The sequence below is a fragment of the Thunnus maccoyii genome, chromosome 9, assembly GCF_910596095.1.
Source record: "Thunnus maccoyii chromosome 9, fThuMac1.1, whole genome shotgun sequence".
Classification (NCBI taxonomy): Eukaryota; Metazoa; Chordata; class Actinopteri; order Scombriformes; family Scombridae; genus Thunnus; species Thunnus maccoyii.
This window is the reverse complement of record NC_056541.1, coordinates 4,605,708-4,736,012: the sequence shown is the minus strand read 5'-3', so window position 1 is coordinate 4,736,012 and position 130,305 is coordinate 4,605,708. Positions and strand designations below refer to the sequence as shown.

The following is a 130,305-nucleotide window of genomic DNA, read 5'->3' as shown; positions in this document are numbered from 1 at the left end:
CTCCTCATTGGTGGAGAGGGGAGCGCACTTCATTTCTGTGGCTTTCTGTCTAGGTTTTATGTCATTGATCCATTAAGACAGACTGAAGGAGGTGAAGGTTCGTCAGCTAAGTTCTTAGAAGTTTAAACGGCAGATTTGTGAGCAACTCGAGGTTCCACACTAGAAAAAAATATCTGGACCTTAGAGTAAGATTTTTTTTTTTCAAACTACTGTCTCTAAGAATTAACTTTTACATTCAATCACAAAAACTGTCTTCAGTTAGAACTTTAAAGAAGTAAAATCAGAACTGTATAAACTCTTTGTGATGGTGTTCCTCAGGGAACCGTCTCCGGTCACCTGTGGTTTAAATTTAAAGGTTCCTCAAAGCTCTTTTTTATTTTAGGAGGCGGAAAGCAGGTTAACTACAGTTTAAGATGTTCTTCTCAAACTCCTTCCTTAAAAAATTGCAAAGGTGGACCATGAAAAAGGAAATATAAATTCTTAAATTACTGTTAGAAATAAGAATCAACCGTTTAAAGAATTTCATGCCTTCTGTAGCCAAATTTCCACATTTGTTCTTGATTTATAATATGTATTAATTGATTTTAGCATCATCTTTTTTAAGATGTCTGTCAGGCTTATAAGATATTATATTAGTGAAATACAGTTTTACAGTATAAATACTGTAAAGTAAAATACAGTATTAATACACTCTTGCAGATGTGTACAAGCAAAACAAAACCCATAAATATAAACAAGGAATACAAACTGAAGTGCATCTAGAAATAGTCCAAATACAGCAAAGTAATTTTATTATGTAGATATAAATTATTATACTTTTGCTGCCAATCACTGAAATGACCAAATCTTCCATCAGGATGTCCGAGGTTGGCCTCCAGCGGCCAAAAACGCCAGAATATACCTGCATGTGCAAACAGGAAATCAAATTGCCAGCTGGTGCATAGCACATTCAACCATTAAAAACAGCTCATCCTCACAAGAATATAGTAGTACAGGTCTAAAATTCAGCAAAAATTACCTATATTTACGTTTACACCATCTAGAGGCCGTAGTAATTATGACCCAGGGAAGTAACGCAGTTCAGATTGTATCAATCTAAGGTGACAAATTGCCCTATCAGGACGAGGCGGGTTGGCAGATGGCTAGTTAGCTAAATGGCAAAAAGTGGATTTAGTTGCAGGAGGTCAGTGTTCACTTCCTGTTTCCAAATGCAAGTGTGATGTTTCCAACTGCGAGTCAGGACATTTTTTTTAAAAATTGTAACAATTGTTGTGGTGTTTACTGTTGCCATGACGTCAATAAAAATGTTGTCCAAGCAGGACCACAGAACAGCTTTACTTTTGAACATCAAATGTAACTGTAGTTACTATATTATGGATAATTTTAAGTTCAATGACCCTCCTATTATTTATCTCCTGTTTAAACTTAAATAAGTGATACAGCAATACATAAATACACATGTCTGTTAACATTTTCCAAGCTTTTACAAATTATTAGTCTCCGTTATATTCACTCCTAAGTTGCTGTAAGTTTAGAAAAAGCATTTGTCTTTGTGACATTATTACATTCATATTTTGCATCATCTTGTTCTGTAGCTCTTCATTTAATGTTCAAATAACTCTGCACAAATCTCTCATATGTAATTATTCTACATGAGTGCATCTTTTATACACATTTTCCCCCAAATTCAACTATATATTTTTGGTATTGTTGTAAATTTTGGCATCTCTACTGGAATTTAAATTAAAATTCTGTTTGTTGCACAGGATGGATTTTAAGTGACCCACTGATGGTTGAAAAGGTTTATAAAAAGTCCCACATAAAGTTTACTTCTGTCTTCACTTTGCCAAACAGAATAGTCTGGTGCTGTTGTGCTAAATACAAAATACAATAGAAACACAATATTACAACACATCAGGCAGATTTTGCTTTCCTCAAATGTTTTAGAAAGCACAATTTTGAAAATGTACTTGTGTTTTTATCTGTTTGTGTTTGTATTATGTGGTTTACTTCCATACAGCTTTAAGGTTTGTCTTGTTTCTTCTTCTTCAAAGCAGATCTCACATGAAAAGTTTCTTGCTCTCAGTAGGAACCACCTAACTAACCTCAGTAGAGACAAAATAAATGTTTTAAAGGTAAAGTTTGCGTTATTGTACAACCTGTCATGAATGCTGTTTCATCTTCCAGCAACAATATTCTGACTTTATGCCCTGAAGGATCCTCCAAAAAAGACTCCAGCCGGTCACAGACATCCTCTTCCTCCCGAGGCTCAAACAATCCTCCCTCGCCTCCTGGAGGAGCATCTGTCTGGGCCTCCAGCCCTCAAGGAGCAGACAAGATGGCGGCAGATGAGCAGGGAGATGCTCCATTTACCGCCAACGGGATCCATTTTTAATGTTTTGGGACAATTTAAAGCCCCCTTTTAATTACACATAGGTCCCTGTATACCAGGAGTCATGGATGGAGTGAATCGGAAGTATTTGAGGGCTCAGTGGCCTCGTAGGTGCTTTGGTTCTGGTCTGGGGACCACGGTGAGATGCTGGAGTTGACGGCTGACCTCGGCACTGTGAGTTCTTAAAGAAGTTAAAAGTCCCAGAAGTGCCGGAGGGGAGGATGAAATGGTCTTCACTTTTGTCTCACGGGGACAGATACAAGACTGAACTGGCTGGAAAAGCACTTTCCTGCAATTACGGAGGCAGAACATCTCACATACGTCCAGCCGGTTAAATCGCCATGATGGGTCAGGAGCGTAGACGCTAAGAGATACTGACACAGGTGGATTTTTACCTCACAGGTGTTTACCTGAAGGGGATCCGGGTGCAGTGAAGTCACATTTGAGACCACTGACTAGCCCTATGTGTTGGAGAAGTGGTTTGAACAGATTTTTGGGTGAAAAAAACTTGTGATTTGCCCGTGATCGAGCCACACAGATGGTTTTATCTCTCCAGAATTTGAGATATTTGTCTCTCAGGTCGCTGTTTTCACCCCTAATACGAATTGTCTCACTGTGTAAGTTTGAGGAAGAGTGAATCACATTTTAAAAACAGATCAAATTCTAGTTTCGGGTGCAAGGATTTGGATTATCTGTGTAGTTGAGAGTACATCGGCTGTTTATTTTCAGTTTGTTTTGTTTGGCAAAGAATACAGTACAGCTCTGCATGATGCAGATAGAGGATGCATGAAAGATTTTCAGCTCCTCAAATTAACTGTTTTCAGGCCTGACTTACTGAGCTTGTGATGTTTGCTCTTGCACTGCTGTCAAATTAGTTGCTCTGAGTTTTTGTCACCACTGTGTCACGGCGGTTACCCGTTTATCTCTCACAGAAGACGTTATACAAACATATCTTCATCCCGTAATTCAATTGATTTCCCTTTAAAGGAAATGTTTGCTCGCTAGCTTTAGTTAGTTAGTTTGCTGTTAATGTTTAATTATTTTATATTTGAACATTGTTTTAGCAATCAAAGCTGTTTTTTTAATTGCTGAGATTTGGACTCGGCAACATCACTTGAACAAAGTCCGGTACGATGAGCGACACAAGTAATAAGACAAGTTATAAACAAAACACCAGTTTAACTATCAAACCTTATTTTCAAGGTAAACATATCATCCAAATTACTTATTGTGAAGATGTATTAGATTTTGCAGAGTTACCTCCTGGTTTAAACTATATCTACTATACTTATTATGTGCATATGGAGCTTTTTACTGCATTGGACAACTGTACAGACATTTCAGGTGTTTTCACCTTAGTTTTTCCTTTCAAATACTTCTATAATATGCTTAAACTAAGGACTTTGCAACCTGTTTCTCAACCTAATGTACCGTAAAGTTGTTGCCACGTCCCCAGATCTTACCTTATCGAATCAATCATCATCGAAACCAAAAGGTACGAGGATAAATCTAAGTAAATAACCCACGGGCTGCAGAATAAGTGGATTGAGGCCAGCAGATTCTTCGGTGTGTGATAGTAAATGCTTCTGCTGTAGCCAAAAGGACTCTTGAGTGCAGCAGCATTATGCTTGATGCCATACATCATCCGCTGCATTACAGCGTCTCTCTGTTTGTCTGCTGCCTCCCCTTCAGCCTGCTGCAGCTGAACTCTGGCCGCCGCGATGCATCACGGCCGCTAGTTTGATCAGCAGAGGGGCCGCGGGTCGAGGTTAGCCGAGGTTCAGACCCGGTCTTCTTCTGTCTCTGGCCTCTGAGAACATCAGGCCGTTTAAGACAGTGATGAAGCCTCCCCTCCGGTGGATTGGGTCACATTGGTGTGTCTCTCACTTAGCCTGACTGACTCTCCCCTCTCCATCTCCCTCTCTGTCTGCCTGTCAGGATGGCAGATGACAGCGGGGGCCACCGGGGGACTGCCGACTCCCGGTGAAGCTCCATTTGCTGCCCTCCGTGGAGAATCCCTCCCACCAGCTGTATTTCAAGACCGTCGCGCTGCTGTCACGGCAAAGACGCCTGCAACAAGGCGAGGCCTCTCCCATAAAACATCAAAAGCGTCCGCTGCAATGAAAACACAAGTGAAGGAGGGGTGGGGGGGGGCTTGTCAATCTTTACAGCCCGTCTTCTAAGTGACTGTAGCCCACCGACGCTACAGAAGAGCTTCCACGCTATTTATTCATTTTTCATGCTGCGCAGTCGGTGATCCAAAATGTGCCATCTATTCTGCAGAGCATGTCCAAATGTCTGAGTTACCGTATAATGCCACACATAACGCAGCTGTCTGTAAAAAAGTTTTATGATATGGAAATATGTTAAGAGCCTGTCTGTGATGAATAGACATTATAGGGGGGGCCAGAAATAACAGTAACACAAGCTTGCTTTGTTGTGGAGATTCACACTAATGTTTGAGTGGCATGCGCTCGTATTTTTATACATGAAACAGATCTATAATCGCTGTTGCATTTTAAATCCATTATTACCCTTTGACTGTAAACTAATAGTGTCTTATGAGATTGTTATTGTGAGGTTTCAAGGCCTGAAATATGATCTATATTACAACAAGTAAATAATTACAGTGGTTAAATGTTATTTATATGATTAAGCAGCAGGGTGCATGTACATGAACGTACCAGAGACCAGGGTAGATATTTCAGTCTAAATTCATACACTTCTTCACTTCTAAATCCTGCTGATGTACAGATACCTAAATTAGAAAAAAGCTCAGAATCTTTTAGAGTTTTTAAACATTAAATTAATGGAAATGGGAAGATCTGAGATGGTTGTATTTATTTTTAATTCAAATTGCAGTGTACACAGTATCTATAATAGTATGCATGACCTATAATAATAAAGTTTGCATGTCACAACTTTTATTTAAGTCTCTGGTGTAGCATAGACACATTGTTGTTATGAACTCCAGGCCAAGACAACTCAGATTTCGTAACTTTTTGTGTTATTATTCTTTGTCTCTTGTCCTCACAGAAATACAAAAACATCAGTCATTTGTTCACGTTCTTAAAACAGCCACAGATGTTTTCTTTTTCCTGATAAGTGACACCTTCTGGTGTTGGTACTTAGGACAGTTTAAGTGTCTTTAACCATCAACACTACATCAGCACGACATATACTAATCTTTATCTATTAACCCGGGTCCTAACCCCTAAAACAGACCTGTAAAGAAAGTCCAAAATATCGTCTTTAAGCTAAAAATGTCTTCACGATGAAGGTCTACAAGTCAACCTGGTTCTCACAGAGATAGAAGTGCAGAACACACACACACACCACCCCCACAGAGATGAATCCTGTATGCATTATGTCCAGACTGACACGTCAAGAGGCCCTAGATTAACTGCCCCCCCCCCCCCCCCCCCCCCCCCCTCTAGACTTCCTTTTATCCCCTCCGTTCCAGGGGCCACGCTCATTTACATAAACAGATAATCCTTGATAAAAATTTCCATTAGACAAAGGTGAAATGGATCAATTTCTGCTGCCAAGATAAATCTCACGTTTTACACCGACAGGGTCATTACACAAGCCACATTTCAGGAATAATGTATTTAAAAAGTCCGCCGATAGCGGCCATTTCCCGCTTTCCAATTACCTTTAAGAAAAGCTTATTCTGTGGACAATAAAGCACATTACAGCACAATATGATACAGTCCATAAAGATCAGCGTGTTTGATGAGAGGTTAGCGAAAGCTCAGCATATTTCGGGGGGGATGTCACAACCCCGTGGTTATCGCTGACACCTCGCTGTGCTCGCCATGCAAATGTCCTATTACGCCCAGTCCAAATAGATTAAGAGGCCTGTTCAGAAATAAACAGTTTTTTCCCTGTTTTTTTTTTTTTTCTCTCCCTCTCTCTCTGCAGTGAAGGTGGGAAAAGAGAAAGGATGGGAGGGGAAGAAGACGGGTTGTTTGGTAGAGGAGGGGAGGGGAGGGGGGTTTGGGGAGGTGGGGGTGGGGGGGGTTGAGGTGGATTGACAGGACAGCGAGGTGATGCCACCGGTCCGGGGCAGGGAGAGAACGGAAAAACTCATTAGTTCGCTTCCACCCCAATTCGTCGCTCTGCCTTTGACCTTGAGACATCCACTCCCCTCCATGCCCTACCCACTCAACCCCCCCTCCCCATCCACTCCCCCCCCCACCCCCCCACCCCTGTCTACTATTTTAGGTGAATTATACTGCAGGGTTGGGATTGGGCAGGGAGACAGAGTGGGGGGGGGGGGGGGACGAAGCTACATCCACGCTGCAGAATATTCTAACCTGTTTGCCTTAGAATAATACCTGCAACAAGTTCATTTGACCTGGAAATGCAACGTCCACTTCCTTGTTTTTTACGAGCCAAATCTCATGGTCTTCCTCAGCTGATGGAGTTTGCTCAGATGGTCTACCTGTTGTCATGTGACCCAAAGAGGTCAGCATTGCACTCCTATAACATTATCAGACTCATGATGGACAGTTTTTTAAAAATTGATGCAGCAGAACCAGATATCGTCGTCTTTATCCCACACATTTTTCTTCCTTGTCAAAAACTTGCACCTACATTACCCACAATGCAATGCAAAGTTCAGTCCACAGCCGAGATGAGGATCGGGGCTGCAGAAGTCTGGCAACCTCACTTCTTTCTAAGTCCACGACCCCAGAGTTTGATGTGTAAAATCGATGGAGTTCCCCTTTAAGTGATGTGATAACTAAACTATCTCCATGGCAACGGAGTAAATTCCATCCGCTGAGATGCGGCTGAAAGCTTCCAAAAAAAAACAAGCAAGTGGACCTTGTGAATCAGTGTGTGTGAATTGTTTCTGCTATTTACAAGGACAACAATAAACCTGTTGTTTTTTTTTGGGGGGGGTGGTTATAAAAAGTGCTGACATATTCTTTCTACACCGGCAGATGTTTTTACTTGTGTAAATAAAACAAGGCTTTATGGGTAATTCCACCGAGTTTACACATGAAGATCGGTTTACGTTTCATGATTAGTACAGCTCAGTCTGTGGCTGCGTAGACGCTTTGTTAAGGCTGAGAAAATAATCCTGATGACATCATAGTGACATCACAGAAAGCTTCCATTAAAAACCAGGGGCATGGAGTTTAAAGGACATGAGTGTTTACAAGGCAGGATACAAAATATGCCATCTAGTTGCAATATGGAAAATGTAGGATTAAGTGTTCTGGCTCTGCTGTTTTCATTTTTACTTTTTTATTTATTTTTAGTCCCTCAGTTTTATGAAAGTACTGTACAGAATCACTGGAGTTCCCCTTTACTTGAATACACTACTGTTCACCTTAATGTAGCCTTTGAACACTTTTTCCCATCGCTGATGCTTTACAAATATGTGAACAACAAATAAACTCAGTGAAGTTGAGTTAATGTTTAAACTCATAACTGCTTTACATAGATTTTATGTCATAAACATACATAGATACAAATCAATGGCTGAAGAGCAAAACCTCCTATCTGAAAAATGCACTTTTTTGAGAAAACTTGCAGAATGCTATTTGTTAAGGATACCCAATACATAACACACTGTTTTTAGACTATATTACTATATTATGTGGTGTTGTTTACGGTATGTTTTATGGTTATTACGGTATTGTTAACACATAATATAGTAATATAGTCCAAAAACAGTGTATTATATATTGGGTATCCTTAACAAATAGCATTCTGCAAGAAGACAACAAGTATTTTTCAGATCGGAGGTTTTTCTCTTCGGCCATCCAAATCTAAGTCCAAAGGCAGGCTGTATGCAAACTGAGTATGTATGTGAGTTTTGTTCTTTTAGTATTGCCATTAAAAAAAAAAAAATACAGTAATTTTGACAGCTTGGCTGCGCATAGATGTCAAGACAAGACATGACAGCGGAAAGAAAGACATTTAAAGACACTTGATTGCAAAGAATCAAGCTAAAGTACTGTACAGTTTTGTACAGTTCAGTTTTGATGTAAATGGTCAAGTATTTTCATTTTGTGCAACTTTATATTTCTACTCTGCTACAGATTTCAACTGAAAATATTGTACTTTTTATTCCGCAACATATATTTGTAGTTACTAGTTAATTTGCAGGCTAAACATACAGTAAATTCACTGCTTAATGTTTTACTACTCAATGTATCAGTAATTTATAATCTGCATAATAAGTACTTTTATTTTTGCTACTTTGGGTACATGTTGTACTTTCTAAGTACAAATTTAAATCCAGGACTTTAACTTGTAATGGAGTACTTTTACAATGTTTTTTGTTTGTTTTTTTTACTTTGGCTAAATTAAGAGATCTATAAAATCTTTTCCAACCCTGTTTGTTTGACATGTAGCTCAGTTCAGTCAAACCTGAAGCTAAATACTGTAACAGGACTGAGTTGTAAACAGTCCTTTATTATTGTTAATCTTCCCTTTTTGACATGACTGTCAGTTCGTATCGTTGTGGTTCTTTTACATCCAGAACACACGATCACAATCAGGTGAGAGCGAGCAAAAAAAAAAAAAAAAATCATAAGTGATCATGAAGGTATTTTAGTGTGAACGCAGCCTGAAACAGATGCAACATGGCCTCCCCTGGGGTGACGGGGTGAGGACTAACCACCCCCACTATCTCTCTCTCTCTCTCTCTCTCTCCCCTTCTCTCTGTTTGTCTCATGCTCGCTCTCTCTCTCTCTATCTTCCTCCTCATTATAGAGACAGAACAACCCTTCTGCTGTGAACAGAGTGTCCCTCTTTTGTCCCGGCTGCCTCGCTTGGCTGGAAACCTAAAATCTCTTCTCTGCCTCCCAACCTGAGGACGCCTCCCAACTTCTGAGGTATTAATTTTACATCGAGATGAGCTGTAATTTTTTTTTTTCCCCCTGCGTGGCGGCATGTGCCTGTAAACTCACAGGGTCACCGTGCCTGCAGAGATGAGGGAGGAAACAAAAGAAATCAGCAGCAGAGATCTCTGTCCCACCAACCGCCTCCCCTCCACCACCCCACTAACGCCAGAAGACATGAAACCCATTATCTTGATGGGATCAGGCAGCATCCATCTTAATACTGGATTGCATATGATGACAATAATGATTCTCAGAGCAACATGCCACCAGCTCGAGAGCTTCCTGGTGGCAGGTTTGGAGCAAATCCCGTGAGGATTTTTATTTTTTTATTTTTTTTAAAAAACCCCACTTACAAAAAAAGAGTCGGCTTGTATCTCAATCTGGTTTAATCTAACTGTGAATTATTTATCAAATGAGATCTATCTGCTGGAGCGTCTGTCCATCTATTTTTCATCGTCCGCAGGTCCCAATCCTGTCATTTCCTTAATCATAACTTCAATTATTACCCTGATCTAATGCACTAACTTTTAATAAATCATACCAGTTGAATCAGCCCCCCAATTGGTGTGTTATTTATTATTGGCTTGATGCAGGGGCCAGTTTTTTTTTAAGGGGGGGTTGGGGGGGCCTGGTAGACTTTAACTCATGCAGGGAGTTGATGTCTTTATGGGAGGGACCAGACAGAGATACCATAGCGCCACATGCTGCCTGCAGAAGGGAAGTGAAGGTTGCATTTTTTTTTTTTTTTTTTTTTTCCTCCCCCTGGTTTCTGATTCATCGCTCTGCAGCTGTGAGCCTTTTGTTGCAGCCACACAGTGAAAACAGCGAGCAACAACAACTGGGGCTTAATCTGTGATTTACTGCGAGTGATTCAGTCAGCTGTTCATTCAGACATTTAGTCTTACTCCACGGAAGGACGTCGTTCGGGTGGTTTTTAGTGTTATTTTACTTGCTGTTGAGTGTGAAACGGCGTAAAATAAATCAAATTAAAGACATAAAATAGCATTGTTGAAGTGCAAATTCAAGGACGTAGAAAAAGTGTAATTTTTTGAAGATTCATGCAGTAAAATAGATATTTTTCCAGTTTTTTGCATGTTTTTAAACCTCACATTTTATTTGGCTCATGCACTAATTAAAAAAGTAATAATAAAATTACTGCTGCAAATAAAGTTAACTTCTCATCACATGCACACATTTTTAAAAATCTTGTTTATGCCATTTTTTTAATCTTAAACCAGCATTTCTATTTAATGAATTAGCAGCTCTGTGTGTGTGTGTGTGTGTGTGTGTGTGTGTGTGTGAGAGAGAGGAGGTGGAGAACTGAAACAACTGAACAAAATAACAATAAGAGATAATAATTCTAATGATAATTATATCCTGCACGGCCGCATAACGTACAGTCTCCTCTTCACTATCAGACAGATTATATTCATCAGTTTAATGTTGTTTTATCTGAGGCGGCTCATATTCAGTGGGTGGCCTCCTGCTCGCTCTCTGCCGTCCGCATCCACAGCAGGTACAGAGTGACCTCAGCAGGACGACAGATGAACTGCAGCCTGATGTCTTGTCAGTCAAACCACCGTCTGAGGAAACACTATATGATCATGAATGTGTGTTTTTTTTTGTTTGTTTGCTGCAGCGACACAGTCACAATAACAAGAGTTAAATTTAAGAAATGTTCTGAATGGACGAGGTGGAGCAGCAGCTGTACATCCAATGAGAGTCTGTTAAATCTGAACAAGTTTCTCTCTTTACTTTCAAGTGATACATCAATTTTAATCTCATTTCTCCGGGTTAGATTTACACAGCGATTAACGTCCGGCCAGTTTGATAAATTTCACTGCTGTTTATTGCCCCCCCGCACTCAGAAAGTTAAGATTCTCATATTCACAAAGTAATTTCCAAATTAATTCTCTCTTCAGCAGACAAGCGATAAATAAGAGACGTTACAAATGACTGCAGTGTTTTGTCGTCAGTCGTCTCGTATAGTTTGACTAAATAGCTGCAGAATGAAAGAGATTTGTTTTTTATGGTGGAGAACTGTGATGGTTTGATACTGAAGTGATTTGAGTCGAGGTGACACAGGATTTATGTGAAATCGGCTCATTTGTGAACTTAATGTACAAAGAAGTGAGAGGAGATCTGTGGTGCTACATGCTAACACACTTAGCTCACATTATGTTGAGTGACAGCGTTCTCTCAGCATCAGGAAAATGAAATCTGGCAGCATCTAAAGCTAATTGATGATTCAAGTTTTGTGCATAATTTTGGTTCTAACTACACAACTTAGAGTAACTACAGTCAGGGCCTGAAGCAGGATTTTAGGTGCAATGAGGTTGTGAGTTTATTTTATTTATTGATTTAACTGTTCAGTTATATTTTCTGTAAAGTGTATCTGTCGGGAATATAACTCTAGTAGAGAAATAGAACATCTGATTTCATATTGATTGACTTTTGTATCGGATTTTGTGTGTTTTTGTTTGTTTTGCTTTGTTTTTATTTTGTCCCACATTTTATCGAAGCTTTCAGTGTCCCACTGCTCTGTGAAGCACTTACTGTTTTGAAAAGTGCTATAAAAGTTAAGTTATTATTATTATTATTATTTTGTATTTAAACCGCTTCACACAGTCCTGTCAGTAAGACTTTATGATGTCGTTTTGGACAAGTGTCAGATGAATAAGCCTAAAAAATACTGAACCGTGTGAAGTGTTTGTGTAACTGCAGAATGTCCACATTCCTGTTCAAGTCTTTAAAAGCCCCACATTCCCAAAACCAGCACTCAGGACTGTAAATCAGATCAGAGGGAACCAATCACACTCTCTCTGTCTAAACACCTCAACATGGCTGCAAACAGGTGATGTCACCTCACATATTTTCAGATTTCTTACACTGATTTATTTTTATTTTGTCTGTGGAAAATATAAGTGATAAATTAATACATATTTTATTTCATTAATAAGTCCCATTCACTTCCTTCTGCTGATAAAGACCTTTAGATGCTGTATGAAAGCTCTAAAAAGCTAGTAAGTGGACTTTGAATTGAGATTTAAGTTTTATTAATTCATGTAGTCTCATTTAGACCAATAACATATATGCACACATGCATCATGAAGTAACCCAAAGCAGTCATCACACACACACTAATTAAAACAACCATAAATAATATTATAAATATGAGTGTGTAGAACTTTAAAGTCCCTCAGAGTGTCTGACTTCAGTGTGTTTTGATGGTCATACTGGTAGGAAGGTTCATAGTTCATAGTTGGTGTAATGAACCTTTAAACCAATTCTGTGATCTGGTGTTATGCTTTAAATCACTCGAGATTTCAACGAGCATAAACGTGACGTCAGCCGCCTCTAATCAATATGCACAGAATGATCAAACCTGGAGGGAACAGAGACAAACTGTTGGATTTTTTTTGCTTTTTTTTTTTTGGTTTTTGTAAAGATTAACAGGGAAACTTTTCATTGATTGTTTATTTCCTTGTGTTGGGATTGTGAATATTTAAGGGCTGTTACTGGTCTTATTGTTTTTTATACCAGTTACCACCACCACCGTTCTGTATGTGTGGTCTTGTGTCTAACAGGAAGCATACTGAGGAGGCTTCAGCCCATAACTCTGCATAAGTCACGGTGAGCAGACTTTTCAGTTTGTCTCATGAATCCGTTTGGAAGTTGCTGCACCTGTGCATTTCATAGAAGAAGAGAGTGGAAAAGCATGACTGTGTAAATGGCATCCACTGGTTTAAAGGCAGTGAACAAACATACAGAATATCTCCGTAATCCAGTGTAGATAATATAGTGGATTGTACTTTTTATCTGTTTTGAAAGGAGAGTTAAGCTCTGTTTTAGTAGAAGATTCCAATGTGAACATTTAGTATTTGAGCGAGGTGTATAACGGGAGTTTTGTAGAATAATCTTTAATTTGGGTTGTTACACATGCTTTTCTGAGGGTCAAGAATCATCTTCTATAATCTTAAATTAAGTCTGAGTTATCAGTTTCCCACTAGTGATTATTATAAGTGGCAGCAGCAGAAAACAAAAGCTTCATTTCCCATCTCTGTCCAAGCATTAGAAACAAATATCTGATATAAATCTGGTGTTATAAGTTCATAATTTCACAGTTTTCCACCTCATGTCAGAAACTTGCTGTTAAAGTCATTTAAAGCACTTTTGTCGAATATATTTGAGCTTCAGAATCAAACCGTTTGTCGTTCCAACCTGAAGTTGTTTTAGGTGAGTTGTTAAAAGGTGAAGAGGTAGATGAGTACAAGTAACAATCATAAAAAGCTTTTTTTGGCTTTGAAAAATAAACAATTACATGATTTTTTCAATCTAAATCTTCTTTGGAGAACTCAAGAAAACCAATCTGTGTCCCATGTAACTCTGCAGAAAGAGGATAACTGCGCATATGCAGGTCTAATCTAAAGTCAGTTTTATAATAAAGGGCTTATTTTGGCATTTTTCTGAAGAAAAAAAAATAAAAATAAAGTACCCTGCATACATACTCTTTGTGTCAAAAAGCTTAAACAGTTCGTCTGAGTGACGAGGACGGGGCTTACCATTTCTGATCCATTAAGGATTACCAGCAAGTTTCGTCCAGCTGCAAAAAAGCGCAACACGTCGCAGCAGTTGTTGCTGTTGGAGGGTATTAATCTCATTCCCAGCAGCAGCTAAATGTCCTAAAACAACCACTCTGTCCTCCTCCTTAATCCTTCCACTGTTGTAAAAAAAAATTGTTTTCGCTTTTCTTTGGAATCCCAGCAGGAATTACAAGACAGGGAACCAGATGTATCTTCTAAGACTACAAAAAAAAAAAAAAAAAAAAAAAAAAAAAAGTAAAAGGAAGCCCGGAGATTAAGACTAATGCCTTTCAATATTGTTATACAGATGAAACTTTCAAAAAAAAAAAAGAAAAAAAAGTACAAAGAGACTAAGCAACAATGCCATTTCATTCCCAGAAAGAGCTCAATGGCCCAGATGCTGCATGGATAGATTCAGAGACATTAGTGCTGGAACATTTGTTGATGCAACATTTCATTTTTACATTTTTCAGTTGGTGATTTACTGCCCTGCATATGGCCTCCGAGAAGAAAAACGCATCAAGTTTTGCACTAAATGTTTCCTTTTTTGTTGTATGATATTTCTTGCCTAATGATAGCAGCTCGGTTTATATTTTATTTATTTGTTTATCATGTGATTAATTATGAGGACAGTACAGATGAATCAACACGTGCATTCAACACAACAAAAACAAAAACAACAGATAAACTATAAAGATAAATATATAAAGATATTCAGAAACAATAAGAATAATGTTTTTTTGTCCCATTTTTCTCTAATTTAATAAACACCACGATCAAATAGTTGTGAAATATTATAAACAAATTAGGGACCAATGTGGTTAAACTTGACAACTGCTTAGAAATTAATTTTAAAGTTCCTCTAAACTGTCACCTGACAGAAAATTTAGTTTCTGTAAATCTAAGTTGAGTCACATTATCGTCCAGCACACAGCTGCTAAATCATGCTTCCTTTTGTGCCTTTTGTGTCACCTGTTTAAATACCTCAGACCACATATTTCACTGATTGGACCGACAGATCCGGTTTGTTCTGGTCTAGTTTTTGGTTTTGGGGGAAAAACAGACCAGAAGAAGCTGGTTATAATTTGAAACCAGAGCCTCAAAAAACAGAAAACAGCCTGTGAGATGTGTTGTGTGTTGGCGATTTGTTTAGATTGTTTAACTTGTTGTAATGTTGATGCTTTTTTAGAAGTCAAGGTTACATAAAACTGTTGTTTAATCCAGTTTTAACCTGGTCTGGACTGTCTAGACCCAATCAGTGTTTACTGGGTCAGTATGGAAACAAATATTACATCAGTGTCATTGCTAAAACTCTCTTTTGGATATTGTTTCCTCAGGAGATGCCTGAGCTTTCTCAGGTTGGTTCTTTTCAGGAACATGTAACCAGTATTTCCACACACTCCCTCCCTCCCTCTGCGGCGGTCTGATTTCACCCCCAGCTCTGTGGGAAGAGCAAAGAGCTGTCCCCGGCACTTTGCGTCAAGGCCCGAAGCACGGTCAGCCACAGAGAGATGCAGATGTGATCGATGTGAAGAGAATGGGAGAGGAAGAGAAACTCTGTGTGACACGGATGGAGGGGGAGGAAGGGGGGGGGGGGGGGGGGGGGGGGGGGGGGAGGAAAAGGCGAGGCCACATCAGACGACTGCCGAGCTGCATCCAAGTGTCAGTGTCCCAAAATAGTGGCGAGCGACGACCAGACTGAAGACACCAAACAAACAACAGCTCTCAGATCAAGTAAACATTGGCTAACGCGCGAGACACGACAAACTGTGAAGCCTCCCTCTGTCTTCCGGTCTCGTTAATCAGAGCTGTGGAGAAAGCGATCGGAGGGGACACCCGTCCTATTAGAGGAGGCTGCAGCAGCACCGCCGCCGCCGCCGTCTCTCTCCCCTCCTCTGACCGAGGTCCTCGCAAACACTTTGCCTTTCGAAAAAATGTTGACAAGCTCCCTCTGTGCGGTGCTGTGTGGACACAGAGGACAGAGTCTCGTCTCCAGCAGATGTCTTGTGGCGCCGACTATAAATAAAGCCAATGAGACCAGCCGGCCGCTGACGAGCACAAGCCGCCGCGAGGCCGTGTTAGCTTTGCAAAGGGCCTGTCTAGACTTGGCACGGCAGGCAGGCTAACATTTGGCAGGCCCTGCGTCGAAGCCTGTGATGCCTGTGAGCTTTGTGTTCAGGGAGAGGGAAAAAATAAAGATTCTAGCCCCCCAGATTTGAGGTTTTATCAAAGTTGTTTTCGATGTAGGGGCAGGTGGGAGAGGAAACGGTGGGAGCTGAGGTGCATAAAGGAAGCAGCGCTCGGTAGAAAGGCGCCCGAGGAAACAAAAAACATGGCTGCAGAGGAGAACATGTCATGCATTGTTAATTTCTCCTCTCTGCAGTAACATATAGTCAATTTAGCAAGCGTTTAACATCAGTGAGAAGAAGCATAACATCTAATGTATTTACCCTTCTGAATGTTCTGTTAAACGCGGTGTAACAGTCAAGAGAGAAGTGCACCAGTGTAGCCTTGTGTTTCATTGATGACCCTGACGATCCCAAAGGACATTTGTAGCCCGGAGGCCTGTCTGTCTCTATTTAAACCAGTCTAACAGCTCCTTGTTTGGAAAGGAGAGACTTTCACTTGCCAAGACAGTGCAGGAAGCCTCAATTAAGATGTAATGCGGTGTTATTTTATGGCACGTTTCATAGCAATATGCATCTACAGTCAGAGAGAAAATATCCCGAGACGGACGTAACACGGAACACTTCCGGCATCTCCGCGACAGCTGAACTATAATCATCACAAACGCGATATTTTGACACCAATAAAATGGCAGAAATCACCTTTTATAAGAAACATTCAGAGTATAAGTAGGAGCGCTTTAATTTCATGTTCCATTACACGCAGCCTAAGCGCAAAATGACGTCGAGGCACGTTTCTCCGCATTAAGTCTGACAGAAAAATGGAGGACGGAAATCAAAAGTAAAGATTTAGTAAAAGAAAAAAAAAAAAAAAGCTGATGACAGATTGTCAGAGTGAATCAGTGAGTGAGGAGTCAAGAAAGAAGGTGGTGGGGCGGGTCAAGGGGAGTCGTCCTTATGAAAACCCTCCGTCGGAGTCCGCGGTCTCCGGTGCATGTGAGAGGTCACGCTCTCACAGAAGTATCAGGGTCTGAAAACTGGACCTCCATAAAAAAAAAAAAAAAACCTGAAGCTCTCATATCAGCCATTTCTGACATTGGTAAAAACAATCTTACTAAGGTAGAGAAGGTACTGATTGTATGTGTTTTAGGGTTAAATTGGATGTTTTGTACAGTATTTGTGTTTTAAATCTTAATAGTTAAACCCTAAATTACAAATAATCAACAAATAAATAATGTTGAAACCAATGTGAAAGCACTATAAGCTGCACTTCCTCTAGTGACCACTAGATGCTGCCTCCACGACAACACAGACTATTATGTTATACAATATATAATATAATTTACACACATATATATACTTCTAAACATCATGGGAAATATACATACTTGCTGTTTTTCCAAGAGCTAAAGGAGAAGGATCCAACCAATCACGTGTGTGTGTGTGTTAAGTGAAGCTAAAGCCAGTAGGAGATTAGTTTAGCTTAGCTTAGCATAAAGACTGCAAGCGCCTCTAAAGCTCATTAATGAACACGTTATATCTTGTTTGTTTAATCTGTACAGAAACAGGGCTGCCAACTTTCGACTTGAGCTCGGCATCACATTTGTCGTGTGTGTCAGTATTTGCTGTGGCAGCGAAATGATTTGCATTTGTATTGGAAAAGTGGAAAATAGGCGTAATATCACACTTCTGATTTATTTAAAAATGTATTTAGAAATATTTGCATGAAATAAATATGACTAAGATTACACTGAGCAGCATGCATGGAAATAAATATATATGTATATAATAGATTTGTGTATATTTCTCACTTTCCCCTGCTGCTGTTGCATTGTGCTGCTCTGTCTTGTCTGTCTGTGCGCTGTCAGTTTCCTCTTTTTGCGCTGCAACGTTATCAGTTATGAATTTGTTTTGGGTTTTTTTTGTTCTTTCCTCCTGCTTCCTGTCTTTAAGCTATAGGCTGATCACCATGTCTGTACATAGACATGACACTGGCATCAATAATAATAATAAGTGCATTTCCCAAAGTGTTGAGCTATTCCCTTAAATAAAGAGTCAATAAATTGTTTTCCTGACATCACAAAAAAAGAAACAGGAGCAGTCAAACGATCAGAAAGGTTGTAAACAGGTTAGTCAAACTTATTTAGAAAAAAAGATGAAGGCAAACAGACAACAAATTATTACCAAAATGTCTCTTGTAAACATGCATCACAGTTTATAGACGGACTTCCTGCTTCAGTTTTGACCACACATACATACTGCAGTTGTGCTCACGCCATTTTCTTTGCAATGAGGGGTTTCGGTCCACTACCTTTCAATTTTACCTCCAAATAAAGTGGTGAAGATAAACTGCTGGTTCGTTTACAACATGATTGTCTCGTGTTTCTGATGTAACGATGTTCCCAGATCTCAGCAATTACTTTGGTACTAAGGTTATCATGATCCATGGCTTCAAAACATCCATGTAGAAACATTTTTATTACTTGTTTTTGTCCAAATTTCTTCTTTTTCTTGCGCAAAACCCAACTGAAGTCAGTGTGTTCCCAAGTAGAAGAACAGTTAGTTGTTTTATAACCAAGGCTGGATTACCAAGTGGGCCCCAAAAGACCCACAAGCCCAGTTTACTCCGGATTATTTGAGTCAACATAATTTGATTAATCGTAAATTTGTTAGAAATTTGCACCACTGAGGTACAATCTGAACTCTGACAGGTCCTCCATCCTCCATCTGGTGATCCTGGTCTTGAAGAGGGACTAGTTTGAAGACTTAAATAGTTTTAGTTTATATTGAGCTCATTTGTTGTAAAGTTGTGTTTTTATCAAACTGCACACAGAAAACTGAGGCCAAGGTAGTATTATCCCATCATAGGAGTAACGTAAGGCTGCAATCAACAAGTATTTTCATCATTAACAAGTCTGACATTTATTTTATTTAATAATCCATCAGTTGTTTAGTGTATAAAATGTCAGGAAACTGCTGATCTTTATTCCCTGAAACCCAAGTTAACAAATTCAGATGATTTGTTTTGTCTGACAAACAGTCAAAACCTAAATGATGTCGAGTTTACGATCATGGAAAACTGAGAAAACTAGCAAATATTCACATCTTAGAAGCGGCTACATGTGAATTTTTAGCTTTCTTCCATTAAAAAGTGACTTATAGGGATTATTTTTCTATTTGATTAATCAACTAATCACGTCAGGGTGCTGTTTGGGTCGATAGGGAGTCTCAGGAAGGTTAATCCTGCCATGTTTATACGTAACTGATAATGATGTGGGGAAGGAAAGAGAGAGAAGGAAAAGATAGTGTACATGTTCCTCTGTGTGTGTCACCTACTTTGTAAACGCTCTTTCCAATCAGATATAGCAAATGAGTGCAAATCACTGCCAACTGTAAACCCACTAAATCAATTAACATCTCCGAGCAGCGACTACAGCAGCAGGAGATTCTTGTTGTTTGCCCTTGCATGCACGAGTTACTATCTTAACTTGGCAGCTGACACTTTGCCAGAGTGGATGTGCTGAGAGGTGTATTAGAAGTGATAATGAAGAACACACTTCCACTTGAGAATGAGGCAATTAAAGTAAGGGTGTAAACAGCAGAGGGAGGACTGAGTGTGACTTCCCTCCTGAGGGAATCCTCCAACATCTCTCACACCTGAGAGGTCTGCGGAGAGAGAGAGAGAGAGAGAGAGAGAGCTCGCTCTGATGAGGATTCCTGATGACAGTTAGCGACAGGAGGATATAACACGGTCTCACAGTGCAGCGGGATGACAGCCAGGAGACTGAGAGCTGCACTGAATGGCCTATTTAACATTGGCCACACCTGCACACTTTAGTATGTATTTAAATTAATACTTTATCAATGATGTGACCTTTCAAGAGGCCGATGTGGCTCAAAGATTAATGTACAAACTAGATCGATTAGACAGTAAAAAGAACATTATTCAGCAGCCAGTTTGATAATCGATTAATCACTTAAGTCATTTTTCAAGCAAATATACTAAACACATTCAGATGGTTGATTAAATATCTTTTGGATTTTGACTGCTGGTGGGACAAAACAAGAAATCTGAAGATGTCTGAGTTCTGGAAAACTGTGATGGTCATTTTTCACAATGTTTTGACATTTTATAGACTAAATGATTAATCAACTAATTGACGAAATTGTTGCCTCGTACAAACTCCATTAAGAGTAAGATAATCTGGGGGAAAAAATCAATAATACAGCACTACTTTTACTTTATTTATACCAACAATAATATTTGTTTTCTTACCACAAAGGCTACAATGGTGATAACAAGTAGCAAATTAAATGATTAAATAGAAGTTAAAAATATTTAAGTATAAAACATGCAAGAAATGTTTCAAGGCCTTCTGAAGGCCTGATTTAGCCATTTAAACGTCTTTAGACAGTAGACAGAATTATGAGTAATGTAATTTCATAAGAATTAGAGTAGTAATTACTAATATACCAACACAGATTATAGAGTGCCACTGTTGCCTGTCTGACAGATGTGGATGCAGGCAAATCTTGTACAGCTATGTTAAATAATATCACAGTTATTATTATTTGGGCATATTAATATTTTGCTTAATTGTTGCTGCTTTCAGTATAATCATGATGAGTTTCTTTTATTTTGTTCTTTCATGCAAAACAAATCATTTGAATACTTTTATACGAGCAAGATAATATCTAATTTGTTAGTGTTAATGATAACTTGAAACTTGAGCTTTTGAGAATGAATGTTAATATCTACATTTTGCCTTAGTAAACTTAATTTAAAGTTGTGTAGGGTGGCAATGCAGATTTAATACCCTAATATCGTTTTGCTTAATTTACTGTATTTAATAGTGTGCAACTTTTGGTTGTTCGAATATTCAGTAAAATTCAATAAGAAAAAGAGAAAAAAAATAGAGCGTGAAAGCTTCTACTCAATCTTGGAAAAAAAATCTTAACTCAAAATCCACTTACTGGCTTTTTTGGCAGCTTTTAACTGCGCCTTACGGGCTATCTTCATGTTTTTTACTCAGGCAGTGTTTGGGCACGCTCGCTGGCCGGAGGGGTCCTTTGTTGATGACGTCGCTGGTGATTTGGAAGATGTTGTAGCCGAAACTTGACCAGCGCAGCGTTGTGTTTCAAGTTGATGTTAACTAATGTCTACAAATGCGTAGTAGCTACTATAAGCTCCAAAATGGCACAAACTGCTCATATACTAAATTAAAAGGTGAGTTTGTTGTTTATTTCATGGCTCTAAACAAAGCGGCTTATTAGCTAGCCTGTTAAATCACACTCCTGTCAGCTGTACGTAGCATGTAGATACCAAACCGCTTATAAAAGTTCTGTTATCTTAAGGGTGATTTGGTTTATGGTCATGTTATTCATCTGATAAAACCTAATTTAATACATCATGTGGTTAATTGGTGTTTGTGGACTTATTCGGCATTAAATAATTATCAAAGCAAGAGCGAAATATCGATAAAAGGACCACTTTTATAATTTGTGACAATGGTCGCCGTCGCCTTCTACAGTGCAGTTTCGCTGGATGGTTTAATTGAAGCTACTTTGGTAGGAAAGACATTTCTAGACAATTTAAATTGTAATAATAAATGCTCCTTGGTGTATCGGATGCTTTTATGGGTTAAAGTTTGGATCTTTGGGCTTTTTAAAAAGTCTTGAACAATGTTTTGGAGGCGTGAATGTTTACTAGTACACAAGGCCGAAAATTGTCATATTAGTGGACGGAGTTTGGTGTTAGTTTTTCTTTGAGAGTGGAGCAGATCAGAGATAAGCTGCAGATAGTTTCGTGACGTGAGATTACATGCAGACTACTTCGGTGGCTGCGATTTGAAAGTAGACGAGTATTGTTAACTTTCTTTTTTTCAGTACATTTTTATTATTATTTTTCATTTAATCAAACTGTAATTTCTAAAAGCAATACAGTCCACACACTTCTTCACTCCCACCGCCTCAGGCCACAAACCAAACAAAACAACAAAAAACACCAACAAAAAGTAAAATCAGCACTTCCATTATATAACATGAGCCAAAATAATGTCTTTACCAACAGTCCATTAAACATTATATATACAGTATGTACAAACTGGTGACAACTTAAAGGAAAAACTGGTCCAGGTCTGAATGCTGGACCCCTACAGCAAGGGGATCCAGTGGCTCTGTTATGCTGTGGGGGGCATTTCGCTGGCATGGTTTGGGTCCCCTTGTCCCCTTAGAGGGAAGAGTCACTGCAAAGCAATACAAAAGTCTGTAAGTATGAAAATGATGTGAATCATATGCTGTGGCCTTCGCAGTCACCAGATCTCAACCCAGTTGAACACCTGTGGGAGATTTTGGTCCGACGTGTTAGACAGCTCTTTCCACCACCATCATCAAAACACCAAATGAGGGAATATCTTTTGGGAGAATGGTGTTCATCCCTCCAGTAGAGTTCAGAGACTTGTAGAATCAATGCCAAGGCGCATTGAAGCTGTTCTGGCAGCACATTGTGGCCCAACACCTTTCTAAGACACGTTATGGTGGTTTTTCCTTTAGTTTGTCACCCTTCATATATATAACAACATCTTCTCTTTCTGGAATTTTGCATTTTCCAAATAAATGTTAGCTTTCTCCTCTAGTTTCTTAAACTTTCCCTTAATGTTGACTTTTTGCCTTGTTTGTCACTTAACCTCTTAATAAAGATGGTTGAAGTCAGCCTAAAATGAGTCACTGACATTCCTGTTCCCCTGGACAGTGAGGAAAAACAATTACACAGTTACACAACTAGTTAGACTTGTGATGTAAGAAACTGTCTTAATTGCATCTGATTTGGATCTGATGTTGTCTCCTCAGCTTCAGGTCTAAAGACTAAAGCAGACTCCGCTGGCTCAGCCATGCCTCAGAAACTCCAGAAGAATGCCCAGACTGCACATTACATCGAGCTGGGAGGTTATCAGTACTGGCCTGTGCTGGTGCCCCGCGGCATCAGACTCTACACCTACGAACAGATCCCGGGGTTTCTGAGGGAGAACCCTTACATCACAGATGGATACAGAGCGTACCTGCCCTCCAGGCTCTGCATTAAAAGGTGAGAAGCAGAAATCAACAGGGTCTCGATACATAAGGTCGAAATACACTGTACTTACTGTGTTTGTTATTGTCAGTAGCTTATTATCCACAGTTATTTTGGGAACAAACACTTGATTATTTTACATGTGGCACTTTATTCATTCTGAGTTTTGACTATACCGGTCCTCAGGGAAGACAGGGTGCATTGCAAAATACAGTTTACATAAAAATACATGGACACCTTGGGAAAAAACAGAGAAAAGTACATTTTAAACTTTTGAATTAAGACATAAAATCCAAATCATTTCTGCAACAGAAGAGGTGCTGTAGGTGTTTCTTACATCATCCACAGGACAGGAAAACAAACCTTTTACTTATTTATAGTCCTTGGCTACAGTGACTTGTGGTTTTCTCTACTGTTAAAGTTGCTCTTCTTTAAAAACATTTCCTAAAAACAACAGCTTGATACCCACAAAAGTGCCCGTAAAGACAGGTTTCCCACTTGCCCACATAGTGACTGTTAGAAAACTGTGCAGTTAATTTAACAGTTGACAAAGTAAACGGTTTTTACTCATTTCAGTGATGTGGAGCAATAAGTTGATTCACAAGATTTAATGCTGTGAAGTAACAGACTTTATAGCAGCTAATTATATCAAATGTTCTTCAATTAGCCAGAGTCAAGAGAGGATGTTGGGTGCGGTTGAGATTACTCAGTCTGTAATAAAAGATGATGTTCTGTGAGGAGAACTGACGTATTTTTGATTGATTTAAAGTTTGTATATCTTCTCTGCAGCCTCTTCATTCTGTCCAATGAGACGGTGAATATCTGGAGCCACCTGCTGGGCTTCCTGCTCTTCTTCTGTCTCGGGGTGTACAACATGGCCTCCGTGCTGCCGGCCTTCGGCGCCTCCAGAGAGGACTACGTCATCTACTCCATCGCGCTCTTCTGCTTCCAGGTACAAGACTTTCCAGAGTTTTCCAGTTTGCCTCAGCCATGATGGTTGTTAGAAATGTCTGATTAGGACGTCTCCTTACATCTTGACCAGATTACTTGGTTGATATTTCAGTAATTAAGATTAAAGTTTTTTAGTTTATATTTTGTTAGTAAATCCCTCTGTATGTTGGACTATTATAAAACACATAATCACATAATCATTGAGGGCATGCCATCATTTTCAATGCTGTTGAGAGTACAATTGAAACGGAATAAACACACAAAATCAATTAACATACATCAACAGAACACAGTTAAAAACACAAGAGCAGAGTATTAGTTTTAATGTGTGTTATAAAATGTTCCAAGTTTCTGCAGCACAAAACTAAAAGAAGTTTCCCCAAAATAATATTTGCACACTGGACTTTGAGCGTTAGCCAATCACTTGCACGAGTCAAATCAATAGAAACCAACGTCTTACTGTTAAAGATGCCCACCCAACCTCTTCATACAAGATGCAATGATGAGTAGAATAACTGTCACCGGTAATAAATCTTAGGGTGGAGTGATCAACTGAATCAACTGAGTGTCTATAGATAACATCACCATAAACCAAAACAGAGAAGAAGAAGAAGGCCTCAATTATCCGCTTCATACTGAACATTGGAAAATTATCTCTTGTTTCTGTACAAATATCCAATTTTTTTGTCGTAGCTTGCTGACAAGTGTGAAATTTAACTTATTGATCCAGCCAGATACCAAGATATTTATACTCCAAGACCCTCTCAATACCATGTCCATTCAGGGTGGTAATATACAAACTATTGTTCACAATATCTCCTGGCTGTAGAGAAAAGCATATATTTAATCTTGTTTGTATTTAGGACTAATTTAAAATGAAAAAGTGCATCTTGCAATTTGTCAAAGGCTTGTTGTAGGATTTCAAGCAATACAGAACTGTACCATCCACATAAAGATAAGCATTGCAATTTGTTATAAAGGATGTAATGTTGTTAATATAAATTGTGAACAAGACAGGACCCAGTATTGAACCTTGTGGAATCCCCTTTGACAGCAGTAAAAATACAAAACGATCATTTCTCAAAATGGCACATTGCTGTCTATGAGACAATCAAAATCAATATCACAAAGCCTCTGTAGGAACCATAGACTGTATAAAAATATGGACGTAGTTACCGTGATGTCACCTGTTGGTTTCTGAAGAGCGCTTTTGAAGCTCAAAGTGAGCTCCTCCGGCCGTCGCCATCTTGGCAGTGCGTGACTCTGCCTAACTCCCAGCCAATCAAAAATGGGCAAAGAGGCGGGGCTGAATGGCTGAAACAAGCCACCTAGCGGCTGGCGGACCTGTCACTCAAAGCAGCCATGTCCTTCATTATGCATAACTTTACGGTTTAATAAAGTTTAAACGGATGAGTAATAAAAAAAATCCCCCCCCGTACAGTTGTCATGAAAGAGGAAATTAGCTACAGAGACCAAAACCATTGTTTGTACCAGGCTGTAAACATGTTTATTTCTGCTGTAAAGTTGGGCATTTTAACATGGGGGTCTATGGGGATTGACTCGCTTTTGGAGCCTGAAGTGGCCATTCAAGGAACTGCAGTTTTTGGCTTCATTTTACAGCCCCGGAGGTTGCTGCTCAGTAGGAACACAGCATGATCAACAGTGTCAAATGCTTTTGTTAAATCGACATAGAGGGGAGCACTATATTTCCCTTTGTCAACAGCAAATGCAATATCATTTATAACCAAAGTAAAAGCAGTGACAGTACTATGTTTAGCTCTGAATCCAGATTGGTGTGGACTTAACACAACATTTCTTGAGAGGAATGATTTGAGCTGATTATTAACTAATGACTCCAGGACTTTAGCAAGACAGGACAGTTGGCCGATAATAATTAAGATAATTTTTATCACCTCCCTTATGCAGTGGGACTACATGTGCAGATTTCCAGACCTGAAGGATAACTCCAGTAGAGATAGAGAGATTAAAGAGATATGTCATTTGTTCAGCAAAAAATGGGGCACAGAGCTTTAAAAAAAAAAAGAGGGTCTAGTTTATCCTCTCCTGTTTCTTTCCTGCAATCGATAGCTTGAAGTGTCTCCTTAACAACAGAGAGAGTGAAGGCCTGTAGAGTGAACTGAGAGGTTTAAGGAGGGCGCATGAGCCAAAGGCTTATTATTAAGAGCAGATCCTGAGTACACCTTATCACACAAGATTCCCTGCAGCAGCAAAATGTGTGTTGAAAGCATGGAAAATCTCTGAAGTCTCATTTATTAAAGCTATAATATGTAATTATTCCACATTAAAATGTCTAAAAACAACTAGACCTATGTTATATATGTTGTTGAGTTGTGTACTTACATTATCCCAAATGTTTCCAACAATTTTCAAGCCCAGAGAAATCTGTAATTTAATCAAAGTAACGGACCGTTTCATTTGGTCGCCTGTCAATGGCGTCATACCTCCTCTACCAAAGAGTAAACAAGCACAAGATGCATACGGCGGCGCTGTGTTTGTCCGCTACAATGGCGTCTACCAAAGAGTAACTTACACACATACAAGATAATACATCGGCATTGTGGTTGTTCCACACAAACTGTTATAAATTGACTTTTATTCAGTTTTAAGCCACATTTTCATGATAAATTTAGGTCGTTTTTAACTATATCTTTTAGCCGGAAGAAGGATTTTAGTCATTGGACGTCTGGATCTTAAGTTATCAGAGAAATAAACTGGACAAACGTTAGCAGCAGCTCGGCTAACAGCCCCTCCAGGAAGTCCGGTGGTCACCAAACATCGTCGGAGAAATATTGATTTTTTAAGTGAAACAGTTTTAATTAGTATTTTAATGATTTTAATCTGCGTGTACGTTTGTTTTTGGAGAGGAGGAGACCTCTGTGGATAAAAACATCTCGAATGATGAACACTGGAGTAATCCTATCCCGGTGAAGCTGGTTATTTAACAACGAAGACAACAACTCCCATGATCCCTTGCTACTTCACACCGTCATCACACTCCATCTTTTGTCATTGTTTTGATTGAGACCCCTAGCGGCTGAAATTACATATTGTGCGTTTAAGCAGTCATTAAACATAACATGGGAAGGAATACATATAGAGGAGTTGTATTTATTTACTTTTACTGCTTTCCAAATATTTGACAGGTTTGTAAAAGAGCAAGAGATGAATTCTATGTAATAATTGAACATTTATTTCTGAGTTGGGCTGATTTGTCTCTTGCCTTGAACATCATCGACAGTTCTTTGGAGAACCGGGGACGTGATCTGTCTTTAACCTTAAACTTTTTTAAAAGGTGCATGTTTATAAATGATAGGAAGTAATGAATTTGTGAAATATTCCAATGCCAGTTCTACATCTGGTATTTCAGAGGTGTGATGTATATTACTGTCAGCAAGGTCACTGAGAAAAGCCCGTTCGTTAGAAGTTTTTAAATTTCTTTTGGTAACAATCCTAGAGCTCGATCTTTCCAGTGGAGCACTTCTAACGCACAGTGGTCACTAAGGCCAAGCACAGAAACTCTGGAAGCAGTAATATCGTCCCTCCTATTGGACAGAATCAAATCAATCATTGTTGATTTTGAAGGGTCTTTCAAATTAGGTCTGGTCGGCTCATCAATCAACTGTGACAGATTGAGATTTTCATACATCTCTTTTAGACTATTTGCCAACCAGTTTTGGTCCGTCTATTCTGTACAAATTATGTAAGGAAACCTCAGAATTATGCATATTCTGTTTAAGCCAGTTTTCTGTCAGAACCAGGATATTTGGGTCAGTTTGTGATACAAGAATTTTCAGGCGATCTAATTTAAATTGATTACACAGACTTCTGATATTTAAATGCATCGACCCTCGGGCCATTTCTGGATTTGAAAGCATGTGGGTTAAATAAGATTTTCCAAGAGTCACAAGAGGGCACATGGCACCCTAAAGCTTATTTGGGGTTTGGGTTTTATGATTATTACATTTTCAGGGTCATAACAACTTTCAAATAGGCTGATGGTGTTTATGAGGGCCACTAGTGATCAGTACAGCGTTCTCAAATTGGGCTCACCTGGATTTTTTGGCATCACCGGGCTTAAAATGATCAAATTCACCGATATAATAAAAATTCTTGGGAGATGAACAACTAAAATCTATTGAGGCATCAAGGTGTCTCTCTGTTAAGGCTGCTGACACAATCCGTACCTGTAGGGGGCGTCAGAGTTTGAGGAATCTGTGGGCAGAGGAGGGAAGCGACCACAGCAGCACAGGTGTTTTCAATCATCAGTCCGAGACACTGCGGAGAATGTTTCCAGTTAACATCCTTGAACCCAGGCGGATCAGGTGTAATCCATCTTTTCCTAAAATATGAGGAACGTTCCCAAAAAGAGATTAAAATTGTCAGTGTAAAAAGAGTCCGTGTGTGTGTGTGTGTGTGTGTGTGTGTGGAGCAGTGTGAGTGGAGCCATGTGTGCAAGCTGACAAGTCTAGAGAACCAGCCAATCCCACGATCCAAAGTAGGAATTGGACCGGAGATAAAGAAACTTTTTCCCCCCCTGGTGGCCTTTCAGCAAGTTAAAAAGAAGGCTAAAATCATGTTTCAGCAGTTCAGACTGCTGGCGATTGATGTCGTTTTGTACCGACGTGTATCACAAGCTTTGTTGCTGTGGGATATATTTTTATTTTTTTTTACAAAAGGCTGGGAATTCTTTCAGCCAAATCTTTCACAGTAGCTCCAGGAAAGTTGGCTGTACAAGACTTGACAACCAGAGTCTTCAAATCCATGTTGGAAAAAATATTTTTTAAAAGAAACCCTCTTACAGTATGTTCAATCAGCGATATATTTACATGTCGTGTTGCTGTGTGTATGCTACATATACCATCATTGTGTATTTGTCTGTCCTCAGCTGTGTATGCTCTGCTCGGTGGGTTACCACCTGTTCTGCTGCCACCGCTCGGAGAAGACCAGCCGCCGCTGGATGGCGCTGGACTACGCGGGTATTTCCATCGGCATCCTGGGCTGCTACGTCCCCGGAGTCTTCTACACCTTCTACTGCAATAATGTACGTTCATCTTCAGCTTGTAGAGGTTCACCTCTCTGATATCAAATCTTTTATTGATTTAGTTTCCTTTATATTGCATTTACAGATCATATTGGCTGGTAAATATGAGAATTCATCAGCTGTTTTACCTTCTAGCTAAGCTTGCAGATCTTAAAAAGCACCTGATGTATGATTAAGTGCAGGTACATGCCAGGAAATGTATCATTTGCCGAATGATGTGTGTTATTGATTTAATAGAAATGTCAGATTTCTCTTGAGTCTGACATTTGACCGGCCTGCTGGTGATATTAGTCACTTGTTGTGTCATCTGACCCCTTATGTCTCCCTCTAGAGCCGCATCCAGAGCATTATTTTAAATCCTTACACAATGCTAAATGTGAACGAGCTACCCTCCAATCCTCCTGTGATTCAATTACACTCGGCTCTGTAAATTGTAAACGGCTGACTGTTTTTTCCCTTGCGGAGTCTCATTGAAAGCAGCTTAATAATGTTAAGCTCTGTTTCCTATATATTCCCCCCTGAACTCACCACTGTATTTCTCTTCCCAGCACTTCCACAATCTCCAGAAGATTGCTGCAGCTTCATTTAAACACACACTTTACAAAAGACAACCACGTCGGTGCTTACACACAGTACAATTGATAGATTATTAGGAGAAAATAAGACCATGGAATAAGAAAGCATGTAAAAAAACGCCAAACATTTTCTGCTTCCTGCTTCTCAAATGTAGGAATTTGCTGCTTTTCTCTGTTTTATATCATTATAAACTGAATATCTCTGGCTTTTCAACTGTTTCTCGCACTCTTGGACATTACCTTAGTTACAGACTAAAAGTTCAGTTAATCAAAAAACTAATAAACAGATTAATTAGTATTGAAAATAACTGTTTCAGCTCAACCTGACAGTAGAATTAATGAGGGATTTAAATGGAAATGATTATTATTTATGACACTTTTACCTGAGACTACACAACCATGACGGTTCAGAGAAACATCTTCATCTTTTGCTGCCCATATCATTATTGTTCAGGGAATTGAAACTTATTTTGCGATTACACTCTTTGCAGCTACATTAAACGCATTTTACAGAATGTAAAATATGTTTATGTGTGAAGCTTCACTTTATTAACCGTCTATCCACATCTACACCTCCTCCCCGGAGACTTCTGATCGCAGCGTCCTCAGCCTTTGAGAAGCAGTAATTGAATAAAGCTGAAGTGGAGCCCACAGTCTGGCTCTGCTGATTGACTCATTGTTCCTGGTGAATAAGCAACACGACACCTTCGCCGCGCTCGCCGTTTGGAAAATAGCCTCTGATGACACAAGCCAGTTTCAGTTCCTTATTCCAGCCGCCCACCACCATGTTTTTTTTTTCTCTCTCTCTCTCTCTCTCCTGGTTGCTTCTCCTCTCTATCCTTTTTTTTTTTTCTTACTCCTGAAGTGTTTGGCTGTGCTCCTTACTGTTCGCTTTCCCCCGCATATTGGAAGCGCCGGGGTTATTTTGCCCCCAGAACGCAGCTGAAATCTGCTCCAGCTCAAACCAGATGGCTGCGTTCACGGAGCGGTCCGTCACTCCTGTTCCCCACCATATGACGTTCGCAAGTCTGGGAGCCGTCTCAGCGTCCCCCACCCCTCTCCCTCCCCCCCCCCCACCCCCCCGTCCTTGCCAAGACTGGGGCTCTCCGCTTCTGGGTGGCTCCACTCCTGTGGCAAGCCAAGTCCCTAAAGAAAAAAAAAACTGACTTTTTATATTTAGCCAGTCAAACTCTTCTCTTCATCGGGAGTGTTTTTAGAAGATGCAGATCTGGAGAGAGAGAGAGAGAGAACACGGTGTCTGTCTGTCATGAAAAACGGGAGGAGAGCTTAAAAAATTTTTTTGGCTGAAACCGAGCCGGGGGCCTTGTTCCTGGTGCAAATTTATTCACTGTGAAATTCAGCAGGACTCGTCACACGAGGACGTGTGACTGGACGGAGGCCTACATCCACACAAAACGGACAGAAGGGACTGAGACGAGGCTGGTCCAGGCTGTGCACACAGTTACTTATAGAAGTTTAGATATTAAGAACAGATCTGAGGCTTTAGTGTACGTTTGGTTTATGATAAAAAAAAACAACAAAGTGAAAACAGTGGGAGGCCTGTTTTTATCAGATGCACAGATCTTAATTTGTTATATCGTCATATGCCTTTCGCAAATATAATAAAGCCGTACATGCCAGTTTTTTAAAAAAAGGAATCCCTTAAGAGAAAGAAGGAGAAAATTACCAAAAACTCATCACAGAAAGCAGCAACAATCATTTCCATTGTTGGTTAAATTGTCGCTTAATTCTTTCAATCAGTCAAATATCAGAAACACAATTTCCTAGAACCCAATCTGATGTCTTCAAATGACTTGTTTAGTCTGACAAACAGACCAAAACCCAAAGATTTGTTTTTCAATCACACAAAACAAAACATAAAAAGGAGCAAATCCACACATTCATGAAGCTGGAACCAAAGCATGTTTGGCTTGTTTCTTGATAAATTCTCTGTTTTGATCAACCGACCTTTTGAAAACAGCTGAAATCTAGATCACCATCAGAGGAAAATTATACAAAAAAATGACAGGTATTTAAAAACACAAGGGGATTTCCTTGAGAGGTCAAACTACTGAGGAATTGTCTAAATTTAAAGCCCTTTAAGCAGCTGTTAGTCTGATCTTTAATAACAGTTTCTGTGCTCTGTATGTACACTTACAGATTAGCTTATCAGTGACATTTTTCTTCCTCTGCAGCCCGTCTCTAGTTTTAAATCATTCAATAACTCACCTGTAAATGCACTGGTCTGATACCTCGATGTGTTTGTGTGTCTTTTTACATTTATGTTAGTTTTTGTTTTGTTTTTTTCTTGTTGAAACTGATCCTCACATGTGTGTGTGTTTGTAACTGTGCAGGTGGTTGTGATTGACCTTCCCCTTCTGTGTTTCTGTGTCCCTGCAGTACTGGCGGCAGGTGTACCTGGTGACGGTCCTGGCCATGATCCTGGCCGTCTTCTTCGCTCAGATCCACCCTCATTACCTCAGCAAGCAGTGGAAGCAGCTGCGCTCGCTCATCTTCTGCTCGGTGGCCGGATACGGCCTCATCCCCACCGTCCACTGGATCTGCATCACCGGAGGCTTCTCCTCCGAGCTTGTCCAGGTGACCACACGCGGCGTTGTCATGATAACTGTCGCGTTCACTGCTTTTTGATCTCTTATTAAAATAAATATTTCTCCCATTTTCAGGCTTTTGTGCCTCGGGTCCTGGGGATGTACTTAATCGCCGCGTTAGCTCTCATTTTCTACGTTTCAAAAGTCCCTGAACGTTACTTCCCAGGTGAGACTAGTCTTTGTTTTCAGTCTCTTCACTGGTAGTTTTGGATCATTTAGGAGATGATAAAATCTGTTCACTATCGCTATCAGCTTATTGTTTAGCAGAAATCATTCATATAATAATATTTACAAGTCCCAAAGGCTAAAGTTTCTATTTTGGAGGCTCTCAAACAGTTTGGAGCTTGATAAACAATGTTAAAGATTTAGTTTCATGTGATTCAAAGTGTAAATTTTCAGCATTAGGTGTCTCCTCCTTTTGTCACATTTGAAGCATTTTTAGAGCTGGAAAGTGTGTGTGTGTGTGTGTGTGTGTGTGTGTGTGTGTGTGTTTTATGGGTTTTTTCCAGGTCTTTAAAATCTTTAGGTTGCACAAAATATCCGGACAATTACCTGAAATACAGGTGTCTAAACATCAGTTACAACATTTTTTATTCTGTAATATTCAGGGGTTTTTTAAAAGATAAATGTTAGAGTTTTATTTCCTCCTCTGTGGCTGCAGGTCAGCTGAACTACCTGGGCTCCAGTCACCAGGTGTGGCACATGCTGCTGGTGCTGATGTTTTACTGGTGGCACCAGTCGTCAGGCTTCATCATGGCGTACAGACACAGCCAGCCGTGTCCCGACAGCCCCCAACACGCGTAGGACGCTGCTCAGCACGCTGGGAGACTCTGTTATAATGTAAGCAGCTGCTCCACTCATCATTATACACAGGTTTACAGCTGTTATATTCATAGATATTTGATATTTCTCCTTTTGGTTTTACTGATTTTTCAAATATTGTGGGACATATTCTGTCTTAAATGCTATGTTTACTCCCAGTAGAGAGGAGCAGCGGTTTAAAGCTGAACTCCTGTCAACTCAAGCTATTTTCTGTTAAATTTTCTAGGGCTGTAGTCAACCAAAGAAAATCTTGGCCGACTAAAATCGTACATAATCTTCAACTAATCGATTAGTCGCGCGGGAGGGGTTTAACGGGACAGAGTGCACAGTAAACTCGGCAGCTACACATTTCTCTGTTTTGTGTCTTCAGGTTATGCTAGCCCATTGTTGCTAACTTTGGAGCTAACCCCCTTTACTTTTCCAGCATTTGGGGAAACAACAGACGTGACTTTTTAGCATTTATTAACTGACACACTGTAGTCTGTACTGTACTGACAACTTACTACTAACCTTTTCCTCTGCCCCGCTCGCATCCACCGTCACTTCTCTGCCGCTCTTTCCCGCTCGCTACACAAACATACGCCTTAACGGAGCCACGCGACCAGTGGTTTCCCAGGCAACGACAGACGTTGACTCACGTACCGGAACAGCGCTGCACAGAGACTCCCAAACGCTATTCCAAACGGATATTCATTCGGATATCAAATATAAAAAAATATTTTTTTGGCCTGGCGGGGGTTCTCGTTGTGTCATTATTGAGAAACACAGATTCAGTAAACGTTGAGTACAGTTAGACCCAGCAGTCTCCGTTAGGTTGGGCGAGTTCAAAGTTGTGAAAACAACGGGGGTGTTTTGAATACACCCCCGTTGTTTTCTCAGGTAATTTGTTAGTCTGTCCCTCCCGCTGCAAGAAATAATGGATTAATCCTGGAAAGCTGTTGATGTAGCACTTTTCTCTTTATGAAAATAACACGAAGATTATTCGACCAATGAGAATTTAGTCGGACGAGAGCATATCGACCAGCAGACTACAGCCCTAAAATTTTCCAGAAATATGATTGGTTGACAGGAAGTTTAGTCAGTCTAAACTACAGAGAAGCTAAATAATCGTTGACAAATTTTAAAGAGGAAAATGTGAAAATGAGTAGAAGTACAGTGATACTTCCTGTCTCATTTAAGCTCCTGTGATGTTTCTAAATGTGTATTAATACTAATATTCATTCAATGAACTGAAACGAGGCCTCCAGTTGTTTTCTTAGCAGTTTGGATTTGAATGAGACACATTCAGACATTTCATCAGTAGCTGTAAAGACGTAATGTGTAACTAAATGACAACTGAACCTTGGATCGGAGGGTGTGATTACATAACAATCAGTGATGACTTTATTGATCAGCTTTCATGTGAACTACTAGACTCCTGTCATTATCATCAAAGACGGTTTTCAAGGAAATTCAAGTGACCATCTTGTGTCTTTAGAGTTGCATTAATCAGTATTTTCATATTAAAAATAGATTAAATGACTACATGTGTGTGCAAAGTGTTGATCCTAGTGGTGAACCTACAGAAAACCATCCACTTACTCTGCAGCGTTTTTTCAGTTAATTGTTAATTTCTGTCCATCACCAAAAAGCTGACAAACTTAGCAACAAGCTAATGAAGAAAGTGCAACATCTAGCAGCTAAAGACCCTGATATTATCATCATTTCAACTATTGATTGATTTGTTGTGTTTTCTCTGTTGTGCAGCATATCCCAGCATGCACAGGTGGAAGACTGGGGAGACAGCGGTCCATCACGGGGCGACCACAGACACGTTCTCACCTGCAAGCGTCTTCAGTCCACCTGACCTGAAAGTCTCCGTGATGTGGGAGGAAACCAGACAAACCAACACATCAGGATGGGAATCAAACCTGCGACCTCCAGGATGTGATGCGACAGTGTCAAGTGTATATTTGAGATAAAGCAGGACCTCTGAGTGAGTGCAGGTAAACCATCACAGGAGGGTGAAACACATTTTAAATGATCGTCACCGACAAAACACTGAAACACGGCAGTCAAACGACAAAAATCTCCAGTATTTGAGGCAACTGCACTGAGTCCAAAATAACTTAAAAACTTTAAAAACAGACATGATCAGGGTCGGCAAGTTAAGTCATGTAGCATTTTTCTTTTTTAGAAGAGATCCCACATATTTCTGTAAGTGCCTGTTCATGTAGCTCTTGTTCAATTATGTAAACTTTCCAACTCTTATCACTTATTATTTTAAAATGTTTGTTGTTTTTTAATCTGAGGGGAATTCTCCAAAATAATCTTATTTTGATTTCATAGTTTATGATCATTAAAATGATGTTTTTAAAAAACAATTACCCTTTAGGCTGGAATTAAATTAAATGTCCTTTTAAAAAAGGGAAAATTAAACGTTTTAGGTGTTAAATTTCACAATTTATGCGCTGTTACATTAAAAGTTTGGGTGGATGTTAGTCAGTCAATCAGTTTGATGCGATCTGAGTCATTTCTAATAGATTTCTTTTTATTTCTTAATTAATTTGTAGCTGCCTTGTTGGTAAAACTGTGAGTCTCTTCTTAATGAAGACAGCAGCTTTCAACATGTTTAGATAGAAAAAAACAACCAAAGACTCAGAGCCGCTGCTGCTGAACGAAGCGCTTCACTTTTATCTTCATCAGTTTGTTGTTTTTGTCCTTCTGTGAATTGATGTTTGTGACTGTCGAGCGAGACGAACAGATGGGTTTTTAAATGTTAAATGTTCTACTTACTTCAAAACACAGGTACTACAAAGACTCATGAACTGTAAATGTGAGAGAAACCTGATGCTCCAGATGTTAAATGTTCTCTCGCGCCGGTCTGCACCGCCTCTCACAAACTGACTTTAATATCAGAGCTGAGTCTCAGCGTTCACCACTGCGATGTTTAAGCAGCAGTTTATTAAAGACAAACTGTGCTGAATCCCTGATAACCTGCCAGATGAAACTACAGTATTATTTAAAGCTCACATCTTTGTTTTTATTTTTATTTTCTAGCCCCCACAAGTGAATATAGAGGTCTGCATCTGGGTGTTATGGAGCAGCTCGGCCTCTAGAGGCTGCTAGTGAGACTTTTAGACCTTTTTTTTAAACTGTGTCCCAATTCCATATTTTAAACCAACGCTGACGTCTACACCATGTACTCACGTCGACAGCAGCTAATAGAGAAAGTACGTTTGTTTCTTGTATACTAATAGATATTTATAGGCAACTGAAAAGTGTTTTTCTACATAAATTTTGATTATAAACCAACAGAAAATTGTACAAAGCAAGTAGAGATTAATGTCAGTGTTTGGGGAAAAAAAAAGCTCCTGCCTATTAAATAGAGTGCTTATTTTATTTATTACGTACAATTTTGTATTGTTTTTGTCTCTAGAGACGTAGCGTCACCATCCACAATGTTCTAACAGCTTCTTTATTTAAAGGACGATAAAACCCGTCATCACTGTGCTCATATTTGATGCATTTTTACAGTAAAATATGTCCTTGTCGTTTTTTAAAAGCACAAATATGCTCTGCAAACAGTTAAAATTAGTTTGAAATTGGGACACAGTTTGGTTTTTTAAAATTCAGGCACTGATTTAAGTTGTTTTTTGTTTTAAATCGACATGTATCGCAGTTTATATTTTAACTGCAACTTTTCTCTCCTGTTATCTGCTGTAGATTCTGATGATTTTAGTGGTTTTTACTCTCATCGTCACCATAGCTACAACTGTGTTAGATTTTTTGTTTTTTTCTGCCTGAACTGACGAGAGAATCCTCCGCTGTAGGTAAAACACTCACAGTACTTTTTTTTTTTTTCTCAAGCTCATTTAGGGTGATGTGCAATGTTAAAAGTCGTTCGTTGTTGTTTTTTTTGTATTTTAATGGCTTCGTTCCAAAATGAAACACATCCATCTTCAAACTGCTCAAAATTTCAACAATATAAACATTTTCACAAATATTACAGTACTTTCATGAGTCTTAATTTACAGTAAATGTTAATTGTAATCACTTAATTACAGCAGGATTCCAGTTTAAATGGTGTTTTATTTTGGAATGAATGTCATTTGTTTTCTGTGGTATTTAATGTTTTTAAGTTTTTAGACCGAGACGAATGTTCTTTGGTGTTCAGATTTCAATATGTCTACGTCTCATTATTTAAATTATTCACTTGCAAACTTGCTCTGTACAGTTTGTAACAGTTTCTCTAAAAAAAACATATTTTTTGTCTTTCTTCAATAAGCTTTCTGTGTCGATTTGGCCTTAAGACTCATTTTGTAGCAGCAGAAAATTTTTGTATCCTGACTTTTCATACCTGAGCAATCAAAAACTGTTGAACTTGACGCTAAAATAAAGAAAAATTAACCTTGTACTGTTAAAAGTGTTTTTTTTTTTAAGTGTGCTTTGTTTCAAATTCCACTTCACGGTGCACTGAGATGAATCTTTTTATTGCATCAAACAGCAGTATAGCATGATAAATACAATATAAGATTTACCCTTGTGGAGAAGGAAAAAGAAAACAAAACAAAAAAAAAAGAAGAAGAATGGAAAGTAGTTGTATCAAATGGTTCCACTGGTGAAAACACAGCAACCTGCAGGTGTAACTCATGAATGTGCCGATGGTTGGTCGTGAAGGTAAAATGCAGTGCTTAAGGCCGTCGATGTAGATGCACACAGAGATCTAGTTCATGGAAGAAGTCAGCGCTGAAAAGTGCTTTCATGGAGACGAATGGTTGTTTGTTTTTTTTCCCTTTATGAACTCGTCAATTCACCTCATCCGGCGGCAGCGGAACCAGCTCCAGAAGGAATAAGTCGGGTGATATTCCATATTTTTGTTGCTAAAAAAAATCCCATTAAAAGATGAAAACCAACACTTACGAGTATAGTGTCCAGAAATACTCACCCGAGCACCAAACGTGGATTAATCCACCACTGAAAATAGTCCCCAACTAATTGCTTTATTACTTTCTCTTAAATTATAAAGCCACAGGCAGCGTGGGGGGAAAGTATTGAGAGAAGTTGTTGGTTTTGGTCTTTTTTTTTTTTTTTTTTTTAAACGGGATTTGTTAACAATAATAAATAAATATATAGAATACCACCAGGTCCTATCATCCTGTAACCGATGGTGTAATTCCCCATTTATTCTCAAGCGTAAAATGTTTCTGTAAATGTTATGAAATCTACAGTTGAAAGCACTTCCGTTGCTGAGAAAATAGCAGTAGAGCTTGCAAGCTTCTATAAGGGGGGAGGGGGGGTCAAAGATCTTAACAACACAAACCCTAGACTAGTGATCTAATGTGGCTTTGTGTTTCATTTCTTCCTTATTTCTAACAGAATGAGTGGAAACAGCTAAAAAAAAAATAACTGTACTTAAATACAAGTTGCTAAAATTGAAAAAAAAAAACAAACAGTTAAGAGTCTAAATTTAAACCTGTCCCCAAATAACAGATCCATCTTTTTTCAAGGAAGTACAATAAATCCCTTCTAGTATTTCCAAGTGTAATGCAACACAAATCACAGCCACATTCAGCTGCGTAAAGACTACTGTGAAAGTATGCATAGGTCTAATAAGGATAAAACAAAAGTGGTTAAGGAAAACTCCCAAATGATTCCAACGACACCAAAAGGGCAACGCGAGCCGTTTTGTGTGTGTGTGTCGAGGGTTTCCGAGGTACTGTGCAGCGAGGCAGAGCGCCAAGCTCAGGTAAGGCTTCGTGGTGCTAAAAAAAACAACAACATATCGGTAGATCAGAAGGCAGGCCGTAAAGAGCTTTTTGCAGCGAGTCAAGCGGTCAAACATTAAGCTTATAATCACAGTACAGATTTTTCGAGTGGGGTTTTTTTTTTTTTCCGGTTCAAACGTCTTTACAAGCGTTAAAGATGCAGCATAAAAAGGCTTCTCAGCAAACAGGTACAGCTGAAAGATATGTGGAAACATCACTCGCACTCCACAGGATTTAGGTTTTTGTTACTCAAACTGAGAGATGTATTAAAAAAAAAAAAAAAAAAAAAAAAGCGTTAGGACATTGTTAGTTTTGTCATCCAATGACATGATTGAAGATGTTCCCAAACCAAAAACAAAAAAAAAAAAGCTCAGGCAGAGTGGGAAGATGCAGGGAAAGTTACTGCTTCGTGGGAAAAGGTGCAGCTCCGAACGGGTCGAGCTCCACCGGCTGCGAGGGCGGAGGCTGCTGCTGCTGGTGGTGCTGCAGCTGCTGAGGTCCGCTGTGGATGACCAGTTCTGTGAAGGGCACCGCCCCGAAATCATCCATGACTTTGCTTTCTCCGAGAGCGCCGTGAAGAGAACTCCAGGTCTTGCCGTTGGCCGTGCCCATGTCGCCCTTGCTGTCAGTGAGACCTTGATACTGGCCGTGACGGCTGCCGTCAGGAGGATGGAAAGGTTTGGCGCCGAATGGGTCTAAAAGAACCTCGTCTACCGGCAGAGAGGCTCCTTTGTCTTTCCCTTCAGACATGGTTATATCAACACTGATGTTCTCTTTAGAGTCAGAGGTGCTTAGGAACTCGTTGCTGCTCTGCGAGTCTCTGCGGCCGACCTTCTTGTGTCTGCGGACTCGCTCCGGCGTGCGGTAAGTGGGCTTGTTGGTCTTGCGGCCTCCCGTCGGCGTACCGTGGTGCCGTTTGCCGTTGCTGCTGCCGGCTGACGCCTCTTGCTTGGTTTTTCTCTGGCGTGACGACAGCTTCTGGAGGCTGCGCTGCTTCAGCCTCTGCTGCTGAGGACTCGACTCCTCAAAAGACGGCCGGAAGATATCTTCTGCGCTTCTAGACGTGGTCGGAGGCGGATCGGTGGGGCCCGGATGAAAGGGAGAGAAGCCAAAAATGTCAATGCTCTCGGGGGAAATGGGCGGCGTCTGGCCCATGGGAACGTCGCTGCCGCTCTTGCCTGACTTGGAGAGGTTCCGATTGAACGGCGCTTTGGTAAAAACATCAAACTCGTCCGTGGCTTGCTGCTCCTGGCTGACTTGCCTGAAAGGCGCTTTGGCAAAGATGTCCGTGCTCTCCGAAGGTCCGGCAGGCAAGTCTCCTCCGAGGAAGGGAACGGCACCGAAAACATCTACAGCATCCACAGCCGAAGCGGCTCTCGCTCTGCTGGGCGACTCGGGAGGCGTGATCAGAGTCATGCCGGCGTCCCCCCGAGGACTCCTCCTTGTAGCTGCAGCAGCTCCTTTACCGCCCGCAGGTTTCTTTGAGCGGGTCTTAACTCTGTTGGGGTCGTAGTCTGAATCAGAGCTGTGCTTGTCTTCGTCTTCCTCGCCCTCTTCCTCGGAGTCCATCAGCAGGGGCCTCTGCCCTAAATTCTCTGGCTCGGTGTCGTCGCCGTGTTCGCTGTTTAGGCCTTCGTCCTCCTCCGGTTCTTCATCCTCGCTGCTTTTGGGCGAAGGAGGGTCGGACTCGAAGTCGCTCTCGGACTCTTCGCCCGGTCTGCAGTTGCTCTTCCTGCCTGCTTTGTGCTCCTTGGCCGCTGGCGGCTGCGGATCCGCCGCAGGGGTCGAGACAGGCGCGGGAACGCAGACTTCCTCGTTGGTCTGCTCGGCCGTTATCACGTTGGCGCCTGCAGGTACAAGACAAAGATATAAGAGTTAAAGGGGTTGCCAGTGTTCTTTGTTTGCAATCATTTGCATTTCAACCTCAGTTTCTTTCACGTTTTATCAGTTTTAAAATAACGAGATGAGTGAAAGCAGGAGACTCTTGATGCCAGAAGTTTTCATTTCCTAACGACACCTCTTGGCCTTCTTATACGTGGCATTAGGATCAGGATTACTTGGCTTATATCTGGATCCCCCCCCCCCCCCCCCCCCCCCCCCCCCCCCCCCCAAGTCCTTCATGACATCATTTTTCAACAAATACAAATCCCAAGTTTGTCCAATATCGAAGCAGAAGGAGCAGCGAAAGGGAATCACAAAACTCAATATGGTCTAAAAGCTGCTCTGACTTCTCTGCTCTGACCCTGCAATAAGAAGAGCAGAGCTTACAAGGCTGAAGACATTAAGAAGCCAAAGCTTTTCAAGATTCATAAATTACTTTTAAAGTCAAATCTCTCCTGGTGAAAAAGATTTAAGCTCTCAGTCACTTCTTCAGATTTAAAAAAAAAAATTAAGCTTTGTTCTGCAGTTCCCACCCTTTACTTCAACGTTTCTATAAATTCTTACGCATATTTGGCATTTGATGAAAAAATGTGTGCCTTGTGTAAATTTATTTCCAAGAGATTTGCATAATGGCGACTTAGAAAATTAGCCTAATTAGCAAGTGGATAGTCTCCAATTATATTGAAAAGAAATTGTGCCATACACAAAGAGCCAATTTATTGTTCCCTATTAGTGGAAGCTCTACATTAGAAAGGATCCCCTGCTGTGAACACAAAAATGGAAGCTTCTCCACGTCTTCAACCGTCCAAACTGGCAGGACGTGATGACAGATAAGCCAAAAGCTTTGTTGTTAATAAATGAAACAAGGCAGCAATAAAAAAATATTCTCTGGAATAAAACATTAATGCAGGAAACACAAGGTGCTCTGCATCTGTTCGCTTCAACCCGTCTGAATCACAGATTATAACTTGTAATCACTCGACCTCTCGGAGTGAAGAGATCTCAGCAAAACAACACGACGTCTCTAATCATGATGAGAAGATGTCAAACTAACACACAAATTTGTTTTGTTGATGTTCCTTTGAAGGGGGAGGGAGGTGGGGGGAAGGGGGGGGGAAGCTGAAGGATTACACGCTGTGTTGGACTTTTCAGAGATACAAATAAGTGCGTGTGATTGTTCTCTTGTCCGACAGCAGCAGGAGCTTAGAGACGTCTCCGCTCTCACGCGGTCAAACCTCCGGACTGATTTGATGAAGATGATGTGGAGAGAACCGACATTTACACGACTCTGGTGTCACTCTGAAGCCAAAGGTTGCTGAAAACAAATGAATGATGCTCATTTTTTTATATAAAAAAATAAGTCTTGTTCACAGTAAAATGATAAAATATTGTAGCTGAAGGTCAAAAAAACAAAACATTTCAGCTTCTCAAATGTGAGAACTTGCTGTTTTTTCTCTTTTATGTCGTCTAATTATTATAAAATTGTGATTATATGGTCGATTACCTGCAAATGTTGGTCTGACATTTTAGACATTTTATATATTTCAACAATCAGTCAGAAATAATAATAATTATATGTTGCTTCTTTACAAAATGGGGCAGCAATTAAGCAACTTTTCAATAAAGTATCAACACTTCTCATCACATCCACACTAAATGCAAATTATATGAAAGACAGGCGGCTACAAACTGCTGCGTCTGTTTGAAATCCGCTTTAGTTTTATTCTGAAAATCACTTAGAAACTCCAGATTGAGGTTAATGTCTTTTCCACTCTGACTGAGAGGATTCGTATCTTTGAGAAGGAATAACGTCAGGTCAGATGATCAAAGAATGACGACACTGAACTTAAAACGGTTGAGACCATTTGTGAATTTTTTACAGATTCCTTCCCTGTTTGGTCTCCAGTAATAGATAGATAATAGACTCAAGTATCAATAAGCAAAGTAAAAACATTATCAATCTTTTCTGAAGGTTTGATAAAGAAGAGAAATATTGAAATTGTCCTACTTCTCTGATCACTTTTCTGTATATTATAAAATGAACTAAATCAGAGGATCAGTTGTTTTTTTTTTTAAAGCAGAGACTGTTTACAAAGTAAATATAATATTTTATCAGCAGGAACTCTTAATTTCAACTGTCTTACTGTTAATTATACAAAAGTTGTTGTGTATATTTACAGCTTGTTCATCTGATTATTATTCAAAATGAGAATGTAAATTATTTATGTGACTTGTTTCAATCCTATTTTTGTAAAAACATATTTCAAGGGGCCCACTTTGCTATTATTTGCATTATGACTTGAAGGTTTCCTCTCATATATCGTTTCAGAGTTTTAGCATTTTACATCCTCCAATTACTGTAAGACTGCTGACAAAAAAAATTTAAAGATGAAACTTTGATATCTGTGAATTTTTCTCACAATTTCCTTTGACATTTTATACATTAAATGATTTATTTTGAAAAGACCGTTCTACCTTTTTTCCCCCTCCACCTCTGACCTCCACTTGTGGAAATCAGAAACTGATCAAATTTATATGATTTTACTCTAACAGCACTGTAGAAACCTCTCAGATTGATACGAGAGGAGGATTCTCGTCTTTGTATATTTACTCCATCTAATAACAGCTTGTTTAACTGATTATTGTTCGATCGCTAAATTCTATTTCAAAATAAGACTATTTATCGCTTCAACTTTAATTTGAAATATATATTGCAATGTAAATTCACTGGTGTTTTAAGACCTTTAAGACCTTAAAAAGACATTCTGATGCTTATACCTGAATGGAGGCATCTTAAACTCACCATGTGTTACGTAAATTATGTAAATGACTGAAACACTATAAAACGAAGGAAAAATGACAATGTAAGATCACAGATAAACACGAATAAATGTAAGGTTTTTACCACCATTGATGCGTCTCAGAGATTAAGCTGCTTATGTTTTTTTTTAATGTTTCATACACCTGTTTGTCTCGGACGAACCCGACATTTGTTTTGAGCGTCACCTTTCCCCGCTTTGGAAAAAACCGCTTTGTTGGCGTTTTCATCGGACAACAGACAGCTCACATAAAGACAGCCATGTTAACAACAGGAACATCTTGCTCGTGTGTGTAAAGTGGTGGAGAAGACGCTAAAACTTTCCAAATACTTTAAAATAGAGCTATTTAAAAAAAAAAAAGGAATCAAAAGTGTATTTTGATTTTTAAATGTTTTTTTTATTTATCAGTAACATTCTATAAAGAAATACATTCACACTCACAGTATGATACAGGACCTTTTACATAGTCTGTTGCAAAAAAAACAAGATATGTATAAGACAACTTATTGATCTATAGGTTGTATTCTTTCTGCAGGAGAGAGGTACCAGGAGCTGCTGCTGATTTCTAGTACAACTAAAACTTGTTTATGAAGAGTTGTAACATTTTTTTTCCCCCCACAACACTTCTAATGAGATGAATTAAAATTAAAATAAAAAAGTTCCCAAAGTTTTAGTGATCTGTTCTGAGGCTTTCTAATCTCCTCAGCAGGATGTAAAGCTGACAAAAAAAAGGGGGGAAACCACACCCTTGTGACAAGAGGGAAAAAAAAAAGCACAGAAAACTTGCAAGTGGAAACAATAATATAACAACATATTCAATGTCTATGTTTACTCGTTCATCCCGCAAATCCTGGGATGCTGTTTTCAACGTTTCCTCGCACTTAAAAAAAGAAAATAAAGTCCAGTTAACGGCTTCTGGTTGTCCCTTTCACTTTTCTTTTTTTTTTTTTTTTTTTGGCTTTGATGGTTCGCCTTGTCCAAACTATAGATCCATCCACCAATACACATGAACAAGATGTTTCTGAGTATGGCTGTCTTACTAAAATGAAAAATGAAAAGAAACAAAAGCAAATAAAAGCAAAAAAAAACCAACAAAAAAAAACCTGAACCACAAATTCCCGATAAAAGCAGGCAGTGAAATGAGCAGAAATGTGGAACAGAAGCATCAGGCGACATTAACAGTTATCTTTAAACTTACCTTCAGCTAAAAGTACATTAATACATTTGTACAAAGAAAAAAAAACGTATGATTCATGTCTGCATGGATGACTTAAGATGGGTTCATCTTATCACTTGCTGCACTAAAAGGCGGAACAACAGCAGCATAGTGAGGATTAACAAACATACAGCCCTTTAGGATTGTATGGATTTATATAAGAAAAACAACAACAACAACAAAAAAAATCAAAAAAATGTCATCGTATCATCAGCACGCTCTCATCAAGCATTCCTCTCAGCGCAACCGTTAACATTTACACTACCGAACGTGCCATCAGCCAGTTGATTTCAAATTAAAAAGGATTGATGCGGTTTAGAGAACCAATGTGTCAGTTCTCCTCAAACTCCTATTAAGCTGATTTATAGTGTGTCAGATTAACATCAGGTACATCAGGCAGCAGGAAAACTTCTTTAACCACCAGCCAACTAATGCCGTGTTCACATCATAACGGATCAATAACAGTAAATGTTCATGTCATCCAACTAGACAGTTGTAGGATTGAAAGTTTGGTCGAGGGAGGGTTAATTAAAAATACTGTGCATTGACAATATAGAATATATAATATATAATTTGGGTTGAATTACCTTCAACAATAGATCCTTATCAAGCACATTCATTTCATTAAGCACCGAGTTCGTCTCCCGTAGTTACAACTTCGGTGTTGACATGAACGATAACAGAGTCGGAAACTCCCACAGGACGTGAACATGACATTAGTTCTACTGACAAGCTGGTCAACAACACGTCAGCACTGGGTAGATTTAACCATCATTTACCTGCCGACTGGTTCAACTTTTTCCTTCAGTTCAACTCTACTAAATAATAATTTTGAGCCAAATGTGATCTAAGAGGAGAATTTTATTCCTTTGAAATCTCTTGTCAGCATTGTTGGCGAGGTAAATAAAAATGCCACACAAAGGCACTTTGTAACTAGAAATGGAAACCAAACAACTACGACAACCACTAAAAAAAAAAAGAAACACTTTGTATTTCTAAAAAAAAAAAAAAGGTTGATACTTAATAACCGCAGATAAAAAAAAACAGACGTTAAAATGTGCCGTCACACCAGCAGCAAATCCACAACTGCTGCTGCGGCGGTTCGCTGCGCAAGCTAGCTGAACCGCTAGCTGTACTGCTAGCCGAACCGCTAGCTGAACCGCTAGCATTACCACCGTAGCATATTGTGACTTTTGTTAAAGCCTCCACTTGTAGAATTTTAGTAAATTAAAGCATCTTTCAAGCTGTGTGCTGTTATCTTTTTATGATAACTCCACTAAGAGCCACCAAAGTTGGAAATAAGAGACCAAACAATCGATATTAGCTTAACAGGATACACTGGGATCAGCCTGCATGTCGCTAATAAGTTTCAAGACTTGTTTGAGGTTATTTTGAAGCGTCTCTGTCACTGTAAAATGTCCTGTTAAGTATGTCTCTGGTTCACAATTATTTGATAACGAAACCTTATCAAAATGTCGTGAGTTTGTGTTAAAAATCGATATCAAACAATATATCGTTCAGTCTCTAGCACTGATATCAGATATCAGTATATCAGCCTCAAAAATCCCGTATCAGGAATATTTTGATTCTACTCATAGAGGCTTTAACTTGAAATTGCTCCGAGGCTGCGCTGCCCTGATTGGCTGAGTTAACCCTCAGTGAGTGGAGCTACACAAAGTGTTTCTATTGACTGTTACACAGAAGCTAAACGGTGTCTGAGGATGTAGTTTAAAAATGACGACGATTAAATTTGCTCTGCCTTAAGAGAAATATATATACGGCTACTACTGTAACTAAAACACAAATATCAGCAGCTGACCACACACTAGTGTTGCTGTGTTGACTCAAGTTCAACCAAAAAGACACAGACCATACAAAAATCATCCTTACATTTAAAAAAAAAAAGAAAATATGGCAATAATCAGCTGGTTTTAAAAGCCAGCGGGTGTGTGTGTGTCTTTACACACAAACTAAACAACAAAAGAATCACCTGAAACTGAAACAACCAGCTAACACACTGCTGCGATGGCACAAAAACAGGAAGTTTAAAGGCTGATCAAAAATTAGTTGCCAAATTTTTTCATGCCAGCCTGTAGGAATGACACCCAGACAAACTCAACAAACTGGGTTTAATGGACCATTCTGGGTTTTTTTAATTCAGTACAAAATTCCCTTCAATCTGTTTGGTTTCTTTTTCTCTTTTTTTTTTTTGGTTTTTCCTTTGATCCAATTAGAACTCAAATAGGATTTTTATATTCATTAAGTAACCAGTGAAGACATTAAAATATTCCCACACTTACATTCAAGTGCTTAGAGGATTATATTGCATCGTTATCTTGTCGTATTCTACTCTAAACTGTAGCCACTGGACTTGCATTAAGCCTGCGTGTAAGGACACAAGAGATGAATTTACTGTAGAAAAAAAAACAAAAAAAAAAATCTACTCTCCTCTAAAAAATATCTAAGTGTCTTAGCGTTGATACTGTTTATCATTAAATATATTCTATGAGTTACAAACAGCGTTTCTAAATTGCCTATCAAAAAACCAATTCACATTGAAGGAGCAGGAAGAGTACAGAGGCACAAAAGCTTATTGCTGCCACCGATATGTAGAAATACTGCACTTTATTCACATTGTTATACTGAGGATATAATCTGTGTCGGGGTTAAACCGCATGCAGTCTGACTGGTTAGTTTAAGCCGAATGAGAACTAATTTTCAGGTTATATTATAGCCGATGTTAGCCTCCAACAGTAAAGTGCACAGTCCACACAAGAACATAACGAGGCTTCGTCCCTAAAAAAAAAAAAAAAAAAAACATTTTGAGGAATCTTTGCATTGCAGTTTTAATGGCCGAAGAGGGTAAGAGCGGTATTTTAATGTAAACAAACGGCAAAGAGCCACAACTTTGGAAGTTCAAGTGTTTTTTTTTTCTTCTCCCGATTGGAGTTTATTAGTACCAGGGCTGAGTGAGGTTAGATTGAAGCGCTAAAAAAAAACAAAAAAACAACGGGCTCAGAACCAGGAAGCCAAGAAGAAATCACCTGACAGTCGTGTGTCAGGTATTTTAGTTTTATGTATGAATATTTGCTTAGAATAAATTCTGAATAAATGGAGCGGAGAGAAGCTCAACGCTAGAATCACTTCAACAATCTGCAGCTTTGTTCACACTTTCAACTGTTCTTTAAGTAGACATTAGAATAACTAGTAAATGTGAAAAAAAAATATACAATTTTGTGAAATTCTTACTGCAAATATAACAAATCCCCCCCCCAAATAATCAAGCCATGACAGACCAACAAGTGCTAATGATTCATGTAATTCTCAGAACTGGTTTTTTAATGAACGATTGTATCTTATGGCTGAAATCATCGTGAAAATGTCGACATCACTCAGCCCTCATCAGTACCAACCGTGCGTGTCGTCGTGTTCTTTACACCGACGGGTCGTCACTTCAGACTCGTTATGTTCATATTGCTTTTAGTTTCATCCAGCTGTGTTCTTGACGTTTTCGCTCTAGTCAAACAAAATTTCTTACACATTTCTTTCTTTAAATTTTTTTTACATTTTATTTTATGCAAAGCGCCTCGCCGTGAGCGTCGCCTTGTGTTTGCGTACCTCGCTCTTGATCTAGACAGGGAATGTAACCCCGGACCCCGGCGGCGTTAAGAGTCTCGCTTGTTCCTGTTACTTGCATAAATGTTTGTTATAGCGAGGCGGTTTAAAAAAAAAAAATCACCCCCAAGCTCAGTATTAAGAGCCAGAACTGACTCCGGTGAATTCAGGAAGTGCTTTATCAATTCGTTAATGCACGTTGCTTTTCCTCCTCTAATTTAGGAACAGAAGTCACCGGAAGCTCGACCCGCCTTCTCACTATACTTCATACTGGTAACAGAAGCACAACTAACCTGCTGACTGACACTGGGAAACCAAATAAAAAAATCTGTCTGATCACTGGTTTTGGGGTCAGTGTGGCGTGGGAGCTCCTGACTGGAGGTGAACAGAAGAGCTGGACAAGGGTGGGGGGGGTGGAGGGGATAGGGGAGGGGATGGGGGAGGGCAGAGAGAGAGGGGGGGCAGGTGGCTCCACAGTGTTGGGGTCCTCACGGTAGAGACTCTTCTAAGACTTGCCTGCGCTGGCCACAAACGGGACTGAGCCGAACAGGTCCTCCGGTGGGAGGGGCTTGGCGGTGGAGGCGGCAGGCTGCGGCCGGTCGGTTTCCACACTGGCGGTTCTCTCCACTGGCTTTTCTGTACGTAGAAGATCACAGAGGGGGAAGCTAATTAGATCTACAGCTATGACACCAGAGAAAATAAATACATAAACAGACACCGAGTACAAAATACTCCTTTTCCATTTAGAATAGTGCAGGTTAATAAAAATATGCTGAAACTTATGGTGATTGTTACATGTGAATTCTCTTCTTTTGTCAAACTAGAGTCCTTTGTTGTTCCCTGTACAAACTCACCCAGTTATGATGATATTTTATAAAAGTAGGAAGCAATCAGGGAGCTCAAAACTTCCATCAAGGCTTCAAAGTCCTCTGATTTTGTTATTTTTTTTTGCAATATCTTTAGATATTTTTATTAAGATTAATCTTTATCTGCAGCAAAATACACATTTATCCTTTAAGTATGTGCAGCAGTTCATTAGAAAATAGCAATTATGCTCTCACACTGTTAAGAAATCCTTAAAACGTGTAAAATGTTTGATATTTCATCTCTGCAACTGCCAGACAGACAAATCAGTGAGAAGAAGTAAATCTATTGGAAGGGCTCTATAAAAGTTTAGTAGTAAGTGATGAGACAAATGAAAAGGGTCACTTGCTTGCTCTGAGCATGTCGAACTCCCGATCGATCAGCTCCTCCTCGGTCAATTTAGAGAAGTTGTCCTCTCCGAAAGGGTTCCAGCGAGACATGTCGGGGGGGTTACTGACTGTACTGTTGCAGCTCTGAGCGGGCGGGGTGATCCCGTCGGAGGCGAGCAGAGGGTTTCTACTGTGGAGAGAAGACGACAACAACAAGAACAGCCTGTTACAGAAAGAATCACAAGTTTTGCCGCACAAATGAGACTCAATTATAGTTAAAACCAAGAGAGGACGGAGGGAAGACGTCTCTGCTCTCTGTAGAAAAGTCTTGAAGCTTGTATATATAAAAATATACACAACAGGCACAAAAAAGTGTTGTTTTTAAGTTTTAATACTGTTTTTAAATAATTATAAGGATCATTAACTTTGTTCAATAGGATATTGTAGCTAAAAAGTCACAGGTTTTTACTGATTTTACACATATCCATGATTCAGGAAACTAATTTAATAAAGAAAGAAAACGCTCAAGATGTGGCTGAAAGCTCTGGAAAATGTCCAGTAAGTGTACTTTAAAAAAAAATAGCCAAAATACTTCATTAAGGTTTTGTCATCTTACAACTGGCATTTAAAAAGGAAATCATTTAAATATTTCAGCATTACCAAACTCCATAAATAATTTGTTAAATAATTTGTATTAACTGAAATCATGATTATTTATTGTGGAGAGAAAAAAATCTAGGGCTGTAGCAGTTAGGTCGATTAGCTCGTCCGACTAAATTCTCATTGGTCGAATAATCTCCGTGTTATTTTCATAAAGAGAAAAGTGCTACATCAACAGCCTTCCAGGATTAATCCATTATTTCTTGCGGCGGGAGGGACAGACTAACAAATTACCTGTGAAAACAACGGGGGTGTATTCAAAACACCCCCGTTGTTTTCACAACTTTGAACTCGCCCAACCTAACGGAGACTGTTGGGTCTAACTGTACTCAACGTTTACTGAACGTACTGAACGTTTACTGAATCTGTGTTTCTCCATAATGACACAACGAGAACCCCCGCCAGGCCAAAAAAATATTTTTTAATATTTGATATCCGAATGAATATCCATTTATTCGGAAATCGATAGCGTTTGGGAGTCTCTGTGCAGCGCTGTTCCGGTACGTGAGTCAACGTCTGTCGTTGCCTGGGAAACCACTGGTCGCGTAACTCCGTTAAGGAGCATGTTTGCGTAGCGAGCGGGAAAGAGCGAGGGGCAGAGAAGTGACGGTGGATGCGAGCGGGGCAGAGGAAAAGGTTAGTAGTAAGTTGTCAGTACAGTACAGACTACAGTGTGTCAGTTAATAAATGCTAAAAAGTCACGTCTGTTGTTTCCCCAAATGCTGGAAAAGTAAAGGGGGTTAGCTCCAAAGTTAGCAACAATGGGCTAGCATAACCTCAAGACACAGAACAGAGAAATGTGTAGCTGCTGAGTTTACTGTGCACTCTGTCCCGTTACAGTGCCCCCGCGCGCGACTAAGCGATTAGTTGAAGATTATGTACGATTTTGGTCGACCAAGATTTTATTGGGTTGACTGCAGCCCTAAAAAAACTGTGGCTTTTTATGCTACAGGGGTAGCTGGGCTATAAATCAAACATGGAATTTTTTACATCTGGCTTGACATGAACTTTGATTTTCATGGACTGACTTTCATACTGAATTACATATTAGTGGTTCAACAGACATAAGACGCTTTTAAAACCTTGTAGAAGGAAAAAAAAAGTTTGAATCTGAGCCTTCAGTGACAATAAGAAAAATCAAGGTGATACAAATATTCCAATGCTTGATTTTGGTTTGATTTTAAGACCTGCAGGGGGCGTTACCTGGGGTTAGTGTATGACGGATCCACAGGTGACGGTCCCCCCATCTGACCAGTTGCGGCTCCACTTCCAGCAGTGGGTGTGGTTGCATTGTAGGAACCCAGTGGGATCTGGAACTCAAGAGGGGACGACAGATAGGGGAGAGGCTGCTGAGCGGGGTGATGCTGCTGCTGCTGCTGTTGTTGTTGTTGTTGTTGGAGATGTTGATGCTGTTGTTGTTGCTGCTGCTGTTGGACAAAGGCCTGTTGGTACTGGTGCAGCTGTTAGGGAAGGAAGAGAGGGAGAAAAGGGGGAAGGGAATGAGGGACGGACTTTTGATTTCATGGCGCGCACAATGATGACCAAGATAGATGATGAAATGTTGTTAGAAACCAGTTCTGGATTTTGGAAAGCTGGGGACACAGTGGAGGGGGAGGGACGAGGGAATGAAAGTCAAACAGCACGTAGGACACCAAACTGAACAAAATGAACCAAGTTCCAAATGCAATAAAAGATCACCTGAAACACTGACTGACTGTTTTAAAGCTGCGTTATTACTGTGTATATTGTGTGGTGCTGGACAAGTGCCAAAACACCAAAACTACAGTCTAAAAAAGGCTAAAAGAGCTCCGCAAAGTCAGTGATAAATCTGCAAGTTGCAAGAAACCCCTTACATGTTTTACTCAAAGCATACAGAAGAAATATTTTTATGGGAATTCTCTTTAAGGAGGTGATCATTACACCGTATAACAAATCTGCAGTCACTTAGCAAAGCTGGTCTAAGTTCACAAAAGAAATGCTGTTTTTTTTTTTTTTAAATATTTAGCTGGTTTCCTGGGAATAAGAACAGTAAATGTAAGAGGTGCTCTCTTCCCCTGCTTGCAAACTGCTTCATATGTCAGGATGCAACACAGAGGAAACTGCTCGATTTCACCCTCTGTTCGATCCCCTCGTGGCTTCGCTCGGACCAGATTGCCTCTGAAATAAAACAGATGGTACTCGTTCGGTGGGAAACGAGCTAAAAATTGTGCCGCCCTAACAGTGCGTATTTGGAGGACCTGTGTTTGTGTGGTTGATGCAGTATCTGCGTAAATACTAGTTTTCTGAATACTTGGACGGGGGTCAGTAGGAAGTTTGAGCGTCTGCTTCCAATGCTGCTTGGCACAGAAATGAAGCATTTCCACTGAAGAGGGACTGTCTGCCAGTGTTTGAAACAGAGAGAGCAATTTTCGGCCATCCTGACATTAAATGAAATATTCGGCTTCGTGTTACTTCATGCTGCGTCTCCATGTGTTTCGCTGTCATTTGCTCAAGCTATTTATTGCAGAGTTGGATGAAATACTCCGGCTCTGAAAATTCTGTGATGATTTTAAGTTCGAGGCACCCTCGAATGCTTGAATGGGTTTGAACGTGAGCAAATTCAAGCAGCAGATCTAACCCGAGTCTTTGATGCAGACCCTGTGACAGAACTCACCATGGCAGCGTACTGGGCCTGGGCCTGGGCCTGGGCCTGGGCCTGGGCCTGGGCCTGAGCAACCTGCTGCTGGTACATCGGCTGCATCATCATCTGTTGCTGCTGCTGCTGCTGCTGCTGCTGCTGGAGCAGGACCTGTTGCTGCTGCAGCTGGAGGGACTGCTGCACAGCTTGTTGATACTGGAGGAGGGTTGTTAAAGAGATTATAATGCTGAACATTTCTCTTGGTGACATTTTCAGAAAGCAGCAGTGGTTGGGTAATGACTTGACTATACCTGGAGGTATTGGAGTTGCTGTGCATTCGCATGTTGTTGCTGCACTGCTTGTTGTTGTTGTTGGTGGTGATGTTGTTGTTGTTGTTGTTGCAACTGTTGTAGACGCAGGTCACCGGGCTGCAGTTGCTGCAGGACTCGGTGCTGCTGACTGCTGGGCTGGGGCTGGGGCTGAATGGATGGCTGAGCAGAGCCGGGGGTGGGAGCTGTGTGGGTAGATACAGATTCATGGATTTATTTCTCTGAAAACCGTTTCAGGGACGTAATCCAACAGAAGTTTAACCAGACGCCTGATAAATGTTTAAAGCAGAAATGAATGATTTTCAGATACATGACTATCATGAAAACATTAATATCTGAGTATACTGACATCACAAATAGTTAAGATATATCCTGAATTTTATACTGAAGTAATATGACATTTTTCTCTCACTTGAAAAGTCTTTCTGAGTGCAGAAACTCAAAAATATGATTTTTAAAACCTGGATTTGAAAAGTAGGGTTGCTCAGTCAGTTAAAGGTGCAATATACAACATTCAGCCCCATTAGATGTTGCACTAGAGCACCAGTTTATTCAATAAAGTTGAGAACAAAACAAAAGAAAAGAAAGTGACATCTGAACACACACATCAAACTGTCAAACTAGGAAGTGCTCATAAAATATGGATTAAGTTTCTGTTACTGCGTCACCTATTTTATATGTTTTCAGAAACATATTTTAGTGTACTGTTTAGCTATAATATGAGAAAATTTGTGACCCGGCAGCCATGTTGAAAGCGGAGTCGGGGGGGACTCACATGCACTAACATGCATGTGCAGCTGGACCAGCTATCAAAACAAAGAACAGAGACTGATTACAACACACACACAGAGGGAGTGTGACTTCATTCACTGCTCAGGTCACCATTACTCATCTGTTTCTTTACACAGCAGATAGTTGTTTGCAGACATCTAATGGGGCTGAATGTTGTATGTATTCCACCTTTAAAACAAACTAAAGTATTCAGTTTTATCTCATACATAAACACATTTTATATTTCTCTTTATATTACTGTAAGTTTCATTGATTAAAATGTTCTTTATTCTGATGAGAATCTACTTTCAAGTCACTGAATGTCTGATAAAGATAAAAAAAATATCAGTCTCACTGATGTTTAACAAACCTTTCTGGCCGTTGCTGACGGGTGCTGAAGGCACGGTCATCTTGACGGGGGTGACAGTGTTTGCGATTGGCAGGACGTTGCTGTTTGCTGCCTTTGGCCTCTGTCTGGGAGCTATTGATGTTTCAGTCGGGCCCACAGAGTCTGTTATCCTGAGAGGAAAGAATAAAAAGTTGTTTAGTTTTCCTTGACCAGTAACACACTGAGCATTCATTATGTCACACTAAATGAGGGATAACAATTGCCATTCATACGTACAGTAATGTTTCCACTGTTCTTGCACTGAATTCTCATGTCTAATGTGCTTTTATTCAGTTTAAGAAAGCAGTTTTGAGTGAGTCTTCAGTGAGCAGTACCTGGCTTTCGTCATACTTTTCTTTGCGGCGACCTCGCTGGCCGTTAGAGGCTCTGGTAGTGATGTAGGGATGGGAGAGTTCTGGAGAGAACAAGAAAAGATCAGAATCATGGTTAAAAAAGAAGCAAAAACTGCAAATGTTAAACACAAAGCAACTGCATTGTTCTTGTGACTTACAAAGAGATTTGGCACTGGACAGTCCTTTCCAGCTAATTTGAAGGCAAAGTAGGACACTTGGTAAATGTCTGGTCTCTTCTCCTGGTCTGGTTCGAGCATATATCCTGTTAGAGACAGAGAGGTAATTTAATACAGTATGATGAGCACAACAGTTATGGATTTATTGTGGTTGCATCTTTCATATTTGGCCACTTGGGGGAGCTGTTGGTCTAGTAATTAAAAAGGGAAGCTCTGCCACAAGATACAAGCAGGGAAGTGAAGTAATTTGAAAGCAAACAAGGGCTGCCATAACTGGCAGTCCATGACTGGTTCAAACAGGCTCAAGTTGTGTAAATGCATGACAACAAGAAGACAGTTACTGATCACTGTGTGTGAGCAGAGCAGAAAGGGAGCATTATCAAAATGACAAAACAACATTGTGCTCCCAAATTACAATTTAGCTAATGATAGAAAATATTTAAGTAGAGTTAAAAGAAGAATATACCTCTTGAAAATGTAACTCTACAAATTCTCCTTTGCTGCATTCTGCGCAATTGTTTTATACTTTATACTTTGACATGGTTGAACCCACAGTCAAGTTCCTTTATGTGGCCAAATATGTGTCTACTATTCATAAAAAAAGTGATTTACAAAACACAAAAGGGCAAAAAAAAGAAAGATTTCCACTTCAAACAAACCTTTTCTACAGCTGTGTTTCATAACAGAATAGACTGAAGATATAGTAGAAATAGTACCAGTGCAGTATATATCTCCCAAATCAGCCTAAAGTCAAATGAATTACTACCAAAAATCACTGGAACATTTATCCCGACTTCTTTAAACCAACGTTAAGTCACAAACTTACTGATTAAGCAGTGCAACTTGAAGGAGAATTTGGAGTTATCTGGAACAATAAAGGTTCCGTCACATATGGCGACTTGACTCTCCCCAAATGGAAGAGCGAAGAAACACAGCTTGTACAACAAGCATCCAAGTGCCTGTGAAAACAAAAGATAAGAGTCCGGTCAAACACCTGCATTCACTAACTTCCACAGTTGCTTATTGTTTGATATTTTTTTAAACGCTTAGGGTCAGGGAATACAAGGATACAGAAATGATACTTTTGTAAATATCTTACTTTGAGGGAAATACACATCTTTTTCTACAAAACCCTTTTTGTAATTTTTGACAAAATAAGCCATAAATCTCCAGCCATAAAAGTGAACAAAACTATGAATCTGACCGAGCATTCAATTTTTTAATTATTGATGTTTGACACACAGTTCTGGTGACATTTAGCTGGTTTAGTTCTGTTTTTACCACCAGAAGATGCGCTAAGTCTCGATACAAGAAACAGGAAGAAGATCCAAACTAACTAGAGCTAACTAGCTGGTTAGTTTTAAGTAATAATACACAATCTGTACTTTTTTAACCGTTTGAGGGAGAATTATCTGCAGTATTCATGACAGTTGCAGGAAATATACACGTTAACTAAACTTCTACGACTACCAACATTCTCTACATATCAAGTGCAGTCCACTCTAGTGGGAAGTGAAGTCCTGACGCTGGCAATGTTTTTCTCTTTCTCTCCCCTACTGAGCAGCACAAGACTGCTTAGCAAAAGAATTAATGTTCCTTATGTCACTGGCTAAAAAGCTGCTTTTAAAAAACCCAGGCCCAGAGTCTCGTCCCCCTGGCAATATGGCTGTCCAAAACAAATCCACATGCAAAAACGCTCTGCTCCCAAATAATATATTCAACTGGCGCTATATTTGGCCCCGGCATCTTTTTTTTTTTTTTTTTTTGCTGATGATGCCATTTGAGATGAAAGAGACTTTGGAATTAGCCACAGCATTTAGGGATGTTTTCCTTTGAGCGCTCTATCTGAAGACAGATATTCTCCACTGAACGAGCTAATCCAGTCTGATACTAAAACTCCTAATCTGCAGTCGGGCGGCGTATCCGCACTGAACGACCTCAAAACACAAGAATGACTGAATATAGTTTAAGAACACGTGGCTAAACATAGGACAGGAAGTGAGAACGCAGGGGGTAGTTAACAGGAAGTTGGTGTTTGTTATGAGATTAACAGTAGTTTGCCTCTAACAACCTTCCATCTGCATCTCCAACACGTTTAAGAAACTACAATCAAAAATGTGCATCATCAAGGCAAAAGTAGTGAACTTCTGGATGGTTTCTTTCATTAACTTAAGCTAATATTATATGAAATCCTTGTGGAGATTTCCCTATTGTGAATACTCCAAAGTTATGTCCTTAATTACTAGAATTAAATTACTACAATTCATCATTGTTTTATTCCATCCTTCTAATCTTAAGTCTTGATTCAAAGCTGTAAAAAACAGCAGAAGTGGAGTGAAACACCTTTTATATGCACGAGGTGTCCCATCAGCAGCCACATCTTTATACGCTTGCTGTTTTTAACTCCCTGGGTTTTAGTGCATCAATTTACACTCGCTCTTCAAAATGGCTGCCGTCCAAGCGTTTATTTCCCGCCTCTCCGCCTCACACCTTCCAATCAGCCGAGGCCCGTTTCACACAAGCTTATCGAGGTCCTCGACCGGGCCTAATTATCTCAAAACGGAGGGGGAGAACAGAAGAGGACAGGCGAGCGGGGAGGGGAGGAGGGACGACGAGATGGGAGTCTTGGCTTTTGTTGTGATGTCGCTTAATGTTTTATGAGGGAAAAACATTGTTGGAAGGCAAAAAGCCCAGGGGCGAGGCAAAAGAGAGAGATAGAGAGAGAGATAGAGAGAGAGAGAGACAGAGAGAGAGAGGAGGAACCTGTCGGGGCAGAGTGACACACAGGACACTGCCAGGACAAACCAGCCCTGCAGTGTGCATAACACACACATATATAGAAACACAAAGTAGGAGCGTACCCATATATCAGCCTTAGTGGTGATGGCTTTCCCTGCGTACAAGTTAATCATCTCCGGCGCCCGATATGACAGGGTCGTGTACCTGTGAGTTACAACAACAGAGAATAGTCAATGGCAGGTCAATGTTCAAATGACTAAGCACCAGTGGAGGGAAGTTCATGGACGTCAGTTAGCACAATTTTGAGATACTTATACCTCATTTATGATACTTCATACTACTCCACCACATTTAAAATAGAAATATTGTTTTTTTTGACAGCTGTAATTATATGTAATGACATTTAAATACAAAACATATGATGCACTTATGAAATATGATGAAGTTAAATAGTTCTACCTCGACCAGCTACAACATTAAAGTGCTGCTAACACATTAATGCACCATTAATAATAATAGTAAACTTTCTGAAAAAGGGCATTTTGATACTTTCTTCTTGCAGGACTTTTAACATGTGATGGAATATTTCTATATTTTGTCTAAGTAAAAGCTTCATATTTCACTGTAACATTTTATTTAGTTTTCTATTCACTTAATCAAAGTCACACTGTCAAACAGCTGGTTGTGTTTGGAATAAAAAATGAAAATGAGAAGAGCGTTTGATCTGTAGGTAAGTGGTTAGTCTGAATGCGTCATCGTAGTTCAGAGGCTTGCCGGATCGTGTGGGCGGCGTCATGAGAGAAAGAGAGTTTACACAGTCATATACTGTCGATAAGCCTCACACGTTGTACTTTATTACAGCTATAAATGTGGTAAAGTTTACAGGCCTGATCTGACCGCGCTGCTGAGATTTGATGCTCCGCAAATACAAAACATTACACTAGCGGCAGGTTGCGACCAAACAAAAATAGGTCAAAACCTGGTATATGGCTGGACCATTTTTTTTTAAAATGACAGATACAGGAAGTGGCGACACGTGGTGACCGAGCCCCGAGAAAGTGCACTGGGCTTTGACTGAAGCCAATTTGACATAGAGCCTTTCTCATGATTTGTTCATTTTAATACATTTATATTTAGAAATTATATCATACATCAAAATGCTACAGAGACATTATGGTCATCGGATCATGTTCTCCCGGGATGATGACAGACGTTAACCAGCCAATCATGTCAGGAGTCGGGCTGCTTTCATGTTCATTACAATGTCTGGTAGTTTTCCCGTTAGCTGTGCGAACTCCCACGAGGTGCACGCAACTTCTCAGCGGTCTCACCCTGCCAGCGCCTCCTCGCATCTCCCAAAACGTCGGAGCAAACAGGCGTTATCTGGATAAACTGATCACATATTGGGAATCTGAATGGTTACTTTCTCACCTAGAAAAATATTTAAACTTAATAAAGTGACATATTAACAGTCCTACAGCAAAAAACTACAACACCCATCGCCATCGCTGCCGGTTGGTGTGAAATGCATTCTGGGATACTAGGCTGTCCCAAGCTTCGTCCGCCAATAGTGTAACTTCATCACTCAATCAGTCACAGCCTTTCGTGTTAATAGGCCCCACCATGTCCCACAGTCACCACCTCCCATTACATCATCATCTTCAGCAATGTCATGTGACTATGTGAGCAAACCAAAACATGCATGGTGCTGCAAACACTATATTTTGAGGAACTGAGCTGTATCTGCTACCAGAGGGTCACGCAAGCTCCATCTGGGAGGTTTGTGAACACAAATTTTAAAAAAAAGAAAAATGGGTCCAAGTTAGAGTTGGTTGCATGCGACGCTTTATTTGACCGCCCTCTGGCAACACGCCACAACCGGTTTAGTTAGAAGTATTCGGCTGGTCTAAAACTGGTATGAATTCAGTGTGAATGTCACAGTTTGATTTGTTGGCCTGGGATGTCACACATCATAAGACTTCAGACCTCTTCACATAAAGCGAACACTTTTTCCTCAAAACATATAAACCAGTTATAACCTTTGGGTCCAAATAGTCCCCAAAACTGAGAAGCACCAGGAACTAAATTAGAAACTAACTGCTAACAATGGCTTTGTTTGAGTTTCTGCACATAGTGTAAGAGCACAGAGAGCTACAGAAAGTAGACAACAGATAGTAGTATCATCTCAGGAGGAGGGAGTTTTTGGTACTTTTATGTAAGAACTAAAACTGAAACTATGTCCCTGCGGTGGAGATGAAGGTAAAGCTAGGGAGTTTCATGTGGTTATATGCCGGGAATTTTTGACAATAGTTTTTCATAACTAGTTTGTTTATGTTTCTAACCGCTTTAACAAGAAAAACACAGATCCCATCCTAAAAAACTCCAGCTGGCAGGCAGAACAGCAAATTATACATAAATATCTGGCATTTACCGGCCACAGTGACTCGATTTCTTTGACTGACATGAGACTTACTTCTTAATCTCGTCCTCCACGGCGGTCACACCGTCTTTATGTGGCTGCAAGACTTTGTGAGTGGAACTGCCAAAATCACACAGTACATAACTGCCCTGGTCATTCAGAAGGATGTTTTCAACCTGCAGAAGGAACAGACAGAGGTTTTATGACCAGATACAATATATTATATATTCAGTTCTATGTCATTTTGTTTTGACAGGTTGATTTGTGGCTCATGTGCAAAACAAAAACAACAAAGGACACAGTGTTAATGACGGGAGCGTTCAAAACTAGGCCCTACCAATATCATCTGATCACAAAACTGCAGCTTCAGCAGTTTCAGATCTGCATTTGCAGTCCCTGCTGTGCCGCCCACAGACACAGAGAAGTAACAGCAGCACATGGTTTAGCAGCGCAAAGGTAAACACACTGGTGTGAACCAACTGCAGACGAGGAAACGAGATATCTTCTGCCAATTTGACACTTTTGAAACTGCCTGCAGGTGTAGACAGATGCAACTTTCTTCGCCTGAAGGTGGCAAAACAAACATGACTACATCTGCAGGTTTAAAAAGGGGCAAGTATACTTCATCAGAACTGCTTGTAAGATAGTCAGAAAGCTTCGGAAACCCCCTCCCCTCCCTGCTGCCGCTGTGTAAGGCCATTTCTGTAACTTTCCAAAACCTATAACCCGACATCACATCCTGATTGGCCGGCTATGCAGAGGTGAGCAATGAGCCAGGATTGTAACCTCTATCTCTGGGTCATTTCCCCCTCGCCCCGTGTATGAGGGGAGACATTTCACTCCGTCTTCATGCGGATCTGTTTGGTATAACTATAAACACTTATATACAAACAACCCTTAAACTTGCTGCCGCTGGTATTTCTATGCTTTCATATCAGCTGTGACATTTTTTTTTTGTGACAGACAGATGAACAAACAAACAACCCATCTGTAGCTCATCCCCTGATTACATCATATTAGGCAATGATAACAATTAATGTCCACACCCACACACACACGACTGATTTAATACACAGTGATGGAGTAGCGAGACAAGCCCTCATTACAGTAATTCTGCCACAGGATTCTCATCATAGCTGTTCTGCGGCCTGGGAGACGGAAGGAAAATTTCCGTAATGCATCTGTCTGTAAACAGATCTGTCCCTTATTATGTTATCAGATGAAAATAGGAAAGTTTCTGTGAAGATTGGGAGTGAAGTCTCAGCCTTTCTGTATGTTTCAGAAGTCGGCTTTCAGTTAATTCTTTCATTTTAGGGGCCACAGCTGATTGAACGACTTAACGAAAGAATTTAAAAGATGGGAAACAAGGAGGCAAAGAGATAAAAAGACATAAAAAGATAAAAGAAGGACAACAAGTGCATAGATGTAGATGTAAAAAGTGAATGTCTGAAGATAAAAAAAAGAGGTAGTAAGGCATTTGTGGAAGGTGTGACAGAAGAAGAGGATCAAGATAAAAAAAAAATAAAAGACTTTCCAAGGAAAAACTGAGCTAATGAAAGCAACACAGAGTCTCTCAATACTGTTGACAGCTCAGGGTTAAGGGGCTTTTTTTTGCACTCTCACTTCCCCTGGCGATGCGTGACTGGGGCCCCCGTGGTCTTTTGTGTCCCTGCAATGTTATGTAAGCCGTGTAGGCTGAACAGATAGACGGCGAACAGAGGACAGGCCTGTGGAGCTGAAGGGACCACACTGTTTAGAGGCTTGTCCAACTGGACAGAGTACAGCAAGCCCACTGATGAGGGGGGGGGGGGGGGGGGGCACTGAGGAGGATTCAACCAGGCTGGGAAATTACCACCGGCCTCTAAGCATCAGCGAAAAAAATAAGGTTGTTTATTTGAAAACCTTATTCTAAAAAAAATCAAGTTAGCAGAAAGTCACGGAGGGATTTCGAGATAGTCTGGACGCTGTGGAAGGAGTTAGTTTGGCGCTCTGAGAGGAGGAGGAGGAGAGAGGATATAGAGGTGGATGAGCTACAAACAAGGGGGTGGAGGGGTCGTCGGACTACAGGAAGGAAAGGAAATAGGAGAGCAAGCTGACAAAGGAAGTGGGGGAGCGTAAGAGGAAGCAGAGGAGTTAGAATGGGGGGGAGCGAAGTGAAATCCAAAGTTTTATTTCTTCTGCTGACTGAGCAGATTTGCAGTTTTTCCAAAACATCATCTGACATTTAATTTAATAAATAACTGTTCAAGTGGCCATCAAGGAGCTCTTCCTCATGATTTTGCAGGCATTTTTGGGAAACGCTTTCTTTCTTTAGTATTTGTTTAGTATTTGCACCCCACTTCACAACTTGTCAAACAGTGTTGATAATATTGAGACATCGCTGATTCTGTTCCTGCTTCCAGGAATATTATGAGGGGGCCTTCCAGATCTACTTGGTCTTAATAACAGACCCAGTAGTGAGTAAATAGCCCTACCAGAACAAAACATGTACAAGCTGTTAAACTCTGAATTATACTTGATGTTTAGTTTTTAGTCAGAAGAACAGGAAATGAGCCAGCAAGTTGGATTTTAATGTTTTTCTTGTAAGGATTTTGTGCTTCTCTCTATTAAATATCTTTGTAAATGGAATATTCTGAGTTTTCTGACGGTTTACCTTGAGGTCTCTATGGATGATGGGGGTCTTGCATTGGTGCAGGCGGGCCACCGCCTCACAGGTGTCACAGAAGATGTGGAGGACCTCGGCCTCGCTGAAGCCCACGTTTAACCGCTGGTTCATCTGCTTCACCACCTGACCGGCTTGAAAGAGAAAGAAGACGGCTTTAAGTTTTCAGTTCAAGCTGGGAAACCAATGCGAGCCGGTGTATTTGGCGTTTTGTCCCCCCTTGCAATATAGCAAATGGTATCTAAGTAAAAGTCAGCTAGGGACATATTTTGTGTAACCAAAGCCACAAACATGAAAAAAGTGAAATGGTGTGTGTTGTTTGAGCACATGACAGTATTTCCTGCTTCACACTCAGCGTGGTGTTTCCAGGACATTCATATCAATACCGAAAATTAAAGCCAAATGTTTTTACAATTTTTTTTTTGTTTGCAAACCAGATGTGTGGGAAATAAGGATTCACATCAATCTCTAAATAAACTAAATACAATGAATCACCATCTAAAAAGTCTTTGTCTATCTGATTGTTCTCAGTAACCAGAGTAATGTGTGCATGTAAACGTGTCCAATGAGGGCAAAACTGCTCAAAATAGCCTTACAAAAAAAAGACAAGCTGAGCCCTGTGAGCTGCCACGATCGATACGGGGGCCACGAAAAGGACAGAGGCTGCGACAGAGCATTTAGTACGAGTTTAACTACCTCTAACGCAAATAAAACATGAAGTGATGAGTGTTTTCTTACCTTTACAATACTCCATGAGGATGAGGACCTCCCAGACGCTGTCTGACACAGCGTTGATGGTGGAGTCCAGGTAGCCGACGATGTTCTTATGGCCTGACAGCTCCTTCTACAGACGGGACGACAACATGGCATCAGAATGGAAAGACAGTTCAGTAATGAGCAGGAAGATCCCACTCGAGATGTACAAGTGTGTGTTTCCAGAATCAAATGAACTCTTAATACACAACCTTAAATAAACAGCGGCTACTGAGGAGATTACAAAGAGTAAACGTGAGGATTGTGAACACTTTTATCCCTCTGTGTTATTGCTGGTGAGCATGCATGTTTGAACTTGTATAGGGATTGTTTTATTTGCTCGGCAGTGGTTCACTGCTTCTGAATGTACAATTTAAAAAAATCAAGCAGGGGCCAACAGCAGCAGTCTGGAATAACGCTTTGCTGTTTCTTCTTCGTCTTTTTAATGTGGTGTAAGTAACAAAACTCGATTCATTCTCTGGATTAAAGCATCACACTGTTTGTGTTTGTCGGTTGTTAAATGCCAGCGTGAGCAGAGAGACTGCTGTGTGTTGTGGAAACCGACACACCTAAGGCAACGTCCCAAAAGGCCAGAACTGTGTCAATGTTTAAGGTCAGCTGTGTGTGTGTGTGTGTGTGTGTGTGTGTGTGTGTGTGTGTGTGTGTGTGTGTGTGTGTGTGTGTGGGTGAGTATTACACATTGTTCCAGATGATGAGACAGTGAACAGACACATGAAGCTAGCCAAACAGCTCAGAGTGAGCTGTTCGCAGACACGCTGAGGTCAAACGTTCAAGACGAGACATCTGTTGTTGTCTAACTTGTTGATGTCTGCTACATGAGGATATCTAACTTCGAATGGCATGAAACACCTTGAATAATAACGTGTTGTGATCATGTGAGTGCCAACTATGTGAGACAGATCAAAAGTATTTGTCGGTGGACCAGGTGCTTTACTACAATACCACCCCAGCACACAGCCAAAAGTTTTTTTTTTGGCTCTTGCCAGACTGGTAATGTTGGAAAACAGGATGGGTTATGAAGACGGAATGAGGCTGTTTATACAGTATGCATCTTGCTTTATGAGAGCAAGTTTGTTTTTTTAATGAGGGCTTATGTCCCATTTGAAACAGGAATTATGTGCTTAAATTAAATACCTCAAAACTTAAGAGTGCCCTCATGAAACGTTTAGATAATGAGCACAGTGCTCCGGCCAGGAAAGTAGTTTGACACTAAGGCAGAACAGTGGAAAATAATGTTGTGTAGATCAGCAAAAGATGAGCTAATACTTTATTTTAAAGTCTTATTAATCTCAACTCATGCAAATATCACCACAACCTGAAGCTGCACAGTTAACCCCCAGTGATAACATCTTAACTTCCTGTTGTCTGTTTATTATTATTAATGTGATTTAAAACTAGTGACCGTATTTAAAATATAAAGCTCTTGCAATAAAGACAAACAGGAAAACTTCAGTGGAGCTTAGAGATAACAACTCTATCTGAACAGAGTGATGCTGCTCTCACCATGATAGTGATCTCCCTCTTGTAGACGTTTAGGTCCGGGACGTTGTTGACGTACATCCTTTTGAGAGCACAGCGGACACCGCTGTGCGTACGAGCCAGGAACACCACCGAGAAGCCTCCTGCGTAAACACAAGATGACCAGTTAGCGTCACATCAGCATACTGGAGTTCTTCTTTTCACAGGTGAAGTGAAGATGACGTTAATCATGAGACAACACTTGTTAAGTTATGGCCCCCTCCCCCTCTCCAAAGCTGTCAATCTAGAGGAAACACTGTAAAAAGTCATGCAATGTGGACAAACTGCTTGTTGACCTTTAAGAAAATGCTCACAAGACTTCATTTGCCTTACATGACAATTGCAAAGACATTTTCAGGGTTGAGGTTTGTGTAGCAAAAAAAAAAAAAAAAAAAAAAAAAAAACTTTACATAGTTGGTCTAATTTTCCATTACCAACTTCTTTTTTCCCCCCTTGCTCAAATTTCCAATTTCTGTGTCACTGCTCGTGAACCAACATTTCATGCCTAAGTAGTGTGGTTGTGCTGCTCGCTGGACAACAGTGGAAGACTGGTGGTGATGCCAAGTGTGATTGTGGTGCATAAAAGAAGTACAAAAACATAGCAGTGAAAGTGAATAACAGGAGCATGCACACTTAGCTTCTCTTAAAAGTTAATGAAGAAAAATGTGCGTCAATCATATCAGATAAAAGGTGTAATAAAAGATTTATAAGAGATTATGTTTTAACGGCAGCTAACTGGTTTCATGAGCAAGTAGGGTAAGCTCATTTAGCTAGCGCTGGCCTAACTCCAACTGGGACTAATCCTGGAGTGAATGAAGCCGGCGGCTTTTATGAAATACAACAAGGTTTTATATATAAGACATGAAGCTGAAATTTCACTGAGTGGGATTTCAGGTGTAGGAGCCGGAGCCTGTAGACGGGGGACAGAGGTGTTCAGCTGGGCTTTTTCTCGCTGCCTTGTGTGCCTCTCTTTGGTTGAATGGACACTGTGATGGGACTGTCCTTGGTCTCATTAGGACGGGTTCACTGAGTCACTGAGTGGTGTGCATCAAAGTCCACCGACTGGGGAGGAGAAAGGAAGGATCTACAATGGCGCGCTTGTTGCTCAACAAGTTACCTTCGGTCAGCTGAAAAACAACATGGATTTGGATTGGAAATGAACAGAAAGGGGAGGGGAGTTGAAGTGACCAGTGGGTACACAAAGGCTTTCATTGAAGAATGCATGCAACACTACATTTAAAATTGTGCTGCTGTGATGACAATGCAACATAAAACATCCAAAGTACACTTATTCACGCAGGTTAAACCTGTGTGTCTCTAACAAAAAAGATAACAGACCTGAAAATCAGGGAAAACAAACATAAACAAAGTAGAGTGTAGAGTTTGCTTATGTAGTCACAACAGTGAGAGTTAGTGTAGCAGACATTATCAGATTAGATGGGGTGACTGATGCATCCAACCATTCTGCAGCAACAAGGGGATGAACAGGCAGCTAATGAGACAAAAGACAGCCAGCTCTGGCAGAGCTGCAGCTGATAATAAAGCCATCCAGAGCATGTGATGAGAAACTACCATGAACCACCGACAAAGTGATGGTACGTTTTGACTAGGGCTGCCCCTCTAAAAGTCGCTGAGTCGATGCATCAGTCGATGAGTCGAGCCGACTCATGTTTTTTTCAGTCAAATCGCTGCTTTTTTTTTTTTTGACACATCACAGAGTAACACAGTGAGACAGCATGACAGACTCTAAACTTTTACAGTCTTGTCTCTAAATACATAACTGTAATGGAGACAGTGAGGAATGATGGAAACTAAAGACAGATGCAGAGCGACTGTTTCCTGCTCTGAGCTCCAGAGGTAAATGCAGCAAAGTCTGTTAAACTACTGTTTAAACAGACGTACCAGCGTCTCTGCCGTCCAGTGTGATTGATTCTTCGGCTGACAGCGCTGTCAGCAGCCGGCAGCAGAGACGCTCCGTGCTGCTCTTGGATTTACACCAAGACTCATATCAGGACACACGGTTTTATTTGTCTGACTGTGTGGAAATCTGATGTTTTCACATCACAAATGATGCACAAGAGCATTAAAACACGAGTCTTACAGGTACATGAGACTCATGTTGGCTGTGTGGGGGTAGAACAGGGCGTTTGATTTTACTGCAACTGCGGTAATCAGGCGGAGACATGAATAATGTTTCTCATAGGAGGCAACGCATTGGTCTGAAGTGCCGACTCCCGAGTCGACTGTAAAAATCCTGCGTCACAAACAGCCCTGATTTTGAAGGGACTGGTTATTTCTATTCTGTCATTCCTTGTTTTTTGTCTCATCAAATAAATCACCAGGATCTTACATTAGCACTTCTGCTGACAGTCACAAGGTCAGGGTTGACAAATGATATAAACTCGAATAAAACCAAAAAGAAATACAAACTACCGATGGGAGCAAACGTTATGTTCATGCTGCTGAAGCAAACGACAAATTATATCAAAAACCCATCGCAAAACAAACAAAACACAAACAGAAATGTGTCAGGTAATTGGCTTATAATAACTTGAAATATTTCTGATGTAGGGGGAAATTATGAATTAGAATTAGTGAGAATAATGTTAGATAATTACAGGACGATGACATTTGCAGTTGTATCCCTAAACCTGCTGCCATCTCAACAAAGATTAAACCGAGACAGAAATTCTTGCCAAGACAAAGTAGAAGAGCCAAAGCTGTTTACACCTGCTGGATGCCGCTCATCGATTTGCCCCGGTCTGCCCTGTGTGCTAAGGTTAGCTTGATGGTCAGCCCAAAACTGCTGGGCCAGGCTTAAATTGATTTCCTGTAACAAGGCAGTTGAGTGCAGAGCCATCAAGAGACTTCTTGGGGGGAGTGGGGGTGGGGAGGGGGTGGACTTCAGACAGAAAACTGAATCATATGACTGTCTTGTGAAAAAGCTGCTTTTTTAAAACAACAGGATGCGTTTATGAAGTACAGGGACTTTCTGCAAACTAAAACCCAAATCATATGTGATGCAGAGTCTGCTTTGATTCTGCTGGATAAGAAAAAAAAGCTACCTGTGAGTCATCTTGGTGCCAGTCTCAAGCTTTATGTACCGCTTTCACATGTAGTAAAGATAAAAACTTACGGCAAGAACGGAGGCAAGAAGACGTGGACCGGATCACAGATTTTACAAGGCGAAATCCATTAGCTCAGGCGAAGGGCCAGGTGGCTAAAAAGAGTTAGGCTACTTAAGCATGCATGGACATGATACAGAGGAACAGCTAACTGTAAAACAGAAAAACAAACCAAATGAAGAGCTGCAGTTAGCATCTTAACCGCAAAATCCTCTCGCACTATGTCGCCTTAAACGTAGTGCAAACTACAAGACTTCTAAAATCCAAGAACTCCTCGAACCACAGGACATTTTTTTTTGTTGGAGACTGTTGTCACGTTGGCATCGGCTGCACAAATGACACAAGCGATCTCAGATGAGGGTGACAGATTGCGAGATTATTCCAGTTGAATGGGAGCATGAGAAACTGTTTCTTGACCTCAGGTTTCTTGTCGTGCAGTCATTGGATACTGCTCATCTCTCCAAGGGGCTCCGTATACAAGTGCATCTTTTTTCGGGGGGCTAGAATATCCTATAAAACTGCCTCCGAGACAGAACCACTCAAACTGAACTACCCAGGGTGGCGAGCACAAGCATGGAACCTGCATGCCCACATCCATACACTGAATTCTTGACAAATCATCCCTGACATCAGCTGTTACCTGACTAGAAAGGGACTATTTCACTGTTTCACTTGTCCTGGCAGCCTGGTGTTTTGCCTTCAGAGGCGGGGTGGGTTTTTCTGCAGAGCTAAAAGAGAAGACAGAGAGGCCTCAGAGCAGGGAAGTCTACAATACCAAACACTCTGCCTGCTGGCCTGGCTCTGGGACTTGACTGAGGCCATATGCTCCAGGATCAGGTTCTCACTAAATCACTACCCTGGGGCTTTTGTTGCCTCCCATGACTATGCCAGCCACGGAAGTGGTACGCTATTGAGTGTATTATTCTCCTGAGTGGCTCTGGATGGAATGATTTGTTTTAAAAAGAGGCTTTGTGTCCAGCATACCAACTTCCTGCACAGACGAGGGACCCCTAAACAACACAAAAAAGGTCCCTCACTGTACAGGAGACCGGCTTCAACCGACGACAACAACAAAAGTTGTCTGAAACTACCTGACACTAGATACACTAACACAGTACGACAAACAATGGGCTTCAGCAGGGGATGCAAACACCATCATGTTTACAGAGTCAGACAACAGACTGGGCGAGACTAGAACGATGACCGGGATTCATGGAGCCACGGAGCTGATTTTCTAATGATGACAGTGAAACAGGAACAACAATGCCAGGAACCAATGACTTATGAAAAATTCATAACCACTTTGTCTTTAACAAAACAATGGAGGGATTAATCCCATTGATCCAGGCCATCACTTACACGACCATCTTGCTAAATATGCTTTTAAAAACAAAATCTTACTTCTTAGAAAGCTTCTGTTGTCAGTACAGGTGATCTGTTTGGCTTACAACCCTCTGAAAGATATAATGCCAACTACAACTTCCTGTCGCTGATTCAACAAATGCAGTAGGATTGGAACTAACAATAATTTTCATTACTGATTATTCTCTCAAATAACCATTTGATCTATCGGTTGTATGAAAATGTGAATCAGATAAATAAAATGTGATTTAATGGTTGTTATGTTCTAAAGCTCAAATAAACACCTCCGTGTAACCCTGCAGGAAGGTGCCGCGTTGCCGGACTTTGTGTGAATGCAGAGCTTCATCCTGTCCGCTGTGGCCTCTCTGCTCTGCATGTGTGTGTGTGTGTGTGTGTGTGTGTGTGTGTGTGTAGCTCAGCCCCGCCCTCGGTCTCTGCAGACACACACACACACCTGCAGCTCTTAATACATCCATGACACAGAGACAGAGAGCAGAGCGGAGCAGAGGAGAGGGACGGAGACAGCGATGAGTCCTGACCTCACACCCTGAGCACCTGAGTCTATACATTGTTTCGTTTTTTTTTCCCAGGAAAATCCTGCATAGTATATCTTTAAGCAATCTCACAACTCACTAAGGCACAGTTATTTTAGACAGACACAGACGTCTTCGCTCCGAGTTTTTAGTTACATAGATTGATGATACAGCACAGTAAGCTTCTCATGCATGGAAGTGTAACTGAAGTACTAAAGCACTGCTGATGGGCATGTCTAACTCCAGTACTCAGCGCCCCGATTAGTCACATCTTAAATGTTATTGTACCTCCCATTCTGCTCGTCAGTAGCTGGCTGCACTGTGGACAGGATGGAAGCGCTTCACCATGTGGACATGGCCAGTTGTCAGTGACAGTTGGGAGGAAAACCCCGAATCCATCAAGCCAAGAAGAAAGGAGGGAGGGGGGGGTATTGACATTAAAGCCTGGTACTGAATGAGGGCTGTAATTATTGGAGAATTTTTTCCCCGGCCCAGCATCCAGCGCTGGGGACCCTGACATCACTGCGAAAGCCTGACTAACTAGGACAGTCACAGACAGCCCACATGACAGCCTGTGAAAGAGGCTTGAAGGAGGATCTCAACAGCTTTTGCGAAACAGATACTCAGTATGCCTTGTGACATAGGCGAAGGAGGAAAAAAAAAAAAAACTTCAGAAGTGGTGGAGGAGTGTCTCAATGAGGGAGGATTAGAGGATTTAGTAACATGCAGCGAGCAGAGATGATACGTTTATAGTTTCTGCTCAGGCGCAAGACGCAGATGTTCCTCCTCTGAAGCATGATGTCATCTGTGATAACAGACCTCTCTGACCGACAATCTCTCAGTCTCTCTCTCACCACTCTCTGAAAGACAGTCTCTCTCTCTCTCTCTCTCTCTCTCTCTCTGAGTTTTATACTTAAGTAAGTGTGACGTCTTAGCTTGTTAAAAAGCTACAAACTAAGAATGTAGTTCAATTCAAAGTGCCTCCTTCAGCTGCGGAGGCACTTGTGCTTTTAAAAAGAGGAGAGAATGCCATTTCTTTTGGAGAACATTTGGAGCAGGCTGAGGTATTTCCTCCTGGAGGCCCTCGTTCCCTAACATGAACCCACAACACTTCCCCTACAAGCCTCACACAGTTGTAAAGCTTGAATATTAAGAGTAACCGACTTGAACTGTCTCAAAGTAGTCTGTGGTTGCGCTGTTATATAAAAAAGTGTGAACCTTAATATTAGCTTGTATAAAAAGAAAAATGAGTAGCGTGGATAATACCAAATACTGGTTTCAATACAGATCATTTTTTCTTATGTGAGTAATGAGATAGTTTTATTAAATTAGGTGAAAAATGGATTTATTTTCACTGAGCTTTGTAGAAATATTTGTCACCTTCTTTGTCTCCTTTCGCCTGCGACTCTCCTCTTGGCCTTCTTCCCCAACTTCCACCTCAAAGGACTGGTATTTCATAAGATTCAACTGGGAAATACTTGGGTAAACTCTAAAAAAGGAACACACATCTTTTCCATGACTTTGCCATGATTTCCTTGGACTTAAAGAATGTGCTGTACTATCTTTAATGCAAATTCAGTTGTGCCTTACAAACTTTAAAGGGCATTTTCCTTTACTTCCTAAAGGTCCCAGTATCTCCCAGTAAGAAACTCAAGTGACATTAAAGCAGTCATACATTCAGGAACATTACATACATTTAATATGAGGACCTAGAATAGTTTCGGTTACTGATCCAGTTTGATCACAACTGTGATAACTGTTCTCCATCTATGACTAAAGCACAGGAGCTTTGCTGATTACTGTTGGTCACTTGAACTCAACATAATATTGACCTAAAAGTTTAAGCTGTTAGTGTCATAATTGTTAGCCACCCTGGAAAAGAAACTTGTTCAGTTTGACGCCAAAAGCAATAAAATCTCTCTGAGGAACTTTTTTTTTCACACAGCAAGATATGCTGTTGCAGCAAAACAAATGATGTCAATCTACTCTAAATATATCTGTCAAATTTGATTTCCAGATGGTTCTCACAAGAAGATAAAAAGTTTAGAGGAAGACATTTTCCCAGCTGAACAGTCCTCAAATTTAGTTGCTCTGACTGAAAGCAAAAAAAATAAGTAAATACAAATAAAAATAGTGTTTTTCTACATGTGAAATCCTTCATGTAGAATTAACAGGTGCCGTTTTCCTCAGTAAAGATAGGAAATGGATTTCCATTAACCAGCTTCAAGGTCTTTGCCAGTTTGCGATGCTGTGCCAGCTGCTCCTGCTAATTACCAATAATGACTTTTTGATCCCCAGCGCTTTAGCAAATCCTTTGAGATTTGGTTATTATTCAGACTAATACGGGAAAAGACCTTTTCTTTGGCTTGTTGAGATAGCCTCCAAATATGCCATTTGGTAACTGTAGAAACAATAAGAGTAACAACAAACCTGTACTGCTTAAGAAAAGGCAGCTGCGAACATATGTTTCAAAATGTCAGACAAAATACGTCGTGTGTCGGACTAGTTATCGGTCTGAAGGTAGTGATCTGATCCGACACCATCCACCCTGAGATTTCGCACGTTTTCCCCAGGCACTGACAGACGCATCGCTTTGCAAACATCATGCCCTTTTCACCCACTTTAGGCTCGCAACTATTTGTTAAGAACTCTGCTTAATCGGTTTCTCTCAAGTCTTCAAAAGTTACAGTGTACTGACACTCGGTAGCTTAGGCTGCCTAAAAATAGACATGAACTTGCTTTTAGCACGCAGTCGAGAGATTCCGCACTTTGTGAGTGTTTTTCATGACAGAACACCACACCACCTTGACATCTTTTCTGGACCTTTCAAGGTAGAAAGGCCTGCTATGATCTCTGGATAGATGAAGAAAAATCTCCTTTGAAACTGTATTAAAACAGAAGCAAAGATAACATTACATTCGGCCCATCACTACGTGGAAATGATACAAACACAGTATGCGTGGCCGTGTCAAGGAGATAACCAAGGTTGCTGCATGTCAGATATTTTTAAACTTCTAGGAGGTGAGGATGGCACTCTGCTAAAATACAGAGGAGACGGTGGGATGCTGCGAGCATACTGGACTAAAAATGAATAAAAAGGTGCATTCAGAGGGGAAAACAGATGAAAACCCTCAATCTGGCAAATGTTCCAACATCTGGGATTGTGATTTTGTCATAAACAGCATGCTGATCACATTTCCATGTTACCGGTTTTAGAAGACACACACATATCACCTTAACTGTATAGTTAAGAGTTCAGTATCTATCTTTGATGTGGATCCTCGTCAATGCAAGATTGATGAAAATGTAGTCGATAGTGATGAAAATCAGTCCCCTGATATTTGCTCGAACCTTCAATCTAAAAATATAGTTTTGCATTGAGGAATCCAGATATTTTCAGAGGGGAAACCCAGACATTATGAAGCTTTATTATGCCAAAATCCTTATATATATATCTTTTTTTTTTCTTTTCCTATCCTCTAATTAAACTCTAATCAAAGTTTCTTCACTACGCTTACAGGTAAATCTGCTCTGTATTCAGCACCACGCCGCTCTCCCTTCACAACGGAGAGGTCACTTTGAGCTGGCGAGTGTACATCTGCTTAGTATCAGTGCAGAGTTTGAGCATGACAGCGCTGCATGAAGAGACTCTGCCATACTATTTCTTACTTGTGATGAAGTACCGTCCAAAATATGTAAAGCTGTTTGTCACAAGCATGGTTCTTCAGGAAAAAAGTGTTTAATCATTAACGAATTTCATGGCAATCTGCCTTCTAGATTACATGATATGTTGCGTCCAACAGCTTATACCTTTTCCTTTTTGTAAAGAGAAAGCATAAATGTTCCCATTAGACTTTGGTATACTGACATTTTTCAACAACATCAAGAAGCCAAACAACTCAGAAGTTGTTGCTGTTTTAACACACACAACAATACTTTTAGACTAAAATATAGTCTAAAAGTATCAAATTTGATCTGAAACTGATCGTAGAATAAGTAAATGAGATTACAAATCTGACCAGACGTTTGATGTCAGCTTTCAGTACCAGTCAGTCAGTACCAAAAAAAGTAATGATGATCCAAATGAGGTCTGAACCCTATAATTTGTAGAAGTGATTTATCCCACAAAAAAGGTCAAATAGTCACCAATATTCATCTACTAAGCCTCAATATCCAAAGCAAATATGATGGAAATCCAGCCATTGGTTTTTAAATACCTTGTCTTTTACCAGAGTCTGGGTGAAGGGAAATTTGGAGCCACAGTAAAGGTCATGAGTCAACGATAGTTACCAGAATTCTTCAGAATCCTCCTTTTTCCATCTGTAGTCTGACTAGTTGTTGTCAAACTTGCGCTTGATGAAAAGGTCGGACAAACAGAAGGACAGACAAACTGGCTGAACTCTTGCTGTTGATAATATAAAGCCAGCTGTCAGTCCGATATATCAGTCAAACCTTACATATGACCACTGATCTCAGTCTCCAAGAATAAAGACGGATCAAAGCTAACAAACAATCCTGTCTGATGAAGAAAGCACACTGAGAAGAGCCAAAGAAAATGGCAAAGCAGAAGTGGCTGGAAAAAAAAAAACTGCTTATTAAACAAAGAAAAGCCAAAAAGAACTTTTGAGTAATGCCCAATCACTTTTGCTTTAACTTCCACAAATCCAACACCTCAATTCTGGTGTGTGCACACTAACTCCTGTCTAGCAAGTGAGAACTGCAAACACAACTGCAGACACTTTGAGGTTTGCCTCACGAAACCGTCTTGTTTAGTTCTCATTTGTACACTTTGGCCCACGCGGTGAACACAGAAGCCTCGGCTGTGATCAGTCCGGTTTCCGTCCTGACTCAGGTGAGTGATGCAAAGCTTTAAAGGCCGACGCAAGTGTATGAAGAAGACTTTCTAAGAAGCAAGTCCATAAAAGGTAATATGAGGAGGTGCGGCAATGAGTGTACATGGTTTTTTTTTTTGGTTTTTTTTTTTTATCCTGGGCTTAGTGAGCGGGACGGTTCTGGCAGTCAGCTCTCATAGATCTTACCTCAACAGTGTTTACAAGTGAGCCGACAGACAGAAGTGGCTGTGCTTTGGGAGGCTTTATGATGAAATTGGGATAGAGACGGAGGAGCCGCTGGATGACGAGGATACATGAGGGTAAAAACATTAAAAACAACAAGGAGCGGATGTGAAAAAGAAAAGTTCGGCGCCATCCTGACATACAAAGAACAACAGAAAAGTGTCCTTGTTTTTCCTCATGATGTGTTTGAATTTCAAAGATGAGATATCCATTATTAAAAAAAAAAAAAAAAAAACATATATAGCCTTTAGGAAGATTCATTTTATGTGTTAGCAGTGGTCAAATTTGCAGCAAAGAAAGATAAAGACAGCATCCGTCAGGATGGGGAAGGAGGCAGTGAGTTCAAAGGGATCAAGGCACCAGTGTTTCTTTGGAAACATAGTGGGGGAAATGTTTTAAAAAAAAAGAAAAAGAAAAAAAGAACAATGTGCTATCATCTCTACCTTTCTTATCCTCCTGATAAAAGTAGGAGCAGGATACAGAAAAACTTCTTTTATTTAACTCTTCTAGAGCTTGTCAAGAGTGTAAATTCTGATTAAAATTGCACAAATTAGAAAACTGCACTCTTTAAAACCCTGATTTCGATATAAAAAACAGCTAATCGTTCACACCAAACCCCTTTATATCAAAAAGTAAACATGACGATATGTGAAAACTGCTAAACAAACCTCTGATAACCACCTCCGATAAACTGTACCTGCGATACATCAAAGGAAATTTCAAGCTGTAGATAACGGTGCAGCAGCAGCAGTTTTCTGCCTTATGTGATTCAGTGTAGATTTATACTTAAACCGTGTCTTGGGCACTCAGTCAGATAAAGACCAGGTGCTGCTCGTTAACTGAGAAGGATGAACGGAACCATGCGGGACCAGAGTTTAATATCCACGTCTTGCAGGACACGTCATGAATGTATATCATAAATAATCTGAAATCTAGCCACAAACGTAACATTTATCAGACTCTTTCACCCAGAAATATGTGTGTTGGTGTCCACAAAATAGCCAAATGACAGAGTTTTCTACAGAAGCAGCAATATTACATATTTTTCTAATTTTGTATTCCAGTGTGTGCCAACCAACAAGCACACAATCAGCTAAATAAAACTTAAAAACTCTTGAGCCAGACAGCACATTGTCTCCAACTTGTTTACAGTCCCCACAGTCTCAGTCAGTAAGAGTGAGGCAATCATTCATCATTTCTGACGCGTCGTCCAATCGAGTGTAGTCATACCCAAGTCACTGTCATGCTGTCAAGTGTGCCAACATAATCCTGTGATCAGTCTCCAACCTGTACTTAGCTTCTCTGGCCTTGTCTAGAAGCAGGCCATGATTTATTATTCATCACAAACAGTATCTTGTTTCTGGTTATCAGGATATTAATGTTCACGGAGAACATCACATCCAGATTTCACAAATTTGCACAGCTGCTAGACGACAATCTCTGACTCATTAAGGTTAGGTGCTTAGGTGCACTCTGTCTCACTCAGACTCGCATTAGGGCTGTCACTTTTTATTAGAAATTTGAACTTTTCTTCAAACGTGGGGGAAAAATTTAATATTCCACCTTTAATGACCTGTTCGAATTAAAAATTTACAGTCTATTAGCACGACAGACCTTTTGAAATAGTTTTTCTTGTGATCCAGGAAAGGGCGTGATTAAAATTCACTATCAGCTTGACCTATCGCGTTCTCTTTGACCCATCCCCAAACCAAATTAAAAAATGGAGGACAGTAGCGAGCAAAGCTGTGCTGATCAGACAATCGAGGCACCGAAGCGTCTGAGAAGCAGGGTGTGGAAGTACTTTGGGAGCTATGACGTAGATAAAATGACCAACAAAGATACAACTTGCCAACTTTGTGAAAAGCAGCTGCCTTACTTCTTCAACAACAACGAATCTGAGGACTCACCAGCTAGCTTAACACACATGTGAGGCATCAAATGAGCGGAGCAATGTTAACTCTATAACGTTGTCTGACTACTTGAGACAATCTCAAGACACATAATGCAGTTGTATGACATCACACAGGAAAATATAGAGACTATACTAAACGGTAAGACGCTCAGACACTGATGGATGGACATCGCTAGCCATATATATATGTTGTAATTGTTGTATCTCCAACACATTACAGTTTGTTTTGTGTTCGAATGAATTCAAACAAATTTCTTGTTGGTTCAAATTCGTTTGACTTTTTGAAAAAGTGACAGCCTGAACTCACATGGTTTACGCTCGTTGGCCTCGAATATAGAGTGCTGATAAATCCAATAATTTGTCAATACACTGATCAAAAGACATAAACCATCACTGAAAGTGCACTGAAGTGGAATATTGCACTGGCTTTCCAAATCAATGTCCTTCTGTTTGGCATCTCCATATGACCCAAGCACACACATACACCCACATTTGGCTTGGCGCCCTCCTCAGATCTGGTGATAATGAATTGGTAGAAAATAATTCATTTGCAGTTTCACAAAGAGGGGAGGGGCGGTAGCGCTGAAAGGCAGATACAGAAGGCCTCAATGAGCAAGCACAAAGGCAGCGATACCCATCACAGGACCAAGAGCTGCGTCGTACCAGCATTCTTTCTACGGTGCTAGAATAAGACAACAAAGGGGGGCACAATGTGCCTATTCATCACCAGTACAGTATGCTAATAATGTAGATGGGATACATTCTCACCACCCTCCCCTGGCAGAGAGGGAGGATCAAATAGGTCATTCAAAAAAAAAAAAAAACATTATCAAAGGAACGCTCTGACCTGCACTGCATTGATTGATGAAGCTCCTCTTAAAGCATAAGAAAGAAAGGCAAAGCAATTAGACCTGCACTTGTTTCACTCAAATTACAATGTTTTATGTATGTAAGAGAGAGAGAATATGGTTGAACCCAAAGCTATGTGTTGGTAGACCCTGGTTCTCTGGTTGAAAGTGTGGATAAATAAAAGGGATTTGGACACTTAGATCTGTTTAAAACCAGTTTACTGGAATCTGTTGGAGAGTTAATCTGGGAGTTTGGTCTCCCTCCATCCAGTATGTGGCAGCACTTATAATTGAGGAACTTGCTGTCAACTGTGCTGGGCTCTCCAAGAGCAACCTCTCAGGAATCTAAACTGCTCTCTGATATCATCAAAATATTTGGATTGAGTCATGAGGCCCGTCAATATTATTCCAAAAAATATTCTGCCAGGCTACTACACTTCCAGCAGCATTAAGGACTATCTGGGAGAAACATTTAAACCTTTCATTTAAAGAGTTAGAATGAGGGCTGGGAATCATTCAAAAATTTTAAATACCGGTACCTTAACTTGGATAATGGTTCCTGAACGATACCTTTTTTTGATACCAAGTACATATAATTCAGCTCCTTGGCGTTTTTACACACTCAGAACAGCTTGTTAACATAAAAAATATGAACCTATTTACCACAATCACTTTCACACTGTTGACGCCATCGAGCTAATCTGAGCACAATAAACAATTCAACCCATAATGTCAGCTGATGGAGTCTAGATGTGGCACCCAGTATGTGCCGTGACCGTAATGACTTGCTAGTTTTAACACTGGTTTTGTTTTAAAGAGAAAGTGTGTTGAGTGCACAGCTAGTTAACGTTAGCATAAACGGTTTTATCACTTTGCTTTATGACAGTTGTTTTGCGTAGTATACTGTCTGTTGCTAGCCAGGTTAACAGCTCAAAACGAGCAAGTAGCATCATCAGCGGCTTAAACATTAACAGGAGCTTGGACCAAAACACGTAACCTGCAGATAAGACGAGACAAAGCTGTATTAAAATATCGAAGTTGATGATGTTGCCTATCGTTTGAAGTCAAAACAGTGGTAATGTAGCGAAGCAGTCCCTATGTGACCATAACACTGAACATAAAATAGGAGTCCACAGCTAACGTTAGCGGAGCTTCGCAAGACGCTGTTGTCAGTTGGTCAGTTGGTCTTGTCTTACTTGCAGGTTATGTGTTTTGGTCCAACCTCCTGTTACTGATGAAGCAACTGTCGACACTGCTGCTACCTCCACCATTGCCGTTTAGGTTGAGAAGCTACAGCTCTCAACTCCTGCTAGGTATTGAAATTTGGTACCAGATGACAAGGCACTGTCCGATACTCGATAGCTTCAAAGCAATTCGGTCTGTGCCATAAAAGTATCTAAACTCGGTACCCGGCCATAGTTAGAATGGAAAAGGATATGCCAAAAATCAAAGAAAGCTGTCAAGATATATAAAAGTAAGACTCATTCAACTTAAAACCCTCAATCGCTTCTATTGGACACCATCTAGACTCAATTAGGCCTTTAAAAACACAGAGAGTACATTACTCCATATATGCTCTGGCAACGCCTTTAGATTCAAGACTTTTGGGGAACAAGTCCACAATTGTATAAAAGGAGATCACCAGCAATGACTTTGAATTCTCTCCAAGGTTATGTGCTGGGTGACCCATTAGCTGTGAAAGACCGTGGAAACACAGAGCTGATCCAAACATGCCATAATGGTGGGTAGACAGACTTTATTGAGGGGGATGGAAAAAAAGACAGAAGCTCCCTCTTGGCCTCAGGAACTTTTCTATAGAAAGACAGATGGAAAGATTATATCTTAAAATGGGGAAAATACCAGATCTATATTTCTAAAGGATAAATAATGCTGTATTCAATATCTGAATGTTTACCTTTAATATATTATGCTACCCTAAGTGCCTTTGGTGTGTATGTTATACACAGAATATGCATCATGATGATGACAGTCTTGCTGGAGGTCTTTGGTTGTTCTTGCTCAACTGTCTTCTGGTGTTTCAATCATGTTTTTTAATTCCTGGTAGTATCGTCCAGCCTCAAATCCAAGCAAATTATAATTAAAACTGGACTAACATCAGTTATTGAACCAAGCATCAATTTGATTATTTTGCGTGATTTTCCATGGATTTGCCACAAACAGACCTGAATAAAAAAGGAGTGGAGCAATATAACAGTACACAATCAATAAAACGGTGCTCTCCTCATTGAACGAATGGTGCTCCATCACTGCTATAAAATTATTGATATTATTAATACCATAATAGTGATTTCAACCATAGCTGAGCTCTATAACACTGAGCCTAATGTTTTTCATTTTATCTAAACTCTGTCAGACCTATAAAGGCTGTGCATATCTGTGTTTATTTAACTTTTGACTCCTGATTTCATTCATTATTCTCTTTTAACAAAGCAAACATTTCTGAAAAAATTCACAACAAAAAAGAGCTTATCAAACGCGCTCGACACCACGTGGGAAACATCAGCTGTAACCAACGTTCGCATTGATAAATTTGTTCTGCAAACTTCTAGTAGAGCAGAGGGGGGGGGGGGGGGGCAAAAAGCCTGTTTGGTGAATGCGTGGCGTCCATCCAGATCACAAGTGGCAAAGGACAAGGTGAAAAAAAAAAAAAAAACACGTGTTCGATGTGAACACAGCAGCTGTTTGCATGGAAACAGTGTTTGCGTTTCTTCTGTTTACATGATCTGTGACTTGTCATGGTCAGGGAGTCCCTGCGACCGAGGCTGAGAGCTCATCTTCTTCACCCTGTGACTTACAGAGAGCCATTATAAACCCCAGTGTAAACATTTCAAGGTTTTTGCTGACACCAGGCAGACAAGGCCAATTTGTGTTCAGTCAGCATGTTCAGAGAGAAAGTTTTTTTCGATTTGTGACAGGCGTATGTCACTTAAAATGCACAGCTGAGCGCAAGGAAGGCCTGTTATGACACTTTCTATATGAAGAGCATTGAAACCAACAATGCAAGCGAAACACAGGGGAATCTCTATGAAGCTAAGAAGACGGAGGTGACCCTAAACAGATTATGCAGCGATGAATTATAACCTCGCCGTTAGCGTCCCCCTGTAAAACTGAAAAACACTGAGCCAAGTTTTTTCCCTGTTAATTAGAACGAATCAGTCACATTTTCACAGAGAATTTACCGACACATGCAAACATCATCTGTTTGCTTTGTAACTACAGCGGCGAGGTGGGCGCAGCGGTCGTGTTAACGGTCGTGGTCTGGTGAATAAATAACGGTGACATAAGGGCTATTATGCAAGTTCAGCTGACAACAAGAAACGCTCCAGAGGTAGTTATCTGTTAAATGGTTAGTGGCTGCTCAGCAAACAGCTTAATTAAATATTCTGACTGTAGGTACAGAGCGGATCAGTTAGAGGAACAGTCTGTCTGTCCTCTTAAACACTCACATATACTAGAAAAACTGGCTTTGTTTCCTCTGAAATAAAAAAATAAGCCTTTACTTGAAGTGACAGTCAAATAAGATGTACATGAGCACTTTTATTCAGGTGCATAATAACAAAAGTTTCAGGAATTAACTTAATTTGTGTCTGGTATGACACCCCCATGCTTTGTCAGGCTTTCTGTGAAACTACCACACTTTCCAAAACCTGTCATTTATAAAAAAAAATTAATTTTCCCGAAACTTCCAGGCCTTGTGAAAGGACCCTGTATGATAAGAGTTAGTGGTGAAAGAATGACATGCTCACAGATGCATCCTGTTCCTTCATGTCATTCGTGTTCCTCTTGGAGACAGCGTCGGAGATAGTGCTCACGAGAAACCCGCAGAGGCTAAAGGGGACTGAAGGGAAATTACTTTGTTCCCGACTCGATGTATAAACTGTCACTGCTCTGAAGATATGTTACAGGAAAAAAAAAATAGCAAAACCATATATGGTGTCAAGAGAACTTTTGAGCTTGATTTGAATGTTTGGAGGAGACGGTGACATTTGGACCATTCAAAACAACGAAACCTGTCCATTCAAAAGGTGTTTTTAATCAGTTTCCTTTCTCCAGGTGACTGTGTGTTTGGCTTTAAGGGAATGATTTTCATTTGACGGCTAAAGCTGCAGGAAGATGTTTGAATAAGCGAGACATCACATGATCCATTCTGTACCTAGACATCAGTCGCACAAGTGACCCGAGCCTGATTAAACCTGTGCACACTGATGAACCTCACTGGATTTATGAAACAGGGTTACAACATGAGCAGGACACTTAAATTTACCATATCTGTTATCTAATGTGATTAAGAACACTACAGATCAATGTGAGCATCAGTTCATACTGTGGTTTCGCCTCATCTGATTTTGTCATGCAAGAGTTTTTGAGGATGAGGAAGTAGTGCTGCTGCCATGACAGTGAGTGGTGGTTTGCCTTTAACACATTAAACCTTACACTATGGCAAACTTCTGCTGTTGATTCAGATCTTGTTTTCATTTCAAACTGCAACACAGTTCACTAGGAAGATAACTCATGTACAAGTTCAGCTTCATTATTAGTGGAGATAACAGTTCATGAGTACAAATATCACTATTTTCACCTGGCCAACCCGCCCCTGATGCAGAGTTACTCGGTGGTCTCTAAACAACATTAGCAGGTAAATCCCCAAAATTAATCAGAGACTTTTCCCCACTTCATCAGCCAAGTAGTTCTTTAAATAGAACAGGACCACCAAATGATGGCTGGTTACCTGCCAAGTGGTTCCAGCCACAAACCCCCAAACCTCAGAGAAGAATTAGCAGCAGTGGGTTGGTGGTTAAAGGTCCTGTGTTGCTGAATGAGACCAGCACTGACAGAGTAAAACGCTCCATTCCTCCTCCCATGTACTTCATGACACTGTACGGTGCTATATTTATATAAAAGCATCTTCAAGCTGCTCATGTTTGTGTTTATTTACATCCTGACTGTAAGATGTGAGGAACTAATTGATTCACTGTGGTTATTGTAAAAAAAAAAAAAAAAAAAGAGTAGCTCTTTGTGTTCTCTGTGTGTGGTATTTCACTATATTTGAAATCACATCAAATAGAGAACAAATGCTCTCAACCCATAAAATGGGTAACTTGAACTTCTTCTTCTTCACTGAAGAAAAGAGTAGATCTGGTTTAACCTGTTGCACTATTTCCCACTTTAAAAATAGAGTTTTAATTCTGCCCTCGCTGCTTTTTGATGCTGTGAATATCACATCACATGCTTTCATTTCTAATAAGCAGCAAGTGTCACTCTGAATAAGTCTTCAAAGTGCTATTCGCTACAAGTACGCCTAGCACTTTAACCTCTATGAAGTAATATGAGTAAAATAATAGCACCTCTGCTCTAGTAGGACATTATGAACTCTTTTCACCTCCACCACTGAGAAACAATATTCTACTTTCAGAGTCAACAACATGTCTATTCCTGACTGCAGCAGACGCTGTTAAGAGAAAGTAAATATACAATTATATGATTAACGGTGCGGCCCGGAGAGAGGAGCAGGAGCCTCTCAGATTGGGACAGAATGATGAGCAAAGGTCACAATATAACCTTGTGCTCCTGGTAGCAAAAACCAGCCACAACCACTTCACATGATTACATGATGACACAGGCTCATGACTGCCTCCCGGAAGGGTTGTGGGTGTGTTTTTTTTTTTTTTTTCCTTTTTTTTGGGGGGAGCCGAGTGAGAACAGGTTTACAGTCAGGTTCACTACAGAGCATGTTTACAGGGTTGTGTTACTTGAAAAAAAAAAGGTGTGTCAGTTGTCACGTATGAAGTGTTTAGCTGGTGTCTTTTATTCATAGTGACTTATGAGGAGTATTATGGGATCAGGAGTAATATTAGTCTGCCTATGTGAGAACAGTTTAGCTTTCACCTTCCAAGTTTTTGGCCTGACCTTGGCTCAATAAATCCTGGATAAAGCCAGAAACTCAGAAGTATCTTTTTAAATCTAGTGCACATTAAAGACTAAAGCATATGAGTGAGTAGTATTTTGACGGTAGCTTTGACAACAATTTTCCAATAATATCTAATTAGCATCGCCTTATTCTGTAATTCGAACTATGAAAATATGACTAACAACTTCCTAGTGAGCCAGGAACCTAACGACCAATTAGTCAAGATATTGGCTTGAGCTGGGCTTGCTGGGGCAACTCTATAAATCAAATGTTTCCAAGTAAATACACTGTGATGAGTATTGAACAGTTCGTGAAAAGAAAGAACAGCTGTTTTGTGAAACATGTTTGTTTTCTCACTTCCTCATTCTATGCCTGACTGTGCGTAGAGTATTTTTCATTTCAACACTTTTAAACGCAGGTCTTTGTTAAGCCATGAAGGGAATTTCTGCTGTTGCCAATAAGCTTGTCAACATCCTCAAGAGCTGTATTGGGTAGGAACAGCCATTGCATAAGCCATTCTTTATGCATTTACCCAACAAGCACTGCTGTTACTTGTTTTTTATGTTATGCAATCTAAGCAAATTACTATATGTTGACTCAAAACTATGGTGTCTCTCAGCCAGCCGATGTTATGACCAGTTCTTGTACATTTCAACAGCTGCAAAATTCATATTCCCCTAAAATATGCCCATGAAAGAGAGAGAAGTGCAAACTTCAGTGAGAAATGTTGGACAACCTGATTTTGTAACGGCTGAATCTTTACATATGTTGACACAAGAGGCTCTGCCGTTGTTATCCTGAGGGCAAGCCCCCCTAGTGGGGCAGCTGTAGCAGGATGTAAACTGCAGCTGTACAGGGAAAAGTTACACATTTTAATTTCAGCTATGTAACAAATCCCTGGTGTCCCAATTTAAGTACCAAAAAGCTTTCGCAGCCTCGAAGTGGGGAGTGGCGACCTATTTCAATCACTCTGCAGATGATTTCTTGGGGAAAAATGAGCAGATGTTTAGAGGGGGGGGGGGGGGGAGAGAAAAAAAACTTTAACTGTGGACTGCAACACCAATTACCAACCCATAAAAGGAACAGCGGTGGAGAAGTTGTGTCTGTGTGAGTTATTCTCTCCACACATAGGGGGATGGCGGGTGTGTCCCAGAAAATATTGGGGTTGTTTATAAAGTGAGAGATCTCCTATTGAGCAGGCACTGAACTGCTTAGCTACCGTACATACCCTCTGCTATGAGCTCTTCCACGGTGACTTGATACCGGCCGACTGCAAACACTTTCCCCAAGTAGCTGCTGACTCCGGAGCTGGAGCCGGAACCGGACGCCCCTCCGAGCCCGCCGCTCTCGGACTTTGGCATCCTGGAAAACTTCTTCATCCTTTAACTTTCACAGTCCCGACACCACCAACTGCAATCCTTGTTTGGTGGGGAAATAAACCACACTGTCCAATTTAACTCGGTTGTGTCCGACTTCCCCTATCTACTTATCTGAAATCTTTTCTTCTCCTGCATGCTCCGCGTCTGGTTCTTCGGGAGGGACAACTCGCTGTCGGGTGACACGACATGAAAGTACAGTTAATATACAAGCGTCACGGTGGGATGATACAACCCCGACAGGTCTCCCAAAGCTCGTACCGGTGACAGCATCCACTCTCAAAATGTCAAAAACAATAAACAGAGATAGGTTCGTTAGCTAATATGACACATCACGCTAGCTGGCTGCAGCCGTTGCTAACATGCATGGACTCAGCGGTGTGCAGTCAGGACGCTCTCCCAACAATGAGAAGAGGGCAGGGGACAACAAATGCAGCTGACACCGGTGTTGATAACACCTCCACCAGCGGCGACAAATCTCTCAAATGAATATATCCAACTCGATAGTCCTCCAAAAAAAACTAGCCTCGGCGTCGTTAGCTTTACACGCCGCGACTTGGTTCACTTCACTCGGGCGAAGCGGCTAGTTAGCTCGCTAGCTGCGGTAGTTAGCTGCTAACGAGCCGAGCCGAGCCGAGCCACCCCGAGTGCAGGTGGGCTAAACGAAGTAGGAGCCCGAACCCGGTGCAAGTAAGCGTCCGTGGCTTATCAGAAAACCTCCAGCGATGTCGTTTTCGCCAGGTTCATCTTTGTCATCTCCGCTCTCATCCGTGTCATCTTTGTTGAGCTTCGCTAACGTTAAACTTCTCGTGACTCCCCAACTGCAGGCTTCAAAATAAGTGGGTGGTTTGTTACCGTATTTACCCAATGAGAGTGACAACCTAACCTGACGTGGCCCCGCCCCCTCCTATTGTTATGATTGGTGTAAGAGGAGAAGGTATGGAAGATTATGAACGCTAAGAAAATGAAAAAAAAAATGAATGAATGAAATTGTGCTTCATAAACATAAAAGTACGTATGATATCAATTCAGAATTATGAGATATAAAGTCGACATTTTGATTTACTAAATCTAAATTATGGGATAGGCCTTTCTCAATAAAGGTTACACAAAGTTCATACTTGTTTCCTCCCATCCTCCTGAGTCCAAATCCTTGGCCAGTTGAACTCTGGAGTCAAACATCTCACAGTGCGAAGACACAGTACACAGTGCAGTTATGGTAACGGAGTTCTTGCTAACATCACTAGCTCAGGCATGCTCTGGTAATTACACTTCAACAGACCTGCACACCTGTTGTGTGACAATATGATCTTAACTCAAGAGTTAAAACTAACAAATGTGATACAGCTGTTATCTTCACTGGAATGTATGTTACACATAAAACAAATTCAATATATATAACACATGGTCTCCTTTTGTTTTCGTTTATATATATTAATAATTTTTATATATGTGAGGAGATCTGTGCATATAAAGACCCCAAATGACATAAAGGTAGCACCATTGTATAATATCAAACCAATAAAAACATGAACCTGAACATCACCTTTAGCCAAACCAATTGGGCAGTAATAAGTATATAAGAATATTAAGTATATAAGATTTTCGTCTCTGTGACCGTGTCAGCACCACAAGTACATTACCACATACAACCATAGGCACTGACCTGCCGTTCATCTCAGGAGCCGGCCAGCCACTGTAGCTGCTGAGATAAACTTATTTGATAAAAATACAACATATTCAAAACCTAAATGGTTGATTTCACAGCTTCCTCTGCAATCAACTCTGGTTGTTGTGAAATGCATGTTGGGATATTTCTCTACTCCACTTCAACACAAGTCAGCTACTGAGGTATCCTGGATAAAAACATGATAATTTAAGATCAAACTGGACCAGTACTTGGCCCGTGACTGATGATGTCACAGTTTACAAGAAGTCCACAAGAACAGACAAGACTGCAGATTGAGAAAAATCTAGAAAGACAACATTATGATGAGTCCAAACTATGAGATTGTAAGTCAAAAGTATGACTTACAGTGTTTATGAGTTTGCTTTTTAAATTTTCATCATGCATAATTTTCATGTATATATTTTTTTCCCAGCAGAACTGATCTTCCATAAGAAGCACCCAGACAATGCTCATCTGTGACAGGGTGGAGTGAGTGACAGACAGTCCAAGCAGTTTGGTTGAGGAAAGAGAACACAAAACAAACTGGAAAGAATGCAGTGCATGGACAAATAAACAAACCTCAGGCTACACTGAAGTATTGTCTTATCCTGTGCCACATTTCTCACCCTCTTCATTATTAAAAAATACTCATCAAAGGTCAATCTTTGTTTTGCTTGAACAGTGTTGTCTCCTATGGGGATCTGCTGATCTTTTCTAAGGCATAGGTTAAAGCTGTTACTTCCCCAGTATGTGTAAATTGATCTCATGACACTCCCTTTCATTTTAATGATCATGCGCAGTGGAAAAAACAATGTGATTTTTCACCAGACACTGCAGATGAGGAAGTGGTGTGACAGCTGCATTTGTGAAACCAAGGCTTTGTGAACAAAGGCATGTGTGTAGGCAAGAAAATCCAACATATAATTCAACAGACTTTCATTCCTTCGTGGTCTAACCAACGTGCAACATCACCCTAAATCACCTCTGTCATCTACGTCAACTGCTAGAGGGGAAAAATGTGTACTTCTGCGGTAACTGGTCACAGTTAACATATTCAGGTCAGTGGTTATAAGGGGAGCACATGGCTGAGATGGGGATTACATAAGAGATGAGGAGGAGCAGTGCAGGATCACATGACTGTATAAACCCCCATGTCTGGACACATCCTGTTTCTGCAGGGGGGGAATCTTTCCTCTCTGACACACTTATTGTTGTCTGGCTGTCTGTGAGGTGTATGCTGCCACCTGTTGGTGTTTGAATACACAGAAACATACAGATAACTCATCATTCAGAAAGTTCGAGTAGATGTATCAACAAACATCGACCCTGCTTGAATGTCTTTGAGTGTTTAATTAAAATATCCAACTTATTCATAGCGTAAGTTCTTCACAAAATGTCATATTTCAAATCTGGGAGAATGAACTTTATACAATGAGCTGGAAGGTCATTCTTAAACTTGGAAATCATTTAGTTATGAAATTACATAAGTGTTTTAGGATGCCATCTTTGGACAAAGAAGGGTTATGATCTCCTCTCCCCATATATGACCACCTGTTATCCAAATTACATACTTAAATCACATTATAGCAACTAAACTATCTCCTTATATACATTATAAACATTACAATAGGCCGGTCATATACATGATTTGGGCATTGTGCACATTACTATTCAGTTTTGTGCTTATATGTCTTATATGATATTTCTACAGTAAGTCAATGTGTTTACTCATTTGGACTTGGATCAAACCGTCTATTTTGAATTAAAAGTGTTGCTTTGGAGCAAGTGTGCCAGACGTTACTCTTTTTCCAATTGGTGCTGTTTTTTAAATGCCTTGCACCTTGCTGATGTGTGTATAATTGCAACCCTTCATTATTTACTCAATGAAATATGATAAAATATGGGTCAAGTAGAATTCTAGCATAGCAATATGGTACACAGTGCACAGAGAGTGCAGGGGAACGAGGGTTTCCAGGAGCCCAGGTGCTCTTTAGCAGGTTACTTCTGCCATGGGTAAAATACCAATATGTAAAACATAAATAGGAAAAATGCTAACAGACAAACCTTGAGACACAGTTTCCCTAAATCCCTCTGTAATATGAGTTCATCTTTACAAACTCATGTTGTGCACACAAGTATTTAAACCCACAGAACCCTCAGTACAAGAACTAGAGATGCCAAAGTTTCCAAAGATACCAAGAATGTGAGGCTGAATTTTGGGGATATTTGTGATACACATAGACATATTGAATATTTTCATTTGATGATATAGTGCAGCCACAAAAAGGAGCTTTAGGTTTAATTGCTTCACTCAGTGTTGGACCAATTAGACAGAAAATGGGATACTGTCATGCTAACAGACAAACCTTGAGACACAATTTCCCTAAAATCTGTAATTTGAGTTCATCTTTACAAACTCATGTTTGTATTTAAACCAAGTTTGGGAGAACTAGAGATGCCAAAGTTTCAAAAGATACCAAATATGTCAGGCTGAATTTTGGGGATATTTGTGTATAAAATGATGCACAAGACATATTAAGCTGGAGCTTTAGGTTTAATTGCTTCACTCAACCAATTAGACAGAAAATGGGATATTGCCATACATACACTTTTCCCGAATTGAGGCTAGCTTTTACTTTTGGCACAAGAATCTTTGTGAATTTTAAGGGTTTTCACAGAAGCTTGAGGGGAAATGTTAGAATAAAATCAGCTGTTTAAAAGGTTGATGACATTCTTGTATCCTTATTCTCCAACTATCAGTCTTGCACGCAGCCTACATTCATCCTCACACACACACACACAGTGAAGCAGTGAAGTGTTAGGAAGGCAGACTGCAGCGCCGTCCTATACTGTACTCCTTCTGAATGGCAGCCCGGCTTATGAATGGAGACTTTTCACATGGGAAGAATATAATTGGGAAAATTCACGGACAAGCTTACATTTCCTGGATTCATGTCAGGGTGAGAGGGGAGGGGAGGGGGGGGGGGGGGCTCTGTTTAAGCGCTCCGCTCTTGAATTCTGGTCTGTTACACTTTACACTTGGCATCACACACCAGTTTAGAGTCTGGAGCGCAGTGAGCACGGATGAACTTGGCCTACATTTTCCTTGTATTCCCCTGTGAGTTTCATCTTCCTCACTGGAGCGTTGCTGGGTCGCTCTACAGATCTGAGAGCACATTGTCACGGAAGATACAGTCACACATTAGAGGCTTCATGCAGTCTGACACCGTCCTATACACAAGAATATACTGATATCACAAGAAAACTATCAGCATCTGTAGGAATATCTGATAGATTATAATTTAAGACATGAAAAGATGCATAAGGGCACTTCAAAATTCAGTACAAGATTAAAGGACAGGTTCACATTTTTCACGTCAAGTGCCCAAATTAACATTAAAACCGTTTTTTGGACATGGAGTCAAAGAAAGATGCAGAGGTTAACAGGCAGGAAGGGGTATCATAAAAAGACACTATCCAGTTGCATAGTGAGAAGTGTAAGAGCCAATGCTTTTGGCGCTTGACCCATACTAGGGATTTAGTCCCTAAATCCTTAAATCAGGAGATATCCTCTTTTTTTAATGCCCACTAAAAGGATATCTCTGAAGTTGGGGGGCTTGCAAGAAAGAGATTAACCTATCATGCAGACCTCTGTTGCTTCCAAGTACCCCAAAGTATCCCTTTATATACCTAAATCTGGCCTACAGACAGGCCAGATTTACAATAATTTTGACATTCAAAACCCAGAATAAATCTCCTTTTTGGAAAACAGCTGAATCACAGGAAAGTCATACATGTCTAAAAACAATTTCTCTAAGCTGCACCTGTTAGTAGCAGGAAGTGGTGTAAAATAAAATAAATAAAACATGACATAATCGTGGGCTTTGGTGACCAGTCATCCTTAGTAGATCATTTTGATTATTATATCTAGTATGTTTGTTCTAGTATGTTTGTTGTTGTTATGTTTAAGTGTGTTCTGGCGGCATGCACAATGCAAACTCTGTGGAAACAGATTTCCTCTTTGGAAACAATGAAGTCTACAGTATCTATTTATCATTTGGATCTGTCTAAAAAGAGATTAGCATTTTTGTAAATCATATGTAAAAGTCAGACAAAAGATCAAAACGTTGCTCTGGGAGCTATCAGTGCGGTGTGCGGTTCTTTTGTGACGTACCTCTCTCTGCCCGTTGGCGTCCTGGCTGAGGAGCCGGTTGGCGCGGTTCGAGAGGATGTCAGGAAACTACCTGCACCTGAGTAGCTTAGCTTATTTAAGTGGCTTCTTTGTTAACCTCTCACTCTTCTCTTTTTCCCGGGCCTCCATCAGCCAGATGGTTTAGTGTTTTGCTGTTTTGTTTTGTTTGCACGCATCACATGCTTCACTCATCCACACGTTGCATTCATTACTGACTTCGCTGACTAACATTATCATTTTTTTCCATCTATCTTAAGTTGACAATAAACGCCGTTTTAGAAGCTTTATGCATGTGTGATTTCCTTTTTTTGTCGCTGACTCTGAGCCAGTCCGTGACAAACGGGGGCTCGTCCAGACTTCCTGGTAAAGTTAAAGTCTTTCTCTTTGGTTAACCTGATCCTTTTGAGTCAAATAGTTTTGTTGCTTTCAGTTTGTTTTTTGATCCAACACCTGTAGAAGTTTTCTGGACGTGTGCGCCCCCGACAGTCTGTAAATGAGATGTATCGTGGGTTCTGGAGGCCTTGACGATTACCCTATTGGACTCCATTTACGTGAAAAGCTGCTGAAGTGAGGCCAGTTTCAAAACTGAAGTTATTGCTTACAAATAATAAACAATATTTTAATAAAAACCCTGGCTGAAACACAGTGAGCCTATCCTCTGAATGAAGGACACCTTTGTTTGGTGTATGCTATTACGTTAGGTCTTTAACCAAGACGCAACCCTCTTGACTGCATCTGGCTTATTGTTGATGAGGTCACAGTTTTTCTGCAATATAACAATTCATCACTAATCTGTAAATGACTAACAGATTATTTATTATCTGTTTCATAAGTTTGTTAAGCGGTACCAAAGGGATGTAAAAGAATACTGTATCATATTCCAGCCTGCTATGAAGTAGGTCACAAACGATGGTATGTATGAAGTGTTAGAAAAATATTTTTTCAAGCTGATAACCCTTCAAACCTCTGTTTCACTATCATACTGAACACACACACGAAGATAAAGGAGACGTATAGATGTAGGCCTGCAGCCTCACTCCTTGTTTTCCTTCAGTAGAGATAAAGAGGGAGGGGACGAGGGTTGTTAAGGGGGCAGACTGAAGGACTCTGTGTGATTACTTTGGCTTTAATGAGGAAAACGTCTTTGCCTTCAGGCTCTCATCCACCTCAATAGTCTGTGAGCGTGTCTGGCGTGGAGTTTTACTGTCGGCTCCCCACAGGACTGCAGCAGTAGGTGCTTCGGAAAGATGAATGAGTCTGTAGATTTCATTTAGGAAGGAACAGGGGCTGACGTGTTTTATGACATAAATAAAATATCCAGGAATTTATGAAACGTTACATCCTCTTCCTAGATGTGAGCGGGCAGCCCGGTTTCTCAGAGTACTTTTGGGTTTGATGACACTGACAGCAGGGAAAGCTGAGCCAGGCAGAAGCAGGGGGTGAAAGTTGCGGCGTGATTTGACATTTCATTTCAGCCTTTTGCAGTGACTGACAGCTGTGACGTCGTTGGTTTTTCTGCTGACGTTGTCACATCGAGTCCCTGAACAGCAAGAAGCACTTTGAAGCAAGCAAACGTCTCACCTGACTTAGCAAGTCCCCCTGTTTAGCATTTGTTAGCAGTATTAAACTGTTTATAACACCTTATAATGTAGTTATACGCATATATGAGTTTATATAAATGTGCAGTATTTGTAAGTAGTTATAACTTCTCCTATGAAAACATAATCTTTTTTTTTCATTGTGTGTTTATACAGCAGCCTCCACTTATGAGTGTCCATAGGAGGAGTTATAGTTGTTGACAAAATATATTGAAGGTATAATATGTAATTCTTCCACATTAAAATGTCTAAAAACAACTAGACCTATGTTTTATATTTTGTTGAGTTGTGTACTCACATTATCCCAAATGTTTCCAACAATTTTCAAGCCCAGAGAAATCTGTAATTTAATCAAAGTAACGGACCGTTTCATTTGGTCGCATGTCAATGGCGTCATACCTCCTCTAGCAAAGAGTAAACACGCACAAGATGCATACAGCGGCGCTGTGTTTGTCCGCTACAACAGCGTCTACCAAAGAGTAACTTACACACATACAAGATAATACATCGGCGTTGTGGTTGTTCCACAGAAACTGTTATAATTGACTTTTATTCAGTTTTAAGCCACATTTTCATGATAAATTTAGGTCGCTTTTAACTATATCTTCTAGTCGGAAGAAGGATTTTAGTCATTGGACGTCTGGATTTTAAGTTATCAGAGAAATAAACTGGACAAACGTTAGCAGCAGCTCGGCTAACAGCCCCTCCAGGAAGTCCGGTGGTCAGCAAACATCGTCGGAGAAATATTGATTTTTTAAAGTGAAACAGCTTTAATTAGTATTTTAATGATTTTAATCTGCATGTACGTTTGTTTTTGGAGAGGAGGAGACCTCTGCGGATAATTCGGCTCCCGGGAGAAACCAACCAAACGTCTGGATCTAAAGTTATAAGAGAAATAAACCGAACAAGTGTTAGCAGCAGCTCGGCTAACAACCCGTACCGGACATCCGGTGGTCGCCGTACATCATCGGAGAAACGTTGATTTTTTTTAGGTGAAACAGCTTTATTCAGTGTTTTTACCTGTAATCTCCGGGTCCGTTTGTTCTGGAGAGGAGGAGACTTGATTAACACTGGAGTAATCCTATCCCAGTGAAGCTGGTTATTTAACAACGAAGACAACAACTCCCATGATCCCTTGCTACTTCACACCGTCATCACACTCCGTCTTTTGTTATTGTTTTGAATGAGAGACCCCTAGCGGCTGAAATTACATATTGTACGTTTAATAAACATTGCTCTAAATGCACCAGAGTTAGCAAAGAGGCTATTTTTCATCTGTAGTCCCTGGACAGATGTTACAGAGTCACTGAGGTCATTTATAAGCATGCGGAACAATTAATAAAATGAAGAAAGAAGAACATATATAATATTAATAAAAAAATATCATCCAGGACATCCTTCAAACATGCAACACAGAGACTCATGATACAAGATATGCAAGACAATAAATGTTAGTATACTCCTTATAAATAGGAGGACTTAAAGTAAAGTGTGTGTAGTACAGGTGTAACTTATAAAAAGTCACATTTTTACTGTCGGCTGCACAGATTTCAACTGCATCAACCCATTTTGAGGTAAAAAAATATATATATATATATTTGCATTTCATTTCATTTTAGGTGAAAGTTCTTCATCTGAATTTCATTGTTGCCAAACAAGAACCTTAAGTTGTGTTTTCTCTCTCTCTCTCTCTCTGAAAGGAACCACACATGGTTTTACTTGTTGCTGTTTCTGGAGCAGATGTCACAATTTTTAGCAGCTAAAGACCTCATTTTGGAATTAAAGTCAGATTTACCAAAAGTAAAACAGGCTGTGTTTGGTTCTCGTACACCAGACTCCCTTCAGGCTGTTGTCACTCTGCCCGGCTTTTCCAATATCAGACCTCAGAACTTTTTTTTCTGAGGGATTTCTGTGGGAATTAAACTATGTTATTGATGTTTTTTTTTTATTGTTGATTGGAAACAGGGGAAACGGCTTAAACCCTAATTAAACATCTCTTACAGCTAAATCTATGGTGAGGGTTTCTATCCTCAGATAGACCTCCGTGTGCTAATATTGTCTCTCTTAACAAGGTCATCCTGCATCATTACACTCAAGGCTGCTGCAAATGAGACACATTGATTTTTTTTTTTCTCCCACCTTCTCTTTACTTTAAATGGATGAGTTGAGCCTGTTCCAGCATTGTGCATTACCTATACGTGAGTCTATTATATCGCTTAAATGAAGTGAGGGGAAAAAAAGAATGATAATAATATTGAGATCACCTCCAGACATGTTTTAAGACATTTAAAAGGATTTTGCTTGGAATTATAATCTGACTCTGATTCGGTTTTTCCACAAAAAAGTTCAACTACCTTGTTAGAAAAATGATATTTCCTGGACTTTTTCCTCTGTTTTCTGATGTTTAATAGATCAAATAATTAATTGATGAATTGAGAAAAAATAACTGGCATATGAATCTAATTAAAATTATAATTATAATACTATAAATCCGTTAGTTGCAGCCCTAGTTGTGACGTCTCTAAATCATGTTTTGTGGTTACTCATTTCAGAGAAACTTTCCACTTTCAGCAGATTAATGAGGAAACAGTCTTCTAAGTGTCAAACTCTGCACATACATCATTTCACGCAGTGACGCTCCAAACATCCAAGTTAAGAAACAAGAGACAAAACACATTTTTGAGACTTTATATCTGCTGTCACAGAACTGTGGCTCCATACAGTAATGTATTTAATCTCTCAGCCAATTTGTGGTTCTAATGACACTAGTTGGCCAAATATTTGTGACAAAAAATGACAAATTTATCGTCTGCAAGCGAGTCAGATCACTGGAGTCAGCTGACAACAATCAAATTATAATAAAACAGAAGAAAGCAGAACATAAAAACAATGTGTGAGAGAAAGATAAGAACATGTGTGGATGTTATGTGTACTCCTTTTTACATATTATAAAGTATAAATACAATTTTCTTGAATATAAGTCTAAATATAAGTATGTAGAGTATATATTTGTCATGTATATGTGTAATTATGCCTATAAATGCAATCTCACAAAACTGAAAGTACAGTGTACTGCATTGTTATTGATATACTGCAGTATTTCTACTTCATAGTGTCTGTAAAATACATGGATGCATGAATTATTCTTTTATTCTTGGAAGACTTCCTGATTTCAGTGAGACTACTTGTTCATATAAAGGATAAACATACATTTTTTCAACTAATTAGGACTTTTGACATGAGGCACATAACAGTCACATAGGACTGAATATTTATGTGTATCTCTATCCCTAAATATGGCCTCTATAAGCCTCTTAAAGCCCCCGCATGGGTCTTTTGACCTGCAAACATTTAAAAAAGCTTTAAAACCCTGTTGTTGACGCAGACCCGCCCCCTGCTGGAGACTTTAATGAACTACCAGACTGTATGTAAGTATGTCAGTGTGTCATAGAGAGCAGACAAGACACGATAAGAAAAAACAACATCACCAGCAAAGATTCATGAGGGTGTTTATTATGTCTGGAGGTTACAAGAAAAACATAAAAGAGATGAAAGCGAAGAAGATCAAATGTGTTATTTTATCCTTTGAATTTGTCTTCTGTTTTCTTTTAATCCCCTCTACGCCTATGTTGTGGTTATTTTTAATTTCTAGAGGATATCCTACACTTAATTATGTTTTATGTGAAGAGCTTTGCACGGCATCATCAGTGATTTAGTTAATAAAATAATGAAATAGAACCAAAAAATCCAGAACCTGTGATCAAAATTCCCATTGATTGATCCATTGATGCCATTTATCCAATAATTAATTGATTGTCTAATCATTTTAGCATTATTATGGTTACGGTGAATTCAATTACAATGATTGGCCGACCATTTATACATGTGTATCCTATATTATACAGATTTTCAGCAAGGACAAACTCATTTTTGTCATTTTTTTGTACAAAAAATGAAAAGAAATCTCCTCTTAATTTATTTGTCTGATGTTTTAGTTCTCTGCACATCACATCACATCTTCTATAGTTGTCAAGTTTTCAGCAGGTAGAAGAAAAAATGACTATTTTAAATTACTAACGCATAAATGAAGCATGGTAAATTGCTAAAATTGTTTTTTTCATAGCAGGTTTTTGAGCGTGTGTTTCCTTTTATAATAAATAAAGTCCATGTGAAGTTTAGGAAGCTGTTTCCTCTCGTATTTAACATAAGAAGATGTAGAGAAGTGAATGTTTCACGTTGATAAAATCTGACTCAGTGAAATGTTAAAATGAGAGAAACTAAGAGCGAGAGGAAGGAGAACACGTCGATGTTAGGACTCATCATCTCCTCCGCAAATTTTTAGCAGAGTCTTTTCATACTTCCCGTGGCAATCAGACTGAAACAAAACAGAATTTTATATTAAAACTTCATCTGGCATCTCAGGCTGTCGACATGCACGGGATCAATCTTTAATGCTGTAAACAAGTGAGTAGTTTGAAGATGAAGCACGCCAGACGAGTATCAGAATCAGAGAGAAGGACAGAGAGCCTACAGTGTGAGTTAAAGAGGAAGTAAGGTTTCTTCTCGGGCTTCGGGTGGACGGGTTAGTTAGTCGTCTCCTCCGCAGATGGCCTTCACGCAGTCCCCGTGTTCGCCTGACAGGTCCGACTAGAGGAAACAGCAACACAAGCAAGGAGAAAAAAGTGTCTAACAGCGACTCTGACCAGCACATCCAACATCCAGCTGGACTGATGGGATCATTGGAGTTTTAGTTTCACTAGCTTTCACTTCTGAATGTGTTTAATCCATCATTGGATCATCTGAGGAGCTAAAACACGATGCTGTTGCTTTTTGTCCGCATACTAAACTAAACTGGTATCTGCCAAACTTTTCTTTTTTTAAGTCGTTTGAGGTCTCTTAAGTCTCAAGTTCTTTAGTTCAGTACAAGTCATTAGCAATTAGCAAGAAAAGATGAATGCTGGCTATTAAAAGCTACATGGCGTTTGAACATTTTCCTTTCAAAGCTGTATTAACTATGTTTTTTTTACATAAAAGAGAGTCCTTTCAGAGCAGAGGCCTTGTTTTAAAATATTTAAACTGGGTGGATACGTGCAGCCAGGGTTTCTTTTTTTTTGTTCTGGGAAAGTTTTTGCTTCCAAGTGTCAAGTCAAGTCTGTAAGGAGTCAAATCTCAAGTATGTCAAGTCTCAAGTCCTTGTTTTTGTGATGTAAGTCTGCATCAAGTCCTAAGTCTTAAGTTTTAAGTCTATGGGTTTGTTGCAGAGAGGCTGCAGCTCTAATGAGTCTTAAATCAAAACCTCAAATGAGCTGTACTTGTTGAAGGAAGACTAGCTAAAGGCTGACTAGCTAAAGTTTAGCTTGATTAAGAAACTAAACTATAAGCTACGACTTCATATGTGTAGCAGAGTTCTGCTGTCTGACGCGACCATGACAGAGGTCTGTAAAGTTTTGGTTTTATGGCGAGTTTGGGTCATTTTGTTGCGTGAAGCTTCCAGCTCAGGTTGGGTTCCAGTTTGGTTATTTCTGCCGTCATCTGTATTCATGTTTATCATGTGTTGCCCAGCTGGGAAAAGACAGAGTATAACTAATCTATGTGTTGCATAATTAGCCTGGCAAGCTAATTGTCTTTAATGGATAAAATCTCTGGTTCGGGTTCAGATTCGGCAGTCTGATTCTGTTTGGTTGGGTCGTGAAGATGCAGGTCTGGTCTGGGTTCAGGTCTCAGTTTACGGCCTGTGCAGAACTCTAATATGGTTTTTGTTAAGCTTCTTCCTCTCTAAACTTCCATGACTTTTTCCACTGTGCTTTCTTAAAAGAAAAAAAAAAATTAAAATGTTTCTGGATGGAACCGAAGAATTTAACTCAACTGTTTCCAAAAGCAGCTGAGAAAATGTTTGTCTGACTAAAACTCCAACAGTCCCTTCAGATGATGGATAGATACTCATCAGAGTGGCTGAGATAGAAAACAAAACCAGCTTCAGCCTTAAAAATATATTAGGAACTGCAGCTGGTAATCTACTCTTCAGGACACATCGACTGTCTTTTAATTTGTCTTTTAAGGCTGCAACAGGTGGGTGGTTTCCTTTTTCTTTTATGTCTTTACATCATTTTGATCAGTTCTGGAGACAAAACCCACCTGAGCAAACAGGAAGTAGAAAAAAAAACAGATAAAAGACAGTCGTTGAAAACAGCAACACCAGATACTTAAAAATAGAAACCTTAAGAATTAGTATTTCCCAGGAGAAGATCTACTCCTCAGTAAAACAGCCGACTAATCATTATTATTAAAATACACTGAAAATAAGTGTTCAAATATTTGTAACAGATTAGTTTTGCTTTATAAAGCTCCAGTTTTTCCACAGATTAGTCATTTAGTCTCAGTCTTTGTGTGTCTCAGAGGACCTTCTCATTCATTCATTATTCATAAATATTTGGTTTCACAGATAACACATCGGTTTTCCAAATCAAATCAAGCTGTTGTCAAATTGAGGTCAGTGAGATCATACTTCAGACTCTGATGAAAACACTTAAACTCACAGAGGAAGTTCAGGCAGATCAGACTCAAACTAGGGCTTCAAATGTCTTGTTTTGTCTGATCAACATTGAAAGATTTTCCGTTTACTATCATGTTTGATACAGAAAAGTTTCAAATCTTTCACATTTGAGAAGCCGCAACCAGCAAATGTTTGACGTTTTTGATGAATAAATCATTAAAAACGATTATTAAGCGTTCAAAATAGTTGACTCACATCTGAACTTCAGAGTCCAGTCAAAGCCTGTGATCACACTTAATTTGTTATGAATTTTTGTTGCTGCAGACAAAATTTATGCAAGTATCCTCTTACTGAAATGTACTGGAATGAAACCAGTACAGTCTGGTTACAACAGTATAGAGATAAATATAGATTTTGATGACAAATATAAATATGAGTAAAACAAAGACACAAAGCATAAGGAAGGTAAAATAGTTCCTCACCTCGATGGCGGAGTGCAGCGAGTAGCTGTAGAGCTTCTTGAACTCGGCTCTGATGTCCAGCAGGTCGATCTCAGACCGACTCACCATGATCCGGTTCAGAGTGGACTCATCTGTTCCACCGCCCTGAGAACAGGGTCAGCAAAGTCCATCAGGACAGAAACACATTTTAAAACTCATTTTATCTCTTAAAGGAGAACGCTGGCGGGTTTTTGTAGACCTCCGTTGTTGTTCAAAAACTATTAATGACATGTTAATGAGCCACACTGTTGCACTGAGTGACATGTTTGCAGTGTGCACATGAGATTTGTTGACAATAGAAATAGCAGCTGTATCCTGTAAGTGAAACTCATCCTACTTCAGGTCTTGTATCTCAGAAAACCAAGTTACCAGAATTGATTTCTTCTTGTATTGTAGATAAAAAGATGGAGAAACTTAAATATATGTTATGTTTTCTTCTTCTTGTTCCTACAGTTGGATGTTTGAGCTTCACTGTGCAGAATGATGTTTGTGCAGAGTTTTTTCTCACATTCATCACATTCATCTGGAAATTAACTATTTCACAAATAGTTTGGAGTCAATCCTGGTTCACCATTCAACTTATACAAGTGTGATGTGGAAACTTGAAGCCTCCAGTTGCACAAACACTGAGACTGAACTTTACAGTGAAGGAGGAGACATCTGGTGTCCAGCAGTTAAACTTTTGACATTAAATATATTTGCATATATTGTATTAATATTTGCTGGTTCTGGAATTTTTAATGAGGGAGGAGGAGTAGATTTTTAGGTAATTTTAAGGATTTTAACGAAATAATTGAACTTTTTTTAAAATGGAAAAACATATAAGACACAAATTATTATTCAAAGTAGAGTCTTTTATACACATCTTACAACTTGTCTGGAGGGGATCTTTAAATTAATTTAGAAGATCAACTTTTCAGTAAAAACACCTGTAATGTTGCACAACTACTTAATAGTATATGTTACTATATGTTTATTATTTGTGCTCTTCTGCATATTCCTCATATAAAAGTAATAACATTTCCTCAGTTAACACAACTACAGTATGATTATTATCACTCTTTACTTCTCTGTTCTATTTGCATCCTGTTTACAGTTCACAGGAACAGTTTCAGCTGACGACTGTTGTGTTGTTTTACTGTGTAATTATACTGTAAATACACTGAGAGCCACTAAACCAGAGTCAAATTACTTGTTATGTGTAAACTCGGCCAATAAAGATGATTCTGATTTTTTTTTTTTTACAATCATAAGTAATACAAACAGTAAAGTCACCTTCATGCTCTCGTACAGGCGTTCTGCAAAGTAGATCGGCACGCTCTTCACACATTTCACTGGAAGACGAACAAAAGTTGTTTAAAAAAAAAAAGCAAAGATAAAATGAAGAATTTCTCTTCAGGACAAAGATAACAAATACTTGATAGCAAACAAGCGAACATTTTCATGCACATATGTGTAGTATTTTGGAATTTAACCCTTCCAAGTGATATATTGCATATTAATAAGCACATTAACCAACCAACAGCCACCAGCAGCTCCTCCAGCTCTCCAGACATCTCTCCTTCGATGCTTTCTTGAAGGGTTTTTCCGCTGATGTTCTTGTATTCAACGAGAGCTACACAGAAAACACAGATTTGTAAAAAACAACTCTTTTTCTCTTTTTTCTAGTCCAGATTATAAACACAATATGGTTTAAATATTACACACTTTGTCTCAGTTGAGGGATGCTTCTGTGACAGAGGATGTCAATGAACTTAGATTCATCCGTGCCCCACTTCTTCTCCCCGGCATCATAAAGGGTCTGGATACAAAAATATATATATATATATTTAGAGACGATTATGTTTAGAAAACCACTTTTTATTCTGAGCTGAATGAAGTTTGGTACCTTTGCATCTTCTTTTGCCTTATGTGCATCTACTGCGGTGCTCTCGTCCCTCTTGCCCTGAAAATAAAACAAAACTTTAATCTAAATCACATCAATTAAGGAAGAGGATGTCACCAAAATTCACCAAATCTGATCCATCTTTTGTCCATCTGACTGCTTAAACTCTTTACAAACTTATGTTGTGTTGTTAAAATGTGTATATACTGTTAATTAATATTAGGCCTACAGCTATACTGTATATACAGTATTTTAATGTGTTTAGGAATATTTGCATGTGATGTGAAGATGCAGCCATTAAAAATATGTCTTTGGTTTAAATATATGTGTAAATCTAGTTTCAATGAAGTGTTGGAACAAGCAGGTAAAGGATGTGTGATACCGACGTGCAATGTGGATAAAAGGTGAATATTATGAATAACCACATAATTCAGTTGTTCATTTGGTTTTTCTTCATTATTGCACTGCCATTGCTGCCATTTCTCTGCATCTTTTTGCACCTTGCTGGTATAATATTGTATATTGTTGTATATTTCATTATTCCCCTTTAATATCCCAACGACAAACCTCAGCCAGGAGGAGCAGAGCCGTGCAATAGTCTCCAGAAACTTCAGTCTTCAGGTCAAGGGTCAACTTCTTCTCTGTTTCTGTGGAGGAAAACATTCAAGAAGAACTTATGATTCAATGCTTTAGGATGAAACGCCATAAAATTTGACAGACATTCATTCTGTGACATTGACAATATATAAATTGTCTTTTTGAATCAACTTCAGCAGATCTACAAAAGGAAATGATCTGTTTAACAGCGGTTTCACGGCGGGCTGCCTCAGATCTTCACTCACTAGTGTTTTCACTGTTTTTTTTATTTGTTCTATCCCACAAATCATATACTGTATACAGTATAAATACAGTTTATAATCAAATTCTTTAAATGTAAATCCAAGCAGACTGTATATACTGGACAAAGATGTGTATATACTCTATCTACCTGCATATACTGCACATAATCTATTACATTACCCATACATTATTTATTCCTTTCTATTGTTTTTAACTTATGGGCTAATTGCCTGTATATAATAACTTTATGTTTATGTCCTCTCTGTGTTTTAGTGTATATACCTTTACATTTGTATCAGTACATTGAGAGCTACTGAGAACTGGAGTCAAATTCTTTATGTGTCCAAACATGATGGGCCAATAAAGCAGATTTCTGGTTCTGATGTCGCTGCTCACCGTTTTAAATACAGTCTTTAAAAAACGGCAACGCTCTTTACCTTCCAGATAGACGTCACAGAGAGCTTTGATTTGTTGGTTGGTTCTGGAGGCAAAGATTTCAATCAAGACGCTGTCGCTTGTTCCGGCTCCCTGCAACATCACACAGTGTCACTTTATCACATTATATCTGAGCTGAGGAATATGATTATTATCAATTTCACACAATGTGTTCTAGCCATGTTGTTTAAATTGTATACAAAGCTAACTTTCATCGCCCGCATCACTTCATGACAGTCGTACGCTGCAGGAGGGGTGACGAGCGCCACCAGCAGGTCCTCAAAGTCACCGTTGGTGTCTCCTTTCAGGTCGTCCAGTAACGTCTATGAGGTAAAACACAACGAGACCGTCTGTCACGTTTCAAACACACAGAACCGCACCCACACAAATACATACAGGTCTCATACAGCTGAGCATAGATGTATTATCAGAGTAAACACAGAAACTGAGATAAATGTCACATTAAAGCTGCACGAGGCAATATTTCAAAATAAAATGTGTTGGAGCTTAAATCAAAGAATGTGAATGATTCACTCTCCTGTTAAAAAATAGTTTCAGGTGTCAGATAGATGGGAAGAGATGAACTGTAACTTTAATTACAGGATTATATATTGTAGATGTCATTTTTTAAACCTGAGGCTGGCTTAATAAACATCTGTTTGACTGGTTGATTGAGTCAGTCTTTGTTTTGCCTTTTAGACCAGTGTTAATGCAAGAGTTTAAATAAAAAGAAACAGACTCCTTCATCTTAAGCATAAAATGTTGTCACCCTAAACACCGACTATGTAGTTTACAGCCATGTTTAACAATCTGACGCCTGCTAGAAGAGATAAAAAGAGGAAAAACTAGCTCATGTTTGGTTTGCTAACAATGTTGTAGAACAAGCAGGTTTTTAAAAATAGTAACTACGATCGTCCCCTAACCTTAACCCTGTGATTATTATTGTAGCCATGACGACGAAGGTGGCCTAACTTTAAGGAAGTAGTAACTTTAACCCAAACCATGATCTTTCCCCTAAATCTAACCAGACCTTAAACACAGCGTTGTCACATCATAAAACATAATTATTTTTTAATTTTAATTATTTTGTGATTAGTAACAGTTTTTGAAAGCGCAGACAAATGATGTTTGATTACTGCTGATAGTGGCGCCAGATTAGAAAACGCTCCTATGTGTCATTCTGGAGTCACATGATCAAACAACGTATTTGGTCGTTTAGTTTGGAGGACTTGTTGGGTAAAGTGTACTATGTGTAGGTTGTTTTAGGACAGAATAAAACCAAACCAAACCGACCCAAAGTGACCACAAGGACCCTGACACAGTGACGATATTCTGTGTAAACATATATTTCCAATCAGAGCTCCTATTTCAACACAAAAAAGTTGTATAATGAAGCAGCTCTTTTTCTGAGTGGTTTTTAAAAGCCTTCCTATAATTATACAACTGTTGTCTTAAACCATGAATACAGATTGTAATTAACTCTGGATGACAGTGTCAGTGCCAGAATAAACAGTATCTTACTCTTCCAGTGGCTTCCTGATAAGCTTCACAGATGAGCTGCCTCTGAGCGCTGCTTCTGTGGGTCAGAACGTCAATCAGAGTTTTCTCTGTGGTGCCTGAAATATTTTCAAGAAGAACAGAGAGAAAGTAAATTGACAAACATGAAAAAAAAAACAGACAAAATAAATGTAATAAGTTTACAGTAACAATTCTTTGCTTTAGTTGTGTATTTTACTGTCCTAGCTTGTTATGTAAGTGTCTTTGAGTATCTACAAAAGTGCCCTATAATAAAATGTATCATTTTAATGATTAATATTAGGCCTACAGCTAGCTTAATTATGCTGATAACATATTGCTAAATGTGCTAAGTTAGCATTAGCACACAATACACCACATGATTCTATGTTTTAGTTTAGTGTTTTTACTGTATATTTTTATGTAAAATGTCTTTGAGTATCTACAAAAGTGCTCTGTATTAAAATGTCAAATTATTATTATTAATATTACATCTAGAATATTGTAATATTCTAGTAGGCTAAGTGTGCTAAATTAGCATTAGTACACAATACAGCATATAATTCTTTGTTTTAGTTGTGTATTTTACTGTCTTAGCTTGTTATGTAAGTGTTTTTGAGTATCTACAAAAGTGCTCTATAATAAAATGTATAATTTTAATGATTAATATTAGGCCTACAGCTAGCTTAATTATGCTGATAACATATTGCTAAATGTGCTAAATTAGCATTAGCACACAAGACAGCACCTGATTCTGTGCCGTTCTATGTTCTAGTTTTGTATTTTTACTTTACTAGCTTATCATGTGCATCTTTGAATATCTCCAAATGTGCCCTTGTTCATCATAAAATTAATAATTTATTCTTAATATTACACCTAGCATTTTAGCATCCTAACTTTAGCATGTTAGCATTGTATGTTAATCTCATAATACAAGAGACTGACAGTAACTCAGTCATTCATTTTAGAGATATCTTGCCATGACTTTGCATTTGAATGAAATCTCCTGTCTTTGTGTGTGTGTGTGATTGTGTACCGAGTCCTTCAATGGCCTTCCTCAGAGCCACAGCGTCCTCTTTAGCATCAAAGTTTGCTTTGGGCTTAACAGTTCCTCTTTCTCCACCCTTTAAAGGAGGCACAAAACATTTATTCATACCATCTGATCACTAAAGAACAAGGTGTCATTCTGTGTTGCCTAACAGTTTGTATTTCTTTTTGTGAAATGATAAACGACACAGTAAAATAGCGTTAAAGTGTAAGTTTGGACCTACTTTCGCTGCGAAGGATGAAGGAGAATTCACAAGACTGTCCAGGTCATCCTGCAGAATGAAAAGTCAAATAAATAACTTGTTTTTTTTTAATGTGATCAGTCAAAACTTCATCAGAAAATAAAAACACAGAATTTGACTCACCCATAAAGTAGCCATGACGACAACAGTTAGTTCCTCTGTAGTGAAAATACAAAACATACATATTCATGATTTATGGTTATTTTGTTATTTATGGTGACAAGCAGCTCTATGTCCTCACATATGTTCCTCTTTTATTCTGTAGGAAAATGTGGGTCTAAATTCACTTTTAAATTTATTGTATTGACTGTATTTTTGCACTGTTTTGTCACTGTACAACAGTGTGTTTGTTTTAGTCAATAGAGTTTCACATTTAAATTGCCCTGCTTTATTATTCTTCTATGATTAATTTCCTGTGATATTCCATTGGCTTCCTCATAGTGTTACAGTGAAACTCAATAGCAGATACAGCATCAGTCCCACATGAAAAAAAATATTATTTGATATCTGTTAACTTGACTAATGTTAGTTTATTTGACTTCAGATTAATCTCTGAATAACTCTAAATCCTGAGATTACAGTCAAACTTCTGACTTCTGGGATTCTGGGACAGCTGTAGGCTGTTAAGATCAGAGTCTTTAAAATGATAAAAAATACTAAAGCAAGAATATTGGAGTTATAAAGTCTTTTTGTCAAAATTCAGAATGTTTTCTCAGAACTCATTTAACTTTAACAACTGCCTCCTCTTCTGTCCAGTAATAAGTAAAAACTGACCTTGTAGCACTTTTAGTGTATTTCATACTGGAAACATGTACTGTTTGTCATACTAGAAGATAATTTGAATATTCTCATCTATATATTACAAACCTTTTCTTATCTTTTTTACTGGCTAAATTCCATATTCATAAAAACAAATTTACAGATAAAAAGCCAAACTTCTTGGTTTTCACAAAGGAGGTCAAACAGTTCATTGATTCGATTAGATTTTTCTCTAAAAGCTGTAAAAACTATTAATACCTGTTGTTTGTATGAACTGTAACTCTGCCTGGCTCAAAGTTTTTGATTTGTCTTCTGCAAACCATAAGATGAATATTCTTATATGATTCATTTTGTGGTAGAAGAACTAGTAATTGTTTCCATATGTCAATGAAGAAAAAATATATTTTAAAGTAGCATCTGTCTAAAATGAACAACAGCAGATCCTCTTCCTGTTCAAACGTCTTTGTTTGATCAGGATCAGCTGCTCTGCTGAACTTGAACCTGAATGAAGACTCATCACTACACTGAACTTTACATTTACATTTTTAAAAAGGAAAAACAGAAAACTCTCATTCAATAAAACATGATCACAAACTTTAAACTTATGGAAATATTATAATGGTACCAGAGAAGAATTAAAAAGAAATCCCACAGTTCAAAGCAGATTCACACTAAACTCCTTGTTGGAAAACTATTTTGTGTCGTGATACAACAGAAAATAAAAATATCATTAAATATGAGAAGCTCAGTGTCAAGTTGTAAGTGAGAAATATAGATTCACTGCAGTTCAGTAGGTTTTTCCTCAGGTAATAATGAGCTCATGAGAAAATTATTTAGATCAGCACATCATGTGAACAAATCTCAGCTGTAAACTTTCAACTCTTTCGCTCAAAAGAACAAATCTGTTACGTCACTAAACCGTCAAACTAACTTTACTGAAACTTAATCAACTAGAGAAAATCTTACCTGGATTTCTGTCTGAGCCGGAAACCTGTTCCTGCCACACCTTCAGGATCTGTGGAACCTGGAAACCTGAGAGTTACCTGAGAGTCAGCTGACCACGCCCACTTCATACCTGCATGTGCTACCTTCAGGGACGCCTCGTACACTTCAGATATCTACCTTGTAGAAGCCTTTCTATTAAAAAGAATGAGCAATTAAACCATCCTTCATATGAAATACAGTATAATTAGGTTCTTTTTTTGTATTTCAGCAATCTATTACAACAGAGATATATATGTTTCTTTGAATATTTTTAACTTATGAACACCATTATCCTCACAAAACCTACATTATAGCTCCATAGACAAATAAATGATACAAACACAGTGATAAAGTACAGCTAAACAACCCCAACCAGGCCGTCATTTACCTGGCCAACTGTTATCTAGAGACAGATTTGACGAGCAGAGTTCAGATGGGGAGAACTAAAAAAGTTTATTTTAGTCAAACATTTTAAACAGGCGAATGTAATTCACTGCATGGACAGAGAGCGTCACCAGTCTGAAGAATAATGAGAGTTAATAATGAGTTATTAGTCACATCTGTAATATTCATAGGAGTAGATAATTCTTAAGTTTGCCAGCATATAATTGAAAGTAAATGCATTCAAAATTTAATGAAATTGTACCGTAAGAAATATATGAGCAGAAAGTCTGAATCACTGTTTGTTTGAGATTACTTTTTTAATTAGTCATCTTGTTTGTTTTACTTGTGTTTAATGTTTGTTTGCTTTAATTTAACTGTAAAAGTGTTTATGATGACATTAGTTTGAGTTTAATTTTTGATTCTTTTACAGGATTTTTTCCATCTTGTCGAGAATAAAATTGAGTTTGACACAGTAAAAGTTTTCTTTTACAAAAAGTTTGGAAGAAAATTTGAAGTTAATTGAACCTTTTTATCAGCAACTTTGGACATAATTCATACATTTCCCTTAACTTCACATCCCAGTTTTGATGAGTAATATCAGCTCATACTGCGCTTTCTAACCTTTTTAACGTGTGACCCCTTAAAACAAAGCTGACTACTTGTGACCCTTCATCATCATTTCCCCCTTTTTGTTTTATCTCAATACTTTTTAGGGCTCGATGAGGTGAATTTTTCTAGTAATACACAAGGAAAAAGCAAAAATTAGTCTGAAAAAACCCCAAATTTGTCTTGTTGTTTGTGTTTTTCTTGCTTTCCTTTACTCTAACCTCCAAATTGGGAAGCAACACCACAAATACTCACATTCAATGTTTACCTGCAAGTACAAAATGTTAAAATATTTGCACAAAATCTTAAAAGAAAAAGAAAACTTATTATAATCCAGTTTCCTGGATTTCTACTATTTCCCCAAAAATCCCTTGAACAGAATGAATAAACATTAAAAAAACAACAGGACAGTTGTGGGTTTCAGATTTTTTTTAATTACTAAAAAAGGCACCAAATACAGGCATCATATTGAAAGCATCATAGTTATTTTTCCACGAAACGATAGCACCAGAAATACAATGTTATTTCCCAGAATTCCCCGTTCCCCAGTGTTTGATTTGATAGGCACACAGTTGAAAGAAGATCAGAGAGACGAATGGAGAGAAAGACAAATCTCACATAAGTTTTTTTTGTGTTTTCTTTTGCAGTGCTCAGTTTTCTCTCCGGCCAGTGTCATACACTTATAAAGTAGTACAGTGGTTACATCAGTAGCTGAGGCATAACATAATACATTATAAGAGGGTAAGATGATAATACATTAAAAAAAAAAAAAGACATTTGAGTGAGACGTGAGAGGGCGTACATTAAAAAAATAAGTGAGGAATTTTGTGTCTTTGGGCGGAACGAAGGCAAACAACAGACACACAAGTCTTATAAAATACATCTTTTTTCTTTTTTTTTTTTAAAAAGTGATTATTTTCATTAGAACAGTAGTAAGGCTAAAAGCACACCGTCATGTGAACTGGATTGAAACCTTTATCGTCCGAACAATTTGATTTGTTACAATCACATGGAAAAAATTTTTTCACTTTCTCACTCTCGAAAAAAAAACAAAACACTTTGGATGATTCTTTTTTTTTTTTTAATTCATGAGGAAAAATACTGCATGGCACTTAATATTGGCAGCTGTCAGAGTACAGTACAAACAAAAAAAAATAAGAATAATTTGAGCTGAAACAAGAAGAATTATCTGTTTTCTTTTCTTTTTTTTTAACGTGACAGTACAAATGTCTCTAAGTAAGGCTTGAAATACACGTTTTTTGTTTGTTTTTTTCTTTAAATGCAAACAAAGCTCCTGCTCACGAGGGAAGGATTAACAAAAGTTATGGCGTAATTGCACTTGAATAGGTATCATTCATTTCTGTTATTATTTACACTCTGCACTAGCAGCACACTGTACTGCGCTTAATACTTTCACAGCGGTCAGAAGCAGCTGTAGCCCATGTAGGAGTCGCTCCGCGGGAAAAAATGTAACTTTAATTCTGATAAATCCCAGTTAATTTATATATTTTTTTATTGTAATTAATAACGAATGAAAGGGAGGACCTCTACACCGGCTACCACTCCGCAGCAGTGACATTTAGTAGCAGTGAAATGATACGATGCAGCAGAGAAACAATCACCAGTGTCTGAGCTACCTGTCACCAATTTTGGTGCTAAAAAGGATGTAAATGTCAAGTAAAAAATAGACGTGAACAGTTTCAGATTCAGGAGTTTTATTGTCGACGATCGGGATCGGATGCAGATGTTTTGGCTGTTTCATGCAGCTGAGTGGTTCGTGGGTTCCTGAGGTAGCTCAGTTGCGAAATGATTAAAATGCTGCGTCGCTTTCTGCACATCACACTCTTCCCTTTTTCAAAGTGGTATAAAAATACTTTAACAAATATCTCGTTCCATTAAGTACAAACTTTCTTTTTAGAAAATACCTTTTTTTTTATTTTTTTTTTTTCAAATTTCACTTCCTCCTTTTTCCTCTTCAGTGTTTCAGACCTCAGTGCCGTCGTTGAGGTTGTTGTGGAGTTTGACCTCCAGGTTGACCTGTTTGACCTTGGCCTTGCCGTTGGCTTCCTGGTTGCGGTTGAGGATGTTGATGTTCCTCACCGTGCAGTGTTTGGTGCTGAAGTTCTTCTCCACACACTTGTCCATGCACACCTCCACCTTGGTGTTGAGCGGATACTCCTCGTAGACTTTCGAAGCCTTCTTGTTCTTCTTCTTGGCCGACCGTCGGCAGCGGCGGAACAGGAAGCAGGAGGCCAGCAGGACCAGGACCAGCAGGGTCACGGCGGCCACGCCCCCGCCCACCGAGCTGCCCATGTGGGCGTTGAAGGTGGCGGACGGCCCGGCCTCCAGGTGGAGCGACTTCATGTTGGTGCCGTTCTTCACCTGGTCGCCCTCGTTGTCGTAGATGAGCGACTCGTCGAGAGTCAGACGGCCGCTTCGATCCACCAGGTCGCGCTTGGGGCGGCTCAGCTGATAGGTCACAGAGCGCTGGATCCTGGGGCTGGACCGCGACTCCGGGCTGATCACATAAATGACCTGCAGGTACCACTGGTGTCCCGCCTCCACCTGTCAATCAACACACAGAGAGAACAGAAGAACTATTAAACCAAACTTCTCCTTTTTCCAGCAAGAATCCCAATTAATGTTCTTTAAAGGTCCTTCAGATAATCACATTGTAGAGTTTGAACTGTACAAAAAGATCCAACTTCCCTTCAAATCTGGGAATTATAACATTAGATTATTAAAAACTTCACTGCACTAAATTGATAATTTCCAATTTTCCTTGAGGCGCTAACCTGGTCTTTCATTTATTGCCAGTATGTAACTTTATGGAAGTCTACAGGAGACTATATTAAAATGATAATGTAAACTTGAAAAGGAAAATGTAATTCTACAATAGCATTATAATGATAATATATTTATATTTATAATTATAATATATATATTTCCCCATGTATGTGTTACTTGAGTAAAAATTAAAATTAAAATGCAATAATCCAATTTACACAGTCGTAGCCCACTGTACAGTATATTCAATATTCAAATGTTAATTCAAATTTAAAAATTAACATGCAATATAAACAGTGTAAGTCATAAGTCAATAGAAAAATTAAAATGCAATTTTCTAACAATTTGAATATAAAAACAGTATTTGACATTTCATTTTTAAAGACTAAACCGGCTGTACGGTGGACAAAGTTCAAACAAAGTAAGTCAAACAGCACCTCCAGTCTACTGCATTTAATTTTACATGTCACCACGCTCTTTTGGTGTCCAAATGAAAATAAAAATGCAATCTGACAGTTTCTCATCAAGGTGAGTCTTCACTTATTTCCTCATTCAGTGACCTGGTTTGGCCTCCCTGGACCTGCATACCCAGTACGCCTTGTGGTCTGACAAGGACACCCGAGGGTAATGGCATTTTAATTTTTACTCAAATAACTCATAAATATGTGGAAAATTATAATGTTATTGCGGAATTACATTTTTATTTTCAAGATTACATTATCATTTTAATATAGTCACCTATAGGCTTCCATACACCTTTGAGAATTTGATTTACATTATTTTGCTCTTAAGCTAAAGGGGAGTTTGTGATAAGACTTTACACAATTTACACAATTAAAATGTGCTAATACTCTAAATCCCTGTGAAAATTATATATATGAGAAATTAAGTTATAGAAGTAAATATTTTAAGTCCATCAAACCACTTGATCGCTGAAGAAAACGTCTCACAAGTGAAACACAACAAACACTGTACGCTGCCGACGACACCGATGTAGTTTGAGGTGATCTCACTGACCTTGTAGAGAGCGTCGACCTTCATCGTAAAGCCGTCGACGCCCGGCATGGCGGTCATGGGCTGCAGCTCCAGGATGTCTGAGGCGAAGTTAGCCTCGAAGGGAACGTCGTGGAAATATCTGTCACATACGTCCGGTTGTTTACGATCCTGCAGAGAGCAAATATTTGTTTGAATAATTCAGCATCGTTCTCTTCGACTATGACAGTTACTATCATTAAAGGTTCAGGTGTAGCTGTGTGTTTACTGAATTATAATAATTATTCTTTGACATGGTTATTTTGAAAGTTCGGGTTAAATAATAACTCTGAAATAACTTTTACAACACATGACTAGTGTACAGTATCTCTAGTATTAATGCCCGGGACAGTAATGAGCAGCACGGGGGGCTCCACAGGGCTCTGTACTGGTTCCATTCCTGTTCACATTGTATACCTCGGAGTCCTGCCACATCCAGAAATACTCGGATGACACTGCTATTGTAGCGTGTATCAGGAATGGACAGGAATCCGAATACAGGGATCTAATAACAGCCCTCAGTGACTGGAGTCAAAAAAACTTCAACTAAACACCTCAAAAACAAAGGAAACGATTGTAGATTTCTGCAGGTCTAAGCCCCCTCTGGAGCTGGTGAAAATCTGTTGGGGTAGACATGAAGTGGTGCACACCCACAAATATCTAGGGGTCCTTGTGGATGACAAGCTGGACTAAGTAATATCTATCTATCTATCTATCTATCTATCTATCTATCTATCTATATACTATAGATGCAGGGTTAATATATGAAGGTGTAGTTCACAGCAGCACCAGACAGAATTTGCATGGTGAAGAACGTCAGTGATTTAAATAACCCGCAGGCTTTGAATGTCTTTAAAAAAAAAAAAAAAAAAGATGTGGTGACTGGTCTGACAGGTGTGGCAGGTAGAAAAAGAGAAGATCTGTGTGAGTGTGTGAGTGTGTGCGTTTGCTTTCACTTTGTACAGATAAAACATTACAGCAGGATTAAACTAATTTGAGGTCATCTCTAAAGCAAATACATTAAACTAAAAAAAGGTTTGACTCGTTGAAAAGGTTCGTTCAGGTTTATAACAACAACAAAAAGTTATATTATTTACGCAAAACAGCAAACTGTAAAGTTATTGATTGCTTTTACTTCATCAAATCACAAAAAACAAAAGACTAAATCAATTTTAAGCTACTGTTTAAGGACAGAAATGCAAAATAAAAGGGTGCATCATCTCTCTCCATAAGAAAATGTTTTACATATTTTAAACAAGACATGCAGGTTTTAATCAGACAACATCCTTCATGGATAGAGAGTAAGGTTTCCTCTTTCAGTGGAGGTTAAATTATACAGTCAGTGTTAATGTTGTAGCTGCAGGTTTGCTTCAGCTGCTACAGTCTGTTTATTTTACTATGAACACTGTCGTGAGAGGACGGGGAGTGCCGTTTACAACAAAGAGCCTTTATTTACTTTGACTAAAAGAAGCCGGTTTCTATTTGACGCTGGTTCTTCACTCTGATTTTTCTGTTTGATGATATTTTTATGATATTTATTTAAATATATTAGAGCCTCTAGAAACCGGAGTCAAATTCCTTGTATGTGTGAACGTACCTGGCCAATAAAGCTGATTCTGATTATTATAAATGATTCACAGATTGATCATATTTTGTAAGAAGCCTCTTTGTTTTCTTAACGGTTTTCTACTTGTTGTGTTAATAAGCTGCTTCTGTTGTTTTCTCTTAATACTAAATAAACATTTTCTTCACTTTTAGACCTCTACTGTGATCTGTTTCATTAACAGCAGTTATCACAGTTATTTAATTAGTTAAAAAGACTCTGAGCAACAGAGTGGTGGGTATTAAATGACTATATCCTACTAAAGGTGATGCAATTAAATTATTAAAATGAAATTATTCTGACAACCTTAACAAAACAGTTCTTTTTATCTATCTATTTAATTGAGGAAGGTTAATTTAAGCTAACCCTTTTTGAATTAGTTTCTTCCAACATACACAGATCAAAGCAAAATAAAGCAGAAAACATGGAGAAGTGTTTTATATAATAATAAATGTTTGTACCAGCAGTAGGAAACGATGTTTGAGGTGTTTGTTGGGTTGGATGCAGCCGTACTGAGGCCCCTCGTTGTACAGCGTCCCCGTGGGGTCAAAGAAGGGAACGTAGCCGTCCCTGCCGGTGCAGAGGTAAACCTTCTCCAGCTGCAGCTTGTAGGCCGCGTTCAGGTTCTGCTCAGGGTTCCACAACACCCGGCCGTACAGAGTCTGACCTGCAGGGGGCAGCAGAGGAAAGTTGTTTTCCTTTTATTTCTATACATGATTAAAATGTTTGAGTTTGTGCTCTTAAATGAAGAGAGGATTACAACATTATCTCGATGCATTGGTTGAACTTGTTAGTAATAATCAGTCAGTCATATTCTGATCATTTTAAGTCACACACACTGATGGAGAAATGCTGAACGACCTTAAACAGTTAAAGAAAAATAAATGGATTAAATAAAACACACACAAAAACTTTTTGCAGGATGCATGATATACATATATAACTTATCTGTATATGACTGAAAAGTTATGATCATTAGATCTTTTATTGCATCAGTCATCAAAACAAAACTGACAGGACAGTTTATTGTGAAAGGACATGTCAGCAGGAAATCCTCAAATTCAGTTAAACCAAAAAGCTGCTCATCACTCTTCACTAATTATCTAATTATCTTATTTAAAGGGTTCCCTCTGTGCTATGAACCTCCTGTCGTACCCATAGAGAACGCTCCCTTGTAGTCCATCTCGGCCATGGAGACGTCAGCGCTGGCCGGGTCCATCATGAAGACCTTCTCGTTGTTGCACAGCTGGAACTCCGTGTTGAGGGAGTAAACGACGGGGACGGGACGGTTGGTCTGCTGGAAGGCGATCGGCACCAGGAACCTGGTCGAAGTAGGAGACGTTAAGGTTATCGGCTGTACTTTGATTTGTTTTCCTGTTCCCACAATGCACCGGGCTCCTTAACACATGTCATTATCAAACTAAGACTGTTTGGGCTCTATAACAGAGATTCTTCAGTGTTCTTAAGATGTTTTTACTACTGTGTAGAATGAAATTTAATGTTTTTTCACAGTTATACCAGTTAAAGAATGATGGAAAACCAGTTGGGACAATGAAGCCTACAATTATTTATTAAGTACACGAATTTATATCACATTTTTGTAAGAACTTCTCAGCTGTATATGACGAGTTTTTGCTAAAACTGACACTTGTCCATCGTGAGCGGATGAACTTCCTGTTATTGTAGCTGCAGTATTTCGCTGCAGGTCTGATGTTTCTGATTGAAACTCCACAAAAAAAGGATTAAACAATTTCCTGCAGCACAATCCACTGTCGCACCAGTCAGATTTAATTTATTAGTGAGAAAAAAAACAGTTCTAAGTAATGTTACTGATTACAGCAGGGAAGGAAAATGTTTTCAAGATCCTTGTAAATCAAATTTTAATAACTTCTAAGGCTTTTTTTTTTTTGTGGGAACTGAATTTGCTGGATAATTGTTTACAGCTGTGTGTGTGTGTGTGTGTGTGTGTGGGACGACGTACTTCTCTGGAGCGTGAGCCGTGCAGGAAAGAGGTTTGTCACCGGGGTCGATCCAGGGCTGAGTGGGCTGGACGGTGCAGGGGATCAGGAAGACGGTGTACTCTCCAGAATAGTCCTTCCTGTTGATAAGACAACACAGAAGGATTAATACGGCCATGCAGCGAGATACTGAGCTGAAAATGGGTTGATCAAGAGTTCCTCTGGAATCCAAAGTGAGAAGATTAAAAACCTTCTGGGTTTCTCAGGAGTCACTTCAGGATTTCAACAGAACCATTTTAGTTGTTTGATAAGGAACTCTGAGGTTCCCTGCAGCTGTGATCAAATAAACACGACATCAACCTCCAACTGAGATCTTCTTGCATGAAAGTGAACAACATAATAGACCAGATTCAACTTCTGGAGAAATATATCTGTGGTTTTCTGCATAGTTTGGGCCGATCTGGAAGTTTCCTATATATATATGTTTTCCTAAATCTTAAAGCTGCTTTGCAGTAAAACTTCCAACAAATTTAATTACATATTTTGTTGTCACTATCCTGTAAATGTCACTATTGAGCGAGGGATCTAATTTCATAATTTCCATTTAAAGTTACTACAGGAGAACTTTCATTTTGTGTTGATTTTAGTGCCCCCCTGTGGACAAAAGTGGTAGTGTTTTCCTGGAATGAAGACTGCATTTCCCATGAGGCTAGCAGGTGCATTTGTTTTGGAAGTGAGTGAAAGAAAGAGCTACTTATTTTTAACACTATTTTTCTTTTTTAAACACAGCTGTTTGCAGGATGCATAGCGATGAGGTAATGTATCTATTTGTGGCTACATAAGATTAATAATTGTAATATGACAATGGTGAAGCAAAGTAAACTTTGTTTTGGTTACATGTAAGGCTGCATCCTGCAAAGCGGCACCTTCCTGCAGGGTTGTACGGAGATATGTGCAGGTGTGGGTGTGTTTATTTATGCTTTAGAACGTAACTGCTATGAAACAATCAGAAAATAAGAAAAAAAAGAGGTAGTGGTGTGATCAAGGACTGTCTTGATCATATAAAACTCAAGAAATCAAGACCATAAAGGTCTCAAGATGTCAAAGAACTCAAGCAGTCAGTTTTTATTGTAAGTAGCCATGTTGAATAAAGGCTTTTTAACTTCATCCTCCTGTTTTTTTATTCCTGCTCCATGCATTAGTGTCTGAAGTTTGTTTTTCCTAATCAGAAAATAACGTTTTATTTCTCAGATTCACTCTGTTGTTCTCGCTACACCGCTGCTCGCTCTCTTCATTCACTCTCTAGCTCGATTGTCCACCACTGCTGTCTCTCTCTCTTTCTCTCTCTCGCTGACAAGAAGTCTAACTTTACTTTTAACGTTATCAAATGAAGAGAATATCCTCCCTCCTCATCCTAGTAACGTCTTTGTACTCCCTCATGCTACAATACTACATGTAATGTAAACATCGGCTCTTCTGGTCTGCGTGCTGTAAATCGTTTCATCTGATTTTGCAGGAAATTTGGCTCGGTGGCAGCATTTACATTTAGAATAACTATATAGAAATGGTCTCATTTGCTTATGGAGGTCATATAGTCATCAGCATGACAGAAATAAAGACTTCCTTGACTTCCTCCGGGTGAAGCGACTGACCTGCTGTAGGAGCTGGTGGCCCTCCACAGCTGGTACGGTGAGTCGAAGGTTTGGGCGCTCCACAGCAGCTGGATGTCAAACTCGATTCCTCCGAGGTGGTCGGGGGCCATCAGGTGGGACTTGTGGCCCGGCAGAGTGTGGTGTTCAGGGACAAACTGACCTGGAGGAAAGAAAAAAACGGAGGAAATATGTTTTTATTCCACTGATGTGATACTGACATGCGTCGCTTCAGACCAGAGCGAAAGACTTAACACATCTTTGTACACAGCTGGATATTCTTGTATTAATAAGAAGACAGATGCTTTATAGAACAAAACCTACTGTAGGTATGATCTTATCTTGGAACTAATATGTTTAATGTCAGTGGTTTTGTTGTGTGAACTCACCTCTGAATTTAGCGTGAGTTTTAAACTCAATCACCAGTCGTCCGTCTTCTCTGATGTAAATCCTGATGATCTGCAGTCTGGCGGAGAGGACGCTGTCAGTCTGAATGCCTGCAAACATCAAACACCAAACATGACAGTTAGAGGATGCAGATCTTTGCTAACATAAGCCAAATGCATCTTTAAATTCATATTAAAGAAAATAATATATTTGTTGTAAAAGGTTGTCTATTTTCATCTTACATTTTACCTAAACTGCAGTTGCCTCACCTGACAGTGTAAAACAATTATGCATAAAACAACAAGTCGACTCAAATTGTCATAATAGTTTTGAAATTGGAAAAGGTAATATAATATAATGCTGTGTTCACATGTGGAGAAAATATGTATTATGAGAAATAGGATTGTTGTGTGTAAGCAAGAATAAACACAAACGTCCTGCTTCATATTTAAAGGGAATCTTCACCAATTTTACACATCAGCGTGTGTTTCCAGGTGTTATAAGTGAAAAAAGTCGTATTAAGTATTTTCTAACCTGTCCTCCAGAGCACGGTGTCGTAGAAGAAAGAGAACTCCATCTCGGTGTGATGCTCCAGAGAAGCCCAGCCTCTCGGCGCCGTCACGTAGATGTAGGACACGTAGAGAGGAACCTGCACCGTCAGGAAGGACTGAGCCGAGTCACGAACCTGGAAACAACAGTAAACAGTACGCTTTAATGTCGGTTCTCAACATGAGGAGAGGGACCCTACAGAGGCTCCTGCTGTGAGTTTTAGTCTTTCTTGAGTATTTTATAAGTTATTCAGAGTCACAGAACAAACTGGAGAATTTCTCCATGAAGGATGTTCCAGCCTTTAGAAAAGGTTTTTTTCTTTTCTGTCAGCAGCATTTTTTAAAAAATTAAATTCTGGGAAACTGAAATTCTATGACAATTCACTGACAGACGGGCCTTGAGCTAAACCGCGAGCTTGACACCGTTCTCCAAGTCGACAGCGGCTGACAAAACAAAAATCCACTCAAGGTTTATTAGCTCTAGTCCTGGAGCTTTCAACAGTGTGTTGCTTTCGAGGTCAAGAGGGAAAGCTCAACTTTTAAACCCACAAGGATGAAAAGTCCTAAAAGTGCTCTGAATACTAGAAAGTTTGAGCGGACCTTGTGTTGTTATGTGGAAGAAAATATGATTTGACTAGAAATATGTATTATGTAAAGAAATAGTATTATGTGGTCTCTGCTTTATACTGTTAAATACCTCTCTGGGATGTACTCACTGATGCGCTTTGCCCTTCGTTTGGACCCGTGTTTTGCCCTTCAGTTGATCCCCTGCTAAAAGCCTTTCCGTGCCTCTTGTCATATTGATGAAACCCAACTATACAGATGTATTTGTTTCCCTCTCATTTACATCCTCCATGTTTTGTTTATATATTCTGTCTCAAACAGTCTGTTGGTGCTTTTTTTTCCTCCTGCTGCAGCATAATAAAACCTGACTCTTTGGCTTCATACAAGATTTTCCTCATTTTGTCCATTTTAAACTACTTTTTTTCTTATCACGACTCGTATCCGGTGGCAACAGTAAGACCCTGACTTTGACTTGTACCTGGAAATCGGCAGTGACGGAGCCCCCGCAGACGTCGATGAGCTCGGTCATGTCGTAGTAGGCGTCAAAGGTCCAGATGCAGCTCTTGAGGTTGAGGTGCTTGTAGAGTTGGATGCTCTTGGCCTCCCGGATGTTGGGGTTGAACTGGTAGGGGCGGTCGTATCCGGGACCCAGAGAGATGCTGTCATAGGACACGTCGTCAAGGAAACCCGTCTCTGTAAAAAAAAGTTGCCAAGGTTCGGATTAACTGCTGGGACACCGTAGCTCTGACTCTTAAACCGTGAGAAATGCTGGGTGCTCTTGAGATATAAAATTGAGAACATGTTGCGCTGGTTTATTTAATCAAACCTGCTCTGGATGTGAATCTCAGATAAATCTTTGAAGTGTAAAGTGATGTAAATGATTTGGTAAGTAGCCTGCGGGTGTCTACGTCTGATCTCTTGTTTCAGCCCTCAGGTGAGCTTTGATGAAGAGGACACACAGCGTGTTTGTGTGTTTGAGTGAAAGGTGTGTGTGTGTGTGTGTGTGTGTGACTGACCAGAGATGCCCTGCAGGTCTTTGAGGGTGACCAGGTTGGAACAGACGTGCTGCTGCCGGTAGATCGACTCCGACAGCAGGAAGTGCAGGTTGTGCAGCGGCATGGTGGACACCAGGGGGAGCATGCCGTCCTGATGGGGGATCTGCACCGAGATATGGATGCTAAAGAGGGACACACGGAGCAGAAGACAGAAGAGATTAACAAACAAAGTATGAGGTTTTGGTGAAGACTTTTATCCAAATCCACCCGTCTTTCCTCACCGGTTGGGGTGCTCTTTGTGTTTGACATCCAGGTATTTGAGTGTTGCGATGAAGGACTGAGCCTGGAAGCCTCTGGCGGTTCCCGTGGTAACAGGCGTGTGGCAAATGGAGCCCTCAGTGCCGATGGTGGCGATGTTGCTCCTTAGCGGCGTTCCAAGGTGACCTGACTTATCCCTGGCCTGCGCCACGCAGCGAACGTGGAAACGCCGGCTGAAATAAATGCTGTCCAGGACCTGAGAGAGGAAGCAGAATGGACGAGATGTTAGAGACTGTGATGAAGAATAAGGCTAAGTGCTTGTCTTAAAGGAGGCCTGGGTGCATTGTGTTTGTCTGTCTCTCTGCCTACTGAACGTATAAATCCTTAAAAACAAATACATAGTTTCATTTTTTTCTCTAAAACGCTTACAGTTAATCCAAAATACAGCAGCTAGACCTCTAACCAGTACTAGCCGTAGGTCCCACATTACCCCTGTTTTTGCATCCCTCCATTGGCTTCCAGTAAAATTCAGAATAAACTACAAGATCCTGCTGATTATTTATAAAGCGCTCCATGACCTCGCCCCCTAGCTACACTTCTGAGCTCCTTGACCTCTCCGATCCTCAAATCTCGGCCTTCTATCTATTCCCCGCACAAACCGCAAATCAAAAGGTGACCACGCGGCGTTTGCATTCCTAGCCCCCAACTCAAGCCTTTCTATAGACCTCCCTTCTTGTTCCCATGTCCTATTTTATTTCATTTTGGTTGATTTCTCTCTGTGTCATGTTTGTCTATTCTATTAATCTATCTGTTTCAATTTTGTGTGTGTGTCTGTGAAGCACTTTGTAACTGTGTGTTTTAAAAAGTGCTATATAAATAAAAGCTTACTTACTTACTTACTAATTTCCTAAAACAGAAACAACCACTGTAGTTTCAGGCAAAAGTTACACAAACAGGACAAAACAGTGGGGACTATTTTGAGTGGGTTGGTGATCTAGTGAATATTTCCAGCAGCAGTACAGTGTATGAGTGATTGACTCAAAACAAACAACAGTTAATACATTTTTGGACAGTAATGGATTTCTATGGCACAGAGGGATAACATATATCAGGCTTTGGATACAAACACACACAATACTTGCTGGTAGAATCAGTAGATTGTTGGTTTTGGTCTTTCTATGAGATTAGTTGACAATAAGAAGACTAATCCATTAAAAAATGGAACAATCACACTCTCATAGTTTTATGTAATGGTACCATTCCACTTTTAAAACAGGTAACATTAGCATAAAATGTACCAAAAACAATGATAATACATTTAAAAAATATATACTTTGTGAATAAATCTTTAAATTCCATCTGGCAGAGTGATATTTGGGAAAAAGGAAGGACATGAAAGCTAACAGCATGCTAGTTACTAGCATGCTAGTTACTAGCATGCTAGTTACTACCACATCGTTACGCTACAGTTGTAACGGACAAACACAGTCTAGCAATAATTAGTCTTAGTAATTCCATACTACATAATGATCTTTAATGTATACTTTTATATTACAGCTGCCAATTCAAGTTAAATTAACTAGTAAGCAAAATTTCTCTAAATATTTGATTTTTGTTGAACATTTGTCAGTTATACAGAAATGCTAGTAAAGCTACTAAGCTATCCTGTTGCTCTTTCACCATCATAAATATCACAATCATGTATAACAGACTATATAACAAGTCATCACTCTTTACATTTTCAGTTTATATTTAAGTTTGAAGTTTGTCTGTTAGTCATCTTGGTGCTCTGTGGTTCTTTGGCTGAGTTTGGTGGAGCCAATGAGATTATTTCCCTCTGTGGACCGACTCACCATATGGTTCACGCTGGTATACGGGGTTGTGTCTGTGACCGTCTCAAAGGGGGACCGGGCACCGTTGGTGTCGGTGGGTGCCGCCACTTCCCAAGAGAAGTGAACTTGAGTCTGGTTGATGCCCGCCTCCTCGCAGCGCTCCTTCATCACAGAGTACTTCGGGTAGTGGGGGTCGCAGGGGGTGACGCACACCAGGGGGTAACCTGGAGAGGGGGTCTTCTTACTGCCCTCCTTCGTCACTTCCTGGACGTGATCGTAGTCAGCGAGAGAGACCACCTGGGGAGGAAGGAGGATTTTATTGTTTTTATTACAAGACGGTCCAGAGTAGCTTGGTGGGTAGAACACAAACACTGCATGAGATTAGGCTTCCTGCTGAGGGACTGTAAGGCATTTGGAGTAAAATCACCCATAAATATAATATTATATAATATTTTAATGGCATACAAACATAGCTGAACTGATGTACTCATTGTAAGTAGTTAAATTAAAAGTAGTTAAATGCATAAGAAATGTAAAAGCCTGTAAAATATTGCTAATGTTTTCTGCTCTCGTCCTCTAGTTACTGAATATGTATTGGAGGAGAGGTGAGCTTTCGCTGGGAGTGAAGATGTTTCTTGCTTCCGCTGCCAAGCGCTCTGAATGCTAAAAACATGTTAAGCACTCTGCACTGCTGGAAACACACAAAAGCATAAAACATCCATTTAAATCAAAGAAGCAAAGTCACTAAAGTCCTTAAAAAAGCTGCTTAAGACACATCGTGTCCTAGTTTCTCCAACTGCTCCTGCTTTATATCTTTGTGTTGTTCTGTGTTTGTTTTATTATCATATAAGACACATTGGATGAGTTAAGTTTTGTGACAGCAGCCGTTATTTAATTTAAAGACAAGTTAAACTGATAGATGTCACTCTGTAGTTTTCTTACAATAGGTGGGGAAGGGAGGATGAGACTGCCTGCAGCCTCCTGGTCCAGAATGGTCACTGTTGCCATAGTGATCTCCCCAAGTACCGCCTCCACAGGGTCGTCAGGGCCAAGGACCAATGAGAAGGACTCATGCCACTCCCTGTCCTCATTGGACAGAATCTCAACCTTGAACAGGATGTGGTCCATCCCTACGAGGTGATCAAGAGGAAATGTTGAGTCATATTTCATCTCAGTAACATTAGACTCAGACAGTTTCAAAGTTTTTAGATTCACAAACATGCAAAGAATAATCTGTCACTTTCAGATTTTTGGCACTGACCAGGCGTGAATTTGAGCACACGGCTCTTGGGATTGTAGTCGACTCCGGACTGGGCTGATCCGTCTCGGGTGCTGCAGCGGATCTTGGAGGTCCGATCCAGATCGCCCCGGCGGATCACCTTGATGTTGAGCACCTCGACGCCATCCGGACCAGGAGGCTCTCTGACCTGATAGGACGCCTGCTCGAACTCAATGGTGGGAGCTGGAACAGACGAGGATACAGAACACGTCACAGTGCTGCTCTGGTGGTTACTTAGATTTGCTTTAAACCTTAAGAGGCGCATAAATGTTTAAAATAGAAACATCATCAAGGGCTCACAGGAAGCTTGCTCAGTCCAGTGTTGGTTGACACATTTTTATAAAGAATTAAATTGTTAAATAGTATCACTGAATGGTTAGATGAATAAAAAATGGGTAAAGTAAAGTTTTTTAGAAGTTTCATAGAGGAACCTGCATAATATTTGCTGTAAATCCACAAAAGTATTGGACAGAACTAAGCTGTGAGCAAAGGCTGAACTGTGTAAATCTTATTCTTTTGCAAGAGTTCAGTGGAGGCCCTGAGGATAAAATGTAAGAAAATATCAACAAACCCTGATATACACGTTTATAACAGCTGTAGAAGATGGCCTGCTTACCATCTTCATCATTGGTGATAGTGATGGTTACGATGTCGCTAGCGCCAACCATAGCGCCGCTCCAGTGGTCACCCAGCGGCGTCCCAAGATGCACCTGGAACTCCTCTTCGGGCTCAAAAACGGAGTCGTCATTAATGTGAACTGTGCAGTTCTTCACCTGCAGAAACAAACAAACAAACAAACAAACCCATGATATGTAGACACTGAAAACAAATCTGAATTAATCTGCTTCAGTTTAAATTTTTTTGTACCTTTTCTCCTTTGAGGAAAGTGATTCGTGACTCATCGGCGTTCCTCCTCTCCTCAAAGTCATCCATCACCATGGCTGACATGGTGCGGGTGAAACACCTCACCGATGACGTGAAGGACAGGTCGCCTGTACGGATGACGGGGATGTGCAGGACGCTGTCTTTCTCCTTCACTGTGTAGGCGCTCTTCTCAAACTGCATGCTGGGAACTGAGGACGAGATATCTGGTTGTAAATTCTACATACAGGTCAATGTAACTAATATACCAATAATCTATGGGTATATACAGGTATTTAACATGTGAGAAGCCTCAAATGAAGACAGTGAAAATTAATAAACCATTATTATTATTATTATTATTATTATTATTATTATTATTATTATTATTATCATATTATCTCCAGTGTGTACGTACTGTCCTGGAAGGTGTCTGTGATGACAACGTTGGCTTCGTAGGGCTCTTGGAGGACAGCACCTTGAGGAGAACTGAGGAAGACCACAAAGGACTCAGATCCTTCGATGGACGGGTTCTGGACGTCATCCATGATGGTCAGACTGCATGTCTGTGAAGTATGGAGGAAGGGCAAATGTATAATTTATTAATTGCCTATTTGGTTTGTTTTTCTTCACCTTGTTTTCAGTTCATTATGATTTTTTTCTTCTTCTGGGCAATAAAAAACTCTTTCCCTGTAGCTGGAGGACTACCCTACAGGAGGTCCATAACACAAAATGCATGATGTGCTTCTCATTCTTCCTTTAATGGACTCGTTAGAGATGAACAATTATCCAAAAGATGTGATTCTTGAAGAATAATCCAGCTGCCTTTGATTTAACACTTTAGATATCTTTAGAAAGACAGCTTTAACGACACTCCTTCCTGTCCTCACCTCTTCGGTTTTCCCAGGTTTGAACTCCACCTTCTTGGAGCTGGGGATGTAGTCGACCCCCGGACTGGCTGAGGGTGGGTCTGAGGGTCGGGTGGCGCACCACACAGACGTCACCGAGGACAGGTCGCTGCCGTGGCGCAGCACAGGTATCTCTATCGTGCCTTGAGTGTGAAGATCAAAATGAAACGCAGGTTAACACAAAGAATACAGTAGATGTGTGCTCTGGAGAACCTTACAAACAAGAGTCTGAAGATATCTGGCGACCTTCTACAACCCCGGTTTACAAAGTCTGCTTTGGTCTGCAATTTCAAAGTAATTAGCATCATAAATGAATTTATAGCAGCAGAATAAATTGACAGAGAAACTTAATTTTGAAGCTAATCTCGCAGCGTCTAATTGTGCTGACTGTTCAGCGCTGCAGTACATGCTTTTATCCAAGATTAAAGAAAAAGTCAGAGAACCACATAAAGAAGAGAGAGATAGACAAAGAAATCCGAGGAGGATTGGTGGCGAGATGAGACGAGGCGTACAGGGAGTGTATTTATAGCAAGTAATATATTAACATACATCTCTCTACCAAGTAATGTGATATGACATTAGCTTTTAACTTGTGATCCAGTCAAAACGGCTGCTTAAAATACCCTGAAAACTTTTATACGAACACACCATTCACTCATCCATTCACACCAGTTATTTCACTTTAGAGATTTATTTTTTCTTTTGTACTTTTGCTTTGAAGTTTTCGGGGGCTTTAAAATGATTCAAAAGAATTATATGTGGCGCAGTGTGATTGTGAACACGGTGTAGGAAGTATTTCCTACCGACTGATAATAATAATCTTGTTCCTGTATGTTTAAATGTTCATGGCGTATGCTTATATTCTGTTTCATGTGTAGTAGCTTTGTAAAGAGAAGGGGTAGGGGTCCACACAGGCGGCACTACTGGCAAAAAATTAATGATACACCCCAGGATGTAGCCACTGTGAAACTACCCTTTCCTAAGACAACTTCTTTTTTTTTCCACCTTCCCAATTTCCCTGTGAAGATCATTAAATTTTTATATTTCTCTTAAACAGCATAGCTAACTAAAGACTGAGGAGTGTAACTTTATTTTTTAAAAATAATTTCTCTTGGTGGTAGAGAATGATCTGTGTCTGTATTTAAGAGACTCGTACCGGCGTCTTCAGTGAAAGTAAAGGTGGCGTTCCCAAGAGAAACAGTCGACGCGTCGTTGGGTCCGTCGATGACCACCTTGGCCACCATGACGTCCCCCATGCGGGCGTTATCCGAGGCGTCTGACAGCACCAGCTCAAACTCTTCCGACAGCTCATACTCGCTGTCGTCGATCAGCTTGACGTCACAGGTCGACATGCTGACGCCGGGGCCGAAGATGACTCGGTTGTCGTTGGTCATGCCGCGGCTCTTGTAGTCGGAGCCGGACTCCAGACCGTGGAGGCTGCTGCCCTGAGCCGACTTGGCTAAGGTGTAGCAGAGAGCTGACACGGTGCTGGAGGTGTCACCTACGTGGGAAAAGAGGGAGAGATGGATCACTTTCCTCCTGCATTTCAACAAAAACGACTCTAGCATCATCTATTCTTGAAGACGTGTTGGAAGAAGCAGATACAGGATACATATACGCACTCTGTCATACATTGAAAAGAAGGGAAGTACCTTAAGTTTAATGTAACAAGAGAGAATTAAAGCGAACAATAGGTAAATAGGTACCTTTTCTCTCGATGGGAACGTGGATCAAGCCGGTGCTCTCGTTGACGTGGTAGGTCTTCTTGTCGAACTGTAGAGTCGGTTCGTCTTCCGTGTCGTTGATGTTGACGACGGCGCGTGTGTTTCCACCCAGCAGGGCGTACACGGGCATGCTCAGCTCCACCTGGAAGCTCTCAATCCCCTCAAAAACCTTATCATCGTTAATGATGATGGTGCACACTTTGGTGTCCTCACGCTCGTCAAACTGTACCTGTGAATGGACGGGAAAGTGGTGATGTTGTTAAATATGTGCTCTTCTTGTGATTGGACATAATATCTAATGGCTTAAGTATGAAAACAAAGACAATGGAGGGCAGAGAACAATAACAGTGACATGGGATGGTCTCAAAATCCAATGGGAGGTCTCATATTCTTTGTGAGATCAATGAATAGCTGTATGACCTTTTGATGGGAAATAACTAATGTTTCAAAGAGCGCATGGAGGCTTCAATTTCAAACAAAGAGATCCCCTCAAACAAAAAACTGTGCTTCTATTTTTGGAAGGTTTAGTCTCCCCACTGACAAACGGGAAAATGAAGTGCTCCAAAAGGATCTGAGGTATCAACCTGAAAGTCTTGTAAAAGGCTTTGAAAAGTCTCTTAATAATAAAGTCGCCATCAATTATAAAATTCAATACACAATTGCTCAGAAGCAGGAAAATGAGTAGTGGATGTTAAGATTTTTTCAACTGTTTTCTTAAGCCAATGGAAAGTGAAAACCATAGGCAGAGAAAGGCTGTTACCTGTCCAGCATATTCCACATAGTCCTGCTGGCCGGGACGGGATCCGACGCTGCTGGTGGAGGTGGCGCTGCCCTGTTCGGTGCGGCAGAGCACGATGGCGTACTGGTTGAGGTTGCCTGTTCGCTTCACCGTCACCGCCACAGTGCCGGCCTTCTCACTCACATTGTAGCTGTGGAAACATCAGAGGAAATGATTGGTTATTCTACAAATAACTTATTTCTGACCAGACAAAAGCCTCACACATGATTCAGACCTTTTGTGCTCGAAGCTGATGAGGGACCACTGGATGTGGAAAACGTTGTCGCTGACTACGTTGGGTTTGCTGTCCTTGACGAGGAACTTGAAGTTGTCCATAGTTTCCTGAACGTTCTCCTGGTGCAGCACGTAGCGGATCAGACCCAAGTTGATATCAGCTGGAGAGGAACAAGGTCAGATTAATGTTGATCAAATGTGAAAATCTATTATACACCTCAATTATTGCTTCATCTCAACCTCTCAGGTCACACATCGCATGGAAAGTCACAGAAACACCCCGTTGTTTGTCACTGAACAATATTTCTCTCAATAAAAATAATGTTTTAAATGTGTCAAAATTGTCACAGAACATTGCAGCAGGTTGTAAACAAGCAGAACCAGTTTGAAATAACTTTCCCGACAACTGAAGTGTCCTTGAGCAAGAGAATAATTCACTTTTCTCTCCCCAATGAGTCACCTTGGCCTTACTATGAGTAAAGGGACAACAAAAAGAGACCCTAAAGGGATCAAATTTTAATATTAACAATCTTTATAAGGTTTGTCTTTCCCGTAAAATAATGACTCCTTAATTTGCTGCCTCCGGCCTTCTTCTATTACTTGAGAGGAGTAAAAAAAACTTGAAAATGAAACTAAAACTCATCACCGGCTCACAATTTTTGCTCATTTATACCTTCCAGAAGAGTTCTTTGTAATTGATGGCTGAAAGCCAAGAAAAAAAAAAAAAAAGATGAGTCTCTCTGGTAGAAAGCTGTTCAAATGACCTTCAGGAAGTTCAGAATAAACATGTATAGTAATGAACAGAAAACAGAACTAAATGGGACCACACAGGCAAAAAAACCCAAAAAACACTCATATCCAGAAAAATAATATTTCAAAACACGTTTTCAGGCTGAGAGCAGGGAAATGGCAGAATATGAGTAAATGTTGGCAGTTGGGATAATGTTGACAGTTAATCCCGTAACAAGTAAATCCCATTCCCTTTATTCGCATTTCTTTTTCTCTCAGGGTGAATTTATTTTAGTTATTGGATATTTGTTATCATTGACTAAATGATGTCTGTTCGCTCCAAAATCTCAAATGCAACACATAAAAAGTGTCTGTTTGGAGTTTCTCTCCAGCCTAGAGGATCAACATTTTTACAAAAGCAAGCTGACATTGATCCCTGGCTGCAGCCTAGAGGTGAAGATAAACAGCCTCGTGATGAGAGCGCTGCTGATTCAAACTGCGTTATTGGCTGGGAGACGTGGGCTAGAGGGGCTGCCGAGGTGCCTTTGAACAAAACCTTTCTTGAAGAAAAGGTAGTCATTTCCTTGTATCCTTGACCCCTCGGTCCTTCAAAACTGATCCTCTACCTTCAAACATCAGGTGTAACATCATGTATTAGCTGAAGAACAAAGGATGAACAGAGGAGGGCAGTGACGCAACATCAAAAATGGGTGAAATTAAGTAAACTTGACTGCAGTCTTCAGCTGTGGTTTGTGTTAACCCTCCTGTTGTCCTTGGGGTCAATTTTTAACCCAAAACAGAATCCTGACTAAGAAATTATGAATTGTTTTAACTATAGTTGAGATCAGATGGATTATGGTGGACTGGTATATGTAAAAGTTTAGTCAGGATACTGTTTTAAAACCATTTCAATTTTTTTGATGACAGTACATAATGACACCTGTTGTCCTCCCTGGTCAAAATTGACCCGAGGACAACAGGAGGGTCAAATTTAATCAATAATAATTAAGTTGCCACCCCATTATTCAGAACTCTCTTTGTTAGGGTCATTTTAAATCAAAAGGTAGGGTTAAAAAGTCGCCCGAAAGCTGTGATTTCCTACCTGCAGATCACCAGATAAATCTGAGGTGTCACAAAATGATTGAAAAGAGACTTTTTTGCTTTTCTCTTTAGAAAATCTTGATAATTTCACCTCTTCAGCCTCTTAAAAATCCCTCAAATTAAACAACATAAGAAGAAGAAGACCATAACTTGTACCAATAACAAGTAGGCATGCATTCATTTAATGCAATAACAAGCCAAAAGTGTTAAGAAGCACTTTTGAATATTGGAAGGTCAATCTATATAACAGAGTATATTAAAAAGGTGTAATGATGATCCACTAATGTAGAAAACTCTCTTCCTTTTCTAGCAAATAATGAAAATAGATGATGAAAATATAATTGTAAACACCTGTTTTGTCAACTACATCATTTCTTTTTCCTAGGAGAAATACAATAAGGTTATGTAAGATGTTAATATGTGTCTGCGGTAAAAAAATAATTAAAAAAAGAAAAGAAATGAAGGCCAGGAAAAACAAAGAGATGAAGCTGTGTACCTTGTGTGAAGGTGGTGATGGGGTTGCCAGGTTTCAGCTTGCTCTCCAGGAAGCCGTGCTTCGGCTCCGTGGTGATTTCGTACACCAGCTGCCCGTCGTCTGTGTCTGGATCCATGGTCAGCAGCTCCTTCTTGGTGATCAGGTTGGTGGCCTGGGAGACATTAAAACAAGAAATGACTCCAATTACTTACGCTACAGTCACATTTATACTAAACATTATGGTTCTCATATGACTGATGTCATATACAGTCTGAAGGAAAATGATTTAGCAAGGTGTCCTCTGCCCTCATGAACTACATCTGGTGTCATTATGGTAATAAACTCCTTTACTGCTGCTGCAGTGG

The 130,305-nt window shown here is 39.8% G+C and overlaps 4 protein-coding genes and 1 long non-coding RNA gene across 13 annotated transcripts in view; 2 read left to right on the top strand and 3 right to left on the bottom strand.

Moving 5' to 3' along the window:
- Positions 1 to 9,128: 9,128 nt before the first annotated feature.
- On the top strand, positions 9,129 to 33,303 carry paqr3a (progestin and adipoQ receptor family member IIIa). Of its 3 annotated transcripts, XM_042422437.1 has the most exons (8): positions 9,129 to 9,246; positions 12,843 to 12,888; positions 22,814 to 23,048; positions 23,823 to 23,985; positions 28,891 to 29,046; positions 32,022 to 32,219; positions 32,306 to 32,396; positions 32,892 to 33,303. In XM_042422437.1, the coding sequence occupies exons 3-8, from the start codon at positions 22,855 to 22,857 to the stop codon at positions 33,032 to 33,034; spliced, it is 945 nt and encodes a 314-aa protein (XP_042278371.1). In that variant the 5' UTR covers positions 9,129 to 9,246; positions 12,843 to 12,888; positions 22,814 to 22,854; the 3' UTR covers positions 33,035 to 33,303. The 3 variants fall into 3 exon arrangements, with proteins under 3 accessions (XP_042278371.1, XP_042278372.1, XP_042278370.1); XM_042422438.1 differs by lacking the exon at positions 12,843 to 12,888; XM_042422436.1 differs by lacking the exons at positions 9,129 to 9,246; positions 12,843 to 12,888 and adding an exon at positions 20,998 to 21,191 and having other exon boundaries at positions 32,892 to 33,302.
- A 1,497-nt stretch (positions 33,304 to 34,800) lies between these two features.
- LOC121903439 lies at positions 34,801 to 37,446 on the top strand. The gene is made up of 2 exons (XR_006098048.1): positions 34,801 to 35,037; positions 35,840 to 37,446. It is a non-coding gene; the product is annotated as an uncharacterized LOC121903439 (long non-coding RNA).
- A 62-nt stretch (positions 37,447 to 37,508) lies between these two features.
- Positions 37,509 to 85,943, bottom strand: bmp2k (BMP2 inducible kinase). Of its 3 annotated transcripts, XM_042420446.1 has the most exons (16): positions 84,942 to 85,940; positions 64,915 to 65,033; positions 63,376 to 63,481; positions 62,629 to 62,771; positions 60,030 to 60,151; positions 57,679 to 57,760; positions 55,644 to 55,776; positions 54,800 to 54,903; positions 54,624 to 54,703; positions 54,271 to 54,419; positions 53,112 to 53,314; positions 52,837 to 53,016; positions 51,387 to 51,643; positions 49,544 to 49,713; positions 48,847 to 48,966; positions 37,509 to 40,646 (listed from the first exon to the last, which is right to left on the bottom strand). In XM_042420446.1, the coding sequence occupies exons 1-16, from the start codon at positions 85,090 to 85,092 to the stop codon at positions 39,199 to 39,201; spliced, it is 3,567 nt and encodes a 1,188-aa protein (XP_042276380.1). In that variant the 5' UTR covers positions 85,093 to 85,940; the 3' UTR covers positions 37,509 to 39,198. The 3 variants fall into 3 exon arrangements, with proteins under 3 accessions (XP_042276380.1, XP_042276378.1, XP_042276379.1); XM_042420444.1 differs by having other exon boundaries at positions 54,624 to 54,903; positions 84,942 to 85,943; XM_042420445.1 differs by having other exon boundaries at positions 49,544 to 49,710; positions 54,624 to 54,903; positions 84,942 to 85,943.
- Positions 85,944 to 96,040: 10,097 nt separating this feature from the next.
- On the bottom strand, positions 96,041 to 107,277 carry anxa3a (annexin A3a). 3 transcript variants are annotated; one of them, XR_006098158.1, is made up of 14 exons: positions 105,629 to 105,671; positions 105,488 to 105,535; positions 105,253 to 105,340; positions 104,223 to 104,317; positions 102,911 to 103,024; positions 102,704 to 102,794; positions 101,994 to 102,073; positions 101,430 to 101,486; positions 101,249 to 101,342; positions 101,061 to 101,156; positions 100,817 to 100,875; positions 99,524 to 99,646; positions 97,080 to 97,195; positions 96,041 to 96,923 (listed from the first exon to the last, which is right to left on the bottom strand). XR_006098158.1 is itself a non-coding variant. In XM_042421493.1 (14 exons), the coding sequence occupies exons 2-14, from the start codon at positions 105,641 to 105,643 to the stop codon at positions 97,136 to 97,138; spliced, it is 1,020 nt and encodes a 339-aa protein (XP_042277427.1). In that variant the 5' UTR covers positions 105,644 to 105,663; positions 107,231 to 107,277; the 3' UTR covers positions 96,041 to 97,135. The 3 variants fall into 3 exon arrangements, 2 of the variants coding, with proteins under 2 accessions (XP_042277427.1, XP_042277428.1); XM_042421493.1 differs by adding an exon at positions 107,231 to 107,277 and having other exon boundaries at positions 96,041 to 97,195; positions 105,629 to 105,663; XM_042421494.1 differs by lacking the exon at positions 97,080 to 97,195 and having other exon boundaries at positions 105,629 to 105,673.
- A 1,375-nt stretch (positions 107,278 to 108,652) lies between these two features.
- The window catches only part of fras1 (Fraser extracellular matrix complex subunit 1), a 294,733-nt gene continuing 273,080 nt past the window's right edge, over positions 108,653 to 130,305 (bottom strand). For all 3 annotated transcript variants that reach the window (XM_042420806.1, XM_042420807.1, XM_042420808.1), the window contains 23 exons: positions 129,962 to 130,112; positions 127,637 to 127,796; positions 127,384 to 127,552; positions 126,606 to 126,852; positions 126,056 to 126,400; positions 124,882 to 125,042; positions 124,410 to 124,557; positions 123,998 to 124,203; positions 123,747 to 123,903; positions 123,113 to 123,313; positions 122,794 to 122,981; positions 121,873 to 122,148; positions 120,043 to 120,275; positions 119,783 to 119,943; positions 119,245 to 119,459; positions 118,189 to 118,339; positions 117,657 to 117,764; positions 117,271 to 117,430; positions 115,642 to 115,758; positions 114,816 to 114,982; positions 114,122 to 114,327; positions 112,043 to 112,189; positions 108,653 to 110,803 (listed from right to left, as the gene is read on the bottom strand). In XM_042420806.1, coding sequence (XP_042276740.1) covers positions 110,222 to 110,803; positions 112,043 to 112,189; positions 114,122 to 114,327; positions 114,816 to 114,982; positions 115,642 to 115,758; positions 117,271 to 117,430; positions 117,657 to 117,764; positions 118,189 to 118,339; positions 119,245 to 119,459; positions 119,783 to 119,943; positions 120,043 to 120,275; positions 121,873 to 122,148; positions 122,794 to 122,981; positions 123,113 to 123,313; positions 123,747 to 123,903; positions 123,998 to 124,203; positions 124,410 to 124,557; positions 124,882 to 125,042; positions 126,056 to 126,400; positions 126,606 to 126,852; positions 127,384 to 127,552; positions 127,637 to 127,796; positions 129,962 to 130,112 — 4,656 coding nt within the window. In that variant the 3' untranslated portion in view covers positions 108,653 to 110,221. The remainder of the gene's footprint in view (positions 110,804 to 112,042; positions 112,190 to 114,121; positions 114,328 to 114,815; positions 114,983 to 115,641; positions 115,759 to 117,270; positions 117,431 to 117,656; positions 117,765 to 118,188; positions 118,340 to 119,244; positions 119,460 to 119,782; positions 119,944 to 120,042; positions 120,276 to 121,872; positions 122,149 to 122,793; positions 122,982 to 123,112; positions 123,314 to 123,746; positions 123,904 to 123,997; positions 124,204 to 124,409; positions 124,558 to 124,881; positions 125,043 to 126,055; positions 126,401 to 126,605; positions 126,853 to 127,383; positions 127,553 to 127,636; positions 127,797 to 129,961; positions 130,113 to 130,305) is intronic.

Bases quoted from the DNA above. Each gene is read 5' to 3' on its own strand.
- bmp2k (XM_042420444.1), bottom strand. From the start codon at position 85,092: ATGAAGAAGTTTTCCAGGATGCCAAAGTCCGAGAGCGGCGGGCTCGGA. The intron at 55,777-57,678 runs GTACGCTCCTAC...TTGTTTTCACAG, and splicing joins CCACTAAGGCTGATATATGG to GCACTTGGATGCTTGTTGTA. The intron at 53,315-54,270 runs GTTTGTTAAACA...CTACCCACACAG, and splicing joins CGTCAGCAACGGCCAGAAAG to CTCCCACCCCCGGCTCTGCT.
- paqr3a (XM_042422436.1), top strand. From the start codon at position 21,131: ATGCGTAGTAGCTACTATAAGCTCCAAAATGGCACAAACTGCTCATAT. The intron at 21,192-22,813 runs GTGAGTTTGTTG...TTGTCTCCTCAG, and splicing joins CTCATATACTAAATTAAAAG to CTTCAGGTCTAAAGACTAAA. The intron at 32,397-32,891 runs GTGAGACTAGTC...CTGTGGCTGCAG, and splicing joins CCCTGAACGTTACTTCCCAG to GTCAGCTGAACTACCTGGGC.
- anxa3a (XM_042421494.1), bottom strand. The intron at 104,318-105,252 runs GTACACAATCAC...AAAATATTTCAG, and splicing joins GAAGGCCATTGAAGGACTCG to GCACCACAGAGAAAACTCTG. The intron at 101,157-101,248 runs GTGTGTAATATT...TTTTCTGTGTAG, and splicing joins CATCCCTCAACTGAGACAAA to CTCTCGTTGAATACAAGAAC.